The sequence below is a fragment of the Oncorhynchus mykiss genome, chromosome 1, assembly GCF_057628025.1.
Source record: "Oncorhynchus mykiss isolate SJ-2025 chromosome 1, ASM5762802v1, whole genome shotgun sequence".
Lineage (NCBI taxonomy): Eukaryota > Metazoa > Chordata > Actinopteri > Salmoniformes > Salmonidae > Oncorhynchus > Oncorhynchus mykiss.
The window spans coordinates 651,322-795,500 of NC_143022.1; the positions used below are offsets into that span (position 1 = coordinate 651,322).

Here is a 144,179-nt window from a genome sequence, read left to right on the forward strand (position 1 = left end):
ACACAATGACTAATTTGGATGACAAATCAGCAGAACTCATTGAAGTCGCTGACCAAATGAATAATGAGAGAACTCGGGTGATGAAGATGGAAATGTGGCTTTCTAAGCAAGCGGAGGAAATCTCATCACTGAATCTCTCGCTCCGTACTCAAGACTTCTATCTGCAAACCATGACAGATAAGTTTGAGACCGAAAGGAGCAAGTGCGACACTCACGTGTCCAAAATCACTACTCTAAGCGCTCAAGTGGACCCTTAAGTACCATCTGGAGGAAGTCCGGAATGGTCACGCTCTACAGCGTGACTACCCATCCAAGCAACCGGAGCCCTGTACTCAAATGAGTAAAGACGATAGGTTTCAGACTTTGCCTCCCTCGAGTGTCCCTCAGTCTTTTCCTCTTGGCCATTCGGCACTGAGTAATATGGTGCCTCTTGGCCAACAACCCTCTCCGCTCGCTTGGCGCAGAATACCTTGACAAATGACTACGCTAAACTTGCCACAGCTTTGAAATTAGAATTCAGTGGTTCTGCAACTCACAAACACGATAGCTTACTGGCTAACACCGTCAAACAAGCTCAGAAGGAACACCCACAAGCGTACTATCATAGGCTTTGTTCAGCTTACTTTGGCCTACTCACTGAAACAGGAATGGACGAGCTGTTACCATTCAGACAAATGTTTCTGTCAAACATGTATCCAACCTTCATTACTTACTTGGGCCCTGCTGCCCATGTTGGCTTGCCCATCTTACAACTCAGAGAGCTCGCAAGCACAGCTTTTAAGACATCAAAAGCTTGCAATGCTAAGAGCCTTGACCACTCGGTTTTGAAGTTTGACCAGGAGCACTCACTCCAGTTAGAGGGTGCATTATCAGGTATTGGAGCGTTGAGAGATGATGCACAACAACGGTTTGTACTATGATTCCAATAACCTCCGCGGTCTAAATAACTGTACCGCTACAATCAACCTGTTCGCCACGTTCCTGCACCCAACCCACACAAAGTGTCAAAGCACAAGGGTAACAAAGGGTTGAAGAATGATCAAAACATAGACCAAGGTTCTCCAGAAGTTCCACTACGTGAAGAACTAAAGCGAGAAAAATGTGAGAAAAGGGTAAAAGATAAGTCTCAAGAACTAGACAGGGAATTACCGGACACCAGGTCCGCAGGAATTAACACCCACGTCCCAGCAGGGACGCTCAAATTCAAATTTCTCCCACTCTCACTCGAGACCATATCCAGGGCCCGCTTAACTTGTCATGCGCTAATTGATTCGGGCGTGGCAATATCTTTCAAACATTGTTAAATGATCTCAAAAAGGGCTTTGAAACCAACTAAACGTTGGTTAAAAGTGGAATGATGCGACACTAGTCTTCGAGGGGTCACCCAGACTACCTCGCCTCTCACATTGAGAGTCATGCTGAAACTTCCAGGACATATCTCTCGTTCACAATGTGTTACCAGCCTCGAATCTGTACCCCTGCTCCTTGAATCTGTACTCCTGCTACTCGGCGAAGACTTGATTAATCGGTTACTTCCACTGATGGATTGGAAAAGCAACCAGGTATGGTCACAGGCTACAGTGCCTTCTCCACTTACCACACTGTTTCCCCCTAACGCTAGTTGCAATGCAGTCATTCATGAAGGGTATTTTTTCTTGGGAAAAAGACATCTCGAAACCTCTAGGTGCAGAATCCGATCCAAAAAGATATTACGATATCTCGACACATTCCATCAGCAAACCTGATTGACCATTCTTTTCATGATATTGAGCCAGCTGTCTCTGTGAATGAGCAACTTCCCTCCTTGCAGTCGTGCAATACGGTAGTTGAGATGAACTTCTCTTGCCCTTTGGACACTCCCGCAAGCACTGTCTCAGCACTAAAAACATTGATGCACAGTGTACTCTGCTTCCGATGATACACCTTCCACTTTGTGGGGGACTGTCATCCCTTACAATGACACTAATGGCGTCAGTCCAGCAACTGACCCGATGACTCCCACTGGTGAAACACCTTGCGATATCACAGACAGATATCCTCATCTCAGTTCACAGGTACTGAAGAGGTTGCCACACACGGACGCTGTGGTGACTGACAGACCTCGGCAGCCACTGAGGGTGTTGAAGCACAAACACCAGGAGATTTGGTTGAAAAATTAACAGCCACTCTCATAACGAGGCCGCTAACAACTCATACACAGGGTCCGATCTTTTCGTTTGTGCCTCGGACACCAACACCACCCGCTGGTGGGGGGGTCCCGAGACACAAAGGGGGGGAATAGTAGACCAGACCCATAATGAGCCTCATCGAGGTCGGTGGCGAGGTTGAGACTATGTGAATCACTGTACGAGGCCGCCAGACCAGAAAACAAATCTAGTTGTAAACTCCCCTGTGAGAACAGTGAGGAGCAGACAGGCCCCTAGATGGGGATTATCTTAGAACACATCTAAGATAGTACTGAGGTGTACCACACTGGTCGTAACTGAAGTCCATTGGACTCCACCTCAAACAAATGGCAAAAATACTCATGCTTTGCCATGTGTAGGTTCAACTACAATACAACTAGTAAAATGCTCTAATCATGTGTTCCGGTAGGATAATATTTCAGAATAAATCGGTAGGATAACTGGTCCCCTTGAGTACCAGTACCAATGACAGCAACAGTCAGATCCGCTACAATCAGTAAGAACGTTAGAGACCTTACCAATCAAATTACTCTTGACAACAGCGACAGAGTAGTTAGGAGTCACTCAGAGTGCAACAAGGGGAAGGGAATCTCCAGAGCACTCTTCCAATGGTTAACACACATGCCACTCTAATAAATAGAATCCTCCATTCAGGAGGGAAGTTATTAGAATGAACCATGATCACACAACGTACGACTGGTCCAATACTTAAAGAATACTTCCGTCATGAGGTTAGCTCCTCCGTGGATAACATAGCTATGAAATAGACTTCTGCATACCTATCGCCACTACAATAGTAGAAGACAGTGATTCGTAGTAAAACCATTACAGACTCCCTCGACACCAGTTCTGACTGACCTCCAGGCATTGACCTGAAAATGACCTGATTACGTCAGACTCATTCTGAACAACAATGCAAAACGTTATGTTTGGCGTAAAAGCAACACAGCTGAACACACCATCCCCACTGTCAAACATGGTGGTGGCAGCATCATGGTTTAGGCCTGCTTTTCTTCATCAGGGACAGGGAAAATGGTTAAAATTGATGGGAAGATGGATGGAGCCAAATACAGGACCATTCTGGAAGAAAACCTGATGGAGTCTGCAAAAGACCTGAGACTGGGACGGAGATTTGTCTTCCAACAAGACAATGATCCAAAACATAAAGCAAAATATACAATGGAATGGTTCAAAAATAAACATATCCAGGTGTTAGAATGGCCAAGTCAAAGTCCAGACCTGAATCCAATCGAGAATCTGTGGAAAGAACTGAAAACTGCTGTTCACAAATGCTCTCCATCCAACCTCACTGAGCTTGAGCTGTTTTGCAAGGAGGAATGGGAAAAAATGTCAGTCTCTCGATGTGCAAAACTGATAGAGACATACCCCAAGCGACTTACAGCTGTAATCACAGCAAAAGGTGACGCTACAAAGTATTAACTTAAGGGGGCTGAATAATTTTGCACGCCCAATTTTTCAGTTTTTGATTTGTTAAAAAAGTTTGAAATATCCAATAAATGTCGTTCCACTTCATGATTGTGTCCCACTTGTTGTTGATTCTTCACAAAAAAATACAGTTTTATATCTTTATGTTTGAAGCCTGAAATGTGGCAAAAGGTCGCAAAGTTCAAGGGGGCCGAATACTTTCGCAAGGCACTGTACGTTGAGGCCTTTGACTCTACAGCTACAGTACTCACCAGTTATCTTCCCAGAAGTCCATAGGTCATCCCTGTAGACTGCCCAAAACTAGTGCCTTACAGCTGTTGACTTATCATATAGTTATCAACTTAGGTTAGTGCCTAAGCAACACACCAAGTAGGAAAACCTTAGACATGACATTAGAGACAATGCCATGGTAGAGTCATTTTTCCAGGACATTGGACTTATATAGAATACAGTCCAATTAGATGTTTTTGGTGTGATAACTATATTTGGTATATCTATATATATGTCCATCCTTGTGATGAACCGCCCCGCTTTCAGAGAGCCTACCAAGTTCAACCACCAGAGGGGACTGCAACGATGATCTACAAACAAGACATCACGTGGTCATTATTTTTATGTTGATTTGTAACTTGCAAGATAATCACAAGATCCAAACCACCAATAAAATGCAAATTAATTACTTAAAAATCATACAATGTTATTTTCTGGATTTTTATTTTAGATTCCGTCTCTCGCAGTTGAAGTGTACCTATGATAACAATTACAGACCTCTACATGCTTTGTAAGTAGGAAAACCTGCAAAATCGGCAGTGTATCAAATACTTGTTCTCCCCACTGTAGGTAGGGGTAAAGTGGCTAGGAAACAGGATAGATAACAGACAGTAATATATACTGTATTGTACATATAGGTAGGGGTGAAGTGATTAGGAAACAGTATACATAAGACAGTAATATATACTGTATTAGACATATACAGTTGAAGTCAGAAGTTTACATACACTTTTAGTTGGAGTCATTAAAACTCGTTTTTCAACCACTCCACAGATTTCTTGTTAACAAACTATAGTTTTGGCAAATCGGTTAGGACATCTACTTTGTGCATGACACAAGTACTTTTTCCAACAATTGTTTACAGACATCATGGGAAAATCAAAAGAAATCAGCCAAGACCAAAAGAATTGTAGACCTCAGAAAGAAAATTGTAGACCTCCGCAAGTCTGGTTTATCCTTGGGAGCAATTTCCAAATGCCTGAAGGTACCACGTTCATCTGTACAAACAATAGTATGCAAGTATAAACACCATGGGACCACGCAGTCGTCACACCTCTCCGGAAGCAGACGCATTCTGTCTCCTAGAGATGAACGTACTTTGGTGCGAAAAGTGCAGAACAATAGCAAAGGACCTTTTGAAGATGCTGGAGGAAACGGTTACAAAAGTATCTACAGTGCCTTGCGAAAGTATTCGGCCCCCTTGAACTTTGCGACCTTTTGCCACATTTCAGGCTTCAAACATAAAGATATAAAACTGTATTTTTTTGTGAAGAATCAACAACAAGTGGGACACAATCATGAAGTGGAACGACATTTATTGGATATTTCAAACTTTTTTAACAAATCAAAAACTGAAAAATTGGGCGTGCAAAATTATTCAGCATGGTCAAATAATAATAATCACAGTAGTTGTCGAGGGTGCAGCAAGTCAGGTTTTCATAGCCGATCATTAGGAGTATCTCTACCGCTCCTGCTGTCTCTAGAGAGTTGAAAACAGCAGGTCTGGGACAGGTAGCACGTCCGGTGAACAGGTCAGGGTTCCATAGCCGCAGGCAGAACAGTTGAAACTGGAGCAGCAGGATGGCCAGGTGGACTGGGGACAGCAATGAGTCATCATACCAGGTAGTCCTGAGGCATGATCCTAGGGCTCAGGTCCTCCGAGAGAGAGTGGTGTGGGGGCTGTGCTTTGGCAAAGTGGGTGGGGTTATATCCTTCCTGTTTGGCCCTGTCCGGGGGTGTCCTCGGATGGGGCCACAGTGTCTCCTGACCCCTCCTGTCTCAGCCTCCAGTATTTATGCTGCAGTAGTTTATGTGTCGGGGGACTAGGGTCAGTTTGTTATATCTGGAGTACTTCTCCTGTCCTATCCGGTGTCCTGTGTGAATTTAAGTATGCCCTCTCTAATTCTCTCTTTCTCTCTTTCTTTCTCTCTCTCGGAGGACCTGAGCCCTAGGACCATGCCCCAGGACTTCCTGACATGATGACTCCTTGCTGTCCCCAGTCCACCTCTCTGTGCTGCTGCGCCAGTTTCAACTGTTCAGCCTGTGATTATTATTATTTGACCATGCTGGTCATTTATGAACATTTGAACATCTTGGCCATGTTCTGTTATAATCTCCACCCGGCACAGCCAGAAGAGGACTGGCCACCCCACATAGCCTGGTTCCTCTCTAGGTTTCTTCCTAGGTTTTGGACTTTCTAGGGAGTTTTTCCTAGCCACCGTGCTTCTACACCTGCATTGCTTGCTGTTTGGGGTTTTAGGCTGGGTTTCTGTACAGCACTTTGAGATATCAGCTGATGTACGAAGGGCTGTATAAATACATTTGATTTGATTTGAGAGAAAGAAAGAGAGAATTCGAGAGAGCGTACTTAAATTCACACAGGACACCGGATAAGACAGGAGAAGTACTCCAGATATAACAAACTGACCCTAGCCCCCTGACACAAACTACTGCAGCATAAATACTGGAGGCTGAGACAGGAGGGGTCAGGAGACACTGTGGCCCCATCCGAGGACACCCCCGGACAGGGCCAAACAGGCAGGATATAACCCCACCCACTTTGCTAAAGCACAGCCCCCACACCACTAGAGGGATATTTTCAAACCACCAACTTACTACCCTGAGACAATGCCAAGTATAGCCCATGAAGATCTCCCCCATGGCACGAACCCAAGGGGGGGCGCCAACCAGGACAGGAAGATCACGTCAGTGACTCAACCCACTCAAGTGAAGCACCCCTCCTAGGGACGGCATGGAAGAGCACCAGTAAGCCAGTGACTCAGCCCCCGTAATAGGCTCAGAGGCAGAGAATCCCAGTGGAGAGAGGGGAACCGGCCAGGCAGAGACAGCAAGGGCGGTTCGTCACTCCAGTGCCTTTCCGTGCACCTTCACACTCCTGGGCCAGACTACACTCAATCATAGGACCTACTGAAGAGATGAGTCTTCAATAAAGACTTAAAGGTCGAGACCGAGTCTGCGTCTCTCACATGGGTAGGCAGACCATTCCTTAAAAATGGAGCTCTATAGGAGAAAGCCCTGCCTCCAGCTGTTTGCTTCGAAATTCTAGGGACAGTAAGGAGGCATGTGTCTTGTGACCGTAGCGTATGTGTAGGTTTGTACGGCAGGACCAAATCGGAAAGATAGGTAGGAGCAAGCCCATGTAATGCTTTGTAGGTTAGCAGTAAAACCTTGAAATCAGCCCTGGCCTTAACAGGAAGCCAGTGTAGAGAGGCTAGCACTGGAGTAATATGATACATTGTTTGGTTCTAGTCAAGATTCTAGCAGCCGTACTTAGCACCAACTGAAGTTTATTTAGTGTTTCATCAGCTTTATCCGGGTAAAAAAAAGCATCATTTTTGGGCAAAAAGTTTCAGATTAAATTTTATTGGTCACATACTGTGACGGCCCTGAATTTTTCTGAACCGTCTCTGAACCGTATACACATGGTTAGCAGATGTTAATGCGAGTATAGTAAAATGCTTGTGATTCTAGTTCCGACAGTGCAGTAATATCTAACAAGTAATCTAACTATTTCACAACAACTACCTTATACACACAAATGTAAAGGATTGAATAAGAATATGTACATATAAATATGTGGATGAGCAATGGCCAAACGGCATAGGCAAGATGCAGTAGATGGTATAGAATACAGTATATACATATGAGATGAGTAATGTAGGGTATGTAAACATTGTATAAAGTGGCATTGTTTAAAGTGACTAGTGATACATTTATTACATCCAATTTTTAATTATTAAGTGGCTAGAGATTTGAGTCAGTATGTTGGCAGCAGCCACTCAATGTTAGTGATAGATGTTTAACAGTCTGATGGCCTTGAGATAGAAGCTGTTTTCCAGTCTCTCGGTCCCTGCTTTGATGCACCTGTACTGACCTCGCCTTCTGGATGATAGTGGTGTGAACAGGCAGTGGCTCGGATGGTTGTTGTCATTTATCTTTTTGGCCTTCCTGTGACATCGAGTGGTGTAGGTGTCCTGGAGGGCAGGTAGTTTGCCCCCGGTGATGCGTTGTGCAGACCTCACTACCCTGTGGAGAGCCCTGCGGTTGTGGGCGGAGCAGCTGCCGTACCAGGTGGTGATACAGCCCGACAGGATGCTCTCGATTGTGCATCTGTAAATGTTTGTGAGTGTTTTAGGTGACAAGCTACATTTCTTCAGCCTCCTGAGGTTGAAGAGGCGCTGTTAAAGATGCATTCCAGCCTCACTTGGTTTAAAGTAGAAGAAAGATTGACTGCATCACTTTTTGTTTTATGAGAAATATTACTTTAATGAAAATTCCAAATTATCTGTATAATCAAATAACATAGTTCTGACATGCCACCAGGGATCTCTTCACAGTCCCCAAGTCCAAAACCAATTTAAGGCAACGCATGGTGTTGCATAGAGCCATGGCTACATGGAAAACCCTTCTATCTCAAATTACCCAAGCAAACAGCAAAATCAGCATTAAAAAACATACAATAAAACAACATCTTACAAGACCCCTCCCCTCACCTAGATAACTTGTATGTCCATTTAAAGTCATGTTTTTTTCTGAGTGTTTTGTCTGCACAGGACCTTTTGTATTTCTATATTTTTTTTTAAATGGATGTAGTTTTGTTCTTGTCTATTAATGTTCTGTATTATGTCATGTTTTGTGTTGGACCCCAGGAAAAGTAGCTGCTGCTTTTGCAACAGCTAATGGGGATCCTTATAAAACACCAAATACACATGGTGTACACCATCCAACAAAATGCTCACTTGCAGGTTCCTTCTTGACAATGCAACAACCATACGAAATAATACAATATGTAATATGAACATAAAGTAAATGGCTCAGTAGAATATAAGTAACATTTTAGCATAATTATAATACAGAAAGGCACACTTTATAATTACATAATTACAAGTGTTTTGGGGTAGGGGGGTTGCGGGAAAAGTGTTTAGACAGTCAGAATTGCATGTGTCTGTCTACGTGTCTTTCTGCCGGTTTCTGTGTGTTTGTGACCAACTGACCAGTTATGTTTTATATTTTCTCAGAGAGAATGTCCAAGAGAGGCAAAACTAACTGTGTTGTTATAAAAGGGTCATAATTTAATTAATAGTAATTTTAGAGAGAAAGGGAGGCAACAAGTGGCCTTCTCACCCTTCGCCACACAATGAGGGAATTCGATTAAGCTGAACTGTGGTGTACCGGGCTATGGCGTGAATCATCAGAAGCGGTGAGGGAGGAGCGCTTTCCAAATCGAACAGTGCGCTGCTGGGTCATGTTATCAAAAACGCAGCATGATGCATCGCTCAGAAACATACATATATTTTCATTAAAATATAGTTTTGTTTTCATTGTCTGATAAAGGTAGATAAAGCATGCTTATCACTTATTACTTTTACATGTGAAAACACAGAATCCTACTCATTACTCTACATACTTAACCTACATCACTTTTGTTTTGAGGCGACTTCGTTGCCTGCCAAAACGGGGACCCTGGCTCATTGCCCGGAGGCAGCCCGGTTCCAAAACGAACGCGACCAACGCTAACCAAGTTCAACCTGGGAAGGTCCTCGGCATTAATCGAATCCTCTCCATGCTCTTCTGGACGGCAATTTTGACGTTGACGTCAACACAGCAATGGCGGATGCAGTGGAGGAAGTTCTTGAAGGCAGCTGGTAAGATTAAATATAATTGTCACTGTTGTCAGAGATACTTATGACATCAGTTGAATCAGTATTTTCATAATATAAAACAATATTTGTTAGCTACGTTACATCTGGGAAAAGTAGGTTGCCGTTCTGGGGTGATGATGGTTTTGGACTGTATCGATTAGCTACTAGCCGAAGATCGAGCGATGCTCTCATCTGAAACAGCCCAGCTAACGTTTCGTTAGTCTAGGTAGGCTTTCACAAGAAAGTAGCTAGGCAATTCGATAACCATTGTTTGCAATACTAGCTAGCTACAACAACAACTAGTGTTGTCATTCCTGAGCGACACTGCTGGTATTGTTTAGGATTTTGATGTAAATGTTGCTAACGTTAGCTAGCTAGCTGTAGACTCGAGAGGTTGTGGCTTAATTATTTTTTTTTCTATTGTCAACAGTAGCCACTCATCCCCTATCACCAAAGTTGTCCTAATGGCTGTGAAGTGAGGTTCTGGCTGCCACAGTATCTGTGCGTTATGCCGCGTTCAAAACAACTGGGAACTCAGAAATCTCCGATTTTAGTGCGTTTAAAACAACTGGGAACTCGGGGAAAAAAAGAACTCCGACTGAGGATTTGTTTCGAACGTGACGTCGGAAACTCGGGCATCTTTATAGAGCTATGACATTCCAACCTGAAGATCACCGACGTCATGATTTGACCTCTGTTATTTCCGAGTTTCTAGTTGTCTTGAAAGCAGCTAGAGATGTCGACGCTGAATGTGTATGACGTGTCTGGTCTCTGACGCCCACGAAGTTCCGATTCAAACTCCCATTAGACAGCTCTGCTGGAGTTTTGCTCCCATTACGGCTGGTATGTACTTCCAAAAAAGGTATACATTTTGGGCTTCCGAGTGGCGCAGTCTAAGGCACTGCATCTCAGTGCAAGAGGTCAGTCCCTGGTTCGAATCCAGGCTGTACCACATCCGTCCATGTTTGGGAGTCCCATTGGGTGGCACACAATTGGCCCAGCGTCGTCCGGGTTTGGCCGGGGTAGGCCATCATTGTAAATAAGAATTGTTCTTAACTGACTGTTGAAGACTTCTGACCTGTGTGGCAGTAATGAGTGAAGTCTGGCAGCAATTGGAGGTGCAAAATAGGTTGGGTTTTTTTCGGTTACTTTATACTTTTTTTTGGAAGTACATACGTAATGGGCACTAAATTAAGATGGTTGCTCAGTGATACTCTATATTTGGTGAATAACGAATGTATTTCTACATTATAATGCATGCAGAGCTGTCCAATTTATTTTGAATTGAAGCTTCCTCTGCGTTGCGCCACGTTCAAAACAACTGGGAACTCGGAAAAAAACAAGCCTGACTGGGGGAAAAATCCAACTCGGTCCTCTTTCTAGAGCTCTGAATTCCTGACCTGAAGATCACTGATGTCATGATTTGTCCTCGTATTTTTCAGAGTTCCCAAATGTTCTGAATGCGGCATTAGAGACCAGACATGTCATACTCATCGTCGACATCTCTAACATGCTGACCACACCGCTCGCGTCGTAAAATAAATTTACCAATGCATGTTATTCAATCATTGCATCCACCCTGCTTGTTCGCGTCTGCGTAGCCAAGCGCTAAAATAGAACTTGGTTCTAATTGTGACGCATGATGCACTGAAAGTCCCGCCTCTCCCATCTCCTCATTGGTTTTGAGGAGCATATACCCACGTGGGTGATTGAAAGATTAACTGAGGTTCACACTCCAGTCCAGGTGGTGGGGGTGATGCACCTTAAAGTCTGTTGTCAACCGCCATATAAGTCCAAAGAAGAAGAAGAAGGAAGAGAGATTACTAGAAAATAACTTGGTTTACCCTTTTATCTGGGGATTAATTGTCAGAGTAGAGGACCTTGTGCATTTCAGGTAAAATAACAACCCAATGTTTATATCCCAAGACAAATTAGCTAGCAACAGCAAGCTAGCTAGCTAAATGTCCATGAATGTTTCATGTGTTTCAACCTATCCCCAAATTAATATAGTTGGTTTTGATATTTCAACCTGCGTGTCCTGATTGCGTCTGGTGTGGGTGGACAAAATGAACATGCGGTCTGGTCACATGTAACGCACAGATACTGGGGAGTGTTTTATGCCTGTGGAGCTGTTCCTGATCCAGCTAAACATCAGTCAAATCACATTTTTATGCAGGGCGATATGTATCAAATATAATTTCATGATATTTTTGACGGTATGACAGTATTTTATGTGTTTGAATAATGTTCTAGGTATGCTTTCTAGGTATCTAATTTCCCCAGGCAGGATCACACATCAATTATAGTGATTTCAATGGGCCTTTCTCCATTTATACTGTTCAATCCAGCTCGAAGCAAAAATTATTTTCTGCATTTCCTGCACTTATCATTTTCACATTGTACCACGCAGCATGGTATGGGCAAAACATCTAGGACTAGTTAATTGGTGGAATCGTGGAAATATAGTGATTATAATTCTATACTTGGAATGTAGTGGGAGAAGCACCTTTTAATTTTTTTTATTTTACCTTTATTTAACCAGGCAAGTCAACCTTCTGGTTACTAGTCCAACGCTCTAACCACTAGGCTACCCTGCCGCCTTGAGTACATTGTTGTTTGACAACGAATGACTGAATAAGCCAAAGTGGAACCAAAGTGTTGGTCAGTGTTTCCAGGTGACCCTAATTATGTTACATTACATGATTTCTTATGTCATATAGCTAACTAGCTAACCAACATATTCATGCTTACCTATTCCTCTCTGATAAGCATTTTTGTACAACAGTATCTTATCTAGGCCTGCACTGGTACCAGGCCGTATTAGCTAACTAGCTACGTATATTTAGCAAGCTAGCTTGCCAGCTAACTAGCGATTAGCATTAACACAATTTATTTTTCCCAACACCTTGCTAAGAAAATAAACTAGATGACAGTAGTTTGGAGACAGTAAAATACTGAATACAGTGTGATTCTAGAAGGCTTGTGGAAAGCAGCAGGTCACCGACATTGTTGCATCCATCTGACCATGCGGAGTGAACGGCAAGAAAGTGCTGGTGGCTCTGGTCGAGTACCTGCTCTCTCCTTGAGTGATGCAGGGCTTGGTGTGGTTAGCAGCATGCAGTAGGAGAGGGGGAGAAATGACTCAAGTAGCAAACGGAAGTAAACTATAAAAACTCACTGCGCTGGAGTTGCATATGACATTTAACAAACCAAACATTCAAATACAGTTATAGAAGGTAAAGTAAAAACTGAAACCAGTTCTTGAATCAATACTGGTATATATTAAAATATGGTGTACTGCTCAGCCCTTATCCGAACAATGACCTTCATCAGCTTGGTCAGGAATCAGGATAGTGTAAAGACAGGCTGCTAAATGTGTTCCTCTTGTCATTATAGTAAAGTGAAGGACATTCCAACAAGCTCTGTATATGTGTCAACCAGCGTACTGTAGGCAAATGATGCCATTCATTTTCCCCATTGATAGATGCTAACTACCTTGAGCGCCTATTGATGGAGGCATCTTCTCCCCAGGGGACTTTAGTTAAGAGCCCGACACTCAGTCTGTATGTGAACATGCATTTCTTACGGTACGGTTTTGGAAACATTGTTAGCAAAAAAAATAGTAGCCTCGAGCACTCTCTAGGGTAGCACCATGGTGTAGCCGGAGGACAGCTATTTTCCATCCTCCTCTGAAACGGGGAAAGAAATACTTGTTCTAATGATTACACCCCAGATCAGCTAGATGCAGGTAAGAGTGTGCAAGGTGGTATTACCCCATACCCCTGTACATTGACTTGGTACTGGTAGCCATGTTATTACCCCATACCCCTGTACATTGACTCGGTACTATTAGCCATGTTATTACCCAATACCCCTGTAAATCAAATTTATTTATATAGCCCTTCGTACATCAGCTGATATCTCAAAGTGCTGTACAGAAACCCAGCCTAAAACCCCAAACAGCAAGCAATGCAGGTGTAGAAGCATGGTGGCTAGGAAAAACTCCCTAGAAAGTCCAAAACCTAGGAAGAAACCTAGAGAGGAATCAGGCTATGTGGGGTGGCCAGTCCTCTTCTGGCTGTGCCGGGTGGAGATTATAACAGAACATGGCCAAGATGTTCAAATGTTCATAAATGACCAGCATGGTCGAATAATAATAATAAGGCAGAACAGTTGAAACTGGAGCAGCAGCACGGCCAGGTGGACTGGGGACAGCAAGGAGTCATCATGTCAGGTAGTCCTGAGGCATGGTCCTAGGGCTCAGGTCCTCCGAGTGAGAGAAAGAAAGAGAGAATTAGAGAGAGCACACTTAAATTCACACAGGACACCGAATAGGACCGGAGATGTACTCCAGATATAACAAACTGACCCTAGCCCCCCGACACATAAACTACTGCAGCATAAATACTGGAGGCTGAGACAGGAGGGGTCAGGAGACACTGTGGCCCCACCCGAGGACATCCCCGGACAGGGCCAAACAGGAAGGATATAACCCCACCCACAAAGCACAGCCCCCACACCACTAGAGGGACATCTTCAACCACCAACTCACCACCAATTATTGCTTTTATTATTACGCGTTTTACTTTTTCTATAATTTTTATATTTTGCATCTCTGCATTGTTGTCTCTGTTAGTCTACACCTGTGAAATTGTTTGTGATATAAAATTAAAGGGCTTTATGTTTCTAGAATCGTATCACAATTGAGAATTCATTCACGTTTAGATGGAGAATTTGTCTGTTTTGTCTGCCAGAGCCAGTCTACCTCTGAACAGAACATATAAGGTACTTGGACCTTAGGAAGTAACAGTAGACTCCTTAAGAGAACTTCTTGGGCTACCTTTCACATAGAATGAGCCCTGGTTAATCCATTCATTTCAGTATCCTTCCTTCTGGTCATTATTTATATGGTTACAAAGACACTGTTCATGAGCAGGGAGAACAGAGACACAGTCTATCCGGCAGGAAATCACTGTTGGGAGGGAATCACGAGGACTGGTTGTGTCTGTTGTAACAGGGAGGGAATCATGCTAATAAGGACGGTTGTGTCTGTTGTAACAGGGAGGGAATCATGCTAAAAAGGACAGGTTGTGTCTGTTGTAACAGGGAGGGAATCATGCTAATAAGGACGGGTTGTGTCTGTTGCAACAGGGAGGGAATCATGCTAATAAGGACAGGTTGTGTCTGTTGTAACAGGGAGGGAATCATGCTAATAAGGACAGGTTGTGTCTGTTGTAACAGGGAGGGAATCATGCTAATAAGGACGGGTTGTGTCTGTTGTAACAGGGAGGGAATCATGCTAATAAGGACAGGTTGTGTCTGTTGTAACAGGGAGGGAATCATGCTAATAAGGACGGGTTGTGTCTGTTGTAACAGGGAGGGAATCATGCTAATAAGGACAGGTTGTGTCTGTTGTAACAGGGAGGGAATCATGCTAATAAGGACGGGTTGTGTCTGTTGCAACAGGGAGGGAATCATGCTAATAAGGACAGGTTGTGTCTGTTGTAACAGGGAGGGAATCATGCTAATAAGGACGGGTTGTGTCTAGGGATGTAAAGATTCACAAATCGGTCCCCGATTCAAATGTTTAATACAAGTGCCTGGGTCGGTGAACCCCAAACCGCACTAAGCGTGTAACTACGTTGACAGTCATTGGTCTACAAGTCATTTAAAGCATGCCGAACAACTCCAGGCAATATCAGTAGCCTAGGCAATCTGAGCACTGTGCCCAGCTCCAGTAGCCTAGTCAATCTGAGCACTACACCCAGCTTCAGTAGCCTAGTCAATCTGAGCACTACACCCAGCTCCAGTAGCCTAGTCAATCTGAGCACTACACCCAGCTCCAGTAGCCTAGTCAATCTGAGCACTACACCCAGCTCCAGTAACCTAGTCAATCTGAGCACTACACCCAGCTCCAGTAACCTAGTCAATCTGAGCACTACACCCAGCTCCAGTAACCTAGTCAATCTGAGCACTACACCCAGCTCCAGTAACCTAGTCAATCTGAGCACTACACCCAGCTCCAGTAACCTAGTCAATCTGAGCACTACACCCAGCTCCAGTAACCTAGTCAATCTGAGCACTACACCCAGCTCCAGTAACCTAGTCAATCTGAGCACTACACCCAGCTCCAGTAACCTAGTCAATCTGAGCACTACACCCAGCTCCAGTAACCTAGTCAATCTGAGCACTACACCCAGCTCCAGTAACCTAGTCAATCTGAGCACTACACCCAGCTCCAGTAACCTAGTCAATCTGAGCACTACACCCAGCTCCAGTAACCTAGTCAATCTGAGCACTACACCCAGCTCCAGTAACCTAGTCAATCTGAGCACTACACCCAGCTCCAGTAACCTAGTCAAACTGAGCACTACACCCAGCTCCAGTAGCCTAGTCAATCTGAGCACTACACCCAGCTCCAGTAACCTAGTCAATCTGAGCACTACACCCAGCTCCAGTAACCTAGTCAATCTGAGCACTACACCCAGCTCCAGTAACCTAGTCAATCTGAGCACTACACCCAGCTCCAGTAACCTAGTCAATCTGAGCACTACACCCAGCTCCAGTAACCTAGTCAATCTGAGCACTGTTCCCAACACGCTGACCAATGCCAGGTAGGCGGCCTGTTCCTGATCTTGCACATCTGCGCTGGACCTTAAACATTCAAATGCTAAAATGGCTTGTGTGATATTAGGCTTTATTATACTGAACAAAAATATAAACGCAACGTGCAACATTTTCAAAGATTTTACTGAGTTACAGTTCATGTAAGGAAATCAGTCAATTGAAATAAATGCATTAGGCCCTAATCTATGGATTTCACATGACTGGGCAGGGGCACACCCCCAGAAATACTCCTCAGCACTCCCCTCCCCACTGCTAATTTATTATAATAGTGAAGACATCAAAACTATGATATTAACACATATGGAATCATGTAGTAACCAAAAAAGTGAGATTCTTCAAATACCTGTATATAGCCTCCACATTGACTCTGTACCGGTACCCGCTGTATATAGCCTCCACATTGACTCTGTACCGGTACCCCCTGTATATAGCCTCCACATTGACTCTGTACCGTAACACCCTGTATATAGCCTCCACATTGACTCTGTACCGTAATACCCTGTATATAGCCTCCACATTGACTCTGTACTGTAATACCCTGTATATAGCCTCCACATTGACTCTGTACCGGTACCCCCTGTATATAGCCTCCACATTGACTCTGTACCGGTACCCCCTGTATATAGCCTCCACATTGACTCTGTACCGGTACCCCCTGTATATAGCCTCCACATTGACTCTGTACCGTAACACCCTGTATATAGCCTCCACATTGACTCTGTACCGTAATACCCTGTATATAGCCTCCACATTGACTCTGTACTGTAATACCCTGTATATAGCCTCCACATTGACTCTGTACCGTAATACCCTGTATATAGCCTCCACATTGACTCTGTACCGGTACCCCCTGTATATAGCCTCCACATTGACTCTGTACCGGTACCCCCTGTATATAGCCTCCACATTGACTCTGTACCGGTACCCCCTGTATATAGCCTCCACATTGACTCTGTACCGGTACCCCCTGTATATAGCCTCCACATTGACTCTGTACCGGTACCCCCTGTATATAGCCTCCACATTGACTCTGTACCGGTACCCCCTATATATAGCCTCCACATTGACTCTGTACCGGTACCCCCTGTATATAGCCTCCACATTGACTCTGTAACGGTACCCCCTGTATATAGCCTCCACATTGACTCTGTACCGGTACCCCCTGTATATAGCCTCCACATTGACTCTGTACCGGTACCCCCTGTATATAGCCTCCACATTGACTCTGTACCGTAACACCCTGTATATAGCCTCCACATTGACTCTGTACCAGTACCCCCTGTATATAGCCTCCACATTGACTCTGTACCGTAACTCCCTGTATATAGCCTCCACATTGACTCTGTACCGTAATACCCTGTATATAGCCTCCACATTGACTCTGTACCGTAATACCCTGTATATAGCCTCCAAATTGACTCTGTACCGTAATACCCTGCATATAGCCTCCACATCGACTCTGTACCGTAACACCCTGTATATAGTCTCCACATCGACTCTGTACCGGTACTCCCTGTATAGCCTCCTCATCGACTCTGTATCGTAACACCCTGTACCGTAACACCCTGTATATAGTCTCCACATTGACTCTGTACCGTAATATCCTGTATATAGTCTCCACATTGACTCTGTACTGTAATACCCTGTATATAGCCTCCACATTGACTCTGTACCGTAACACCCTGTATATAGCCTCCACATTGACTCTGTACCGGTACCCCCTGTATATAGCCTCCACGTTGACTCTGTACCGTAACACCCCTGTATATAGCCTCCACATTGACTCTGTACCGTAACACCCTGTATATAGTCTCCACATTGACTCTGTACCGTAATACCCTGTATATAGCCTCCACATTGACTCTGTACCGTAATACCCTGTATATAGCCTCCACATTGACTCTGTACCGTAATACCCTGTATATAGCCTCGCTATTGTTATTTTACTGCTGCTGTTTAATCATGTTACTTTTATTTCTTTTTAGGTATTTTTCTTAACTGCATTGTTGGTTAACCTCTAGCGTCGAGCAACCCCGTATCCGGGAGCGTAATCATAGCCTCAAGCTCATTACCATAACGCAACGTTTCCTATTCATGAAAATCGCAAATGAAATAAATATATTGACACACAAGCTTAGCTTTTTGTTAACAACACTGTCATCTCAGATTTTCAAAATATGCTTTAACCAAAGTATTGATAGCATAGCATTAAGCCTAGCATTCAGCAGGCAACATTTTCACAAAAACAAGAAAAGCATTCAAATGAAATCATTTACCTTTGAAGAACTTTGGATGTTTTCAATGACGAGACTCTCAGTTAGGTAGCAAATGTTCATTTTTTTCCAAAAATATTATTTGTGTAAGAGAAATAGCTCCGTTAAGTTCATCACGTTTGGCTAAGAAAAAAAAAACGAAAATGCAGTCACTTATAATGCCAAACTTTTTTCCAAATTAGCTCCATAATATCGACAGAAACATGGCAAACGTTGTTTAGAATCGATCCTCAAGGTGTTTTTCACATATCTATTCGATAATCTATCAGTGGTGGCAGCTGGCTTCGCATCAGAAGAAAACGGAAAAATACTGCAGCTGAGGATTACGCAATAATTGCGACGGAGGACACCAAGCGACCACCTGGTAAATGTAGTCTCTTATGGTCAATCTTCCAATGATATGCCTACAAATACGTCACAATGCTGCAGACACCTTGGGGAAAACGTGGAAAAGGTAAGCTGACTCCTAGCTCCTCCACAGCCATATAAGGAGTCATTGCCATGAGGCGGTTTCAAAAAATGCGGCACTTCCTGATTGTATTTTTATCTGGGTTTTTTTCTGTAACATCAGTTCTGTGGCACTCACAGACAATATCTTTGCAGTTTTGGAAACGTCAGAGTGTTTTCTTTCCAAAGCTGTCAATTATATGCATAGTCGAGCATCTTTTCGTGACAAAATATCTTGTTTAAAACGGGAACGTTTTTCATCCAAAAATTAAAAGAGCGCCCCCTATATTGAAGAAGTTAAGGGCTTGTAAGTAAGCTTTTCACTGTAATGTCTACACTTGTTGTGTTCGGCGCATGTGACATACGATTTGGTCTACTGTACAGTATCTAGGGTTAGATCTACTATACAGTACCTGAGCTTTGTGCTAATGTTTACTTGCACATATTATGCAGTGTCTGTATTTCCCATCTGCCCATTTCCCAGGTCTGTCTGTCTGTCTGCTTTATGTAACAGAAGAGCGGAGTCCCTGGGCAGCAGGCAGGTTGAACAATGACCTCCATGTCACTGTTCATCCTGCTTTGTAGTGGATTGGAGAGGGGAAAAAGATACCGCTATTTCTCCTCTGGGCAGATGGATGGAGCAATATTATTATTCATATTATTGTTATTATTCATGTTATATTATTCATATATTTTTTTAAATTAATATTCACGTTTTTATTGTTATTATTCAGCCTACAAAATTTTTTTTTAAATGTATATAATAATAAAAAGAGTAAATCAAAAATGAAGGAAAAAAAAAAAATTAAAAAAAAGTTAAGTCTCAAGCTAGGATTACATTTGCGGAATATATCTGAGAAACGAAAGATGATTTAATTACTACGATGTTTGACAATATATTTTCCATGTAATAGGTTGAAGTATGCTGTGACAGTGGCTTTAGTCTCAGTCCCTTCCTCAGTACTATCCTAATGCAGCAGAATAGAAACGGTAGGCTTTATTGCCTTCCTGTTTTTAAAATGGTCTCCTCTTGCTCTGTAGAGCAATCTGCTTCTTTATAGCTTTTGTAGTGATTCATATGTTGATGATGTGACGAATATTTGCTGGTCGGTGGTGTGTAATGAGGAGCAACCAGCCACTGCACTTGACGCATTTATGAAATTGCTTATCCCAGTTACTAATAAGCATGAACCCATTAAGAAAATTACTGTAAAAACTGTTAAATCCCTGTGGATTGATGAGGAATTGAAAAATTGTATGGTTGAGAGGAATGAGGCAAAAGGTATTGCAATTAAGTCTGGCAGCCCAACTGATTGGCAAATGTACTGCAAATTAAGAAGTGATGTGACAAAACTAAATAAAAAGAAACCATACTATGAAACAAAGATGAATGATAGTAAAAAGCTTTGGAGCACCTTAAATGACATTTTGGGCGAAAAAAGCCAACTCTGCTCCATCATTCATTGAATCAGATGGATAATTTATCACAAAACCCACTGATATTGCTAACTACTTTAATTTTTTTTTTCATTGGCAAGATTAACAAACTTAGGGATGACACGCCAGCAACAAACACTGACACTACACATCCAAGTATATCGGACCAAATTATGGAATACAAGAATTGTACATTTGAGTTCAGTAAAGTCTGTGGAAGAGGTGAAAAAATCATTGTTGTCTATCAACAATGACAAGCCACCGGGGTCTGACAATCTGGATGGAAAATGTTTGAGTATAATAGTGGACGATATTGCCACTCCTATTTGCCATATCTTCAATTTAAGCCTTCTAGAGAGCATGTGCCCTCAGGCCTGGAGGGAAGCGAAAGTCATTCCGCTACCTAAGAATAGTAAAGCCCCTTTACTGGCTCAAATAGCCGACCAATCACCCTGTTACCAACTCTTAGTAAACTTCTGGGGAAAATTGTGTTTTACCAGATACAATGCTAACAGACTTTCAGCACGCATATAGGGAAGGACATTTAACAACTGATGATTGGCTGAGAGAAATTGATGATAAAAAGATTGTGGGGCTGTCTTCAGTGCAGCTTTTGACATTATCGATCATAGTCTGCTAATTGAAAAACGTATGTGTTATGGCTTTACACCCCCTGCTATAATGTGGATAAAGAGTTACCTGTCTAACAGAACACAGAGGGTGTTCTTTAATGGAAGCCTCTCAAACATAATCCAGTTAGAATCAGGAATTCCCCAGGGTAGCTGTTTAGGCCCCTTGCATTTTTCATTCTTTACTAATGACATGCCACTGGCTTTGAGTAAAGCCAGTGTGTCTATGTATAGAGATGACTCAACACTTTACACCTCAGCTACTACAGCGACTGAAATGACTGCAACACTCAACAAAGAGCTGCAGTTACTTTCAGAGTGGGTGGCAAGCAATAAATTAGTCCTAAATATTTCCAAAACTAAAATCATTGTATTTGGGACAAATCATTCACTAAACCCTAAACCTCAACTACATCTTGTAATGAATAATGTGGAAATTGAGCAAATTGAGGAGACTAAACTTCTTGGATTAACCCTGGATTGTAAACTGTCATGGTCAAAACATATTGATGCAGTAGTAGCTAAGATGGGGAGAAGTCTGTCCATAATAAAGCGATGCTCTGCCTTCTTAACAACATTATCAACAAGACAGGTTCTACAGGTCCTAGTTTCTACCTTATTAACAACACTATCAACAAGGCAGGACCTACAGGCCCTAGTTTCTACCTTCTTAACAACACTATCAACAAGGCAGGTCCTACAAGCCCTAGTTTCTACCTTCTTAATAACACTATCAACAAGGCAGGTCCTACAGGCCCTGGTTTTGTCACACCTGGACTACTTACTGTTCAGTCATGTGGTCAGGTGCCACAAAGAGAGACTTAGGAAAATTGCAATTGACTCAGAACAGGGCAGCACGGCTGGCCCTAAAAGTACACGGAGAGCTAATATTAATGACATGCATGTCAATCTCTCCTGGCTCAAAGTGGAAGAGAGATTGACTACTTGTTTTTGTAAGAAGTGTTGACATGTTGAATGTACAAAGCTGTTTGTTTAATCCACTAGTACACAGGTCAGACACCCATACATATGCCACCAGAGGTCTCTTCACAGTTCCCAAGTCCAGAACAGACTATGGGAGGCGCACAGTACTACATAGAGCCATGACTACATGGAACTCTATTCCACAGTACTACATAGAGCCATGACTACATGGAACTCTATTCCACAGTACTACATAGAACCATGACTACATGGAACTCTATTCCACAGTACTACATAGAACCATGACTACATGGAACTCTATTCCACATCAGGTAACTGATGCAGCAGTAGAATCAGATTTAAAAACAGGTAAAAATACACCTTATGGAACAGGGAGGGAATCACACGTAGTGTGTTGTGAATTCTGCAATGAATGTATTGTAATGTTTTTAAAAAATTATAAAATGCCTACGTTTTGTCGAACACCAGGAAGAGTTGTGGGGATCCGTAATAAATACAAATACCTATCAGATTCCAACACCTATTAGTTACTGCAGACCATATTTGATACAGGAAGTCAATGTAGCCTACTGTTTCTAGCCTAGCCTTACTACTGCTAGGGTCAGGCAGCCTGGAAACCATGGTAACAGCAGGGGACTTTGACCACTCTCCTCTTGTTCTGTTGAGCAATCTGATTCTTTTGAGCTGCTTACCTATCGTATTATCAGATTCCAACACCTATCAGATACTATATGAAAGAGATCCCACCAATCTCTTGTCATCTCTTTTAATGTGACGGTAGTAAAGTGTTTATCTGTTGGCTAGCAGTGGGACAGACACATGCTGTAAACTGAATGTTCAGGTTGTGGCTGATGCTTTGATTTACATTGGAATGTGTTTGATGCTCAGTGGTGACAGAAATAGACTCGTCCTCGTGACATTTGAAAAAGCCCTGTATACAGATGAAACAGTAGTCAAACAAATAGCATATCAGTATTGAAGTGTTATTGACGTTGCTGAAAAATGTAGGATTTAAACAGTTCAACAGTGTTTGTCTCTCTGACCTTTCCTTTGTTGCTGTCTAACCTGTCCTGTCTTGTTCCCTGAGCTGTCCTGTCATGCTTTCTGAGCTGTCCTGTCATGCTTTCTGAGCTGTCCTGTCTGGGTCTCTGTCCTGTCTTGTTCTGTGACCTGTCTTGTTCTGTGTCCTGACCAGTCTTGTTCTGTGGCCTGACCTGTCTTGTTCTGTGTCCTGTGACCTGTCTTCTGTGTCCTGTGTCCTGTGACCTGTCTTCTGTGTCCTGTCTTGTTCTGTGTCCTGTCTTGTTCTGTGTTCTGTGTCCTGTCTTGTTCTGTGTCCTTCCCTGTCTTGTTCTGTGACCTGTCTTGCTTTATGACCTGTCCTGTCTTGATCTCTGAGCGGACCTGTCTTGATCTCTGAGCGGACCTGTCTTGATCTCTGAGCGGACCTGTCTTGATCTCTGAGCGGACCTGTCTTGTTCTCTGAGCGGACCTGTCTTGTTCTCTGAGCTGACCTGTGTTGCTGTCTGACCTGTCTTGTTCTCTGAGCTGACCTGTCTTGTTCTGTGACCTGTCTTGTTTTGTGACCTGTTTTCTCTTGCTTTATGACCTGTCCTGTCTTGTTCTCTGAGCTGTCCTGTGTTGCTGTCTGACCTGTCTTGTTCTCTGAGCTGACCTGTCTTGTTCTCTGAGCTGACCTGTCTTGTTCTCTGAGCTGACCTGTCTTGTTCTCTGAGCTGACCTGTCTTGTTCTCTGAGCTGACCTGTCTTGTTCTCTGAGCTGACCTGTCTTGTTCTTTGAGCTGACCTGTCTTGTTCTCTGCGCTGACCTGTCTTGTTCTCTGCGCTGACCTGTCTTGTTCTCTGCGCTGACCTGTCTTGTTCTCTGAGCTGACCTGTCTTGTTCTCTGCGCTGACCTGTCTTGTTCTCTGCGCTGACCTGTCTTGTTCTCTGAGCTGACCGGTCTTGTTCTCTGCGCTGACCTGTGTTGCTGTCTGACCTGTCCTGTTCTCTAACCTTGTTCTTTGTCCTGTCTTGCAACATTGCCCTAAAAAATGTGTGTTTTATAGGCGTTAGATGTCGTTCTGATAGTGTTGCTGTTTCTCTGTCCTGCAGGGATCAGGATCTGGCTGAGGCCCTGGACTCTGGAGGCTCTGACCTGGAGCTAGAGATGGACATACAGGGGGAGCTGGGGTTGGGGGGAGGGCTGGGGCTGGATGGGGAAGAGGCCGGGGAGGTTATTCGAGTCCAGGAGCTACCAGCCCAGCAGAGAGCCAAGCTGTGGAAGGTGAGCGAGGTCAGGGTTCGTGGGTTCGGCCTACCGTAACAGAGGCGGAGGAATTAGACTAGGGATAGAATGGGTGGGGGTGGGGGTGGTCAGGGTGAGGGACTAGGGAGGGGGTGGTCAGGGTGAGGGACTAGGGGGGGGGTGGTCAGGGTGAGGGACTAGGGAGGGGGTGGTCAGGGTGAGGGACTAGGGCGGCGTGGGACTTGATTTTATATATTTTTTTCCTGTAAAGCACGTTGAGTTGCTTTCCATGTCTGAAATGTGCTGTATAAATAAAGCTTGATTTGATTTGATTAGGGATGAGATGGGACTAGGAATGGGGTGGGACTAAGGAAGGGGATGGGGGGTCAGAGGGTGAGGGACTAGGGAAGGAGTGTGACTAGGGAGGGGGTGGGGGGGTCAGAGGGTAAGGGACCAGGGAGGGGGGTAAGGGGGTTCAGAGGGTTGAGGGTCCAGGGAGGGGGGGTGCAACTAGGGAGGGGGTTGGGGAGGTGAGGGGGGGGGGGGGGGGGGTCAGAGGGTGAGGGACTAGGTAGAGAGGGTCAGAGGGTGAGTGTCCAGGGAGGGGGTGAGGGACTAGGGAGGGGGGTAGAGGGGTCAGAGGGTGAGGGAGGGGGGTCAGAGGGTGAGGGACTAGGGAGGGGTGTAGAAGGATCAGAGGGTGGTGTCCAGGGAGGGGGGGTCAGAGGGTGAGGGAGGGACTAGGGAAGGGGTGTGACTAGGGAGGGGTCAGAGGGTGAGGGACTAGGTAGGGAGGGTCAGAGGGTGAGGGACTAGGGAGGGGGGACATCTCTAATCTGTTTAGCTGATAATTGGTTTGTTGACCCCCAACGTTAGCAGACACCACTCCACTGTTGATTAGCTGCTCAATGAGAAGAACAGAAGACTAGCATAGCATATCTCATAGCTAGAGCCAGGAGGTATACCTGACTGGGAACAACTCTGAGCCATCAGTGGTTCTCAGTAGTTTCCCAGTCTGTCTCCTCCTGTGTGTTGGGGTAACTGTCAGCTACCAACTGACGATCTGGTCCTGTCTGTCAGCTCCCAACTGACGATCTGGTCACGTCTGTCAGCTCCCAACTGACGATCTGGTCCCGTCTGTCAGCTCCCAACTGACGATCTGGTCCCGTCTGTCAGCTCCCAACTGACGATCTGGTCCCGTCTGTCAGCTCCCAACTGACGATCTGGTCCCGTCTGTCAGCTCCCAACTGACGATCTGGTCCCGTCTGTCAGCTACCAACTGACGATCTGGTCCCGTCTGTCAGCTACCAACTGACGATCTGGTCCCGTCTGTCAGCTACCAACTGACGATCTGGTCCCGTCTGTCAGCTACCAACTGACGATCTGGTCCCGTCTGTCAGCTACCAACTGACGATCTGGTCCCGTCTGTCAGCTCCCAACTGACGATCTGGTCCCGTCTGTCAGCTCCCAACTGACGATCTGGTCCCGTCTGTCAGCTCCCAACTGACGATCTGGTCCCGTCTGTCAGCTCCCAACTGACGATCTGGTCCCGTCTGTCAGCTCCCAACTGACGATCTGGTCCCGTCTGTCAGCTCCCAACTGACGATCTGGTCCCGTCTGTCAGCTCCCAACTGACGATCTGGTCCCGTCTGTCAGCTCCCAACTGACGATCTGGTCCCGTCTGTCAGCTACCAACTGACGATCTGGTCCCGTCTGTCAGCTACTAACTAGTTGGTGTGTTTTGTCAGATTGCGCTGAATGTGGCAGGTAAAGGAGACAGTCTGTCCTCGTGGGATGGAGTCCTGGATCTTCCAGAACAGAACCTTATACACACCCGCTGCCAGCAGCTCATTGGTGAGTGACTGTTACATACAGTATCTATGTTATATATACAGTACCAGTCAAAGGTTTGGACACACCGACTCATTCATGGTCCAGGGATGTTACTATTTTCTACATTGTAGAATAGTATTGAAGACATCAAAACTATGAAATACATATGGAATCATGTAGTAACCAAAAAAGTGTTAAACAAATCCAAATATATTTCAGATTCTTCAAAATAGCCACCCGTTGCCTTGATAACAGCTTTGCACAAGCTTGGCATTCTCTCAACCAGCTTTACCTGGAATACTTTTCCAACAGTCTTGAAGGCGTTCCCACATATGCTGAGCACATGTTTTCTGCGGTCCAACTCACCCCAAGCCATCTCAATTGGGTTGAGGTTTGGTGATTGTGGAGGCCAGGTCATCTAATGCAGCACACCATCACTCTCCTTCTTGGTCATATAGCCCTTACACAGCCTGGAGTGTGTTGGTTCATTGTCCTGTCAAAAAACAAATGATAGTCCCACTAATCGCAAACCAGATGGGACCCATGCTGGTTAAGTGTGCCTTGAATTGTAAGTAAATCACTGACCGTGTCACCAGCAAAGCACCATCACACCTCCTCCTCCATGCTTCACGGGGGGAACCACACATGCAGAGATCATCTGTTCGCCTACTCCGCGTCTCACAAAGACACAGCGGTTGGAACCAAAAATCTAAAACTTGGACTCATCGGACCAAAGGACAGATTTCCACTGGTCTAATATCCACCGCTCGTGTTTCTTGGCCCAAGCATGTCTCTTTTTATTGGTGTCCTTTAGTAGTGGTTTCTATGCAGCAATTTGACTATGAAGGCCTGATTCATGCAGTCTCCTCTGAACAGTTGATGATGAGATGTGTCTGTTACTTGAACTCTGCAAAGTATTTATTTAAGTGAAATAAGCGATAAAATTAACAGTAAACATTACACTCACAGAGTTCCAAAAGAATAAAGACATTTCAAATGTCATATTATGTCTATATACAGTGTTGTAATGATGTGCAAATGGTTAAAGTACAACAGGGAAAATAAATAAGCATAAATATGGATTGTATTTACAATGTTGTTTGTTCTTCACTGGTTGCCCTTTTTTTGTGGCGATAGGTCACACATCTTGCTGCTGTGATGGCACACTGTGGTATTTCACCCAGTAGATATGGGAGTTTATCAAAAACGGGTTGTTTTCAAATTCATTGTGGATCTGTGAAATATGTCTCTCTAATATGGTCATACATTTGTCAGGAGGTTAGGAAGTGCAGCTCAGTTTCCACCTCATTTTGTGGGCAGTGAGCACATAGCCTGTCTTCTCTTGAGAGCCAGGTCTGTCTACAGGTCTGCCTTTCTCAATTGCAAGTCTATGCTCACTGAGTCTGTACATAGTCAAAACTTTCCTTAATATTGGGTCAGTCACAATGGTCAGGTATTCTGCCGCTGTGTATTCTCTGTTTAGGGCCAAAAAGCATTCTGGTTTGCTCTGTTTTTGTGTGATTATTTTCAGTGTGTCAAATACTGACCTTGTTGTTTTCTCATGATTTGGTTGGATCTAAATGTGTTCCTGTCCTGGGGGTCTGTTTGTGTTTGGGAACAGAGCCCCAGGACAAGCTTACTTAGGGATATCTTCTCCAGGTTCATCTCTCTGTGGGTGGGAATCACTTCCTTTTAGGTGGTTGTAGAATTTAGTGGCTCTTTTCTGGATTTTGATCATTTTGACTGTCGTTTCTCTTTGCTTATTTGAGCTGTTCTTGCCATAATATGGACTTGGTATTTTACCAAATAGGGGGCTATCTTCTGTATACCACCCCTACCTTGTCACAACACAACTGATTGGCTCAAACCCATAAAGAAGGAAAGAAATTCCACAAATTAACTTTGAAGAAGGCACACCTGTTAATTGAAATGTATTCCAGGTGACTACCTCATGAAGCTGGTTGAGAGAATGCAAAGAGAGTGCAAAGCTGTCATCAAGGCAAAGGGTGGCTACTTTGAAGAATCTCAAATATAAAATATATTTTGATTTGTTTAGCACTTTTTTTGGTTACTAACTGATTCCATATGTGTTATTTCATAGTTTTGATGTCTTTACTATTATTCTACAATGTAGAAAATAGTAAAAAATAAAGAAAAACCCTGTAATGAGTAGGTGTTCTAGAACCCTGTAATGAGTAGGTGTTCTAGAACCCTGTAATGAGTAGGTGTTCTAGAACCCTGGAATGAGTAGGTGTTCTAGAACCCTGTAAGTGTCCAAACCTTTGATTGGTACTGTATATACTGTGCCTACGGAAAGTATTCAGACCCCTTGACTTTTTGCACATTTTGTTACATTACAGCCTTATTCTAAAATTGATTAAATTGGTTTTTTTCCCCTCATCAATCTACACACAACACCACATAATGACAAAGCAAAAACTTTTTTAAAATTTTTTTTTAAACATTTTTGCTAAATTCTAATAAATAAATATAACATTTTACGTAAGTATTCAGAACCTTTTACTCAGTACTTTGTTGAAGCACTTTTGGCAGCGATTACAGCCATGAGTCTTCTTGGGTATGACGCTACAAGCTTGGTACACCTGTATTTGGGGAGTTTCTCCCATTCTTCTCTGAAGATCCTCTCAAACTCCGTCAGGTTGGATGGGGAGCGTCGCTGCACAGCTATTTTCAGGTCTCATGTGAATCCAGAGCATCCCAAACATGCTCAATGAGTGACATGTCTGGTGAGTATGCAAGCCATGGAAGAACTGGGACATTTTCAGCTTCCAGGAAATGTGTACAGATCCTTGTGTGACATGGTGCAGTGCATTATCATGCTGAAACATGAGGTGGTGGCGGTGGATGAATGGTACAACAATGGGCCTCAGGATCTCATCACGGTATCTCGGTGCATTCAAATTGCCATTGATAAAATGCAATTGTGTTTGTTGTCTTTAGCTTATGCCTGCCCATACCATACCCCCACCACCATGGTGCACTCTGTTCACAACGTTGACATCAGCAAACTGCCCGCCCACACGACGCCTGCGGTTGTGAGGCAGATGTACTGCCAAATTCTCTAAAATTACGTTGGAGGCGGCTTGTGCTAGAGAAATTAACATTAAATTCTCTTGCAACCGCTCTGGAGGATATTCTTGCAGTCAGCATGCCAATGGCACGCTCCCTCAAAACGAGACATCTGTGGCATTGTTTAATCAGCTTCTTGATATACCACATCTGTCAGGTGGATGGATTGTCTTGGAAAAGGAGAAATGCTCACTAACAGGGATGTAAACAAATTTGTGCACATTTGAAATAAGCTTATTGTGCGTATGGAACATTTCTGGCATCTTTTATTTCAGCTCATGAAACATGGGACCAACACTTTACATTTTTGTTCAGAGTATATTATATTCTACCTGCCCTGCTCAAGACAATTCATAGGATGGATAATTATTTGTCTTGCATAGCTCGGTCACAATGCTGTCTTCTGTAGCTCGGTCACAATACTGTCTTCTGTGGCTCGGTCACAATGCTGTCTTCTGTGGCTCGGTCACAATGCTGTCTTCTGTGGCTCGGTCACAATGCTGTCTTCTGTGGCTCGGTCACAATGCTGTCTTCTGTGGCTCGGTCACAATGCTGTCTTCTGTGGCTCGGTCACAATGCTGTCTTCTGTGGCTCGGTCACAATGCTGTCTTCTGTGGCTCTGTCAGTAATGTTGAGAATAGACAATAGAAACACAAGTCCAAACACAAGCTGGGTTCTCATACAGTTTGGGTCTTATGCAGATACTGTCAGCTGTCATCAGCTTTGCACAGTCCTTTCCCCAGGCCTTACCTCCGGGAGTAGGCCAGCACATGGTGCCACAGTGAAGAGACGCAAACTGAGGGAGAGAATGTTCTAGTGGGTTGAAGAATCAATCCTGAGACCTTTCTTTGGCATCTTGTTTGCTAGTATCTTATTTCAATCCATTTCTACAAGACACATTTGCTTGAAAGGTTCTCTGCTGGCTAGGGGCCATATGTATCCAGTATCAGGGTGGGATGGCTGATCTAGGATCAGGTCCCCCAAGTCCATGTCATCTTATTCATTCTGATCTAGGATCAGGTCCCCCAAGTCCTTGTCATCTTATTCATTCTGATCTAGGATCAGGTCCCCCCTGTCCATGTCATCTTATTCATAATGATCTAGGATCAGGCCCCCCCTGTCCATGTCATCTGATCTAAGATCAGGTCCCCCCTGTCCATGTCATCTTATTCATTCTGATCTAGGATCAGGTCCCCCCTGTCCATGTCATCTTATTCATTCTGATCTAGGATCAGGTCCCCCCTGTCCATGTCATCTTATTCATAATGATCTAGGATCAGCCCCCCCCCCCCCCTGTCCATGTCATCTTATTCATAATGATCTAGGATCAGGCCCCCCCCTGCCCATGTCATCTGATATAGGATCAGGTCCCCCCTGTCCATGTCATCTTATTCATTCCGATCTAGGATCAGGCTCCCCCTGTCCATGTCATCTTATTCATAATGATCTAGGATCAGCCCCCCCCCCCCCCCCCCTCTGTCCATGTCATCTTATTCATAATGATCTAGGATCAGGCCCCACCCCCGTCCATGTCATCTGATATAAGATCAGGTCCCCCCTGTCCATGTCATCTTATTCATAATGATCTAGGATCAGGCCCCCCCGTCCATGTCATATTATTCATAATGATCTAGGATCAGGCCCCCCCCCTGTCTATGTCATCTTATTCATAATGATCTAGGATCAGGCCCCACCCCCGTCCATGTCATCTTTTTCATAATGATCTAGGATCAGGCCCCCCCCCCCGTCCATGTCATCTTATTCATAATGATCTAGGATCAGGCCCCCCCCGTCCATGTCATATTATTCATAATGATCTAGGATCAGGTCCCCCCGTCCATGTCATATTATTCATAATGATCTAGGATCAGGCCCCCCCCCCCGTCCATGTCATCTTATTCATAATGATCTAGGATCAGGCCCCCCCCGTCCATGTCATATTATTCATAATGATCTAGGATCAGGTCCCCCCGTCCATGTCATATTATTCATAATGATCTAGGATCAGGCCCCCCCCCCCGTTCATGTCATCTTATTCATAATGATCTAGGATCAGCCCCCCCCCCCCCCCCCCCCCCTGTCCATGTCATCTTATTCATAATGATCTAGGATCAGGCCCCCCCCCCTGTCTATGTCATCTTATTCATAATGATCTAGGATCAGGCCCCACCCCCGTCCATGTCATCTTTTTCATAATGATCTAGGATCAGGCCCCCCCCCCCCCCCCTGTACATGTCATCTTATTCATAATGATCTAGGATCAGGCACCCCCGTCCATGTCATCTGATATAAGATCAGGTCCCCCCTGTCCATGTCATCTTATTCATAATGATCTATATCAGGCCCCCCCGTCATCTTATTCATTATGATGTAAAATCCTAGATCAGCACTCCTACTCTGAGAGGCTTGATGCAGATGACTCCAGGATGATTTTTCTGAACTCTGTTTCCATGCTGTCTTTGTCCTGACAGTGAGGCTAAGTGTAAGGACCTGTAACCTCTGACCCTGTGTCTCTGCTTCCTGTCTCCAGACCAGCTGGGGTGCGTGGCGGAGGAGGAGGGACGTGACATGGTGTCTGACGTAGAGTCTGTCATCACGTTCTACTGTAAGTCCCGAAACATCACCTTCACCCCTGACCTCTCCTGGCCACACCTCCTCAAACCCCTGCTGGGCCTGCAGCTGCCCCGCTCCGATCTCTACAACTGCTTCTACGCCATCATGAATAAATATATCCCACGGTGAGACACACAGCTCTACAATAAATATATACCATGGACAGACACACACCTCTACAATAGATATATACCACGGACAGACACACACCTCTACAATAGATATATACCACGGACAGACACACACCTCTACAATAGATATATACCACGGACAGACACACACCTCTACAATAGATATATACCACGGACAGACACACACCTCTACAATAAATATATACCATGGACAGACACACACCTCTACAATAGATATATACCACGGACAGACACACACCTCTACAATAGATATATACCACGGACAGACACACACCTCTACAATAGATACATTCCACGGACAATCTTCAGCAATCAACCCACAATACCCAATAATGACAAAGCGAAAACAGGTTTTTAGAAATGTTTGCAAATTTATTGAAAATAAAAAACAGAAATAACTTATTTATATAAGTATTCAGACCCTTTGCTATGAGACTCGAAATTGAGCTCAGGTGCATCCTGTTTCCATTGATCATCCTTGAGATGTTTCTACAACTTGATTGGAGTCCACCTGTGGTAAATTCAATTGATTGGAAAAGGCACACACCTGTCTATATAAGGCCACGAGGTCAAAGGAACTGCCTTAGAGCTCCAAGACAGGATTGTGTCGAGGCACAGATCTGGGGAAGGGTACCAAAAAATTTCTACAGCATTGAAGGCCCCCAAGAACACAGTGGCCTCCATCATTCTTAAATGGAAGAAGTTTGGAACCACCAAGACTCTTCCTAGAGCTGGCTGCTCGGCCACACTGAGCAATCGGGGGAGAAGGGCCTTGGTCAGGGAGGTGACCAAGAACCTGATGATCACCCTGATAGAGCTCCAGAGTTCCTCTGTGGAGATAGGAGAAACTTCCAGAAGGATAACCATCTCTTCAGTACTCCACCAATCAGGCCTTTATGGTAGAGTGGCCAGACGGAAGCCACTACTCAGTAAAAGGCACATGACAGCCTGCTTGTAGTTTGCCAAAAAGTCCCCAAAAGTCTGACCATTAGGAACAAGATTCTCTGGTTGAACTGAATGCCAAGCGTCACGTCTGGAGGAAACCTGGCACCATCCCTACAGTGAAGCATGGTAGCGGCAGGGTAGCCTAGAGCGTTGGGCTAGTAACCAAAAGGTTTCAAGTTCGAATCCCCGAGCTGACAAGGTACAAATCTGTCGTTCTGCCCCTGAACAAGGCAGTTAACCCACTGTTCCTAGGCCATCATTGAAATAAGAATTTGTTCTTAACTGACTTGCCTAGTTAAATAAAGGTTTTTAAAAAATGGTGGTGGCAGCATCATGCTGTGGGGATGTTTCTCAGGGACTGAGAATTAGTCAATTAATCATCAAGCCGTTGACTAATTAAATCAAGTGTACCAGTTTAGGGTTAAGCAAAAGTGAAACTTCTTGGGGGTGAGGAGTTAGTTGGGAAACTCTGATCTTGATGACTGTATTGAAGCCAACACCTCCATCTTGGCTCTCCCCCGCCATTGCGTTTAACCCAACACCTCCATCTTGGTACTCCCCCACCATTGTGTTTAAGCCAACACCTCCATCTTAGCTCTCCCCCACCATTGTGTTTAAGCCAACACCTCCATCTTGGCTCTCCCCCACCATTGCGTTTAACCCAACACCTCCATCTTGGTACTCCCCCACTATTGCGTTTAAGCCAACACCTCCATCTTGGTACTCCCCCACCATTGCGTTTAAGCCAACACCTCCATCTTGGTACTCCCCCACCATTGCGTTTAAGCCAACACCTCCATCTTGGTACTCCCCCACCATTGTGTTTAAGCCAACACCTCCATCTTGGTACTCCCCCACCATTGTGTTTAAGCCAACACCTCCATCTTAGCTCTCCCCCACCATTGTGTTTAAGCCAACACCTCCATCTTGGCTCTCCCCCACCATTGCGTTTAACCCAACACCTCCATCTTGGTACTCCCCCACTATTGCGTTTAAGCCAACACCTCCATCTTGGTACTCCCCCACCATTGCGTTTAAGCCAACACCTCCATCTTGGTACTCCCCCACCATTGCGTTTAAGCCAACACCTCCATCTTGGTACTCCCCCACCATTGTGTTTAAGCCAACACCTCCATCTTGGTACTCCCCCACCATTGTGTTTAAGCCAACACCTCCATCTTGGTACTCCCCCACCATTGTGTTTAAGCCAACACCTCCATCTTGGCTCTCCCCCACCATTGTACGTTTGCAGGAAGCTATAGAAATGCATGTATTAATGTCTACATTAATTTATACCATGTTTAATCTCTTACAGACACCTTAATGCATACTGTACATTATATTATGCTAAACATGATGAATGTTTAATAACACTAGGTGTAACGGTACATCTTCCTGTCCAGGGACTGTGTAGTGAAGGGCCGTCCGTTCCACCTGTACAGACTGCTGCTTCAGTATCATGAACCAGAACTCTGCTCCTTCCTCGACACCAAGAAGATCACCCCAGACTCCTACACTATACACTGGGTATGTCTATCTAATCCCAGACTGGGTATGTCTATCTAATCCCAGACTGGGTATGTCTATCTAATCCCAGACTGGGTATGTCTATCTAATCCTAGACTGGGTATGTCTATCTAATCCCAGACTGGGTATGTCTATCTAATCCCAGACTGGGTATGTCTATCTAATCCCAGACTGGGTATGTCTATCTAATCCCAGACTGGGTATGTCTATCTAATCCCAGACTGGGTATGTCTATCTAATCCCAGACTGGGTATGTCTATCTAATCCCAGACTGGGTATGTCTATCTAATCCCAGACTGGGTATGTCTATCAAATCCCAGACTGGGTATGTCTATCAAATCCCAGACTGGGTATGTCTATCTAATCCCAGACTGGGTATGTCTATCAAATCCCAGACTGGGTATGTCTATCAAATCCCAGACTGGGTATGTCTATCTAATCCCAGACTGGGTATGTCTAATCCCAGACTGGGTATGTCTATCTAACCCCAGACTGGGTATGTTTATCTAACCCCAGACTCCTACACTATACACTGGGTATGTCTATCTAATCCCAGACTGGGTATGTCTATCTAATCCCAGACTGGGTATGTCTATCTAATCCCAGACTGGGTATGTCTATCTAACCCCAGACTGGGTATGTCTATCTAACCCCAGACGGGTATGTCTATCTAACCCCAGACTGGGTATGTCTATCTAACCCCAGACTGGGTATGTCTATCTAACCCCAGACTGGGTATGTCTATCTAATCCCAGACTGGGTATGTCTATCTAATCCCAGATTGGGTATGTCTATCTAATCCCAGACTGGGTATGTCTATCTAATCCCAGACTGGGTATGTCTATCTAATCCCAGACTGGGTATGTCTATCTAACCCCAGACTCCTACACTATACACTGGGTATGTCTATCTAACCCCAGACTGGGTATGTCTATCTAACCCCAGACTCCTACACTATACCATGGGTATGTCTATCTAATCCCAGACTGGGTATGTCTATCTAATCCCAGACTGGGTATGTCTATCTAATCCCAGACTGGGTATGTCTATCTAATCCCAGACTGGGTATGTCTATCTAATCCCAGACTGGGTATGTCTATCTAACCCCAGACTCCTACACTATACACTGGGTATGTCTATCTAACCCCAGACTGGGTATGTCTATCTAACCCCAGACTCCTACACTATACCCTGGGTATGTCTATCTAATCCCAGACTGGGTATGTCTATCTAACCCCAGACTGGGTATGTATGTCTATCTAACCCCAGACTCCTACACTATACACTGGGTATGTCTATCTAACCCCAGACTGGGTATGTCTATCTAACCCCAGACTCCTACACTATACCCTGGGTATGTCTATCTAACCCCAGACTGGGTATGTCTATCTAACCCCAGACCAGACTGGGTATGTATGTCTATCTAACCCCAGACTGGGTATGTATGTCTATCTAACCCCAGACGGGGTATGTCTATCTAACCCCAGACTGGGTATGTCTATCTAATCCCAGACTGGGTATGTCTATCTAATCCCAGACTGGGTATGTCTATCTAACCCCAGACTCCTACACTATACCCTGAGTATGTCTATCTAATCCCAGACTGGGTATGTCTATCTAACCCCAGACTGGGTATGTATGTCTATCTAACCCCAGACTGGGTATGTATGTCTATCTAACCCCAGACGGGGTATGTCTATCTAACCCCAGACGGGGTATGTCTATCTAACCCCAGACTCCTACACTATACACTGGGTATGTCTATCTAATCCCAGACTGGGTATGTCTATCTAATCCCAGACTGGGTATGTCTATCTAACCCCAGACTGGGTATGTCTATCTAACCCCAGACTGGGTATGTCTATCTAACCCCAGACGGGTTATGTCTATCTAACCCCAGACTCCTACACTATACACTGGGTATGTCTATCTAATCCCAGACTGGGTATGTCTATCTAATCCCAGACTGGGTATGTCTATCTAACCCCAGACTGGGTATGTCTATCTAACCCCAGACTGGGTATGTCTATCTAACCCCAGACTGGGTATGTCTATCTAACCCCAGACTGGGTATGTCTATCTAACCCCAGACTGGGTATGTCTATCTAACCCCAGACTGGGTATGTCTATCTAACCCCAGACTGGGTATGTCTATCTAACCCCAGACGGGGTATGTCTATCTAACCCCAGACTCCTACACTATACACTGGGTATGTCTATCTAACCCCAGACTGGGTATGTCTATCTAACCCCAGACTCCTACACTATACCCTGGGTATGTCTATCTAATCCCAGACTGGGTATGTCTATCTAACCCCAGACTGGGTATGTATGTCTATCTAACCCCAGACGGGGTATGTCTATCTAACCCCAGACTCCTACACTATACACTGGGTATGTCTATCTAATCCCAGACTGGGTATGTCTATCTAATCCCAGACTGGGTATGTCTATCTAACCCCAGACTGGGTATGTCTATCTAACCCCAGACTGGGTATGTCTATCTAACCCCAGACTGGGTATGTCTATCTAACCCCAGACTGGGTATGTCTATCTAACCCCAGACTGGGTATGTCTATCTAACCCCAGACTGGGTATGTCTATCTAACCCCAGACGGGGTATGTCTATCTAACCCCAGACTCCTACACTATACACTGGGTATGTCTATCTAACCCCAGACTGGGTATGTCTATCTAATCCCAGACTGGGTATGTCTATCTAATCCCAGACTGGGTATGTCTATCTAATCCCAGACTGGATATGTCTATCTAACCCCAGACTGGGTATGTCTATCTAACCCCAGACTGGGTATGTCTATCTAACCCCAGACTGGGTATGTCTATCTAATCCCAGACTGGGTATGTCTATCTAATCCCAGACTGGGTATGTCTATCTAATCCCAGACTGGGTATGTCTATCTAATCCCAGACTGGGTATGTCTATCTAACCCCAGACTGGGTATGTCTATCTAATCCCAGACTGGGTATATCTATCTAATCCCAGACTGGGTATGTCTATCTAATCCCAGACTGGGTATGTCTATCTAATCCCAGACTGGGTATGTCTATCTAACCCCAGACTCCTACACTATACCCTGGGTATGTCTATCTAATCCCAGACTGGGTATGTCTATCTAACGCCAGACTCCTACACTATACACTGGGTATGTCTATCTAATCCCAGACTGGGTATGTCTATCTAATCCCAGACTGGGTATGTCTATCTAACCCCAGACTGGGTATGTCTATCTAACCCCAGACTGGGTATGTCTATCTAATCCCAGACTGGGTATGTCTATCTAACCCCAGACTGGGTATGTCTATCTAATCCCAGACTGGGTATGTCTATCTAATCCCAGACTGGGTATGTCTATCTAACCCCAGACTGGGTATGTCTATCTAACCCCAGACTGGGTATGTCTATCTAACCCCAGACTGGGTATGTCTATCTAATCCCAGACTGGGTATGTCTATCTAATCCCAGACTGGGTATGTCTATATAATCCCAGACTGGGTATGTATATCTAATCCCAGACTGGGTATGTATATCTAATCCCAGACTGGGTATGTCTATCTAACCCCAGACTGGGTATGTCTATCTAACCCCAGACTCCTACACTATACACTGGGTATGTCTATCTAATCCCAGACTGGGTATGTCTATCTAACCCCAGACTGGGTATGTCTATCTAACCCCAGACTGGGTATGTCTATCTAATCCCAGACTGGGTATGTCTATCTAATCCCAGACTGGGTATGTCTATCTAATCCCAGACTGGGTATGTCTATCTAATCCCAGACTGGGTATGTCTATCTAACCCCAGACTGGGTATGTCTATCTAACCCCAGACTGGGTATGTCTATCTAACCCCAGACTCCTACACTATACACTGGGTATGTCTATCTAATCCCAGACTGGGTATGTCTATCTAATCCCAGACTGGGTATGTCTATCTAATCCCAGACTGGGTATGTCTATCTAATCCCAGACTGGGTATGTCTATCTAACCCCAGACTCCTACACTATACCCTGGGTATGTCTATCTAATCCCAGACTGGGTATGTCTATCTAACCCCAGACTCCTACACTATACACTGGGTATGTCTATCTAACCCCAGACTGGGTATGTCTATCTAACCCCAGACTCCTACACTATACACTGGGTATGTCTATCTAATCCCAGACTGGGTATGTCTATCTAATCCCAGACTGGGTATGTCTATCTAATCCCAGACTGGGTATGTCTATCTAACCCCAGACTCCTACACTATACCCTGGGTATGTCTATCTAATCCCAGACTGGGTATGTCTATCTAACCCCAGACTCCTACACTATACACTGGGTATGTCTATCTAATCCCAGACTGGGTATGTCTATCTAACCCCAGACTGGGTATGTCTATCTAACCCCAGACTGGGTATGTCTATCTAACCCCAGACTGGGTATGTCTATCTAACCCCAGACTGGATATGTCTATCTAACCCCAGACTGGGTATGTCTATCTAACCCCAGACTGGGTATGTCTATCTAACCCCAGACTGGGTATGTCTATCTAACCCCAGACGGGGTATGTCTATCTAACCCCAGACTCCTACACTATACACTGGGTATGTCTATCTAACCCCAGACTGGGTATGTCTATCTAATCCCAGACTGGGTATGTCTATCTAATCCCAGACTGGGTATGTCTATCTAATCCCAGACTGGGTATGTCTATCTAATCCCAGACTGGGTATGTCTATCTAATCCCAGACTGGGTATGTCTATCTAACCCCAGACTCCTACACTATACACTGGGTATGTCTATCTAACCCCAGACTGGGTATGTCTATCTAATCCCAGACTGGGTATGTCTATCTAATCCCAGACTGGGTATGTATGTCTATCGAACCCCAGACTGGGTATGTCTATCTAACCCCAGACTCCTACACTATACACTGGGTATGTCTATCTAACCCCAGACTGGGTATGTATATCTAATCCCAGACTGGGTATGTCTATCTAACCCCAGACTCCTACACTATACCCTGGGTATGTCTATCTAACCCCAGACGGGGTATGTCTATCTAACCCCAGACTGGGTATGTCTATCTAACCCCAGACTGGGTATGTCTATCTAACCCCAGACTGGGTATGTCTATCTAACCCCAGACTCCTACACTATACCCTGGGTATGTCAGTACTGCCTATTAGGTTTGAAATGTTCCCTTGCAGTGGGATGGTGGATTGTGACTGGTATGTTGTGTATCCTACAGCTAGGCAGTCTGTTCTCCAGTCACTGCCTACCAGAGGTGACTCAGGCCATGTGGGACTTTTACCTCCAACAGGCTGACCCCTTCCTCATCTTCTTCCTCCTGCTCATCATCCTCGTCAATGCCAAGTACCCACTATTACAACATATTCATAATACAAACCAGATTACAACACATAGCTACCGCAAAATACTATCACAAACGTATCAATACCAGGTCTTCAGTGCTCTGATATTACATTATTACTTTTGGTTCCCCCTTAGAGATAACAACCTGTTTGTTCCCCCCCCTAGAGATAACATCCTGTTTGTTCCCCCCCTAGAGATAACATCCTGTTTGTTCCCCCCCTAGAGATAACATCCTGTTTGTTCCCCCCTAGAGATAACATCCTGTTTGTTCCCCCCCCTAGAGATAACATCCTGTTTGTTCCCCCCCCTAGAGATAACATCCTGTTTGTCCCCCCCCCCTAGAGATAACATCCTGTTTGTTCCCCCCCTAGAGATAACATCCTGTTTGTCCCCCCCCTAGAGATAACATCCTGTTTGTTCCCCCCCCTAGAGATAACATCCTGTTTGTTCCCCCCCTAGAGATAACATCCTGTTTGTTCCCCCCTAGAGATAACATCCTGTTTGTTCCCCCCTAGAGATAACATCCTGTTTGTTCCCCCCTAGAGATAACATCCTGTTTGTTCCCCCCTAGAGATAACATCCTGTTTGTTCCCCCCTAGAGATAACATCCTGTTTGTCCCCCCCCCTAGAGATAACATCCTGTTTGTTCCCCCCCCTAGAGATAACATCCTGTTTGTTCCCCCCTAGAGATAACATCCTGTTTGTTCCCCCCTAGAGATAACATCCTGTTTGTTCCCCCCCTAGAGATAACATCCTGTTTGTTCCCCCCCTAGAGATAACATCCTGTTTGTTCCCCCCTAGAGATAACATCCTGTTTGTTCCCCCCTAGAGATAACATCCTGTTTGTTCCCCCCTAGAGATAACATCCTGTTTGTTCCCCCCTAGAGATAACATCCTGTTTGTTCCCCCCTAGAGATAACATCCTGCAACAAGAAGGGGACAGTAAAGAAGATATCATTAGTAAGTTATCTGCTTCTGGATTCAGCTTCTAGGCTGCTGTGTGTTGAATGCAGGGTTCTAACTTGTGTGTTTGTTACAGAGATGTTGGAGGACTCTCCTGCCCTGTTAGAGGCTGATGATATAGAAGACCTGTTCTCTCTGGCCCAGTATTACTGGAGCAAGACCCCTCTGTCTCTCAGAAAGGTAAAGTACTGTTATGGGTCCCTCCTTATACAGCTGGCATGAGGCCCTGCTCAATACAGCTGGCATGAGGCCCTGCTCAATACAGCTGTCATGAGGCCCTGCTCAATACAGCTGGCATGAGGCCCTGCTCAATACAGCTGGCATGGGGCCCTGCTCAATACAGCTGGCATGGGGCCCTGCTCAATACAGCTGGCATGGGGCCCTGCTCAATACAGCTGGCATGGGGCCCTGCTCAATACAGCTGGCATGAGGCCCTGCTCAATACAGCTGTCATGAGGCCCTGCTCAATACAGCTGGCATGAGGCCCTGCTCAATACAGCTGGCATGGGGCCCTGCTCAATACAGCTGGCACGGGGCCCTGCTCAATACAGCTGGCACGGGGCCCTGCTCAATACAGCTGGCACGGGGCGAATACCTTACTGTAAAATGCTTACTTTCAAGCTCTTAACAAACAAGTTTTCAGAATATAGAGTTAAGAAAATACTTACCTAAATAAAGTCAACAAAAAAAAGACAAAGTAACACAAAATAACGAGGATACAGGGGGTACCGGGACAGAGTCAATGTGGAGGCTATATACAGGGTATTACGGTACAGAGTCAATGTGGAGGCTATATACAGGGGGTACCGGTACAGAGTCAATGTGGAGGCTATATACAGGGTGTTACGGTACAGAGTCAATGTGGAGGCTATATACAGGGTATTACGGTACAGAGTCAATGTGGAGGCTATATACAGGGTATTACGGTACAGAGTCAATGTGGAGGCTATATACAGGGGGTACCGGGACAGAGTCAATGTGGAGGCTATATACAGGGTATTACGGTACAGAGTCAATGTGGAGGCTATATACAGGGGGTACCGGTACAGAGTCAATGTGGAGGCTATATACAGGGTATTACGGTACAGAGTCAATGTGGAGGCTATATACAGGGGGCACCGGTACAGAGTCAATGTGGAGGCTATATACAGGGGGTACCGGGACAGAGTCAATGTGGAGGCTATATACAGGGGGTACCGGTACAGAGTCAATGTGGAGGCTATATACAGGGTATTACGGTACAGAGTCAATGTGGAGGCTATATACAGGGTATTACGGTACAGAGTCAATGTGGAGGCTATATACAGGGGGTACCGGTACAGAGTCAATGTGGAGGCTATATACAGGGGGTACCGGTACAGAGTCAATGTGGAGGCTATATACAGGGGGTACTGGTACAGAGTCAATGTGGAGGCTATATACAGGGGGTACTGGTACAGAGTCAATGTGGAGGCTATATACAGGGTATTACGGTACAGAGTCAATGTGGAGGCTATATACAGGGGGTACCGGTACAGAGTCAATATGGAGGCTATATACAGGGTATTACGGTACAGTGTCAATGTGGAGGTTATATACAGGGGGTACCGGTACAGAGTCAATGTGGAGGCTATATACAGGGGGTACCGGTACAGAGTCAATGTGGAGGCTATATACAGGGTATTACGGTACAGAGTCAATGTGGAGGCTATATACAGGGTATTACGGTACAGAGTCAATGTGGAGGCTATATACAGGGGGTACCGGTACAGAGTCAATGTGGAGGCTATATACAGGGGGTACCGGTACAGAGTCAATGTGGAGGCTATATACAGGGGGTACCGGTACAGAGTCAATGTGGAGGCTATATACAGGGGGTACCGGTACAGAGTCAATGTGGAGGCTATATACAGGGGGTACCGGTACAGAGTCAATGTGGAGGCTATATACAGGGTATTACGGTACAGAGTCAATGTGGAGGCTATATACAGGGGGCACCGGTACAGAGTCAATGTGGAGGCTATATACAGGGGGTACCGGGACAGAGTCAATGTGGAGGCTATATACAGGGGGTACCGGTACAGAGTCAATGTGGAGGCTATATACAGGGTATTACGGTACAGAGTCAATGTGGAGGCTATATACAGGGTATTACGGTACAGAGTCAATGTGGAGGCTATATACAGGGGGTACCGGTACAGAGTCAATGTGGAGGCTATATACAGGGGGTACCGGTACAGAGTCAATGTGGAGGCTATATACAGGGGGTACTGGTACAGAGTCAATGTGGAGGCTATATACAGGGGGTACTGGTACAGAGTCAATGTGGAGGCTATATACAGGGTATTACGGTACAGAGTCAATGTGGAGGCTATATACAGGGGGTACCGGTACAGAGTCAATATGGAGGCTATATACAGGGTATTACGGTACAGTGTCAATGTGGAGGTTATATACAGGGGGTACCGGTACAGAGTCAATGTGGAGGCTATATACAGGGGGTACCGGTACAGAGTCAATGTGGAGGCTATATACAGGGTATTACGGTACAGAGTCAATGTGGAGGCTATATACAGGGGGTACCGGTACAGAGTCAATGTGGAGGCTATATACAGGGGGTACCGGTACAGAGTCAATGTGGAGGCTATATACAGGGGGTACCGGTACAGAGTCAATGTGGAGGCTATATACAGGGGGTACCGGTACAGAGTCAATGTGGAGGCTATATACAGGGGGTACCGGTACAGAGTCAATGTGGAGGCTATATATAGGGGGTACCGGGACAGAGTCAATGTGGAGGCTATATACAGGGGGTACCGGTACAGAGTCAATGTGGAGGCTATATACAGGGTGTTACGGTACAGAGTCAATGTGGAGGCTATATACAGGGGGTACCGGTACAGAGTCAATGTGGAGGCTATATACAGGGTATTACGGTACAGTGTCAATGTGGAGGCTATATACAGGGTATTACGGTACAGAGTCAATGTGGAGGCTATATACAGGGGGCACCGGTACAGAGTCAATGTGGAGGCTATATACAGGGGGTACCGGGACAGAGTCAATGTGGAGGCTATATACAGGGGGTACCGGTACAGAGTCAATGTGGAGGCTATATACAGGGGGTACCGGTACAGAGTCAATGTGGAGGCTATATACAGGGGGTACTGGTACAGAGTCAATGTGGAGGCTATATACAGGGGGTACTGGTACAGAGTCAATGTGGAGGCTATATACAGGGTATTACGGTACAGAGTCAATGTGGAGGCTATATACAGGGGGTACCGGTACAGAGTCAATATGGAGGCTATATACAGGGTATTACGGTACAGTGTCAATGTGGAGGTTATATACAGGGGGTACCGGTACAGAGTCAACGTGGAGGCTATATACAGGGGGTACCGGTACAGAGTCAATGTGGAGGCTATATACAGGGTATTACGGTACAGAGTCAATGTGGAGGCTATATACAGGGTATTACGGTACAGAGTCAATGTGGAGGCTATATACAGGGGGTACCGGTACAGAGTCAATGTGGAGGCTATATACAGGGGGTACCGGTACAGAGTCAATGTGGAGGCTATATACAGGGGGTACCGGTACAGAGTCAATGTGGAGGCTATATACAGGGGGTACCGGTACAGAGTCAATGTGGAGGCTATATACAGGGGGTACCGGTACAGAGTCAATGTGGAGGCTATATATAGGGGGTACCGGGACAGAGTCAATGTGGAGGCTATATACAGGGGGTACCGGTACAGAGTCAATGTGGAGGCTATATACAGGGTGTTACGGTACAGAGTCAATGTGGAGGCTATATACAGGGGGTACCGGTACAGAGTCAATGTGGAGGCTATATACAGGGTATTACAGTACAGTGTCAATGTGGAGGTTATATACAGGGGGTACCGGTACAGAGTCAATGTGGAGGCTATATACAGGGGGTACCGGTACAGAGTCAATGTGGAGGCTATATACAGGGGGTACCGGTACAGAGTCAATGTGGAGGTTATATACAGGGGGTACCGGTACAGAGTCAATGTGGAGGCTATATACAGGGGGTACCGGTACAGAGTCAATGTGGAGGTTATATACAGGGGGTACCGGTACAGAGTCAATGTGGAGGCTATATACAGGGGGTACCGGTACAGGGTCAATGTGGAGGCTATATACAGGGGGTACCGGTACAGAGTCAATGTGGAGGCTATATACAGGGGGTACCGGTGCAGAGTCAATGTGGAGGCTATATACAGGGGGTACCGGTACAGAGTCAATGTGGAGGCTATATACAGGGGGTACCGGTACAGAGTCAATGTGGAGGCTATATACAGGGGGTACCGGTACAGAGTCAATGTGGAGGCTATATACAGGGGGTACCGGTACAGAGTCAATGTGGAGGCTATATACAGGGGGTACCGGTACAGAGTCAATGTGGAGGCTATATACAGGGGGTACCGGTACAGAGTCAATATGGAGGCTATATACAGGGTGTTACGGTACAGAGTCAATGTGGAGGCTATATACAGGGGGTACCGGTACAGAGTCAATGTGGAGGCTATATACAGGGGGTACCGGTACAGAGTCAATGTGGAGGCTATATACAGGGTGTTACGGTACAGAGTCAATGTGGAGGCTATATACAGGGTGTTACGGTACAGAGTCAATATGGAGGCTAAATACAGGGGGTACCGGTACAGAGTCAATATGGAGGCTATATACAGGGTGTTACGGTACAGAGTCTATATGGAGGCTAAATACAGGGGGTACCGGTACAGAGTCAATATGGAGGCTATATACAGGGTGTTACGGTAGAGTCAATGTGGAGGCTTTATACAGGGTGTTACGGTACAGAGTCAATGTGGAGGCTTTATACAGGGTGTTACGGTACAGAGTCAATGTGGAGGCTTTATACAGGGTATTACGGTACAGAGTCAATGTGGAGACTATATACAGGGGGTACCGGTACAGAGTCAATGTGGAGACTATATACAGGGGGTACCGGTACAGTGTCAATGTGGAGGCTATATACAGGGGGTACCGGTACAGAGTCAGTGTGAAAAGTCTATGACTTGGGTGACTGGAGTCTTTGACATTTTTTAGGGCCTTCCTCTGACACCGCCTAATATAGAGGTCCTGGATGGTAGGAAGTTTGGCCCCAGTGATGTACTGGCCCATTCGCACTACCCTCTGTAGTGCCTTGCGACCGGAGGCCGAGCAGTTGCCATACCAGGCAGTGATGCACTCGATGTTGCAGCTGTAGAACTTTTTGAGGATCTCAGGACCCATGCCAAATCTTTTTAGTTTCCTGAGGGGGAAAAGGTGTTGTCGTGCCCTCTTCACGACTGTCTTGGTGTGTTTGGACCATTCTAGTTTGTTGGTGATGTGGACACCAAGGAACTTGAAACTCTCGACCCGCTCCACTACAGCCCCGTTGATGTTAATGGGGGCCTGTTCAGCCCGCCTTTTCCTGTAGTCCACGATCAGCTCTTTTGTCTTGCTCACATTGAGGGGGAGGTTGTTCTCCTGGCACCACCCGGCCAGGTCTCTGACCTCTTCCCTATAAGCCGTCTCATCGTTGAGGGAGAGGTTGTTGTCCTGGCACCACCCGGCCAGGTCTCTGACCTCCAACCCTATAGGCCGTCTCATCGTTGAGGGAGAGGTTGTTGTCCTGGCACCACCCGGCCAGGTCTCTGACCTCCTCCCTATAAGCTGTCTCATCGTTGTTGGGGATCAGGCCTACCACTGTTGTGTCGTCAACAAACTTGATGATGGTGTTGGAGTTGTGCCTGGCCATGCAGTCATGGGTGAACAGGGAGTACAGGAGGGGACTGAGCACACACCCGAGGGCCCCAGTGTTGAGGATCAGTGTGGTGGATGTGTTCTTCCCTACCCTTACCAGCTGGGGAAGGCCCGTCAGGAAGTCCAGGATCTAGTTGCAGAGGGAGGTGTTTAGTCCCAGGGTCTTTAGCTTATTGATGAGCTTTGAGGGCACTATGGTGTTGAACGCTGAGCTGTAGTCAATTAACAACATTCTCAGTACAACACAACTAACATGGAGCCCGGTTGAATATAAGTGAAGTTGCTGCAGGCCTATGCAGTAAGTGGCAGTATTGTGAGGGAAGAAGAAGCTTGGTAAATGTCATTGGAGAATACCTTTACATTTCTCTGAACTGTTTTAATTCTCTTCAGTGGGTCATGTTAAGTTGCTAGCTTTCATAATGTATGTAGCAGTATGTCTCTGTGTGTGTAAGAGAACCAGACGTTGACTCTCTGTGTGTGTGTAGGAGAACCAGACGTTGACTCTCTCTGTCTATAGGAGAACTAGACGTTGACTCTCTCTGTCTATAGGAGAACTAGACGTTGACTCTCTCTGTCTATAGGAGAACCAGACGTTGACTCTCTCTGTCTATAGGAGAACCAGACGTTGACTCTCTGTCTATAGGAGAACCAGACGTTGACTCTCTCTCTCTGTGTCTGTAGGAGAACCAGAACTTGTTTGGGTCCAGCCTGGTGGCACTGAAGGAGGAAGACATGGATCTGAGTCAGGCTCTCTGTCTCCCTGTGTCTGTCCCTGAGATACTGCAGGCCAACCAGCTGCAGCCTGTGAGTAACAGCACCCCTGAGGTGTGTTCAAGGCATTCATTTTCGGTGAACATGTTACTGTAGTGACAGTTTTAGTTGGACTGAAAATGTTAGTGGAAAATCAAATGGCTAATTACTGTAAGGATTAATGTAGCATTTTAGTAGCAATAACCAAACTACAAATTACTTTGATATTCCTACTACATGTAATAGAAATGTCTCTATCGACCTGTCCCAGGAAGGGGTTCGGTTCTTTGTGGTGGACTGTCGACCTGCTGAGCAGTACAACGCTGGACACCTCTCTACTGCCTTCCACCTGGACTCAGACTTGGTGAGACCTTGGGGGGGGGGGGGGGGGGGCTGGAGACTAGGGGGAGGAGAATGGGGACTGGAGACTAGGGAGAGGAGAATGGGGACTGGAGACTAGGGAGAGGAGAATGGGGACTGGAGACTAGGGAGAGGAGAATGGGGACTGGAGACTAGGGAGAGGAGAATGGGGACTGGAGACTAGGGAGAGGAGAATGGGGACTGGAGACTAGGGAGAGGAGAATGGGGACTGGAGACTAGGGAGAGGAGAATGGGGAGAGGGGACGGTAGAGGAGAATGGGGAGAGGGGAATGGGGAGAGGGGACGGTAGAGGAGAATGGGGAGAGGGGACGATGGAGGAGAATGGGGAGAGGGGACGATGGAGGAGAATGGGGAGGGGGGACGATGGAGGAGAATGGGGAGGGGGGACGATGGAGGAGAATGGGGAGGGGGGACGATGGAGGGGGGACGATGGAGGAGAATGGGGAGGGGGTACGAAGGTGGAGGAGAATGGGGAGGGGGGACGATGGAGGAGAATGGGGAGGGGGGACGATGGAGGAGAATGGGGAGGGGGGACGATGGAGGAGAATGGGGAGGGGGGACGATGGAGGAGAATGGGGAGGGGGAACGAAGGTGGAGGAGAATGGGGAGGGGGGACGATGGAGGAGAATGGGGAGGGGGGACGATGGAGGAGAATGGGGAGGGGGGACGATGGAGGAGAATGGGGAGGGGGGACGATGGAGGAGAATGGGGAGGGGGGACGATGGAGGAGAATGGGGAGGGGGGACGGTGGAGGAGAATGGGGAGAGGGGACGGTTGGGGAGAGGGAACGGCAGAGGGGACGATTGGGGAGAGGGGACGGAGGAGGAGAATGGGGGGAGGAGGAGAATGGGGCGAGAGGACGGCAGAGGGGACGATTGGGGAGAGGGGACGGCGGAGGAGAATGGGGAGAGGGGACGGCGGAGGAGAATGGGGAGAGGGGACAGCGGAGGAGAATGGGGAGAGGGGACGGCAGAGGGGACGATTGGGGAGAGGGGACGGATGAGGAGAATGGGGCGAGGGGACGATTGGGGAGAGGGGACGGCGGAGGAGAATGGGGAGAGGGGACGGCGGAGGAGAATGGGGAGAGGGGACGGCGGAGGAGAATGGGGAGAGGATTGAACTGCCCCACAATCCAAAGTACTAAGGTTGATATAGTATACTATTAAAGTATTCACACATCAAATTTTATTTGTCACATGCTGAATACAACAGGTGTAGTAGACCTTACAGTGAAATGCTGAATACAACAGGTGTAGTAGACCTTACAGTGAAATGCTGAATACAACAGGTGTAGTAGACCTTACAGTGAAATGCTGAATACAACAGGTGTAGTAGACCTCACAGTGAAATGCTGAATACAACAGGTGTAGTAGACCTTACAGTGAAATGCTGAATACAACAGGTGTAGTAAACCTCACAGTGAAATGCTGAATACAACAGGTGTAGTAGACCTTACAGTGAAATGCTGAATACAACAGGTGTAGTAGACCTTACAGTGAAATTCTGAATACAACAGGTGTAGTAGACCTTACAGTGAAATGCTGAATACAACAGGTGTAGTAGACCTTACAGTGAAATGCTGAATACAACAGGTGTAGTAGACCTTACAGTGAAATGCTGAATACAACAGGTGTAGTAGACCTCACAGTGAAATGCTGAATACAATAGATGTCGTAGACCTCACAGTGAAATGCTTAATACAACAGGTGTGGTAGACCTCACAGTGAAATGCTTAATACAACAGGTGTGGTAGACCTTACAGTGAAATGCTGAATACAATAGATGTAGTAGACCTTACAGTGAATATATATATATATATATATATATATATATATATATATATATACTGCTCAAAAAATAAAGGGAACACTTAAACAACACAATTTAACTCCAAGTCAATCACACTTCTGTGAAATCAAACTGTCCACTTATAGGAAGCAACTCTGATTGACAATACATTTCACATGCTGTTGTGCAAATGGAATAGACAACAGGTGGAAATTATAGGTAATTAGCAAGACACCCCCAATAAAGGAGTGGTTCTGCAGGTGGGGACCACAGACCACTTCTCAGTTCCTTTGCTTCCTGGCTGATGTTTTGGTCACTTTTGAATGCTGGTGGTGCTTTCACTCTAGTGGTAGCATGAGACGGAGTCTACAACCCACACAAGTGGCTCAGGTAGTGCAGCTCATCCAGGATGGTACATCAATGCGAGCTGTGGCAAGAAGGTTTGCTGTGTCTGTCAACGTAGTGTCCAGAGCATGGAGGCGCTACCAGGAGACAGGCCAGTACATCAGGAGACGTGGAGGAGGCCGTAGGAGGGCAACAACCCAGCAGCAGGACCACTACCTCCACCTTTGTGCAAGGAGGAGCACTGCCAGAGCCCTGCAAAATGACCTCCAGCAGGCCACAAATGTGCAAGTGTCTGCTCAAACGGTTAGAAACACTCCATGAGGGTGCTATGAGGGCCTGACATCCACAGGTGGGGGTTGTGCTTACAGCTCAACACCGTGCAGGACGTTTGGCAGAGAACACCAAGATTGGCAAATTCGCCACTGGCACCCTGTGCTCTTCACAGATGAAAGCAGGTTCACACTGAGCACGTGACAGAGTCTGGAGACACCGTGGAGAACGTTCTGCTGCCTGCAACATCCTCCAGCATGACCGGTTTGGCGGTGGGTCAGTCATGGTGTGGGGTGGCATTTCTTTGGGGGGCCGCACAGCCCTCCATGTGCTCGCCAGAGGTAGCCTGACTGCCATTAGGTACCGAGATGAGATCCTCAGACCCCTTGTGAGACCATATGCTGGTGCGGTTGGCCCTGGGTTCCTCCTAATGCAAGACAATGCTAGACCTCATGTGGCTGGAGTGTGTCAGCATTTCCTGCAAGAGGAAGGCATTGATGCTATGGACTGGCCCGCCCGTTCCCCAGACCTGAATCCAATTGAGCACATCTGGGACATCATGTCTTGCTCCATCCACCAACGGCACATTGCACCACAGACTGTCCAGGAGTTGGCGGATGCTTTAGTCCAGGTCTGGGAGGAGATCCCTCAGGAGACCATCCGCCATACAGGCACGTGGAGGCCACACACACTGCTGAGCCTCATTATGACTTGTTTTAAGGACCTAACATCAAAGTTGGATCAGCCTGTAGTGTGGTTTTCCACTTTAATTTTGAGTGTGACTCCAAATCCAGACCTCCGTGGGTTGATAATTTTTGTATGATTTTGTTGTCAGCACATTCAACTATGTAAAGAAAAAGTATTTAATAAGAATATTTCATTCATTCAGATCTAGGATGTGTTATTTTAGTGTTCCCTTTATTTTTTTGAGCAGTGTGTGTGTGTGTATAATATATACAGTGCCTTGCGAAAGTATTCGGCCCCCTTGAACTTTGCGACCTTTTGCCACATTTCAGGCTTCAAACATAAAGATATAAAACTGTATTTTTTTGTGAAGAATCAACAACAAGTGGGACACAATCATGAAGTGGAACGACATTTATTGGATATTTCAAACTTTTTTAACAAGTCAAAAACTGAAAAATTGGGCGTGCAAAAATATTCAGCCCCCTTAAGTTAATACTTTGTAGCGCCAACTTTTGCTGCGATTACAGCTGTAAGTCGCTTGGGGTATGTCTATCAGTTTTGCACATCGAGAGACTGAATTTTTTTCCCATTCCTCCTTGCAAAACAGCTCGAGCTCAGTGAGGTTGGATGGAGAGCATTTGTGAACCGCAGTTTTCAGTTCTTTCCACAGATTCTCGATTGGATTCAGGTCTGGACTTTGACTTGGCCATTCTAACACCTGGATATGTTTATTTTTGAACCATTCCATTGTAGATTTTGCTTTATGTTTTGGATCATTGTCTTGTTGGAAGACAAATCTCCGTCCCAGTCTCAGGTCTTTTGCAGACTCAGGTTTTCTTCCAGAATGGTCCTGTATTTGGCTCCATCCATCTTCCCATCAATTTTAACCATCTTCCCTGTCCCTGCTGAAGAAAAGCAGGCCCAAACCATGATGCTGCCACCACCATGTTTGACAGTGGGATGGTGTGTTCAGCTGTGTTGCTTTTACGCCAAACATAACGTTTTGCATTGTTGCCAAAAAGTTCAATTTTGGTTTCATCTGACCAGAGCACCTTCTTCCACATGTTTGGTGTGTCTCCCAGGTGGCTTGTGGCAAACTTTAAACGACACTTTTTATGGATATCTTTAAGAAATGTCTTTCTTCTTGCCACTCTTCCATAAAGGCCAGATTTGTGCAATATACGACTGATTGTTGTCCTATGGACAGAGTCTCCCACCTCAGCTGTAGATCTCTGCAGTTCATCCAGAGTGATCATGGGCCTCTTGGCTGCATCTCTGATCAGTCTTCTCCTTGTATGAGCTGAAAGTTTAGAGGGACGGCCAGGTCTTGGTAGATTTGCAGTGGTCTGATACTCCTTCCATTTCAATATTATCGCTTGCACAGTGCTCCTTGGGATGTTTAAAGCTTGGGAAATCTTTTTATATCCAAATCCGGCTTTAAACTTCTTCACAACATTATCTCGGACCTGCCTGGTGTGTTCCTTGTTCTTCATGATGCTCTCTGCGCTTTTAACGGACCTCTGAGACTATCACAGTTTAGGTGCATTTATACGGAGACTTGATTACACACAGGTGGATTGTATTTATCATCATTAGTCATTTAGGTCAACATTGGATCATTCAGAGATCCTCACTGAACTTCTGGAGAGAGTTTGCTGCACTGAAAGTAAAGGGGCTGAATAATTTTGCACGCCCAATTTTTCAGTTTTTGATTTGTTAAAAAAGTTTGAAATATCCAATAAATGTCGTTCTACTTCATGATTGTGTCCCACTTGTTGTTGATTCTTCACAAAAAAATACAATTTTATATCTTTATGTTTGAAGCCTGAAATGTGGCAAAAGGTCGCAAAGGTTGCGAATACTTTCGCAAGGCACTGTATATATACCTACCTACCTACCTACCTACCCGGTTAAATAAAGGTCAAATAAAAAACATTGAATGTCTGAGTGCAATACAAGGAGCCGACCCTTTTGTGACCAAAAACAGCATTGCAACATGGTGCTACGCTCCAAATCGTCCGTCTCCGTAGGGTATAAACGGGCGTCTCCGTAGGGTATAAACGGGCCGTCTCCGTAGGGTATAAACGGGCCGTCTCCGTAGGGTATAAACGGGCCGTCTCCGTAGGGTATAAACGGGCCGTCTCCGTAGGGTATAAACGGGCCGTCTCCGTAGGGTATAAACGGGCCGTCTCCGTAGGGTATAAACGGGCCGTCTCCGTAGGGTATAAACGGGCCGTCTCCGTAGGGCAGGGGTGTCAAAGTCAAATGGACGGAGGGCCAAATAAAAAAATCAGCTACAAGACGAGGGCCGGACTGTTCGAATGTTCATTGAAAAATTTTTAAATGACGCATATAGTCTAGTGAACCTAATTGAACCTACTGAAAACCTAACAAATATATTACAATATGATCAGATAAATAAAGCAATATTTTCTTATGGCTCTGTCAGTAATCTTTAATTTTCAACAGACACAAAAGACAAATTTCCTTTATATAAATATCCCCATAACATGAACATTAAATGAAAGAAACCGGTATTCAAGGCACCATCAGTAGACTATATTTTCTATTTTAGCAAAAGTGGGCTAAATTTACTTCAAAGAAAAAACAATAATAGCAATTTTCTATCATCCACTCAACTGAAATATTTTTAAAATATAATTGGATTGAAATACAAAAAAATAAAGTGCAAAAATCTATTAATCAAAAACAACACTTTGTTTAAGGAGAAGTAACATGCAGTGAAAACAAATATTAAATTTTAACTTTTAAACTTGAACTGAGTAAAAACTCTAAATATGTGATTGCACAGTAATGTTCACTTGTTTGAGGTTGAGGGTGATACTTGGTGGTGTCCCATCTTTTCCACAAGTTCATCAATGTTCGGGGTAAGGCTCTGAGCTGAAGAAATCCTCAGAATTGAGTGGAGGTGTTCAGCAGTAAGTCGACTTCTGTGTGATGTTTTGTTCAGGTTCATCAAAGAAAACAGTTGTTCACACAGGTATGTGCTGCCAAACATAGACAACGTTTGAGCAGCCTGGATGCGCAGCTGGGGCATTGTGCCGGGGAGGAAACGGGCGAACTCCGCAGCACCCACTGCCGCATATTTTGCCCTCAGTGCATCATTGCATTGGAGGTCAATCAACTCCATTTGGAGGTTTGGTGGTGAGCTTTCCACGTCAACAGCAAATGGGTTACCGAGCAGTTCCAACCTGCTTTTTTGTGCTTCAAAGTCAGCAAATCGGCATCGAAAGTCAGCGGCAAGCATACCTATTTTATCAGCCAACTGTGTGCTCGGGAACGCACTGGTAGAGAGCTTCTCTTTCATGGTCTGGCAGCTGGGAAAGTGGCTCAAATTTTCTTTCCGCATCTGCGTCTCCCACAGAGTCAGTTTGGTTTTAAATGCCTTCACTGTACTGTACATATCAGAGATGACACGATCCCGACCCTGCAGCTGCAAGTTTATTGCATTCAGATGACTCGTAATGTCACACAGAAAAGCCATTTCACACAGAAACATTTCGTCTCGGAGTTGTGTTGTGTCTTTCCCTTTGCTGTCCAAGAACAGACAAATCTCCTCACGAAGCTCGAAACATCTTTGAAGCACCTTTCCCTGGCTTAGCCATCGCACCTCTGTGTGATAAGGCAAATCACCATGCTCCGTTTCTAACTCCGTCAGAAATGCCTTGAACTGGCGGTGATTCAAACCTTTGGCTCTGATAAAGTTAACTGTGCGCGTGATGATGCTCATTACATGCTCCATTTTCAAGGCTTTACCGCACAACGCTTCCTGGTGTATGATACAATGATAAGCTGTCAGCTCACCTGTCGCGTTTTCCTCTTGCATCTTTTCCCGTATCTTCGCCACCAGTCCGCTCCTGTGTCCACACATCGCAGGTGCTCCGTCGGTTGTCAAACCCACGAGTTTTTCCCAAGGCAGCTCCATCTCATTTACACATCTTGACACCTCTTCATACAAATCATGCCCCGTAGTTGTGCCATGCATAGGACGTAAAGCCAAAAACTCCTCTGTCACGCTTAGTTTGGAGTCCACTCCGCGGATGAAAATTGACAACTGGGCAATGTCAGAAATGTCGGTGCTCTCATCCACAGCCAAGGAATATGCAATAAAATCTTTTCCCTTTTTCACAAGCTGCTCTTTTAGATTGATGGACAACTGGTCTACTCTCTCGGCAATGGTGTTTCTGCTCAGACTCACATTTAAAAAGAGTTGCCTTTTTTCTGGGCAAACTTCGTCACAAACTTTAATCATGCAGTTTTTGATGAAATCCCCCTCCGTAAATGGCCGGGCTGATTTAGCGATCTCTTCTGCCAAAATAAAACTGGCCTTGACAGCAGCCTGGCCTTGTGATTTGGCTTTTTTGAACAGAGCCTGTCGAGATTTGAGGCCTCGTTTTAATTCCTCTGCCTTTTGTAGCCTTTGTTCCATGTCCATATTCTTGTTTTTGTCCGCGTGTTTCGTTTCATAATGTCGTCTCAGATTATACTCTTTCAGTACCGCCACACTTTCTCCACACAGAAGACACACAGGTTTTCCAGCTACCTTCGTGAACATATACTCCGACTCCCACCTTGTTTGAAACGACTGCTGTGCCAATAAATATTGAAATGAAGCAGCCTACTGCTCGGTGCGTCACCTTTGCATTGTGGGAAATGTAGTATTGGTGCGTGTAAAAGATCTGCGGGCTGCCGGCTTGCTGCGGGCCGGTTCTAATAATAAATCAAGATCATCCCAGGGGCCGTAAAAAACCTTCTTGCGGGCCGGATGTGGCCCGCGGGCCTTGACTCTGACATATGTGCCGTAGGGTATAAACCGGCCGTCTCCGTAGGGTATAAACCGGCCGTCTCCGTAGGGTATAAACGGGCCGTCTCCGTAGGGTATAAACGGGCCGTCTCCGTAGGGTATAAACGGGCCGTCTCCGTAGGGTATAAACGGGCCGTCTCCGTAGGGTATAAACGGGCCGTCTCCGTAGGGTATAAACCGTCCGTCTCCGTAGGGTATAAACAAAATGGCACCCTTTTCCCTATATAGTGCACTATATGGTCTCTGGTCAAAAGTAGTGCACACTATATAGTGAATAGGGCTCTGGTCAAAGTGTGCACACTATATCGGGAATAGGGTGCCATTTGGAACTCACCCTTAACCTTTCATCTGTTGCTGTGTGTCTCTAGATGCTGCAGAATCCGTCAGAGTTCAGCCTATCAGTGAAGTCCCTCCTGGAGGCCCAGAAACAGAGTCTAGAGTCTGGCTCCATCGCTAGTGGAGAACACCTCTGCTTCATGGGTTCAGGGAGGGAGGAGGAGGACATGTACATGAACATGGTGCTGGCACACTTCCTACAGGTAGGAGTAGTATTTCAAAATAGACAGTGATTCATCCTACATCTTGTTGGGCATTAGATGCATACGTGTTATTACAATTCATCATTTTTTAAATCACAATTTGTTTTTTATTACAATTAAACCCTTTTTGTTATAGTGCAACCATTTTTTATTACAATTCAACCAATCTGTCAGTGCTGATGAGGGGTTTTCTCTCACAGAAAAACAAAGAATACGTCAGTATCGCTAAAGGTGGTTTTATGGGTGAGTGTTATTCTTAACATTTTAAACAATTCATATAAATAAATTAATAGACCTACTTATTTAGTCTTGATGGGTGCAAACCTAAATGAAATAGTGTATATCCTGTTGTGTTGTCCAGCCCTGCAGCAGCACCTAACAGACATCAATGTGGAGGGACCAGACAACTATGTCCACTGGATAGTCAGCACCTCTGGATCAGCTGAAGTGAGTTCACTGGAGCAAGTCTGTCAAGGGACTGGAGCTAGTCATAGTAGCCACTGTCAAGGGAGGATTACACTGGAGCTAGTCATAGTAGCCACTGTCAAGGGAGGATTACACTGGAGCTAGTCATAGTAGCCACTGTCAAGGGAGGATTACACTGGAGCTAGTCATAGTAGCCACTGTCAAGGGAGGATTACACTGGAGCTAGTCATAGTAGCCACTGTCAAGGGAGGATTACACTGGAGCTAGTCATAGTAGCCACTGTCAGGGGAGGATTACACTGGAGCTAGTCATAGTAGCCACTGTCAAGGGAGGATTACACTGGGGCTAGTCATAGTAGCCACTGTCAAGGGAGGATTACACTGGAGCTAGTGTTAGTAGCCACTGTCAAGGGAGGATTACACTGGAGCTAGTGTTAGTAGCCACTGTCAAGGGAGGATTACACTGGAGCTAGTCAGTAGCCACTGTCAAGGGAGGATTACACTGGAGCTAGTCATAGTAGCCACTGTCAAGGGAGGATTACACTGTAGCTAGTCATAGTAGCCACTGTCAGGGGAGGATTACACTGGAGCTAGTCATAGTAGCCACTGTCAAGGGAGAATTACACTGGAGCTAGTCATAGTAGCCACTGTCAAGGGAGGATTACACTGGAGCTAGTGTTAGTAGCCACTGTCAAGGGAGGATTACACTGGAGCTAGTCAGTAGCCACTGTCAAGGGAGGATTACACTGGAGCTAGTCATAGTAGCCACTGTCAAGGGAGGATTACACTGTAGCTAGTCATAGTAGCCACTGTCAAGGGAGGATTACACTGTAGCTAGTCATAGTAGCCACTGTCAAGGGAGGATTACACTGGAGCTAGTCATAGTAGCCACTGTCAAGGGAGGATTACACTGGAGCTAGTCAGTAGCCACTGTCAAGGGAGGATTACACTGGAGCTAGTCATAGTAGCCACTGTCAAGGGAGGATTACACTGGAGCTAGTCATAGTAGCCACTGTCAAGGGAGGATTACACTGGAGCTAGTCATAGTAGCCACTGTCAAGGGCGGATTACACTGGAGCTAGTCAGTAGCCACTGTTAAGGGAGGATTACACTGGAGCTAGTCAGTAGCCACTGTCAAGGGAGGATTACACTGTAGCTAGTCAGTAGCCACTGTCAAGGGAGGATTACACTGCCGCTAGTCAGTAGCTACTGTCAAGGGAGGATTACACTGGAGCTCATCATAGTAGCCACTGTCAAGGGCGGATTACACTGGAGCTAGTCATAGTAGCCACTTTCAAGGGAGGATTACACTGTAGCTAGTCATAGTAGCCATTTTCAAGGGAGGATTACACTGGAGCTAGTCATAGTAGCCACTGTCAAGGGAGGATTACACTGTAGCTAGTCAGTAGCCACTGTCAAGGGAGGATTACACTGGAGCTAGTCAGTAGCCACTGTCAAGGGAGGATTACACTGGAGCTAGTCATAGTAGCCACTGTCAAGGGAGAATTACACTGGAGCTAGTCAGTAGCCACTGTCAAGGGAGGATTACACTTGAGCAAGTGTTAGTAGCCACTGTCAAGGGAGAATTACACTGGAGCTAGTCAGTAGCCACTGTCAAGGGAGGATTACACTCGAGCTAGTCATAGTAGCCACTGTCAAGGGAGGATTACACTGTAGCTAGTCAGTAGCCACTGTCAAGGGAGGATTACACTCGAGCTAGTCAGTAGCCACTGTCAAGGGAGAATTACACTGGAGCTAGTCAGTAGCCACTGTCAAGGGAGAATTACACTGGAGCTAGTCAGTAGCCACTGTCAAGGGAGGATTACACTGGAGCTAGTCAGTAGCCACTGTCAAGGGAGGATTACACTCGAGCTAGTCAGTAGCCACTGTCAAGGGAGAATTACACTGGAGCTAGTCAGTAGCCACTGTCAAGGGAGGATTACACTGGAGCTAGTCAGTAGCCACTGTCAAGGGAGGATTACACTGGAGCTAGTCAGTAGCCACTGTCAAGGGAGGATTACACTGGAGCTAGTCAGTAGCCACTGTCAAGGGAGAATTACACTGGAGCTAGTCAGTAGCCACTGTCAAGGGAGGATTACACTGGAGCTAGTCATAGTAGCCACTGTCAAGGGAGGATTACACTGGAGCTAGTCATAGTAGCTACTGTCAAGGGAGGATTACACTGGAGCTAGTCAGTAGCCACTGTCAAGGGAGGATTACACTGGAGCTAGTCATAGTAGCCACTGTCAAGGGAGGATTACACTGGAGCTAGTCATAGTAGCCACTGTCAAGGGCGGATTACACTGGAGCTAGTCAGTAGCCACTGTTAAGGGAGGATTACACTGGAGCTAGTCAGTAGCCACTGTCAAGGGAGGATTACACTGTAGCTAGTCAGTAGCCACTGTCAAGGGAGGATTACACTGCCGCTAGTCAGTAGCCACTGTCAAGGGAGGATTACACTGGAGCTCATCATAGTAGCCACTGTCAAGGGCGGATTACACTGGAGCTAGTCATAGTAGCCACTGTCAAGGGAGGATTACACTGTAGCTAGTCAGTAGCCACTGTCAAGGGAGGATTACACTGGAGCTAGTCAGTAGCCACTGTCAAGGGAGGATTACACTGGAGCTAGTCATAGTAGCCACTGTCAAGGGAGGATTACACTGGAGCTAGTCATAGTAGCCACTGTCAAGGGAGGATTACACTGTAGCTAGTCAGTAGCCACTGTCAAGGGAGGATTACACTGGAGCTAGTCAGTAGCCACTGTCAAGGGAGGATTACACTGGAGCTAGTCATAGTAGCCACTGTCAAGGGAGAATTACACTGGAGCTAGTCAGTAGCCACTGTCAAGGGAGGATTACACTCGAGCTAGTGTTAGTAGCCACTGTCAAGGGAGAATTACACTGGAGCTAGTCAGTAGCCACTGTCAAGGGAGGATTACACTGGAGCTAGTCAGTAGCCACTGTCAAGGGAGGATTACACTGGAGCTAGTCATAGTAGCCACTGTCAAGGGAGAATTACACTGGAGCTAGTCAGTAGCCACTGTCAAGGGAGGATTACACTCGAGCTAGTGTTAGTAGCCACTGTCAAGGGAGAATTACACTGGAGCTAGTCAGTAGCCACTGTCAAGGGAGGATTACACTCGAGCTAGTCATAGTAGCCACTGTCAAAGGAGGATTACACTGTAGCTAGTCAGTAGCCACTGTCAAGGGAGGATTACACTGGAGCTAGTCAGTAGCCACTGTCAAGGGAGAATTACACTGGAGCTAGTCAGTAGCCACTGTCAAGGGAGAATTACACTGGAGCTAGTCAGTAGCCACTGTCAAGGGAGGATTACACTGGAGCTAGTCAGTAGCCACTGTCAAGGGAGGATTACACTCGAGCTAGTCAGTAGCCACTGTCAAGGGAGAATTACACTGGAGCTAGTCAGTAGCCACTGTCAAGGGAGAATTACACTGGAGCTAGTCAGTAGCCACTGTCAAGGGAGAATTACACTGGAGCTAGTCAGTAGCCACTGTCAAGGGAGGATTACACTGGAGCTAGTCAGTAGCCACTGTCAAGGGAGGATTACACTGGAGCTAGTCAGTAGCCACTGTCAAGGGAGGATTACACTGGAGCTAGTCAGTAGCCACTGTCAAGGGAGAATTACACTGGAGCTAGTCAGTAGCCACTGTCAAGGGAGGATTACACTGGAGCTAGTCATAGTAGCCACTGTCAAGGGAGGATTACACTGGAGCTAGTCATAGTAGCCACTGTCAAGGGAGGATTACACTGGAGCTAGTCATAGTAGCCACTGTCAAGGGAGGATTACACTGGAGCAAGTCATAGTAGCCACTGTCAAGGGAGGATTACACTGGAGCTAGTCATAGTAGCCACTGTCAAGGGAGAATTACACTGGAGCTAGTCAGTAGCCACTGTCAAGGGAGGATTACACTGGAGCTAGTCATAGTAGCCACTGTCAAGGGAGGATTACACTGGAGCTAGTCATAGTAGCCACTGTCAAGGGAGGATTACACTGGAGCTAGTCATAGTAGCCACTGTCAAGGGAGAATTACACTGGAGCTAGTCATAGTAGCCACTGTCAGGGGAGGATTACACTGGAGCTAGTCATAGTAGCCACTGTCAAGGGAGGATTACACTGGAGCTAGTCATAGTAGCCACTGTCAGGGGAGGATTACACTGGAGCTGGGAGAATTACACTGGAGCTAGTCATAGTAGCCACTGTCAAGGGAGGATTACACTGGAGCTAGTCATAGTAGCCACTGTCAAGGGAGGATTACACTGGAGCTAGTCATAGTAGCCACTGTCAAGGGAGAATTACACTGGAGCTAGTCAGTAGCCACTGTCAAGGGAGGATTACACTGGAGCTAGTCATAGTAGCCACTGTCAAGGGAGGATTACACTGGAGCTAGTCATAGTAGCCACTGTCAAGGGAGGATTACACTGGAGCTAGTCATAGTAGCCACTGTCAAGGGAGGATTACACTGGAGCTAGTCATAGTAGCCACTGTCAAGGGAGGATTACACTGGAGCTAGTCATAGTAGCCACTGTCAAGGGAGAATTACACTGGAGCTAGTCAGTAGCCACTGTCAAGGGAGGATTACACTGGAGCTAGTCATAGTAGCCACTGTCAAGGGAGGATTACACTGGAGCTAGTCATAGTAGCCACTGTCAAGGGAGGATTACACTGGAGCTAGTCATAGTAGCCACTGTCAAGGGAGGATTACACTGGAGCTAGTCATAGTAGCCACTGTCAAGGGAGGATTACACTGGAGCAAGTCAGTAGCCACTGTCAAGGGAGAATTACACTGGAGCTAGTCATAGTAGCCACTGTCAAGGGAGAATTACACTGGAGCTAGTCAGTAGCCACTGTCAAGGGAGAATTACACTGGAGCTAGTCAGTAGCCACTGTCAAGGGAGGATTACACTGGAGCTAGTCATAGTAGCCACTGTCAAGGGAGGATTACACTGGAGCTAGTCATAGTAGCCACTGTCAATCTATCTTTTTGATAAAAACATGCTGAAAATTTCAGGAGCTCATGATCTCTCTCGCTCTCCCCCCCCCACCCACAACAGGGAGAGGCTTTGAGCACCACAGGGGATAAAGGAGTCAAGTCTCTGGTCAACAAGATGACCTTTGCCCTCAAGTCCAAGTCTGTCATAGCGAAGGAGAAGATGATCAGCTTTATGGAGAACACGGCTACACCTGTAGACAGGTAATATTCCATGCTCTGTCTGTGTTAATATGGACAGGTAATATCATTCCATGCTCAGGACTCATCTCTCAGATAAATAATACAAATTATTCAAATCAGGGAATAATTATGGACTCCACTCCTCTAATTCAATGTTATTAAATCATTATTAATGATCCTTTACTAATTTAGTACAATAGTATTAATCTGTGCCATAGTTGACCCCTCTTCGCCGTGCCTTAGTTGACCCCTCTTCGCCGTGCCTTAGTTGAACCCCTCTTCGCCGTGCCTTAGTTGAACCCCTTATCGTTGTGCCTTAGTTGAACCCCTCTTCGCCGTGCCTTAGTTGAACCCCTCATCGTCGTGCCTTAGTTGACCCTCTCTTTGCTGTGCCTTAGTTGAACCCCTCTTCGCCGTGCCTTAGTTGGACCCCTCTTCGCCGTGCCTTAGTTGGACCCCTCTTTGCCGTGCCTTAGTTGGACCCCTCATCGTCGTGCCTTAGTTGACCCTCTCTTCACTGTGCCTTAGTTGAACCTCTCTTCGCCGTGCCTTAGTTGGACCCCTCTTTGCCGTGCCTTAGTTGACCCCTCTTCGCCATGCCTTAGTTGGACCCCACTTCGCCGTGCCTTAGTTGACCCCTCTTCACCGTGCCTTAGTTGAACCCCTCTTTGCCGTGCCTTAGTTGACCCCTCTTCGCCGTGCCTTAGTTGACCCCTCTTCGCCGTGCCTTAGTTGACCCCTCTTCGCCGTGCCTTAGTTGACCCCTCTTCGCCGTGCCTTAGTTGACCCCTCTTCGCCGTGCCTTAGTTGACCCCTCTTCGCCGTGCCTTAGTTGACCCCTCTTCGCCGTGCCTTAGTTGACCCCTCTTCGCCGTGCCTTAGTTGACCCTTCTTCGCCGTGCCTTAGTTGAACCCCTCTTCGCCGTGCCTTAGTTGAACCCCTCTTCGCCGTGCCTTAGTTGAACCCCTCTTCGCCGTGCCTTAGTTGAACCCCTCTTTGCCGTGCCTTAGTTGACCCCTTTTCGTCGTGCCCTAGTTGACCCCTCTTCGCCGTGCCTTAGTTGACCCCTCTTCGCCATGCCTTAGTTGACCCCTCTTCGCCGTGCCTTAGTTGACCCCTCTTCTCCGTGCCTTAGTTGACCCTTCTTTGCCGTGCCTTAGTTGAACCCCTCTTCGCCGTGCCTTAGTTGAACCCCTCTTCGCCGTGCCTTAGTTGAACCCCTCTTCGCCGTGCCTTAGTTGAACCCCTCTTCGCCGTGCCTTAGTTGAACCCCTCTTCGCCGTGCCTTAGTTGACCCCTAATCTCGTGCATAAATTTAACCCTTCATCATTGTGCCTTGTGTATTCCATGCTAGAATGTCTTTCACTCTTCCCTGGCCAGAGAAGGGGGTCCCTGACCGGTAAGACTCTTCCAGCAGCATGATGGCCTCTGTGGCCCCATCTCATTCCTGCTCTGTCTCTCGCAGCCTACTTATTGCCCCGGGGACCAGAGGGCACTTGTTATGGAGCCGAGAGCTGTACCACGACCACACTAACGCATCCCCCCTAACATACTGCTCCCATCCCTTACTCACACCATGTATCCAGTCCACATTCTGGCTCCTGGATGAAGTACTGCTCTCTGATCACTCTGTCACCTGTTATAGTCGCTTTGCTCTGTGTCACCTGTTATAGTCGCTATGCTCTGTGTCACCTGTTATAGTCGCTATGCTCTGTGTCACCTGTTATAGTCCCTATGCTCTGTGTAACCTGTTATAGTCGCTATGTCACTGTCTGTAGGTCACTGTCTGTTGTTGCTCCTTCTAGTCTAACTATATGAGTTGTCTGCAGTGGTCCTTGGATCTTTGCCTCGCCACTGTTTGCGTTGACACTCTAAGTGTGTGATACTATTTCACTGTTCTCCAAGGTGATAGCCGGGGCTGTGTGGTTCACTGTTCTCCAAGGTGATAGCCGGGGCTGTGTGGTTCACTGTTCTCCAAGGTGAGAGCCGGGGCTATGTGGTTCACTGTTCTCCAAGGTTATAGCCGGGGCTGTGTGGTTCACTGTTCTCCAGGGTGAGAGCCGGGGCTGTGTGGTTCACTCTTCTCCAAGGTTATAGCCGGGGCTGTGTGGTTCACTGTTCTCCAAGGTGAGAGCCGGGGCTATGTGGTTCACTGTTCTCCAAGGTGAGAGCTGGGGCTGTGTGGTTCACTGTTCTCCAAGGTTATAGCCGGGGCTGTGTGGTTCACTGTTCTCCAGGGTGAGAGCCGGGGCTGTGTGGTTCACTCTTCTCCAAGGTTATAGCCGGGGCTGTGTGGTTCACTGTTCTCCAAGGTGAGAGCCGGGGCTATGTGGTTCACTGTTCTCCAAGGTGAGAGCCGGGTCTGTGTGGTTCACTGTTCTCCAAGGTTATAGCCGGGGCTGTGTGGTTCACTGTTCTCCAAGGTGAGAGCCGGGGCTGTGTGGTTCACTGTTCTCCAAGGTTATAGCCGGGGCTGTGTGGTTCACTGTTCTCCAGGGTGAGAGCCGGGGCTGTATGGTTTACTGTTCTCCAAGGTGAGAGTCGGGGCTGTGTGGTTTACTGTTCTCCAGGGTGAGAGCCGGGGCTTTATGGTTCACTGTTCTCCAAGGTGATAGTCGGGGCTGTGTGGTTCACTGTTCTCCAGGGTGAGAGCCGGGGCTTTATGGTTCACTGTTCTCCAAGGTGATAGCCAGGGCTGTGTGGTTCACTGTTCTCCAAGGTGATAGCCGGAGCTGTGTGGTTCACTGTTCTCCAAGGTGATAGCCGGAGCTGTGTGGTTCACTGTTCTCCAAGGTGATAGCCGGGGCTGTGGCTGTATATCTACTGTATGTGCCTCTATTGCCCTGAATATCACCACTAATAAATTACGCTGTAATTGTAGAACCACTGCTTTAACTGGTTTCTTATTCCTCTAATAGTAACATAGCTGCCTGACTAATCCCAGATGGCTTTAACTGGTTTCATATTCCTCTAATAGTAACATAGCTGCCTGACTAATCCCAGATGGCTTTAACTGGTTTCTTATTCCTCTAATAGTAACATAGCTGCCTGACTAATCCCAGATGGCTTTAACTGGTTTCTTATTCCTCTAATAGTAACATAGCTGCCTGACTAATCCCAGATGGCTTTAACTGGTTTCTTATTCCTCTAATAGTAACATAGCTGCCTGACTAATCCCAGATGGCTTTAACTGGTTTCTTATTCCTCTAATAGTAACATAGCTGCCTGACTAATCCCAGATGGTTTTATCTGGTTTCTTATTCCTCTAATAGTAACATAGCTGCCTGACTAATCCCAGATGGCTTTAACTGGTTTCTTATTCCTCTAATAGTAACATAGCTGCCTGACTAATCCCAGATGGCTTTAACTGGTTTCTTATTCCTCTAATAGTAACATAGCTGCCTGACTAATCCCAGATGGCTTTAACTGGTTTCTTATTCCTCTAATAGTAACATAGCTGCCTGACAAATCCCAGATGGTTTTATCTGGTTTCTTATTCCTCTAATAGTAACATAGCTGCCTGACTAATCCCAGATGGCTTTAACTGGTTTCTTATTCCTCTAATAGTAACATAGCTGCCTGACTAATCCCAGATGGCTTTAACTGGTTTCTTATTCCTCTAATAGTAACATAGCTGCCTGACTAATCCCAGGTGGTTTAGCTGGTTTCTTATTCCTCTAATAGTAACATAGCTGCCTGACTAATCCCAGATGGCTTTAACTGGTTTCTTATTCCTCTAATAGTAACATAGCTGCCTGACTAATCCCAGATGGCTTTAACTGGTTTCATATTCCTCTAATAGTAACATAGCTGCCTGACTAATCCCAGATGGCTTTAACTGGTTTCATATTCCTCTAATAGTAACATAGCTGCCTGACTAATCCCAGATGGCTTTAACTGGTTTCATATTCCTCTAATAGTAACATAGCTGCCTGACTAATCCCAGATGGCTTTAACTGGTTTCATATTCCTCTAATAGTAACATAGCTGCCTGACTAATCCCAGATGGGCCGTGCGTGTGGCTGTTCGTGCTTCATGTAGGGGGGCAGGAATGAAGAACAACCCTCTGACTTGTTTGTCTCTTCTATATAACAGACATGTGAGCAGTAGTGACCGGGTTGGAAAACCTTACAGAGGAGTGAAGCCAGTGTTCAGCATCGGTGATGAGGAAGAGTATGATACAGGTAACTATTGTGAAATACATCTACAATACTACTACTACAACAATAAATACTGCTATACTACTACAATCAATAGTACTACAGTACTACAATCAATATTACTACATTAGTAATACCTTACTACAATTAATACTACTACAATACTACACTACCTCAATCAATACTACGTCATGAATACTACATCACTAATACATAACTACAATTAATATTACTACAATACTATACTGCTACACTCAATACTACTATACTACTACAATCAATAGTACTACAATCAATATTACTACATTAGTAATACATTAGTAATACCTTACTACAATTCATAATACTACAATACTACACCACCTCAATCAATACTACTTCATTAATACTACATTACTAATACATAACTACAATTAATACTACTACAATACTATACTGCTACAATCAATACTACTACTCTAGTCAACACTACTATATTAGTAATACATTAGTAATACAGTACTACAATTAATACTACTACAATACTACACTACCTCAATACTACTACATTATAAATACAGTACTACAATTAATACTATACTACTACAATCAATGCTACTACAGTACTACTTCTACAATCAATACTACTACAATAGTAATACAGTACTACAATTAATACTACTACAATACTAACACTGCCCCAATCAATATTACCGCAGTATTGCTATAATACTTAAATACTACTACAATACTTTAGTATTACAATCAATACTACAGTGCTACAATCAATTATACAATACTGCTACAACCCTGTAACCCCAATCAGTCGTCCCTTCAGACTAGTTCTCCTCTCCACCTATAGACCTGACTCACCAATAGGGCTGTTACGGTGACCGTATTACCGCCACACCGGCAGTCACGCGTCATGATAGCAGTCAAATTCTACGTGACCATTTAGTCACGGTAATTAAGCTTCTCCAGGGCTCTGATGCTGCTGTCATTAGTAGCCTACACAAACCTTCCAACTGCCTGGTACTCAGCTCTCTATTGTCCCTCTAATCACTCTGACATTAATGCAAATGTATTCGAAAATCTAATCCAGCATTTCATGAGAGCCCATGAGCTCATGTTGCACAAAATTTCTATGGGCTATGCAATTGCGTGAGAAAACAGAGTGATGGCCTCTATTAAAAAGAGGAGGATCCCATCAGCTTTCTATAGGCTGTATTTATTTCTCAACTTTGCTAATATTAATCACATTGCTTCTCTTTACAACAGGAGTATAGCTTCTCTTTACAACAGGAGTATAGCCTACCTATCTGACATGTAAATTAACCACGGGAAAAGCGTCCTTCATTCGCTATTTCAGTGCATAGATGACATATTTTTTTCCCCTGCCCCTGTTTCGACAGCTGCATGATAATGGTCCATTCTAAATCAAAACTAATTTCACACATATATTATTTAGTACAGTTGAAGTGGGAAGTTTACATCCACTCAGGTTGGAGTCATTAAAACTCGTTTTTCAACCACAACACATTTCTTGTTAACAAACTATAGTTTTGGCAAGTCGGTTAGGACATTGACACAAGTCATTTTTCCAACAATTGTTTACAGACCGAACTCACTGTGTCACAATTCCAGTGGGTCAGAAGTTTACATACACTAAGTTGACTGTGCCTTTAAACAGCTTGGACAATTCCAGAAGATGATGTCATGGCTTTAGAAGCTTCTGATAGGCTAATTGACATCATTTGAGTAAATTGGAGGTGTACCTGTGGATGTATTTCAAGGCCTACCTTCAAACTCAGTGCCTCTTTGCTTGACATCATGGGAAAATAAAAAGAAATCAGCCAAGACATCAGAAAAACAATTGTAGACCTCTAGACCCCACAAGTTTGGTTCATCCTTGGGAGCAATTTCCAAACATCTGTACAAACAATAGTACGCAAGTATAAACACCATGGGAACACGCAGCCGTCAAAATGGCTTAAGGACAACAAAGTCAAGGTATTGGTGTGGCCATCACAAAGCCTTGAACTCAATCCTATAGAAAATGTGTGGGCAGAACTGAAAAGCGTGTGCGAGCAAGGAGGCCGACTAACCTGACTCAGTTACACCTGCTCTGTCAGGAGCAATGGGACAACATTCACCCAACTTATTGTGGGAAGCTTGTGGAAGGCTACCCGAAATGTTTGACCCAAGCTACCAAATACTAATTGAGTGTATCTAAACTTCTGACCCACTGGGAATGTGATCATTCTCTCTACTATTATTCCAGCTCATGCCCACAGGCCTATATGTTTTGATAAGGTTAGTATCACACCTCATGCCCACAGGCCTATATGTTTTGATAAGGTTAGTATCACACCTCATGCCCACAGGCCTATATGTTTTGATAAGGTTAGTATCACACCTCATGCCCACAGGCCTATATGTTTTGATAAGGTTAGTATCACACCTCATGCCCACAGGCCTATATGTTTTGATAAGGTTAGTATCACACCTCATGCCCACAGGCCTATATGTTTTGATAAGGTTAGTATCACACCTCATGCCCACAGGCCTATATGTTTTGATAAGGTTAGTATCACACCTCATGCCCACAGGCCTATATGTTTTGATAAGGTTAGTATCACACCTCATGCCCACAGGCCTATATGTTTTGATAAGGTTAGTATCACACCTCATGCCCACAGGCCTATATGTTTTGATAAGGTTAGTATCACACCTCATGCCCACAGGCCTATATGTTTTGATAAGGTTAGTATCACACCTCATGCCCACAGGCCTATATGTTTTGATAAGGTTAGTATCACACCTCATGCCCACAGGCCTATATGTTTTGATAAGGTTAGTATCACACCTCATGCCCACAGGCCTATATGTTTTGATAAGGTTAGTATCACACCTCATGCCCACAGGAATATGTTTTGATAAGGTTAGTATCACACCTCATGCCCACAGGCCTATATGTTTTGATAAGGTTAGTATCACACCTCATGCCCACAGGCCTATATGTTTTGATAAGGTTAGTATCACAACTAAAGTGGCCAAATAACTTATTTTAAAATGAAGCACGTTAATCCGCTTTACAAGGGGTGTAGAGCCTAACTGGCATACATATCAGTGCGTGGCTATTTTTTGAATTTTTTTTTCCCCGCTAATGGAACATTCACACTTATAGCCTACTACCATGTGTGCATTGTCAACCGTTGTACTATGGGGGATAGTAGATTTACAGAGGCTAGTACTTTTGCTGTTCGTTATGCCTACTCATCTTCAATTATGAGGATGAGCGTGGTTGCATCCCCGACGTGTCTGTCTTCACTTGTAGCCTGTGAGAAAGACCCTATCATGTGTGGGAGAGCCATTTGAGTGAGAGGTGCTTTGAAGTTTGCAGCCTGGAGAGGGGAATTATAATGATTATATTCAGCCCAAGGGAAAAACGGCCACTAGCCACAAAAGGCATGGATTTTTTTTAGGGGGCATTAGGGCCACACAAAGGGAATGCAGGCGGATCATTTGAGGCATTATCAAGTGCTTGTCAAATTGTGAATGAGAGACTGATGACGTGTGTACAGCCTGCACAATAAACGATACAGAGCTCATGCCTTTCATAAGACCTTTGTCAAATCATAAGTAGAGTCTCAACAGCTAATGGAGATCCTAATAAAATACCATTCAGCCTTTGTATCACAACTAAAGTTACATAAATAACTGTAAATGAAGCGTATAGGAATACTAGTTCCTTTGTTAACCGCTCAACACAAGAATAGCAGCATGTGCCCTCAAATCCTTTGGAGAAAATATCATTTTTATTTTATTCAGCTACAGTGCATTCGGAAAGTATTCAGACACTTGACTTTTTCCACATTTTGTGACGTTACAGCCTTATATACCTTATATAGACAGGGTCTGAATACTTATGTAAATAAGACGTTTCTGGGGGTTTTATACATTTGCAAAAATGTCTCGCATTGTCATTATGGGGTATTGTGATGGTATTGTGACGTCATTATGGGGTATTGTGATGGTATTGTGACGTCATTATGGGGTATTGTGTGTAGGTTGATGAGGATTTTTTGTTTTCATCCATTTTAGAATAAGGCTGTAACATATAACAAAATGTGGAACAAGTCAAGGGGTCTGAATACTTTCTGAATGCACTTGAATGTTCAAATGTATTCTTCATAATATAAAATAATTCCACGGAAGGTCAGTGGCTTGTAGGCTGTGTGTGGAAGACAGCAGATGCTAAATGTGAATGTTAATTAATGGTCAATTTGCCTTGAGAAAAGCAGTTATTTGCTTGACAATCACCGGCTGATTACATTTCATTACCGCCACAGCCCTACTCACCTCTAGTTCAGTGGTTCCCAAACTGTGAATCGGGGCCCACTTGTGGGTCACCCTGATGGGGGGGTTGCGACTCAACAGACACCTCAATTGGGAACCCCTGCTCTAGTTGACTAAAACTATTGATCTAGTTTGATCTCTATGGCTGTATCCCCCTCTGTCTCGCTGTTCAGATGAGATTGACAGCTCGTCCATGTCGGATGATGACAGGAAGGAGATCGTAAACATCCAGACGTGGATGAACAAACCAGACGTGAAGCACCATGTTCCCTGTAATGAGGTCAAGGAAACCGGACACATGTTCCCCAGGTGAGATTCCTGTTACAATAGACGCATGTTTCTAATGGTTCCTGTTTCTAATGGTTCCTGTTTCTAATGGTTCCTGTTTCTAATGGTTCCTGTTTCTAATGGTTCCTGTTTCTAATGTAACGTGGTTCCTGTTTCTAATGGTTCCTGTTTCTAATGTGACGTGGTTCCTGTTTATAATGTGACGTGGTTCCTGTTTCTAATGTGAAGTGGTTCCTGTTTCTAATGTGAAGTGGTTCCTGTTTCTAATGGTTCCTGTTTCTAATGGTTCCTGTTTCTAATGGTTCCGGTTTCTAATGTAACGTGGTTCCTGTTTCTAATGGTTCCTGTTTCTAATGTGACGTGGTTCCTGTTTCTAATGTGAAGTGGTTCCTGTTTCTCCAGTCACCTGTTGATCACAGCGACCCACATGTACTGTCTGAGGGAGATCGCGTCCAGGAAGGGTTTTGCCTATATCCAGTCCAGACAGGCCCTCAACAGCGTGGTCAAGATCACCTCCAAGAAAAAACACCCAGAACTCATCACCTTCAAGTTCGGCAACAGCAACACTGCTGGAATAGAGATCTCTGCTGTGGAGAGGTATTGACTAACTGACTGTATGGGTACAGGCTGTCTCTGTTTACTAGACTACACTAACTGATTGTATGGGTACTGGCTGTCTCTGTTTACTAGACTACACTAACTGACTGTACGGGTACTGGCTGTCTCTCTGACTAGACTACACTAACTGACTATATGGGTACTGGCTGTCTCTCTGACTAGACTCCACTAACTGACTGTATGGGTACTGGCTGTCTCTGACTCCACTGACTGACTGTATGGGTACTGGCTGTCTCTCTGACTAGACTACACTGACTGACTATATGGGTACTGGCTGTCTCTCTGACTAGACTACACTGACTGACTATATGGGTACTGGCTGTCTCTCTGACTAGACTACACTGACTGACTATATGGGTACTGGCTGTCCCTCTGACTAGACTACACTGACTGACTATATGGGTACTGGCTGTCTCTCTGACTAGACTACACTGACTGACTATATGGGTACTGGCTATCTCTCTGACTAGACTACACTGACTGACTATATGGGTACTGGCTGTCTCTGACTCCACTGACTGACTGTATGGGTACTGGCTATCTCTCTGACTAGACTACACTGACTGACTATATGGGTACTGGCTATCTCTGACTCCACTGACTGACTATATGGGTACTGGCTATCTCTCTGACTAGACGAAATAATAATTAAACTAATATGTGCACCTGAACACTTTAAAACACAGTGCATGTTATGGCCTGACTAACTTTACTACATCCTAACTGGTTCTTCTCTTCTATCAGTATACCAGTCTCTGTGCTGTCTGTATACCAGTCTCTGTGCTGTCAGTGTACCAGTCTCTGTGCTGTCAGTATACCAGTCTCTGTGCTGTCAGTGTACCAGTCTCTGTGCTGTCAGTATACCAGTCTCTGTGCTGTCAGTGTACCAGTCTCTGTGCTGTCAGTATACCAGTCTCTGTGCTGTCAGTGTACCAGTCTCTGTGCTGTCAGTGTACCAGTCTCTGTGCTGTCAGTATACCAGTTTCTGTGCTGTCAGTATACCAGTCTCTGTGCTGTCAGTATACCAGTCTCTGTGCTGTCAGCGTACCAGTCTCTGTGCTGTCAGTGTACCAGTCTCTGTGCTGTCAGTGTACCAGTCTCTGTGCTGTCAGTATACCAGTCTCTGTGCTGTCAGCGTACCAGTCTCTGTGCTGTCAGTATACCAGTCTCTGTGCTGTCAGTGTACCAGTCTCTGTGCTGTCAGTGTACCAGTCTCTGTGCTGTCAGTGTACCAGGCTCTGTGCTGTCAGTGTACCAGTCTCTGTGCTGTCAGTGTACCAGTCTCTGTGCTGTCAGTGTACCAGTCTCTGTGCTGTCAGTGTACCAGTCTCTGTGCTGTCAGTGTACCAGTCTCTGTGCTGTCAGTATACCAGTCTCTGTGCTGTCAGTAGAACAGTCTCTGCTCTGTCAGTATAACAGTCTCTGCTCTGTCAGTATAACAGTCTCTGCTCTGTCAGTATAACAGTCTCTGCTCTGTCAGTATAACAGTCTCTGCTCTGTCAGTATAACAGTCTCTGCTCTGTCAGTATAACAGTCTCTGCTCTGTCAGTATAACAGTCTCTGCTCTGTCAGTATAACAGTCTCTGCTCTGTCAGTATAACAGTCTCTGCTCTGTCAGTATACCAGTCTCTGCGCTGTCAGTATAACAGTCTCTGCTCTGTCAGTATAACAGTCTCTGCTCTGTCAGTATAACAGTCTCTGCTCTGTCAGTATACCAGTCTCTGCTCTGTCAGTATACCAGTCTCTGCTCTGTCAGTATAACAGTCTCTGCTCTGTCAGTATACCAGTCTCTGTGCTGTCAGTATAACAGTCTCTGCTCTGTCAGTATAACAGTCTCTGCTCTGTCAGTATACCAGTCTCTGTGCTGTCAGTATACCAGTCTCTGTGCTGTCAGTATAACAGTCTCTGCTCTGTCAGTATAACAGTCTCTGCTCTGTATACCAGTCTCTGCTTTGTCAGTATACCAGTCTCTGTGCTGTCAGTATAACAGTCTCTGCTCTGTCAGTATAACAGTCTCTGCTCTGTCAGTATAACAGTCCCTCTCTCTCTTTCTGCAGGTATCTGATCCCCAACGCGGGTGACGCCACCAAGGCCATTAAACAGCAGATCATGAAGGTTCTGGATGCCCTGGAGAGTTCCTAGAGACAGACAGGGATACATGAGAGCCCCCCCCAGCTGGCCGGGAGGGGAGACGTCTGTCTGTCTGTCAGCTGAGGGCAGGGTGCTCTCTTTCTATTGATATCTCTCTCCCTTTCTCTCTGTCCTCCTCCTCTTCCCAGCCAGGCGAGGACCTGGACAGATCCTGTGTTGACTGTTAACCCTCCCTGTCTGTTGGGCTGAGGGTGTCGTCTCTCTCCCTCCCTGGTTGCTGAGGACTTGAGAGAATGATTGACTGACTGGTTCCCAAACGGCACCCTATTCAATATATAGTCCTATCGGGCTTGGTAAAAAGTAGTGCACTATATAGGGAATAAGGCTCTGGTCTAAAGTAGTGCACTATATAGGGAATAAGGCTCTGGTCTAAAGTAGTGCACTATATATGGAATAGGGCTCTGGTCTAAAGTTGTGCACTATATAGGGAATAGGGTCCTGTCTGGGAGGCATCCTGAGACTGTTGCTCCCTATTCACCACCCTGGTCTCCTCATCCTGTCTGACATATGTGGGTTACACCCTCCATTACCCTGGTCTCATCCTGTCTGACATACGTGGGTTACACCCTCCATTACCCTGGTCTCATCCTGTCTGACATATGTGGGTTACACCCTCCATTACCCTGGTCTCATCCTGTCTGACATACGTGGGTTACACCCTCCATTACCCAGGACGAGTCCTGTCTGACATACGTGGGTTACACCCTCCATTATCCTGGTCTCATCCTGTCTGACATACATGGGTTACACCCTCCATTACCCTGGTCTCATCCTGTCTGACATACGGGTTACACCCTCCATTACCCTGGTCTCATCCTGTCTGACATACATGGGTTACACCCTCCATTACCCTGGTCTCATCCTGTCTGACATACATGGGTTACACCCTCCATTACCCTGGTCTCATCCTGTCTGACATACATGGGTTACACCCTCCATTACCCTGGTCTCATCCTGTCTGACATACATGGGTTACACCCTCCATTACCCTGGTCTCATCCTGTCTGACATACATGGGTTACACCCTCCATTACCCTGGTCTCATCCTGTCTGACATACGTGGGTTACACCCTACATTACCCTGGTCTCATCCTGTCTGACATACATGGGTTACACCCTCCATTACCCTGGTCTCATCCTGTCTGACATACATGGGTTACACCCTCCATTACCCTGGTCTCATCCTGTCTGACATACGGGTTACACCCTCCATTATCCTGGTCTCATCCTGTCTGACATACGTGGGTTACACCCTACATTACCCTGGTCTCATCCTGTCTGACATACATGGGTTACACCCTCCATTAACCTGGTCTCATCCTGTTTGACATACATGGGTTACACCCTCCATTATCCTGGTCTCATCCTGTCTGACATACGGTGCACTCGGAAATTATTCAGACCCCTTGACTTTTTCCACATTTTGTTAAGTTACAGAATTGCTCTAAAATGGATTAGTTTTCCCCCTTCATCAATCTGCACATAATACCGATAATAATAAAGCAAAAACAGGTTTTTAGACATGTTAGCACATTTATAAAAAGTTTTAAAAAACTGAAATCACATTTACATAAGTATTCAGACCTTTTACTCAGTATTTTGTTGAAGCATCTTTGGCAGCTTCATTGGCACGCCTGTATTTGGGGAGTTTCTCCCATTCTTCTCTGCAGATCCTCTCAAGCTCTGTCAGGTTGGATGGGGAGCGTTGCTGCACAGCTACTTTCAGGTCTCTCCAGAGATGTTTGATCAGATTCAAGTGCTGCCACCACCATGCTTCACCGTAGGGATGGTGCCAGGTTTCCTCCAGCATTCAGAACAAAGAGTTTAATTTTGGCTTCATCAGACCAGAGAATCTTGCTCCTCATGGTCTGAGAGTCTTTAGTTGCCTTTTGGCAAACTCCAAGCGGGCTGTCATGTGCCTTTTCCTGAGGAGTGGCTTCCGTAAAAATGTATTTCATGAATTTTTTTAGAATAAGGCTGTAATGTAACAAAATGTGGAGAAAGTCAAGGGGTCTGAATACTTTCCAAAAGCGCTGTTTATGGGATATGTTGGATTCATTTTTATTTGTTTTGAAAAGATACATGATTTGCTTTTTTGAGTTTTCGAGTCTTTTACTTTGGGTTTTGTACACCAGCTTCAAACAGCTGAAAATATGTATTTCACAGCTGTTTAGATGTACAATGATTCTCTACACAATTACTGCCTGTTTTGTCACACAGCTGAGTTTTAGGCAAACTATTAGAATTTTAGGAACCAGGAAATGGCGCAGCAATTTCTGAGTATTGTACCTTTTAAATTAGTCTGTTGGTCTTTCAATGGCGAAATACACAGGGCAATATAATGAGAGGTTTACTGGCTGTGGAGACAGCTCCATCCAAGTCAGACAGCACAAGCCATTTCTATGTTGTTTATATTTAACTTGACATACATACTTCACAAGTATTGTTTTTCAGAGTAAGAGCCCATAAGTCTTAAATGAGCCCATTCATTGACCAGGGACCAGTGGTATTTAGTCAAATGATGTCATTCATTAACCCTTAATTTAAGCAATGATCATTCAACTTTTCTTTCTTTTTTTAAACAAAGTCATATACTGCTATCACAAATGTACATCCTCTGACAGAGTGGAACTATACATACAGGTACAGTCACCAACACTATATATATATAATATATATATATAACTGGCCTCTAGATACCTGTCCACTAGTTACACTATATATATTTACAAATGTATGTGGACAGCCTTCAAATGAGTGGATTCACCTATTTCAGCCACACCCAGTGGTGGTCGGTGTATATAATCGAACACAGCCATGCAATCTCAATAGACACACATTGGCAGGAGAATGGCCTTACTGAAGAGCTCAGTGACTTTCAACGTGGCACCGTCATAGTATGCCACCTTTCCAACAAGTAGCGTGTAACAATTGTCTGTCCTTGGTTGCAACACTCACTACCGAGTTCCAAACTGCCTCTGGAAGCAACTTCAGCACAAGAACAGTTCGCCGGGGGCTTCATGAAATGGGTTTCCATGGCCGAGCAGCCGCACGCAAGCCTAAGATCACCATGCGTAACACCATGCGTTGGCTGGAGTGGTGTAAAGCTCACCGTAATTGGACTCTGGAGCAGTGGAAACACATTCTCTGGAGTGATGAATCACGCTTCACCATCTGGCAGTCTGACAGACGAATCTGGGTTTGACTGATGCCAGGAGAACGCTACCTGCCCCAATGCATAGTGCCAACTGTAAAGTTTGGTGGAGGAGGAATAATGCTCTGTAGTTGTTTTTCATGGTTCAGGCCCCTTACTTCCAGTGAAGGGAAATCTTAACGCTACAGCATACAATGACATTCTAGACGATTCTGTGCTTCCAACTTTGTAGCAACAGTTTGGGGAAGGACCTTTCCTGTTTAAGCATGACAATTCCCCCCGTGCACAAAGCGAGGTCCACACAGAAATGGTTTGTCGAGATCAGTGTGGAAGAACTTGATTGGCCTGCACAGAGCCCTGACCTCAACCCCATCGAACACCTTTGGGATGAATTGGAACATCAACTGCCAGCCAGGCCTAATCGCCCAACATCAGTTCCCGACCTCACTAAGCTCTTGTGGCTGAATGGAAGCAAGTCCCCACAGGAATGTTCCAACATCTAGTGGAAAGCCTCCCCAGAATAGTGGAAGCTGTTATAGCAGCAAAGAGGGGACAAACTCCATATTAATGCCTATGATTTCGGAATGAGAAGTTTGTGGAGCAGTTGTCCACATACTATTGGCCATGTTGTGTATCTACCAGGCAGTCTGGTAGCCCCTTTTTACTGAATGATCTTCTCTGATGTCATCTGACAACTGTTTGTAGATACTTTGTCTTTGAGAAAGTTGTATTTTTTCAGCACACAGCCTTAAATAGTAATTAGGATGTTTATCAATATTTAATGTATACTGAACAAAAATATTATTGCAACATGCAACAATTTCAACGATTTTACTGAGTTACAGTAAAAACTCTTTCTAATTTGGCTGGGTCCTCATCTATGGATTTCACATGACTGGGCAGGGGTGCAGGCATGGGTGGTCCTGGGAGGGCCCAGCCAATTAGAAAGAGTTTTTCCCCACTCGAGGGTATTATTACAGACCATAAATACTCCTGAGTTTCATCAGCTGTCCGGGTGGCTGGTCTCAGACGATCCTGCAGGTGTGAGGCCGTATGTGGAGATCCTGGGCCGGCGTGGTTATGTGTGGTGTGCGGTTGTTGGACGTACTGACAAATTCTCTAAAACGATGTTGGAGGTGGTTTATGGTAGAGAAATTAACATTAAATTATCTGGCAACAGCTCTGGTAAACATTCCCGCAGTCAGCATGCGAATTGCACGCTCCCTCAAAACTTGAGACATCTGTGGCATTGTGTGACAACTGCACATTTTATAGTGGCCTTTTATTGTCCCCAGCACAAGGTGCACCTGTGTAATGATCATGTCGTTTAATCAGCTTCTTGCCACACCTGTCAGGTGGATGGATTATCTTGGCAATGGAGAAATGCTCACTAACAGTAAACACATTTGTGCACAATATTTGAGAGAAATAAGCTTTTTGTGCATATGGAACATTTCAGGGATCTTTTATTTCAGCTCAGTAAACATGGGACCAACACTTTACATGTTGCATTTATATTTGTGTTCAGTATATAAACGTACTGCTCCATATCAATGGGTTCCCGGTCACAGATTAAACCTGATCTGGAATAAAAGCATATTTCAATTTAGATTCTCCATTGAATTAGATTCTCCATTGAAATAGATCGAAATAGAAATTGAATTGGATTCTCCATTGTGAATGATTTGTAATTCTGGACTAGGCTTTATTTATGTCTGAACCTGTCCATGTTATATCCAGAAGGTTAGGACAGGGTGATGTTTAACCTGTTGAAAGACTTATTAATCTGTTCCAGCCTCCACTAAGGGTCTCCTGTTTCTTTATAAATGTTTTACAGTTTAGTAAAGTGTTTCTGAAAGACACTGTCTGTCCTCTGCTTTTATTTTCATCCTGTCCAACACTAGACTCATCTCTTATGTAAGGGAAGCTATGTAATATGCATTAGTAGTGGGGGGTGGGGGGGATTCACTAGGAACCAAAAGAAGCAAACGCCACAAAACGGTGAGGGACCTACCAGAATTGTCGAATAACAAACTTGTTTTTGTTGCAAAAATGTTTTCCATCGCAAAACGTTTTGCTACCATGTGCACGAATGAATACACCCCTGGTTTGGTCCATATTTCTGGCAGGTATTCTGAGATGGGATATTTTCATGGTTGAATCTTCAGGATCATTAACATCATTAACATTAAAATTTGAAACTGAACTAACACTGGACAACTGGTCATTCTTCATTTAGCTTTCATAATAAGGTTCGTAAAATAAAACAAACACTTCCACCACTACGCTAGAGTGGCTAATGCTAAATTGGGGAGAAAAAGGGGTACAATTTTAAAAAAGGAGGGTGATGACGATCACAGCGATCAAGAGGATATGGACACTGCGTCCGATACCGGTCAGCTATTCACAGATTATGAGCAGGAGATACACGACATCATACAAAGTCGGAGTTCAGAACATCGACCCATGGATGTGAGCGGTTGTAGTTATACAAGACGAAGAGCCATCAAAACCCCAGTAAAACGCAGGTCATGTACATTTCCCGTATGGAACAGGAGCTCAGATGACCACCCTGTGTGTAAGAAGCAAGAGTGGAGTAAAACTCGAAGCAAACCCGGAATACACAGTGAAACCAGAGAAGCAAGAAGAGCCTAATCTTCCAGTGAAGATCGAGTCCCAAGATACCCCCCATAACAACATTGTTGACTGTTGTCAACTAAAAAGACAAGAGAATGGTAACCCCTCTGTTGTTAACGACTGTATCAGTAAGCACAGTAATGTCTACATGTTTGACATTGAACTCGGTTAGGAGACATATTCCACACTACTTAGCACACCCCCTGATAGACAAAGATCTAAAGCTCGTCAATTTAGGATATGAGAAGCCTATTGACAATCTATTGAGTCTGTTACAGGTATCTGAAGAGGTGTCTGAAAATGTAGTCAAGGCCCTGTCAGAATATAACCAAAGCACCTGTCATTGCTCACAGATGGCACAACTCTCTCAGACACTGGGATGTAGGCTTTTTATTTGTTGGGCCCCAGGGGATGAACACGAGATATATGGATTTAAAGACAATAGCACTTGTGTGTACACCATCATAGTATACAGAGAGAACAGGGCCAAATTGTACTACCTGCTTGCTGTCAAAAGTATTTTACACATACAACCTTGCAAGGCTACCTTTCACATCTCAGTTCCAGGTACACAAGCAGGCCTTTGTACACATGTCCGATGGTTCTTGTCAAGGTCCAGTCCTTTCCAACCCAACACATAGTGGAGATACTATTGAAACTAGTCACATTGTACTACAAGGTGAGTTATAGTTGGATAGTGTTCATCAAAGTCCTTACTCAACATTACAACAAAGTGGTTGATAGAAGTAGCTTATTTATACAAGGTAATCCATGTCATACACAAATGTTTTTCTTTTAAGTTATTCAAGTACTATAAAACAGTTTATTCTTCACAAGGTAATATATACAAAAAACATTACATTTATATGTTGACAGGGTCATAGTATGTTACATGGAATATGTTGTCTTCTGCAATGGTACATGACACAATAAAAGCATTTCATTGCACAATTACAAGCCTTGCCAATAGGGTCGTTATGGGTACATGTCATTTACACTACTGTATACTCAGTTTGCTGAGTTTTGTAAAGGATGTAGAGCATTCAGAACAGGTGCTACAGCATCTGCATGTTACATGGCCACAGTCTCCAACCCAGTCCTTGTTACTAGAACATGCATGACATGTAAACACAAAGTCTGGTACTCCTATAAGGGGTCTGTTACAGGTATTCTGCACATTGGGCACTGAAGGACACCATCTTTCTTGATACGTCTTATACACTGTAGACACATGATGTGTCCACATGTAAGGTAGCGGTTTGACATTTTCAAACAGCAGAGACAGGAAACGGGGTTCGGTATATATCGTCCAAATCATCATTGTCATCAGGCGCTATAAGGATAGAAACATACGTTATACAACTCAAGTGGACAGAAAGTGAAGTGTACAGAAACGTCCATTGCAGGGTATAGTTACAATAGCTATGTACAATGATCTGCTTACCTGTAAGCACAACGTTTTGGTCTGATTCAATTTCCACCATACATGTATCTTTAGACACGTAATGTGGAGATACACACTGGACATTTGAAACAAATCGACCATCTGACTCCATAACGGTGTTTAGGCGTGCCCATTGATCACTGTAGTACAGGGCAAGTGGTATACTCTCGGACAGAGAGTCCCCTGAGATGGTGTTAGTACGACTGGTTGGCTGTGGTGGCAGATGTACCGACTTGCGAAGAGGCATTGTGTAGGGTCTGTGTCTCAGTACTCTGCCCTTTGCTTTTATTGTGATGTATTTCATGTTGTGGTAGAACGTGTCGACGTTGGTGTCCTGACAGATGTTATCAGTGTGGGGGACCATGTCTGCATATATTAGCATCATATTGTGGTCAAACAGCGCTGTGCAAGGAGCCATTGCCGACAGTGCTATGTTGGAATCCCAGACGTTGGAGCATCTAATCCCGTATGTCTTCATCAAGTCGTATATCCTCTGGGGTTCTTGACATTGCACTGTTATCATCTTGGTTGATGACCCAGTCAGTACAACAGTGACACAGTGCGGTTCCTATGGGTCACACATACAAACAATTGTTATCAAAGGCCTAAACAGAGACATTTCAACGTTTAAAGTAATTAGAAGGTTTAGGAACTTACATGTTGACAGTGCAGCTTCATGTTCGTCAACTTGTCCGCCACGGTCGATCCCTTCAGTATCGTCCAGTCGTACCCTTTCACTAATGCCTCTGTGTTACTCAAATGTTTGTAGAAACTGAGTCCTGGCCTACTGTCAGTGTGGGTGACACTGTAGGTGTTACTAACAACACCCAACGCATTTTTGTTTCCCAACAACGTATCCACATTTCCACACTCCATCACATTGACATTCGGTTCAACCCAGAGATTTTGCATCAAACGTACTAACTGGGTTATGTAGTTGGTAGTCCCTTTAGGTTCAATCTCAATGCAGATAACTGTCAAATATCTAGTATCGTTGTATGTCCACCTGTTCATATACCACTTTGTGATGTTATCCGTGATAAAGTTGATGTGGTCCAGTGGGGTACAACACCAGCGGATGACTATGGTAAGGTACAACATGGTGCTGAGTAGTAGACAGGCCAGAAAATAATGGCTCAACAGAGTAGCTGAGGTACTTCTTATAGGGAGAGCCCCATGGTCCCAACATGGATCATTATTTCACCCAATGGTGAGGCTCCAAAGTTGTAGCAGTGAGTGGATGATCACTCAGCACATCACAGCTTAGGCCTTCGACCAAATGCACCTGTTTATGAGAGCACAGGCATCCAACCGAGTCTAACCTATTCAGTCAATGTTAGATATCTATACTTTTTGTTATCCAATAACACACAGCCCACCCGAATAATGCTGACTCCTCCGACCAAATGCACCTGTATATGAGAGTACAGGCATCCAACCGAGTCTAACCTATCGAGCCAATGTTAGATATCTATACTTTTTGTTATCCAATAACACACAGCCCACCCGAATAATGCTGACTCCTCCGACCAAATGCACCTGTATATGAGAGCACAGGCATCAAACCGAGTCTAACCTATCCAGTCAATGAATTACTATATTTATGTAGTAGTAATACACAGGCATATGGTCAGACTGTTGATATTAATGGTGATAATCCACCACTTTGAAAGAACAGAAGTGTCATCACCACCTGAAGCTATTGTCAGACCTAGAACTGAGATTAAAATGTCAACGTATACTCAATTGTGACAATTGCAAGTAGGTGACCACTTACCTTTGCTATTATAAAAGCTGGAAATGTTACATCCTAGAGTACCAAGGTATTGTGACCTAACACTATGTGTGGCCTGTGCCTCTGACACGACAGCGGAAAAGTGGTACTGGTGAACCCCTGTACACATAACCAGGCCTCTATCATATATATATAGAGGCTCGAGGACAGTCTCTCGAGTAAGGAGGACCAGCCATGTCTGGTACTAGAAGCAATGTTCCTAATAACAGTAGTTTGTACCACTCAGACAAGAGCCTCCCTGACACAGACCTGTGCATATGGAGCTTTGCTATGGTCCTAATAATGGTTGTGCTGTCATTTATCCTTTGCTTGTGTTACGTATATGTGCTATGGGCAAGGAAGACAAGATACATCAGACTGCCTTTGATTTCGGTGTGATTCTATTTAATGTGATGTTACTCGGTTGACCTGCCAATAAACAGACACAAATGTGGCTTTGTGGTAGTGTTCTTTATTGGTGGTCCGAACAAACAATACATCAAGTATACAATGAATATGATATGTGTTGAAATAGTGTTGGTTACACAGCTGAAGTGTGTTCATGGAGATAGCCTAATGTCACATTTCAGAAGGGCTACACATCCTCTTTCACTCTAGCCGGGTCCCGGTGTCACACGACCATCCCGATCTGTTCTGGTTCTATTCAGATGTACAGGGATGAGTAAGAAACAGACAGTAAACCACACTTGTATGTGTCAGGTGTAGCAAGGCAAGAGGCTATATATGGCCCGGAGATATAGTTACCTTTGACCACAACTGGAATCACAGAGGAGTCTGTAGCTTCCACGACATTGCCTTCACACTGGCCGTTCCCATCGCATCTTACCCCATCACAGTAGCACGTTGTGGGGACATACACAGTGTCATACTGCAGCGAATGTACACGCGAACATGGTGTGTAAATAGGGGACGATGCCCGTTTGCTACAGGTCTTGTGAGTTATCAGCAGTGCTAAACCAAAAACAATCATCAACGGAGCCGCTATTAAGGAGATATTGAGCCAATCGTCCTTGTTGTCAATCCACCAGTAACCACTGTAGTACTCGTCATGGTTGAACATTGTGAAGGTGAGAGTGTCCGAACACTGGATGTACTCTACTGTGTTGTCTAAGGCTATACACAGGTCATTACCTAGAGTTACAGTGTGCGTGTTGGTAAATGTCTTTCCTTTAACACTTGTTTCCTGTGTATCATCAACATGAAATGTGGTTATATTCGTATAGCACAATGAACAGACACAATAACCAAGCACTATTAGTACATGCGGCAGGGGTTTATTTCACATATACAAAAGATGGGTTACATATATATTGACATGACAAAGATAACACCTTTCAGTGCTGCGGAGAGCCGCACAATCGGTTATCACCGGGCATCATTTTGGGTTCGGGGACACTCTGGTTCTTTGCCTCTTCAGTTGACGCCGAGGTTAGTTCCACGACAAGGTCCATTTGCTCCAAATGTGTCAGGATCAGAGTCATCACATAGACTGCTTGGTCAAATTGCCTACAGTAAATCTTATCTGCTAGGCCATAAATATCTTTCATCTCAATGACACCATAGGGAATATGATTGTACCCCTTGACAATCTCCCATGACAGCAACAGTTTCACTCTGTTCACATCAGCGTGGCTGAGGTTGGCCAGTGTGTTTTCCAATATTGAACGTAGGTTTGAAGGACGATACTTATCAAGCTTAGCCAGCCCTTCAAGGCCGTGCGCTTCGATGTCAGTGATTCTGAAGTCACTATGGTGCTTTCGGAGTGTGTCCACGATAAGAGTCCAGGCAACCTCCCTGCCGAACTAGGAGTACATTATATTGATCAGAGTCTCGGGGTATTTCACATAGGCGTCTGACCTCTGCCTCTTAAGCATCATTCGTAGTGTTTCTCTTAGTCTACTATCTAGTGGCATGTTTTTGTGGTCTTGTATTGCTGCCACGAGCTTCTGGAAGACGTCTTTGTTTCTCATTAGATAGTTGGCCATCTTGAATTTATTTGTCAGCTCCATTTTCTGACTCTACTCTGGTCTCTCTCTGATCTGTGGACATTTGTAAGTGTATGTGCCCTTTGTGACTGTATGTTTATATATCCTTTCACCAAGGGCTATCAGATGGAGAATACATTAAGGATCACGGCCCGTATCTCCAACTGAGCCTGAAACATCCTACCCATGATGTGTCTATGTGATCTGTAACGTCCGATCGGCTGATTCATCAACCAGGTCTAAGACATCCGATCGGGTCCACTCACCGAAGTGTCTAAGCACTCTGACCGGGGTTACCGTTTTCAACCATGGCTGATGTCTCCAACCAGAACAATCTAGTCAGAGTAGATAAAAGTCTACATATCCCAAAGATAGTTTCTATTTAACAGTGTACACATCTCAACATAGGTTCCTACACAATAGCCACATCTGAAAGTCATGGCTGTACAGTCCTATCTGACAGAATGGGACCAATGTTGTCACAGTGACAACTTCAAGCATGTCACCTTGGATAGGTTTCTAGCCATCCCACACAGAGAGCTGATGGATGACTACGGAGCATCTTTCGCTACACAACATCGGAACCTGTGCAAAACGCTACAAAAGGTGTTGACGAAGAAACTATTGGTAGATCGGAGGCAATGTACTCCACCTACCACAAGGAAAAGATGACCCTTGGTCGTAGATAAAGAGATAAAGAGCCGATCAATAAGGGATCGAGTGGGGGTCAAGAACAAAAGTTTCAACGGTTCTCCCCGTAGCACAGCCCTAAGTGTCTCTAACTGCAAGGCACGAGTATCGGTTAAGGATCGACTGGGTGCACCTGTGAGAGCAGGGAAAGGGAGACCAGAGGGCCGATTCCGGTTGAGAACGGTGCACAGGATGCGTAACGGGAACTCAGAGTCTCCAGATACCAACAGGTCCACCCCTGGAAACCGCAGCTATCGAGCCAAAGGATATCGAGAGGATTTAAGCCGAATCGACTACCCTGGGTCCGGAGCTACCTCTTTCAAGAACACTTACAAATGTCGCCGCACTCTGGTGTATGTGTGAACTTGTCCTTGTGCTGTGATGTTACAATAAAAATGCATAGTCTAACTCTTTGTCAATGTCCGGACTTTATTTTTGTAATAATGATACATCAACACAATAAACATCATCCCAGGTATACCATATAGCAATTAGTTTCAAAAAGAGACAAAGGTGATATTATTGTTGGAATACATCCCAGGTATACCATATAGCAATTAGTTTCAAAAAGAGACAAAGGTGATATTATTGTTGGAATACATCCCAGGTATACCATATAGCAATTAGTTTCAAAAAGAGACAAAAGTGATATTATTGTTGGAATACAGAACTTTGCATGTATATGACAACAAATGCCTATTCATAAATGCCTATTACCAATAAAGCCAGTCCACCCCTAGGTTGTGGCTTTGTGGATAATAGCTATAGCTCTAACAGACGTTTAATAGGCTGAATACGTGTCATCAGCCATCAACATGAGCAACATTTGATTCAGGTAAAGAGGGTACCCGGTGTCCTGTTGTGTCTCAGGTGAAATTCGCCAGGCGTAACCGTTCCCAGTCCACACCATCGTCCACATGGGATGTATAGTCTGGATTCAGGTAAAGAGGGTACCCGGTGTCCTGTTGTTCTGTCTCAGGTGACATTCGCCAGGCGTAACCGTTCCCAGTCCACACCATCGTCCACATGGGATGTATAGTCTGGATTCAGGTAAAGAGGGTACCCGGTGTCCTGTTGTTCTGTCTCAGGTGACATTCGTAACCGTTCTCGGTCCACACCATCGTCCACATGGGATGTATAGTCTGGATTCAGGTAAAGAGGGTACCCGGTGTCCTGTTGTTCTGTCTCAGGTGACATTCGCCAGGCGTAACCGTTCTCGGTCCACACCATCGTCCACATGGGATGTATAGTCTGGGGCTGGAAACTGTGGGCCTGGACTCCATCCTGGACTCCCTCCTGCCAGTGGTGTTTGTAGAAGCACTTTGAGCCGAAGTGGCAAATACCAGCACCTCGATCATAGTATCGACACGGTTTACTCGCAAGGAAATCTTTGTACGTCTGTATCAGTTTCAGCTTGTCCTCTTCATCTTCCACCCAGTGATCACTCGGGATGAAGAAGTGCGATCTAGTTCGGCACTCCGGGCACAATTTAACGGTTTTGATATCGTGACATTTCACCGTTCTCCACGTGCGGATACACTCCAGACAATAACAGTGGCTACAGTTGGGCAGAATTGTCCTTTTCAAGCACCACCTCCAAACACACACCACACACCATGTCGCTACTGCGCTGGGTGGCAACGGTGGGACCAGCGGCAGCCTCGATACTTAAAGTATTGTACTCTGTGTTCTGTCTCTCCACCGGTATCACCTCACTCGTACAGGCCATCGCATGTGGTCTCGTGGATGCTGCTGCTGCCATTGCAGTCTGTGGTGATTAGCCTCGCTGAGGTGGTCGGCACCACTGTTAGTGTTCTTAAAGTATAATATCCTCCAAACATGGACCGTGTCTGCAACCATGCTAACTCAGGGACTGCTATTGTAGACTGTTTGATATTACATAAAACAATGACCGTTTATTCAACCAGGTTAGCCCAGGGAGTGATATTGTACAATCCCAGGGAGTGATATTGTACAATGTTTGCTATTACATTCAGTGCCTTGTAGAGGCTGTGTTGTGTCATAAAGGTATATGACGGTCCGTACACACTCCAGTACTAAGGACCGGTACTATGGTTTCATGGTCTACACACACACACTCAATATTCCTCCTTACTGTCAACGTTTGAGTCATAACACCCTTTCGTAAACAGATTCTTTGGTTTCGGCTTAGTACCTGGACCCCTCATGGGCTTTGTATGGGAGGATTCACTATTCACTAGCTTGGTGCTCAGTCAGAGCTGGATATAACTGTTTGGTGATGCATTGCAAAGCGAGGCGTTGTTCCTGTGGATTGGTACAGTCAACCTCTCCATTATACTGCCGGACATGCTGCTGTGGCCGAGCCTGACGATGTTGCTGCTGGGGATTCAGATGATTCTCTAGAGGTTGAGGTGAATGCTGCGGCTGGGGAAGGTACTGAGGGAACCCATTCGTGAAGCTTCCTTCTTGGCTAGGTGGAGCTGAGGGGATGGTTGTAGACACTGTAGACAAGAGCCAGCTCCTGGGTATATCGCCTAAGGGAAATGTTTTTGTCTTGGGTTCACACAGACCCATGCGGATCATGCGGTTACTCATCATACCTTGCTGGTTGTATGTCGTCGGGCCAGCTGAAGTGATACAGTAACGAAACAACAGATATATGTAGTATCTGGATAATTTGCCAGGCTCAGATAATATCGGATCAGGGATAAGTGCTCCGCTGCGCGCAGTGCTACAGCATTCCATGTGATGGAGAGATTCCACATCACCTCTGGGTATATACAAGGTATCGGCTCTCTTCCACATATCTCTCAAGACCTGCAATGTCATCTGGAGAGTTTCTCCGCTCTTTAACCCACTGTCTTGGAGCAGACCCGTAGCTGGCGCTCCTGCCACGATCAGGCACTCAAACAGTGATACGGAAGCGTGTTCAGAGAACACCATCTCTCTACGAACCGAACAGTTCATCTCCTATTTACTACACCTGATATATTACAGATCAATGGCCTATTTCATAGATGTCAGGACTATCGAAAGGAAATGGACCAAACCATAAGCAATGCAGAAAGGTTGATATGACTGGTAGAGCGTTACAATTTGTTTCACGTTAAGACCTTGTGTTATAACGATGTTCAAAGCGTGCTGGTGTGGCTTGTGGTAAAACCTGAACACTTCACCTTCAGACAGAACGAAAACACGGTAACAGTTCTCAACAATGTTATTACAGAGCATAGTCGGAGTGGTGAGCATCTCAGACGAACCTCAGCTAGAGGGTAAGGATCACGTAGTGGTATACATAAAACGCCACTCGGCACCAGCGATCATGAGCTGTAACTACGACTCAATCGTATTGTTCAGGGTGATAAAATGCAGTGTGAGTGCCCCTTACTCTCCGAGGATTACCAGTTTGATGAGGGGAACATGGACCTCAGTCCAAAAACGCAAGACGCCCATATTCCCGACATTTGCGAGTGCTACACTTGAGGACATCGAAGCAATGCCTCAGCAGGAACATCCAGTGATAGATGGCTGCTCGACTATGAGCTACAAGACAACTACACCTAGAACAGCCAAAGTGAACATAGACAAATTTGGGCGAATATACAAGCCTCTAAGCCCTACCGCAAACGCACATCACTGGAGCATCTACGCTAACATATCAGGGCCGAGGGGGTCGAAATGTGGCTTCGACATAGAAGACCTGGTATCCAGACCGGACATGGTGCTAGGTCGAGGAGGCTTTGGGGTGACGGTTCAAGTTAACAGTCACCTAGTTGCAAAGACCAACTTTTTTCTGGAAATGGTGGACTGGAGAGTTCCTTTCATAGACAATGAATTTTGTCGCTACGCGCACATTGCCTCGCAGGTGGAGGAGGTGATGATCGGCGTGTCAATAAAACACCCCAACATCCTCCGCACGTTCGGAGGCTTTTGGTGTGACATTGCCGGCTACCAATTGGGAGGTAGAGCAGTTGTAGTCATGGAACGAGCACTGTTCTCGCTACAGGAGTTCATGTGGCGTATAAAAAATGCCTCAGTAGTCCCCTTAGTAGAACTGGACACTCTCCGGGGGCTTGAAAACTTGCGATCGAGAACCATCCAGCACAAGGACTTCACGCACAGGAACGTCTTGGTCTGTCACCAGCCTGATAGAAATACAATACCATTTGCTTTCAAGATCAGCGACTTTGGCACATCATGCAACTTCTCTACCCCAGATCAGCCTCGGGGCAACCGCACTAACATGGCTCCCGAAGTGCTGTGGTGCTTGAACTCGGCCATGGGGAGCGACATAATTCAGCTGGTACTGTGTGATGTGGGAGTTACACAGCAGCTCGCCCTTGTTCCAATACAAAGGTTCGGACGACGAATATTGTAAGATGACATATGCTGCCAATCTATCCGATATGGTAGGGGTTTACAGACCAGATGACAATGAGACTTTGGACATACGCTACATGAGATTGATAAACGCTAGCTCCCTCCAAGCGAAATACAAACACACAAGGCCCAGCGCGGGGACTATACGCAATAAACTCTCTGTCATTGCCTCCAAGATAGTGGACAAAGCTTTTGTCTATATGGGAGTGCAATGCATTACCCTGTTTCCTCAAGAGAGATGGCCTCCTTCCACACTGCTTAATCTCAAACGATACCAGTGTTTGGCGATAGATGTCAAGGATGCTCAGACACCTTCCACACAGATGCCCTTGTCCTTACAGGTAGGGAACTATAGGTCAACCGACATGATAGTGGCCAATGACTGTGTCCCCAAGGACCTCACTAAACTTGTGGAAGAGAGATCGGCGACGCCATCCCCGGTTACAGTGATCGGGTCCGATCCCAAAGTGTACTACGGAATAGACCTTATCAGGTTGGCTCCTGATCTTATCCAGCCGTACAGTTGGTACTCTAGCAAGGCCACGGAGCTTGAATGTCTATACAAGAGCAAGTATAGCAAACGCAAGGTTGCTGAAACAGACAATCGGGCCGGGGTCAGACCTGCCAAGATGGCTCCCGGGGTGTACGTAGATAATCCACACGTGGGTACTTCGAACCAACACTGTCCACAGCATCAGCTCCATCCTCACCCGTCCGTCATAATAGATGTGAAACAGACACACAAACTGACAGATGAACTTCATCCTGTCCAATCCAAGGAGGCTTATGGTATGGAAAACGCGGTCACAACTGATGCGGGGCACATGTCAAGGGATGTATCTCTCCTGGATTTGAATAACCTTGAATGGAGTGACAACTTCACCGAAATGTTGAGCTGTAGCAATTTGGGTGATGAGATAGTCAACAATGGCAATTGTAATATAGCGTCTGTGGGCAATCGCTCTAACAAGGCTCTAGACCTCACCATAGGCCAAGCGGGAGCCAGTGTGAACAACCTCATTGTCAACCCGTCCCAGGGGCCCATTACTGAAGCCAGTGGCGAGGATGCATCGAACCCACCCAGTAGCATACTGGCCGCAGTCGGTGATGATATACAGGGTAGGTGAATAATATGAGAGGCAAGATGATCAAGGCTCTAGACCTCACCATAGGCCAAGCGGGAGCCAGTGTGGACAACCATATTGTCAGCCAGTGCAAGGGGAACAGTACTGACGCTAGTGGCGAGGGTACAAGGAAACCACCCAGCAGCATACTGGCAACAGAGCCAGTACAGGATATCGGTGATGATATAGAGGGTAGGGTGAGTATGAGAGGCAAGAGGATCGAGGGGGAGATAAACACAACCATGGTCATTCTGAAGAGTACCAACGAGAAGGAGATAGCACGCTTCAAAGACAGCGTGGTCATCCAGTCACAGAGCATGACCCAAATGCACCCTCTTATATTTGCTGGTCCCAGACATGGATTGTGTAAGTGCTCTATGCGCAAGGATGTGTTCATCTTCCAATACGCTCAGTTGTTCGATGACTGCAAGCAGGTGTTTAACTGGACCGTCGCAGACTCACCTAACTCTGTATACGCTTTTCTGCTACAAGTGTTTCTCACTCTCAAGGCGGTCCTAGATATGCGGTTGCTGCCTGATGTTCAGTGACCAATGTAAGAACTTGACCGGTCTCTGTACTACTATGATATCAAAGCACTTACCGGACTCGAACCTGTGCAAATGGCTTTGCAATCTCAATACTGGCACGTCTACCTCGCAGGTACTGACCGACTCGATCGAGTGGTTGCGCCAATTCAATAACGACGAAAGGAAAAGTCCACACCTCTTAACTCTACTCGGTAGATACTTCACGTTCAGAGATTACACATCCGAAATACCTGACTGGCTGACATACTTGGGTGAGGAAGAAGACGCTCGTAATAAAAGCAGCGGCAAACTGCTGGTATACGAAGAACCTCAGCCTTACAGAGGCAACCAGACAGCAGAAGGCCCGGGTGATACTAAGCTGAGTACACTGGTTAGGAACATAGTGCTAAGGATGAGGGTGAAGATATTCGGATCATCTAGGCTGGAAGTGACAACATTAGATTGTACGCAGGGTTTGACAAAGGTGACTCTGAACGTCTCTGCCCTCTCTGGGGTTGTCAGGATAGATCAACTGGACCGGTCAAAGTTACTGACTGACAACGGTAGCTGTTTCACACACGACTTAGTGTCCCATATCGATTCCAAGTGGGCCCCTGTGATATTGTTCACAAAGTGTAAGCGACAGGGACCCGTGCAGGAGTTCACGCTCGACTATTACAAGATGACAAAACTCATTGTTCTACTGAATCTGGAGGGGTCTGTGTTATCTCTCAGAGAGCTGTTCAATAGCATGATGACATTCAGCGTGACTGAGTACTAAATGTCGTAAAGTACTAGATATCCTAAACTGCTGTCGACTGGGTCACATCGGAATCTGTTGTTGTTCTGCCAAGGCTGATTGGTCTCCCTGTCCACCTTACACTATGCGCGGCTTGATCAATTATGGGGCTTACTGCAGCATCAACAGCGTTGTCCAAGTGCTGTGTGGGACACGAGAGCTACGGGACATCATTCGGCTGGTCGATGGTCAAGATCCCCGGTCTCCTAATACGGTGGCAGTGAGGCTTAAGTGTCTCATCTACGATATGACCAAAGGCAACATGTCACCGTGTGATCCGAGCTTACTAGTAAACGCAATGACATTGTACAGAGGAGCCCCTTTCGATGTTCAGGAGGACTCAGACGTGGTCTTCAAGTGCATCATCAACGCTCTAGCAGACGACTGTGGGATAGCTAAGAGGATAGGTTCTCTGTGGGACATTGAGAACGAGGACCGTGTGCGCTGCCTCCGTTGTAACACAGTCCAGTCCACACTCAATAAGTCCAACACGATCACCGTGTTGATAGGTGATAATCTCCCCACAGAGCTGCAGGACTATATCAAACTGTACACTGACATCACGTTCACCACCTGTGACTACCATTGTACACACTGCCACACAGGAACTCAGATTGAAATCCCCAGCAAGGTAGTGACATTGCCGCAGGTTGTGTGTATGAGGATCGAACGTGTTAGGAACATTGGCAGAGATACCACTGATATAGTCAAGACGGGCACAAGGTTTGCTTTCCCTGAGACACTGGACCTGAAATATATCATGAAAGACCCTGAAGCACCGGTAGCTACTGTATACAAGCTGTATGCTGTTGTAGCCCACCGTGGTACTCACTACTGTGGACATTACACAGCTTATGTGTGAGACGACAACGATATTTGGTATCTCGCAGACGACTCTCATGTCAGAGTGTGCTCTTGGGAAGATGTCAAGTCAACCTACGAAGCTGGATCTATGCTATACAATGGCGTAGCTTATATGCTCATGTACCATAAACAGCTACCCCACTGTGTGACATGAAGGTTCTGTACATATGTAATAGTATCTATCAGTGTGTACCTTGTATTTCCTTGGATCAACTAATAAAGGTGTGATGAAAGTACCATTGTAAGCGTCCAGTGTTATATTATAGAAGGGCTATGATTACATGCAGGTGAAGACAGATGCAAAGACAAACACAAATAGATCCTGATACATGTACCGTGTTTAACTCAAGTTTATTATGTCATACAAGGATGGGTATACCTTTCGGTATAGGGCAGTCACACAGGTTAACATATTTCCATATCAAAGTAAACACATTGGTATCATTTCTTCAAAAGATACCTATCCAGGGTATTGACAACAACCTTGGGTTCCTCCTCTTTATACCGCAAGGTTGAATACGTAGCTGACAGCGCTGCTGAAGACATACACAGTTCATCTAACTGCGAGACAGAGACACTGTTAGCCAGCCCCTCTAAATATCGTATAACGTAGGCACTTTTCGGCCCACGTACAGGCTGCTTCTTTATTATATGGGAAGACATAACTGTTATCACATAGAAACAAAATATTCAGTTTCACCAGAGTCCGTTTCAGATATGCTACACCTTGCCCTTGCAGGTTTTTTGTCCAGTTGATCATTAAAGTCCAATTCGGAATCGTCCTCTGACTGAGACCCCGTGTTCTCTTCTGACTGGCACTCTGACTTGGCAGCGGATGTAGGCTCAGCAGGATTGGTATGGTGATCCTCTCTGCATTCCTCCTGATCCGAACACTCGTGTTGAGTGGTGTCCGCTAGCCAGGCAGCTTGATCAGTAACCCTGGCTGCCTTCCCAGCCTCTACATGTAATCTGTGTCCTTTGACTTGTGACACATCCGACCTCCGATGTGAACCTGTAACACCTGGGAGGTTGGCCAGTTGCTGGGGGTTGGAAACGGCGGCTCCTGGGTTGTCAAGGTTCTCCCGGGGACTATTGACAAGTGGGCTTTTTTGTATCTTCTTAGGCGTGCATATGTCCTCCTGCTCTGAGTCGGTATAGATAACTGGAGAGTGAGTGCCTTTTGACTTGGAACAAGGCACCCTTTTTATTCTTTGCCGAGTGGGTCCCTCCCCTTGGCAGTCGTCCTCATCTTCCTCAGGATCGGACAGTTTCTTTTTGTATTGGTGTGAATCTCGATTGTGGGTTTGTATCTGCTTAGTGGTCTTTACAGTTTCACACCTTGTGTTAGACTTGTCCAGTCTCTTTTTAGCACAGGCTTTATCTTTCCTTCCTACGAACTTGAGATCCGTCTCTTTACACCCCTTGTCCCTCCTGCTCCTTTTAGATTCTCTCTTGTGATGCCAGCGGTTGGTTTTTGTGAGTTTGACACGCTTGTAATCTTGCTTTATAGAATCGTCCGAGTCGGATAGCAGTGCGCGCTTATAGATGTTCCTTTCCTCTCTCAACCCACCACAGCTAGGCTTAGAGGTATGGGCATCCTGTTCGGACTCTTGTTCGGACTCTGACTGTGACCAGCTGTTATGCCTATGTCCCCGCTTAACATTCTTGGTTTTAGACTTAGCCACTTTTGCCCTCTTTTTCACCTGAGCACAGAATGCATCATCCTCTTCTTCCTCTTCACTGCTTTGTTTTTCACCAGTAGATCGGTAATTTATAAATGGGTCACTGTAATCGTATTCGTCAAGGGCCTCGCTGTTGTCGTAGCCCATTGTATCCTCCAACTCGTCACCGGGGATGTCACTTTCATCCACATTACACTCTTCCTCCTCTTCACTGGGGACTTCCTCGGCCTGGCTCAGCCAAGGGTGGTCATCGTCGCCACTGTACTTGGGTTGCCTTCTGTTCTCTGTTGATTGTTGGTATTTTAGGAAGGATGACCTTCCACCAGGATGACTTTATACCCAATGACTTATTTGACTGATAAGCGGAGCGAACTCGATTTACCACTTTGGTCTTGTGAAAAGGCCTTTCTTTCTTAGTAGATTTGCCAATAATGTGTGTGCTACCTGAATCATTTCGCTTTCTCTCAGCTCCAGGCTTAATCTCTCTGGACAGTTTGGCCACCAGTTGCGCTGAATCATCCCCCGGTTGACACCAGGTACCCTGGAAGGATAGTGATATCTTGTGTCTCCAGTTATTGGTGGACATAGCCTCTAAGCTATCAATCAGGGCTTTGCTGAGTCTGTCCTGCAAGCCGTGGCTCTGAAGTGTATTTACAACGGTTCGGTTGTTGTTGACCCAATTGGCGAGGATTTACCCGTTTCTTTTGTCCAAAAGGGTGTTATCCAATCCGAGGAGAGTACAAACAGCATCTCTCCTGAGACGTTCCTCTTTCAACCAAGGTTCACTCAGCAGTAGAGTGGGAAGGTTCTTGATCCACGTCAAAATGGGAATTGTTTCAGGTGTGACTATAGAGTAACAAGTGTCAGTCTTCTCACTGTCACCATGTCCAGTTTCGTCTTCGCTGTGCTCGTCGACATGAGCCGGACTCTTAGACGACACATCAGGGTCTTGCACTTGGGTAGAGTGTGGTGAGGATGATCCGCTCTCTGGATCACACCTCTCTCCCTCTCCTACCTTCTGGTATTTCTTTAATTTGTTGTGATAAGTGCGGAGTTTTACAAATAGCACTTTGGCGGTGGCATACATCTGTACCAAGTCCTTGTCCTTGATCTCGTTTGTATCATGTTTGATCAGGGATTGCCAGGTCCTCTGGGCTTTGGGTACATTGTTGGGTGTGTGGGGGTTGAACAACTCTTCACAAACTGAAGCCATTTCGAGATTCCCATCGTTACCATATCTCTGGCGCATGTATCTGAACGTAATTTGAGCCAACTCTAACCAGTCCTTCCTCATCTGCTGCGCCACCATACTGGCATGCTTCTTTTTTACGGCCGTGTGAATGATCTTGTCAGAGGAGTACATGTCCCAGAACCGTACGTAATCTTTCACCTTCTGAAGCGGGCAATATAGTAGCTCTGCCACGGCAAACACGTTGGGGATCTTACATTCCATATATATAATGGCCAGTTCTACCACTTCCACCATGATAGGGTCACTAATCATACTCTCCACATGCTTTGGTATGTAATTGCGCCAGCTGGTTGGATTCACACGCTTGATGAACGCTGCCAATGCGGGATTGTGTATCTCCTGATACACTTCGGGCCCGGTGATAAACGTGTCTCTCCCAAGCTCCTTTAGCGTGTCCTTCCAACAGCTCACCAGCTCACCATTGCCCTTGACGCATGATTGCTTCACGGCCCTGCAAAACCTCACAGTAGTAGACACGTACAATTCAGGAGCCAGATCCTGGCCCTTTCTCAGTACGACAACAGGTACCAGGTTCACCCGCTTGCCATCCAGGAACTTGCTGCTCTTTCTGAAGTAGACAGTACGAGTGTCATGGTTCTCATAATGGAAGTGCTTTAGGTCACATATCTCTTCATTTTCTGTGAAACAATCAACCCTTGTCTCCCTCTTTTTCTTCAGCATGTCAGCCGAAGCAGTGCCTACTACGCAGCACATGGAGGCTATCTCTTCCATGTGAGAGACTAGAACCTGGGTGGACATTGTGTTGTCCTCCGTGAGTAACAACTGGACAGGCTGAATCTGTTGAAAGGAAGGGGTGAGTGCTGTGGAGTGAGTGGGCACCTCCAGGGTCAAGTCCCAAAAATCAAACATGCTACCAGTGACAGTTTTCAGCAACTCCAGGCTCCCGAGTCCCGGGTCAAACAGTACCTCTTGGACGAAGTATGACTTGCCATTGCCTTTCCCATTTGTCGGGATGCCAACGGTGTAGGTTCCAATCATGGACCTGTTCCTGTCGCAGTAGACAAAGTTGTGTTTTTCAGAGTACTGTGTGAACACTGGAATCACCTTCTTACCCTTGGGACTTATCAGTTCTTTAGTCGGTATATAGTTGTTTGTGTAGTTACCGTATGCCAGTAGCACGTGCTTGAGACCAGCCTTGTCTAGACCTGACATTGAGTCAACGCCTGTACCACTTTCAATGTCCACTAGGTCCATCAGCGCAAGCAATAACAAGCGCAACGGTTGTTGTTGTATAGTGTTAGAGTCCTTGATTACCATATCCCTGATAATCTTATAGATTGTTTTTGGTTTGTACCTTTTCTCCCTCTCCGAAAGTGCCTGTTGCTTACACATCATCAGGTCGACCACTTTATCAAACAGTCCTTGTGTACTTTTACAAGTGAACACATCTCTGTAATCCGATTTGTAATACCAAGGAGGGTGGTCTGCCACAATATATTGTGTGGTTACACCGGCCATGGTCGGTATGTTCAGTATCTATCGATGTCTATCACTTCTTATAGACAGTTCTTGAGTTTCATATGAACCAGCCTTTAAACAACTGGTGGCCCACTGTAGTCAATTGGGTAGAAGTTGTGAAGTGGATATGCCTTGCGTAAGGGCTTTTACATGGCAGTTTGTAGTGACATCACCTACCATTGGCTGGATAAAATAACCCTCAACCACAGTAACTCAACACTGGTTGGTTATTGGACCATGACTGATACACACCACAAAGACTCTGTTAAATGAGCATGACTGTATTACCCTGCTACAGCTGAGCTATCTAAGCATGGCTCATGTTTCCAAACCGAGTTCAAATATCCAACAGAGACCAATCCTATCTATCCAAACATGGCTCATGTGTCCAATGTCACTGTTTAGGGCTATTCTTCCCTCCCACCCAATTTCTAGCTTTCTCTCTCCCTATTTCTGCCTCTGGCTCTACTCATGTTTCCAAACCGAGTTCAAATGTCGAACCGAGACCAATGCTATCTATCCAACCGTGGCTCGTGTTTCAAAACCGAGTTCAAATGTCCAACTGAGACCAATCCAATCTATCCAACCGTGGCTCATGTTTCCAACTTGGCCATGGCTAATGTTTCCAAACCGAGTTCAAATGTCGAACCGAGACCAATGCTATCTATCCAACCGTGGCTAATGTTTCCAAACCGAGTTCAAATGTCCAACTGAGACCAATCCAATCTATCCAACCGTGGCTCATGTTTCCAACTTGGCCATGGCTAATGTTTCCAAACCGAGTTCAAATGTCGAACCGAGACCAATGCTATCTATCCAACCGTGGCTCGTGTTTCAAAACCGAGTTCAAATGTCCAACTGAGACCAATCCTATCTATCCAACCGTGGCTCATGTTTCAAAACCGAGTTCAAATGTCCAACAGAGACCAATCCTATCTATCCAACCGTGGCCCATGTTTCCAACTTGGCCATGGCTAATGTTTCCAAACCGAGTTCAAATGTCCAACTGAGACCAATCCTATCTATCCAACCGTGGCTCATGTTTCAAAACCGAGTTCAAATGTCCAACTGAGACCAATGCTATCTATCCAACCGTGGCTCGTGTTTCCAACAGGGCCATGGCTAATGTTTCAAAACCGAGTTCAAATGTCCAACTGAGACCAATCCTATCTATCCAACCGTGGCTCATGTTTCCAAACCGAGTTCAAATGTCCAACCGAGACCAATCCTATCTATCTGTCATGTATTGTCATGTTGTGTCTTTCTGTCCTTTCCTTTCACCCTGTCTCCCTCTGCTGGTCGTATTAGGTTACCTTTTCTCCCCCGCTTTCCCCCAGCTGTTCCTTGTCTCCTCTGACTACCTCATCCACCCCTTTTCCCACCTGTTCCCTTTTTCCCTCTGATTAGGTCCCTATATCTCTCTCTGTTTCTGCTCCTGTCTTTGTCAGATTCTTGTTTGTTGTGTTTCATGCCTGAACCAGACTATCGTCATGTTTGCTGTAACCTTGTCCTGTCCTGTCGGAATCTGCCGGTCTATCTGAGCCTACCTATGTTTGGTTATTAAAGAAGCTCTGTTTAAGTTAATTCGCTTTTGGGTCCTCATTCACTCACCGTAACAGAAGAATCCGACCAAGAATGGACCCAGCGACTTCGGATCCTCTCCACTCAGCCGTCGGGATCCAGGGAGCGATGCTAGGCAGACACGAGCAGGAATTGTCTGCTGCTCGACATGCCGTTGAGACCCTGGCCACCCAAGTCTCCAACCTCACAGAACAGGTTCACCATCTCCGCCTCGATCCACCGGCCACTTCCAGGGCTTTCGAATCTCCGGAGCCCAGAATCAATAACCCGCCGTGTTACTCTGGGGAGCCCACTGAATGCCGCTCGTTCCTCACCCAGTGTGATATTGTGTTTTCTCTCCAGCCCAACACTTACGCCAGGAGCACTGCTCGTGTCGCCTACGTCATATCTCTCCTTACTGGACGGGCTTGTGAGTGGGGCACGGCAATCTGGGAGGCAAGGGCTGAGTGTACTAACCAGTATCAGGACTTTAAGGAGGAGATGATACGGGTTTTTGATCGATCTGTTTTTGGGGAGGAGGCTTCCAGGGCCCTGTCTTCCCTATGTCAAGGCAATCGATCCATAACAGACTACTCTATTGAGTTTCGCACTCTTGCTGCCTCCAGTGGCTGGAACGAGCCGGCCTTGCTCGCTCGTCTTCTGGAGGGTCTCCGCGCAGAGGTAAAGGATGAGATTCTCTCCCGGGAGGTTCCTTCCAGCGTGGATTCCTTGATTGAACTCGCTATTCGCATTGAGCGACGGGTTGATCTTCGTCACCGAGCTCGTGGAAAGGAGCTCGCGCTCTCCGTTGCCCCCCTCTCCGCATCACTACCATCTTCCTCTGCCGGCTCGGGAGCTGAGCCTATGCAGCTGGGAGGTATCCGCATCTCGACTAAGGAGAGGGAACGGAGAATCACCAACCGCCTCTGTCTCTATTGCGGTTCTGCTGGTCATTTTGTCACTTCATGTCCAGTAAAAGCCAGAGCTCATCAGTAAGCGGAGGGCTACTGGTGAGCGCTACTACTCCTGTCTCTCCTTCAAGATCCTGCACTACCTTGTCGGTCCATCTACGCTGGACCGGTTCGTCAGCTTCCTGCAGTGCCTTAATAGACTCTGGGGCGGAGGGCTGTTTTATGGACGAGACCTGGGCTCGGGAACATGACATTCCTCTCAGACAGTTAAGGGAGTCCACGGCCTTGTTCGCCCTGGATGGTAGTCCTCTCCCCAGGATTCAGCGTGAGACGCTACCTTTAACCCTCACTGTTTCTGGTAATCATAGCGAAACCATTTCTTTTTTAATTTTTCGTTCACCTTTTACACCTGTTGTTTTGGGCCATCCCTGGCTAGTTTGTCATAATCCTTCCATTAATTGGTCTAGTAATTCTATCCTCTCCTGGAACGTCTCTTGTCATGTGAAATGTTTAATGTCTGCTATCCCTCCTGTTTCCTCTGTCTCTTCTTCACAGGAGGAGCCTGGTGATTTGACAGGGGTGCCGGAGGAATATCACGATCTGCGCACGGTGTTCAGTCGGTCCAGGGCCACCTCTCTTCCTCCACACCGGTCGTATGATTGTAGTATTGATCTCCTTCCGGGAACCACTCCCCCCCGGGGTAGACTATACTCTCTGTCGGCTCCCGAACGTAAGGCTCTCAAGGATTATTTGTCTGTAGCTCTTGACGCCGGTACCATAGTCCCCTCCTCCTCTCCCGCCGGAGCGGGGTTTTTTTTTGTCAAGAAGAAGGACGGGTCTCTGCGCCCCTGCATAGATTATCGAGGGCTGAATGACATAACAGTGAAGAATCGTTATCCGCTTCCTCTTATGTCTTCAGCCTTCGAGATCCTGCAGGGAGCCAGGTTTTTCACTAAGTTGGACCTTCGTAACGCTTACCATCTCGTGCGCATCAGGGAGGGGGACGAGTGGAAGACGGCGTTTAACACTCCGTTAGGGCACTTTGAATACCGGGTTCTTCCTTTCGGCCTCGCTAACGCTCCAGCTGTCTTTCAGGCATTAGTCAATGATGTCCTGAGAGACATGCTGAACATCTTTGTTTTCGTTTACCTTGACGATATCCTGATTTTTTCACCGTCACTCCAGATTCATGTTCAGCACGTTCGACGTGTCCTCCAGCGCCTTTTAGAGAATTGTCTTTTTGTGAAGGCTGAGAAGTGCACTTTTCATGCCTCCTCCGTCACATTTCTCGGTTCTGTTATTTCCGCTGAAGGCATTAAGATGGATCCCGCTAAGGTCCAAGCTGTCATTGATTGGCCCGCCCCTAAGTCACGCATCGAGCTGCAGCGCTTTCTCGGCTTCGCGAACTTCTATCGTCGTTTCATCCGTAATTTCGGTCAGGTGGCAGCTCCTCTCACAGCCCTTACTTCTGTCAAGACGTGCTTTAAGTGGTCCGTTTCCGCCCAGGGAGCTTTTGATCTCCTCAAGAATCGTTTTACATCCGCTCCTATCCTTGTTACACCTGACGTCTCTAGACAGTTCGTTGTCGAGGTTGACGCGTCAGAGGTGGGCGTGGGAGCCATTCTTTCTCAGCGCTCCCTCTCTGACGACAAGGTCCACCCATGCGCGTATTTTTCTCATCGCCTGTCGCCGTCGGAACGTAACTATGATGTGGGAAACCGCGAACTGCTCGCCATCCGGTTAGCCCTAGGCGAATGGCGACAGTGGTTGGAGGGGGCGACCGTTCCTTTTGTCGTTTGGACTGACCATAGGAACCTTGAGTACATCCGTTCTGCCAAACGACTTAATGCGCGTCAGGCGCGTTGGGCGCTGTTTTTCGCTCGTTTCGAGTTCGTGATTTCTTATCGTCCGGGCTCTAAGAACACCAAGCCTGATGCTTTATCTCGTCTCTTTAGTTCTTCAGTAGCCTCCACTGACCCCGAGGGGATTCTCCCTGAGGGGCGTGTTGTCGGGTTGACTGTCTGGGGAATTGAGAGGCAGGTAAAGCAAGCGCTCACTCACACTCCGTCGCCGCGCGCTTGTCCTAGGAACCTTCTTTTCGTTCCCGTTCCTACTCGTCTGGCCGTTCTTCAGTGGGCTCACTCTGCCAAGTTAGCCGGCCACCCTGGCGTTCGGGGTACGCTTGCTTCCATTCGCCAGCGTTTTTGGTGGCCCACCCGGGAGCATGACACGCGTCGTTTCGTGGCTGCTTGTTCGGTCTGCGCGCAGACTAAGTCCGGTAACTCTCCTCCTGCCGGCCGTCTCAGGCCGCTTCCCATTCCCTCTCGACCGTGGTCTCACATCGCCTTAGATTTTGTCACCGGACTGCCTTCGTCAGCGGGGAAGACTGTTATTCTTACGGTTGTCGATAGGTTCTCTAAGGCGGCTCATTTCATTCCCCTTGCTAAGCTTCCTTCTGCTAAAGAGACGGCACAAATCATCATCGAGAATGTTTTCAGAATTCATGGCCTTCCGTCAGACGTCGTTTCGGACAGAGGTCCGCAATTCACGTCTCAATTTTGGAGGGAGTTTTGCCGTTTGATTGGGGCTTCCGTCAGTCTCTCTTCCGGCTTTCACCCCCAGTCTAACGGTCAAGCAGAACGGGCCAATCAGACTATTGGTCGCATCTTACGCAGTCTTTCTTTTCGCAACCCTGCGTCTTGGTCAGAACAGCTCCCCTGGGCAGAATACGCCCACAACTCGCTTCCTTCGTCTGCGACCGGGCTATCTCCTTTTCAGAGTAGCCTCGGGTACCAGCCTCCGCTGTTCTCATCTCAGTTCGCCGATTCCAGCGTCCCCTCCGCTCAGGCTTTTGTCCAACGTTGCGAGCGCACCTGGAAGAGGGTCAGGTCTGCACTTTGCCGTTATAGGACGCAGACTGTGAGGGCTGCTAATAAGCGTAGAACTAAGAGTCCTAGATATTGTCGCGGTCAGAGAGTTTGGCTCTCCACTCAGAACCTTCCCCTTAAGACGGCTTCTCGCAAGTTGACCCCGCGGTTCATTGGTCCGTTCCGTATTTCTCGGGTCATTAATCCTGTCGCAGTTCGACTTCTTCTTCCGCGATACCTTCGTCGCGTCCACCCGGTCTTCCATGTCTCCTGTATCAAGCCCGTTCTTCGCGCCCCCGCTCGTCTCCCCCCCCCCCCCCCCCATCCTTGTCGAGGGCGCACCCATCTACAGGGTCCGCAGGATTTTGGACATGCGTCCTCGGGGCCGTGGTCACCAGTACCTCGTAGATTGGGAGGGGTACGGTCCTGAGGAGAGGAGTTGGGTTCCCTCTCGGGACGTGCTGGACCGTGCGCTGATCGAGGATTTCCTCCGTTGCCGCCAGGTTTCCTCCTCGAGTGCGCCAGGAGGCGCTCGGTGAGTGGGGGGGTACTGTCATGTATTGTCATGTTGTGTCTTTCTGTCCTTTCCTTTCACCCTGTCTCCCTCTGCTGGTCGTATTAGGTTACCTTTTCTCCCCCGCTTTCCCCCAGCTGTTCCTTGTCTCCTCTGACTACCTCATCCACCCCTTTTCCCACCTGTTCCCTTTTTCCCTCTGATTAGGTCCCTATATCTCTCTCTGTTTCTGCTCCTGTCTTTGTCGGATTCTTGTTTGTTGTGTTTCATGCCTGAACCAGACTATCGTCATGTTTGCTGTAACCTTGTCCTGTCCTGTCGGAATCTGCCGGTCTATCTGAGCCTACCTATGTTTGGTTATTAAAGAAGCTCTGTTTAAGTTAATTCGCTTTTGGGTCCTCATTCACTCACCGTAACACTATCCAACAGTGGCTCATGTTTCCAACTTGGCCATGGCTAATGTTTCCAAACCGAGTTCAAATATATCCAACTGAGACCAATGCTATTCATCCAACCGTGGCTCATGTTTCAAACAGAGTTCAAATGTCCAACTGAGACTAATCCTATCTAACCAACCGTGGCTCGTGTTTCCAACGGGGCCATGGCTAATGTTTCCAAACGAAGTTCAAATGTCCAACAAATACCAATCCTATCTATACAAACATGGCTCATGTGTCCAATGTCACTGTTTAGTGCTATTCTTCCCTCCCACTCTTTTCCTAGCTTTCTCTCTCTCTCACTCTCCCTATTTTTGCCCATGGCTCAATTTAGGGCTATTCTTCCCTCCCACCCAATTTCTAGCTTTCTCTCTCTCTCTCCCTGCCTCTGGCTCTACTCATGTTTCCAAACCGAGTTCAAATGTCCAACCGAGACCAATTCTATCTATCCAACCGTGGCTCATGTTTCCAACGGGGCCATGGCTAATGTTTCCAAACCGAGTTCAAATGTCCAACCGAGACCAATCCTATCTATCCAACCGTGGCTCATGTTTCCAACGGGGCCAAGGCTAATGTTTCCAAACCGAGTTCAAATGTCCAACCGAGACCAATCCTATCTATCCAACCGTGGCTCATGTTTCTAACGGGGCCATGGCTAATGTTTAAAAACCGAGTTCAAATGTCCAACCGAGACAAATCCTATCTATCCAACCGTGGCTCATGTTTCCAACGGGGCCATGGCTCATGTTTCCAACCCGAGTTCAAATGTCCAACCGAGACTAACCATCACGAGGAGCCGATGGGGCCCGAATTTGCCTGTTTTGGAGGGCTGTGGGGCTCCAGTGTCAACAGGAGCCGATGGGGCCCGGAGTTGCCTGTTTTGGAGGGCCTCGGGGCTCCTGTGTCCACTTGGCACTTGGAAAAAGTTGACGGCTCGTCATTAAAATCGAGGTCATTTCCATCTGTCCAACCGTCACGAGGAGCCGTTGGGGCCCGACGTTGCCTGTTTTGGAGGGCCTCGGGGCTCCTGTGTTCACTTGGCACTTGAAAAAAGTTGACGGCTCGTCTTTAAAATCGAGACCATTTCCATCTGCCCAACCGTCACGAGAGCCAATGGGGCCCGAAGACCTTGGATCATTGTTACTCTAACTTCCGCGACGCATATAAGGCCCTGCCCCGCCCCCCTTTCGGAAAAGCTGACCACGACTCCATTTTGTTGATCCCTGCCTACAGACAGAAACTAAAACAAGAGGCTCCCACACTGAGGTCTGTCCAACGCTGGTCCGACCAAGCTGACTCCACACTCCAAGACTGCTTCCATCACGTGGACTGGGACTAGTTTCGTATTGCGTCAGATAACAATATTGACGAATACGCTGATTCGGTGTGCGAGTTCATTAGAACGTGCGTTGAAGATGTCGTTCCCATAGCAACGATTAAAACATTCCCTAACCAGAAACCGTGGATTGATGGCAGCATTCGTGTGGAACTGAAAGCGCGAACCACTGCTTTTAATCAGGGCAAGGTGTCTGGTAACATGACCGAATACAAACAGTGCAGCTATTCCCTCCGCAAGGCTATCAAACAAGCTAAGCGTCAGTACAGAGACAAAGTAGAATCTCAATTCAATGGCTCAGACACAAGAGGCATGTGGCAGGGTCTACAATCAATCACGGACTACAGGAAGAAATCCAGCCCAGTCACGGACCAGGATGTCTTGCTCCCAGGCAGACTAAATAACTTTTTTGCCCGCTTTGAGGACAATACAGTGCCACTGACACGGCCTGCAACGAAAACATGCGGCCTCTCCTTCACTGCAGCCGAGGTGAGTAAAACATTTAAACGTGTTAACCCTCGCAAGGCTGCAGGCCCAGACGGCATCCCCAGCCGCGCCCTCAGAGCATGCGCAGACCAGCTGGCCGGTGTGTTTACAGACATATTCAATCAATCCCTATACCAGTCTGCTGTTCCCACATGCTTCAAGAGGGCCACCATTGTTCCTGTTCCCAAGAAAGCTAAGGTAACTGAGCTAAACGACTACCGCCCCGTAGCACTCACATCCGTCATCATGAAGTGCTTTGAGAGACTAGTCAAGGACCAAATCACCTCCACCCTACCTGACACCCTAGACCCACTCCAATTTGCTTACCGCCCAAATAGGTCCACAGACGATGCAATCTCAACCACACTGCACACTGCCCTAACCCATCTGGACAAGAGGAATACCTATGTGAGAATGCTGTTCATCGACTACAGCTCGGCATTCAACACCATAGTACCCTCCAAGCTCGTCATCAAGCTCGAGACCCTGGGTCTCGACCCCGCCCTGTGCAACTGGTTACTGGACTTCCTGACGGGCCGCCCCCAGGTGGTGAGGGTAGGCAACAACATCTCCTCCCCGCTGATCCTCAACACTGGGGCCCCACAAGGGTGCGTTCTGAGCCCTCTCCTGTACTCCCTGTTCACCCACGACTGCGTGGCCACGCTGTGACGGCCCTGAATTATTCTGAACCGTCTCAGTGCTTCTCCTTCCAATAGGGTGCTTTCCCTTTAATTCCCAATTAAATAGCCAGCATCAGCTGCGCAAAAAGGGTTTTTGTGATGGAGACGTGACTGAGGATGTGTTCCCGAAACTTCTCTATTCCGGTTGTTTTGTTGCTGTTAAACGTGTGTTTTGTAGCCTGAGAGAGTTTACCCAGGATCGGATCCCCTCTTTGCGTCCGTGGACTACACCTCTCCGTTCTTCGTGGCCTTTCTCCGCTGGAGATCTAGTGGCGGATTGGATTGTCTGACTGACCGACTGACTACAACCTTTTTGTATACGGTATTTCATTTTTTTTTATATGATGTATACGGTGATGATTTATGTAGTTAGATGTAGTTGAGGACTTAGTAAGAGCTGATACGCTTTAAAGTTCTGTGGTAAAATTGTTATATTGATTGTATGATTTAATACTGGGTTTACGCTACACGGAATGAACGGACAAACATTGCGTGACAAAAGTCACTTGAGTTCACTGAACTCCTTTACCGGGCTGGACTCTTTTTAGGCCCGAGGTACAGGACATTTCTGGAGGAACCAGAACTCATTGTGTTATATTATTATGTGTGTGTAATCCATTGATGTTGCTAATACAACCCACGCAAAAGAATACAGTTGTTTTTGAAGTTCTTTTCAATGTTTTAAGGGTTTATGAAAAGTTGATTTCCCTCCTGACGTTTACATAAGTCCTTTGTATTGGTGTAGACTTGACGGACCAGATGGGACTCATTCCCTCCCAAACTAAAAGGAGAAACCAATGTTTTCTCTGGTAGGCACAACCTACCTGGCACCCCTATAAATAATAACCTCAAGTCAAAACCGTTACAACGCACGCCTCCAACTCAATCATCAAGTTTGCGGACGACACAACAGTGGTAGGCTTGATTACCAACAACGACGAGACGGCCTACAGGGAGGAGGTGAGGGCCCTCGGAGTGTGGTGTCAGGAAAATAACCTCACACTCAACGTCAACAAAACTAAGGAGATGATTGTGGACTTCAGGAAACAGCAGAGGGAACACCCCCCGATCCACATCGATGGAACAGTATTGGAGAGGGTAGCAAGTTTTAAGTTCCTCGGCATACACATCACAGAAAAACTGAATTGGTCCACTCACACAGACAGCATCGTGAAGAAGGCGCAGCAGCGCCTCTTCAACCTCAGGAGGCTGAAGAAATTCGGCTTGTCACCAAAAGCACTCACAAACTTCTACAGATGCACAATCGAGAGCATCCTGTCGGGCTGTATCACCGCCTGGTACGGCAACTGCTCCGCCCTCAACCGTAAGGCTCTCCAGAGGGTAGTGAGGTCTGCACAACGCATCACCGGGGGCAAACTACCTGCCCTCCAGGACACCTACACCACCCGATGTTACAGGAAGGCCATAAAGATCATCAAGGACATCAACCACCCGAGCCACTGCCTGTTCACCCCGCTATCATCCAGAAGGCAAGGTCAGTACAGGTGCATCAAAGCTGGGACCGAGAGACTGAAAAACAGCTTCTATCTCAAAGCCATCAGACTGTTAAACAGCCACCACTAACATTGAGTGGCTGCTGCCAACACACTGACAATGACACTGACTCACTCCAGCCACTTTAATAATGGGAATTGATAGGAAATGATGTAAATATATCACTAGCCACTTTAAACAACGCTACCTTATATAATGTTTACATACCCTACATTATTCATCTCATATGCATACGTATATACTGTACTCTATATCATCGACTGCATCCTTATGTAATACATGTATCACTAGCCACTTAACTATGCCACTTTGTTTACATACTCATCTCATATGTATATACTGTACTCGATATCATCTACTGTATCTTGCCTATGCTGCTCTGTACCATCACTCATTCATATATCCTTATGTACATATTCTTTATCCCCTTACACTGTGTATAAGACAGTAGTTTTGGAATTGTTAGTTAGATTACTTGTTGGTTATTACTGCATTGTCGGAACTAGAAGCACAAGCATTTCGCTACACTCGCATTAACATCTGCTAACCATGTGAATGTGACAAATAAAATTTGATTTGATTTGATTTGAAGTTGCCTGTTTTGGAGGGCCTCGAGGCTCCTGTGTCCACTTGGCACTTGAAAAAAGTTGAAGGCTCGTGTTTAAAATCGAGACCATTTCCATCTGTCCAACCACCACGAGGAGCCGATGGGGCCCAAATTTGCCTGTTGTACGGATGAAACCTCCAACGGATGAAACCTCCAACGGATGAAACCTCAAACGGATGAAACCTCCAACGGAGGGCAAGCGTACAAAGTAGAAGAGGCAATCAGCACAATTTTAGGACTCCTAGAAACGCGCGGGGCATCCAGGAGTTACAGAAAGAGAGGAATCGACCAAACCCTCTTCCAGTTGTTATACCCTTGTGTAACCAAATTTACTCACTATACAGAGTGTCACGGTCAGGTAGCGCTCTGTAATCTGAAGTACTGTTTCAGCTTCTACGTACACAGGAAGAAACGGTCATGGAATGGCCACCAAAAAAACAGGGACTTTTCGGAGAACCCACAATCCACCACAATATCGTTTTCAAAAATGGAAAATACGAGCCTACCGGTATCGACCCATACTTTGATGGAAACATGATGGGGCGGATTGAATGGATGACCACAACAAACGGAGGGAAGAACGTGCAACCTGGTGACAACTCCTTTTTCGCTCGTGAAGCAATAATGCCTGGGCTTCCTTCGAAACAGGAGGCTACCGTAACATCAGCAGCCAACGCTAAATCCGACAGTGTTGTAGGCTGCAGATCCAACCTATCAAGGTTGATAGCGCACCCACACGTGATTACTGCCCCAGACACTTGGAATCATCCTAAAGTTGAAGTGAAGTTCCTGATATATGTCACACTGGCTGAACGGCACTGGTGTTACATGTGTGGAAACTTGTCCGGAGCTCATGCCCCTGATTGTTATAGGAAAATGACCCAGCTGATAAGCAAGCTTAAAGGTAGTCTGTACGACCTTAAGGTGTAACTATAAAACACTGGTCCTGGAACACTAACCACTGGGTGTATAATTGGAATGTACATAGACCTTGTTATTATCGTTTACACACAACCGCTGAATGCTTTATTTACAGTGCCTTGCGAAAGTATTCGACCCCCTTGAAGTTTGCGACCTTTTGCCACATTTCAGGCTTCAAACATAAAGATATAAAACTGTATTTTTTTGTGAAGAATCAACAACAAGTGAGACACAATCATGAAGTGGAACGACATTTATTGGATATTTCAAACTTTTTTAACAAATCAAAAACTGAAAAATTGGGCGTGCAAAATTATTCAGCCCCCTTAAGTTAATACTTTGTAGCGCCACCTTTTGCTGCGATTACAGCTGTAAGTCGCTTGGGGTATGTCTCTATCAGTTTTGCACATCGAGAGACTGAAATGTTTTCCCATTCCTCCTTGCAAAACAGCTCGAGCTCAGTGAGGTTGGATGGAGAGCGTTTGTGAACAGCAGTTTTCAGTTCTTTCCACAGATTCTCGATTGGATTCAGGTCTGGACTTTGACTTGGCCATTCTAACACCTGGATATGTTTATTTTTTAACCATTCCATTGTAGATTTTGCTTTATGTTTTGGATCATTGTCTTGTTGGAAGACAAATCTCCTTCCCAGTCTCAGGTCTTTTGCAGACTCCATCAGGTTTTCTTCCAGAATGGTCCTGTATTTGGCTCCATCCATCTTCCCATCAATTTTAACCATCTTCCCTGTCCCTGCTGAAGAAAAACAGGCCCAAACCATGATGCTGCCACCACCATGTTTGACAGTGGGGATGGTGTGTTCAGCTGTGTTGCTTTTACGCCAAACATAACGTTTTGCATTGTTGCCAAAAAGTTCAATTTTGGTTTCATCTGACCAGAGCACCTTCTTCCACATGTTTGGTGTGTCTCCCAGGTGGCTTGTGGCAAACTTTAAACGACACTTTTTATGGATATCTTTAAGAAATGGCTTTCTTGCCACTCTTCCATAAAGGCCAGATTTGTGCAATATACGACTGATTGTTGTCCTATGGACAGAGTCTCCCACCTCAGCTGTAGATCTCTGCAGTTCATCCAGAGTGATCATGGGCCTCTTGGCTGCATCTCTGATCAGTCTTCTCCTTGTATGAGCTGAAAGTTTAGAGGGACGGCCAGGTCTTGGTAGATTTGCAGTGGTCTGATACTCCTTCCATTTCAATATTATCGCTTGCACAGTGCTCCTTGGGATGTTTAAAGCTTGGGAAATCTTTTTGTATCCAAATCCGGCTTTAAACTTCTTCACAACAGTATCTCGGTGTGGTGTGTTCCTTGTTCTTCATGATGCTTTTAACGGACCTCTGAGACTATCACAGTGCAGGTGCATTTATACGGAGACTTGATTACACACAGGTGGATTGTATTTATCATCATTAGTCATTTAGGTCAACATTGGATCATTCAGAGATCCTCACTGAACTTCTGGAGAGAGTTTGCTGCACTGAAAGTAAAGGGGCTGAATAATTTTGCACGCCGAATTTTTCCGTTTTTGATTTGTTAAAAAAGTTTGAAATATCCAATAAATGTCGTTCCACTTCATGATTGTGTCCCACTTGTTGTTGATTCTTCACAGAAAAATACAATTTTATATCTTTATGTTTGAAGCCTGAAATGTGGCAAAAGGTTGCAAAGTTCAAGGGGGGCGAGCACTGTACCATGTACAACAGGCCAATGTCCCATTGTGTGTACCAATAAAATCTGATACATTTGACATGGCAATGTGTTATTGGTTTATTCTGTATATCCAACCCCTTTCACATAGCCCATGATGTGAACATCAAAGCAATCCCTCATATATAAGCCGATGCATTGTCTGTTCCCATCTAATGTGTCTCTTGTTTAGGGATCATGCAGTCTAACGTGAACAAGGTACAGGTTCTGAAACTGAGACAATATACCCTAAATGACAATAACACATCTGGAAAGCATCCAGTGACTTGTTACTTCACCCTAGGGTGCCGGACTTGGCAGTGGCACATGTGGAACACGGCTCCTAGTGCTTTAACCCTGAGGGGAGGAGACCTGTTGCGTGCCTGCATATTAGCCTCAGACTTTAATGACACGACGGGGCACCTCACCAGGGTACTAGCTGATGTTACCATCGGGGGATTGGGTAACACAACCTGCCTACTGGGACGAGACATATGTTTTGAGTCTTTGGAGCAAATCCCAGACCTGCAATCTGTAGCTACCCAGGGTGATTTTGTGGCTATGTGTATGTCGAAGGGTGTCACATGCGCAAGCTTTCTAGAACACTACACACAGTACCAACAGGATGAGGAACTTCAACTCGGGGAACAGCTACACTCTCTATTTTCCCAGACCGTAAGCAAATCATGTCAAATCAAATGTATTTATGTAGCCCTTCGTACATCAGCTGATATCTCAAAGTGCTGTACAGAAACCCAGCCTAAAACCCCAAACAGCAAGCAATGCAGGTGTAGAAGCACGATATGCTCAGCAAGCGGTACAATGTCATGCATCACTACCCTCTATACAACCGTGCTCTTGGTCTGTACTACTCTGATAAGGTTAGCTTGGAACCCCCGAAACTTAGCCAAATGCTAGCTACAGGGGGACTATTGGACCGCAGTGCTGAGGATCACCAGTCCCTCCATGGGATCCCCTTGGTCAAGGGTAGATAATATCTAATTTTCACACTGGAAATACCCCGAAGACAGAGAGGCTCAGCTCGAAGAGGATCGAGAATGCAAAGAGCTACACGTTGGAGATAAAGGAGGGTTAGGAGATGAAGGTTTATTGAAACTCGACCATGACGCAAGAAAGTGCTACGAGGAGGTAGACAACACAGCTGGAAGACAAACTCTAGGTGAACCAAGTGTCAGAGAGATACTCTCCCCTGTCTCACCTTTCCTTTCCCTACGGAACCCTAACCCTAACCCTTCAACAACCTAGCGGGGACTCTAACAGATAGACCTAGGGCTTTCCCTTATACCTTCACAGTGTATAAGAGCCATGATCTGACTTTTGATCACCTGGTGAATTACTGTATAACACGCACCCGTGAGCCCGTAGCAATGCTACCATCACGTGAGAAGTGGGGATCCGTCAACCCCGTGTTGCTCATGGAAGACCCCGTCGACCCTGAGACTGGTAACACAGTACACCGGTATACGGTCACATCCAGAGGGCACTTGAGCACCACGGTGGCGAACCGAGACAGTACCCCTCGCCTGTGCTACAACGAGGTGTTCCTACCCGGAAGGCCTGTCAGCAGATTGAACTTGGATGTGGACCTCAAGTGTTGCCAGACATGCAACAAGAAATTTGCCACCGAAGCGGATCGCTCCACCAAGCGTAAAGTATCTGAGGCCTTAACAACGAGTCTGATCTTGGTGATAGCCGTGTCTCTGGTGAGACTTGTGAAGGCAAAGATGATCGAATTGGAGACCGATCCGTCTCTCAGAGAGCTTGCAAAGGTGGTTGATAAGATCGGCGTGTCTGTCAGGGCGTCCTCTGTCAAGGCCAAGCTGAGCCTCAGAATGCTCTGGTATCTTCCGGTAGAACTGTGCAGTGTTGATGGTATAGAGGCCTTACAGACCTTTACTGGACGAGATGGAGAGGGTCTCCATGAAGTGCGTTCTACTGTCTTACCCTGCAGATGCAGACTCGTGCGGGATCTGCAACCTTGGACATGCGATGAGAAAGGGACCTTGTAACTCATCTGGGTCCGGGTATCTGAGGCTCAACTGTGATCTTGACAACATCCATCGACAAGGGCCCGTACTCGTAAATAAAAATAACTCTGGGTTCGAGTACATGGATACGTTCAACACCCAAGACATTGAAGACCCGGGCTGTGATGACCCCCTGTCCCTTTCAGTTGGCCTTTCCTCCAACCCCATACTATCTGATGTAACATCACTGGGGAGTCGTTTCCGATGCGTCTTAAAAGATCGGGGATACTGTCAACCCTTTCCGGTGTCCGAGACCGAGGGAGTGCCGAATCAAACCCGGGTAGAAAGTGAAGCTCGGAGACTAACATTGCTGTGGGGTGTCTGTGCGAAACCCATCTCTTCCAGAGCAGACTGGACTCTGGGTTTTCCACAAAGTACTGCATGGTAGGGTTGATGGTATGGAAGTGCTCTATGATGTCTATAGTCATTTCCAACAGAGAATCTGCGAGTTTCAGGTTCCTCGGGATATTGGTATTAGTCCTTGCTATGCTGTAGTTTTCACAAGGTGGTCCGGCGACTATAACGTCGGGAGCTGGCCCTTGCCACTCTGTGACAGGGTCCCACTTTCGTATGTCTACAATGATATCAGCCCCGTGTCCACCGTCGATGTCTTGTCTTCGCACGGTCCATCCAGCTTCGACGAATGGCCTGCAAATACTGCCAGTGCCGTCGAAGAGACTCAGGAGCGTTTTCGGCTTGGTCGTTTCCATTGTTACCGTCCCAGGCTCGGTTATGTGTACTTTCTTTTAAATTAACCTCTAGTGACACTCCATCCCGTGAACGGGACCGTTGTCATCATCTGACACTAATTAGCATAACGCAACGGACATAAATATTCCTAGAAAATATTCCTAATTAATGAAAATCACAAATTAAATATATTGAGACACAGCTTAGCCTTTTGTTAATCACCCTGTCGTCTCAGATTTTCAAAATATGCTTTACAGCCAAAGCTAGACAAGCACAAGTTTATCGATAGCCTAGCATAGCATTTTGTCCAGCTAGCAGCAGGTAACTCAGAAAAGCAATCAAATTAAATAGTTTACCTTTGATGAGCTTCGGATGTTTTCACTCACGAGACTCCCAGTTAGATAGCAAATGTTCCTTTTTTTCCAAAAATATTATTTTTGTAGGCGAAATAGCTCCGTTTGTTCTTCACATTTGGCTGAGAAATTGCCCGGAAATTGCAGTCACGAAAACGGCGAAAAATATTCCAAATTAGCTCCATAATAACGACAGAAACATGTCAAAAGTTGTTTATAATAACAATCCTCAAGGTGTTTTTCAAATATCTATTCGATAATATATCAACCGGGACTGGTGGCTTCTTAGTAGGAGAGAGAAACAATGGCCGCATTTGTCCTTTACGCACCAAACACTATGAGAGACTTCAGCTGACCACTGACGCAATGTTGACGTTCAGGCTCATTTTTCTAAATAAAAGCCTGAAACTATGTATTGTGACACTAGACACATTAGGGAAGCCATAGAAAAAGTAATCTGGTTGATAGCCCATTCACTGCTCAATAGGGACGCATAGGAACGCAGAGCCTTCTAAATAAGAGTCCCTTCCTGTTTGGATTTTTCTCAGGCTTTCGCCTGCAACATCAGTTCTGTTATACTCACAGACAATATTTTTACAGTTTTGGAAACTTTAGAATGTTTTCTATCCTAAGCTGTCAATTATATGTATATTCTAGCATCTTGTCCTGACAAAATATCCCGTTTACTACGGGAACGTTTTTTTTTCCAAAAATGAAAATAATGCCCCCTAGTCACAACAGGTTAACAGATTAGTTAATCGGGCAATGTCCACATGTGATAACAATGTCCATTTTCCTGCTTATCCGAACATATCTGCTAACAGCTCTGTGTTTCTTGACTTGTCTGGGTAGCAGGAGACGTGATCATATATTGGTAAAGACCAATTTACACAACTGCCGTAATGATGTAGAATACTGCACCGAAATATACGACCCACCATTTGCTCTTGTTGGGTGCACCGACAGCGGTGTTGGACTATGTCTTTACAGGTGTCCTCTGGGGCATCCAGCCATGCGTTACAAGGACCCAATAGGAAGACGATGTGCAGCCGTGTGTCCTACAGGCTATTTCCTGGGGATGTTTGGAGGTGAAGAGACTTGTAACCTTCACAGCGTCTATTGTCCAAAAAATGAAAGTGTGATCCTACCCGGCACATTCTGGCATAACACGATTTGCGGTAATCCTGAACATTATAAGGTGCAGGACCTCTTCACTGAAATAAATTTGAAACACCTCCTTGATACGCTCAAGGCTCTGACTACATCCTGGGTGCGGGACATACCTAGCTTCATAGTAGAGAGACTTTGCAGAGACATGACCGGTTATGAACGACTGACCCAGTGTATGTTCAATTTCGAAAGAATGTTACATGGCATGGGTTCCCCAGCTGAAGCATTGTACTACAGGCTGAACAAGCTGTCTCTTTACGACACGTCCAAGCAACTATATGACACCGTGGTGAAACCATTTGTTACTGGGAAAGATGTGGACCCTGCCTTATCCATTCAGTTCCTAAACACCAATCCTTTGTGGATAGGGGAACATGACATGCTTATCGTAGAGACCAGACTCATCATCCCCTTGGGCATGGAGAAAAGGTACATACCTAAACTGCTATATTGGTTCAGGGGCAAGCCTTGGGGTAAGTGGGTGCTGTGGGCAGACACTCCGGGTCGTGTTTCCGGGCAGGCTCAATACGACATCGCTAAAGGCCAGAACTGGACCACCATTAAATCATGTGGCTTCTTCGTGCATGTATTCGATATCTCTCTGGTCATAGAAGAATTTACCTGCGGCCGATTGGACTCCTTACACGTCAAGCTCGAACTCTATGACACTCATCGGGAAACCATGCTAAGGTTACAAAAGAATGTCGATGTCAACTGCCTGTGGAAACCGAAGCTGCACCAGTCCTGCAATTGCAACCATGCTCTGCTCCACTACGCAAACCCCGATGGGCTGTGCTCTCCTACGTGCATCACGACCCCGGACTAACACGAGACAACTCGTCCGCTCCTCTAGACATGATGAGATTTGATGTCGTACTCGTCGACGTCGAAATCCTAATGGAACACCTTCCCTCGAGTCTCAAAGATCTGTACTTGCCCATAGACGTACGATCCTTATCGAAGTACAACAATGTGAAAACGTCCCAGGTGTATATACCACTTGCGGCCGAAGACACCCTGAAGACTATCATCCGTCAGGGCTGGGTCGGTAAGATTGGTGTGAGGCTTAGCTTCCTACACTCCATCCGACCTGACTCATACCTGGTATGTACTTGACAGGATATTAACCTTGCAGGCCCAGTTGAACCGAGGTCCTTGGGTGATAGTTATCAACGTCAACGTCGAGACAGTAAAAGCTTCAGACTTTGATATTATCAACACCCTATACGGATCAAAGTTAGAGTTGATACCTGGGATCTCAGCATACCAGATTGCCAATGTTATAAGGTCCAAAAGGTACTACACCGATTACAATGTGGAATACACGACTACCTATAATTACTTTCAATGCAGTAACACAGAGCGATGCTCTGGACCTATAACCATATATGACAAAGATAACAACATGCTTTACAATAGCCCTGAGGATGAGCTCATTCCAGCCTGTCATGACACACCAGTAACAGTCATGAACTGTATAGTGTGTAGGGATAGAGGCATAATTATCATCTGCCCTAATATCAAACATCCAGTAGACATTGAGGATGTAGCAGGGGACACTTTGCCGTTTCAGCAGTACACTCCCCGTCATCAGTATGGCAATCACACACAATCATACCCTTTCGAGTCTGAGCAGGAGCAGGCAGGGACTGTGCTACAGCAATTGGGTGTACTCGTTCCATCACATGGAGCCTTTCTGAACCTGGACACTATATCCATATTCACTCAGAGGAGGACAGGGTGTGAGCGGGTAAGACCTGGTCGCTGGACCATAGGAGAGTACACCGCCGGTGACCCTTACACACTCATGTTACCTCGTGAGGACGAGTACCCGGAGAGGACAGGATTGTTTGTATTTGAGGAGCTATGCAAGATATTGAACAACCGAGCCGGGATAGTGGTGACAGTGCCATCGAGCGACTATATCACAAACATTGACTGCAAGTGGCCGATGTTGCTCAACAGACATGCCGACCCTGACCATGTCGTCTTGGATGACAATAGGGTCCATTATTCTATGCGAGACCTTGCCGGAATCATAGCAGATATGGCTAAGTGGGGGGTGTGTAGATACTCACTGGGATACCTTGACTTCACATTTGGTAACACCGAAGGCCTGCCGACCTTCACTGAGCTCTCAAACATAATCAGCCTTACAGCCACCAAGCACCAACCTTACATTACCGGTACACCAGAAACTCCACGTTTGGAGACGGAGCATACTCTTCCGCTCACGTGGATGGAGTGTACAAACTGGAAGGGGCAATGTTTTTCCAGCACGCCACCCAGGGGACACCTCTCACCAAAAGCTTTGTCCTCGTTCCCGGCATGCCTAACCTGAGATTGGGCTTGTCCTCAGACATTAATTTTAGGCGCTCCTTTACCCGTTAGTGAACACATCATCCGGAACGCTATCGAGAGGGTCAAGTTTATACCCTACGGAGCACAGACTATCAACCTCAATTATAAGGACACTGTAGCCTTCGTAGATCAGGATAGGGACAGAATTTGCATCCATACACATTCTACCATTGTAAGGGGCAAGGGTCTCCGGTTACCTTCATTTGGTATACAGAGTGAAGCAGAGGATAGCCATACAAAAGGTTGCGAAACCTACATTAGCGGTGCTGAGCATCGCGCCAGGCTATTGGTTTCATTACCCATCACCAGACATTGGAGACAGGCTGTTGTCCAGAGTATAGTGGACTGGAGCAGCTGGCTCGGAACATCTTCACTTACGAGAGAGGAAGAAGATTGGCTGTCCAGCAAGCAAGTAATGAAAAGTAGCATCACGAGGCCCTATCGCCAAAGCTCAAGGGGCTTACCGGCAATCATTGACACTATATACTTGATATCGGAAACGATTGAGTGTATCAGAGGCTCCAGTTCTTGCATAAAGCTGGGAGACTATGTGGATAATAAGTGGCCACAAGGGGGCAAAGGTTATCCGATTGCAATCTCTGGCTATATGGAGTCAGCAGAGGAAATCCTTATTAAAATGATAATCCATGTTAACCCTGGAGCGAGACGGGTTTCAATCCCATGTGAACTCTACCCGTTCTCTTTCGGATCGGAGAAAGTGACCTCACCTCAGCCCAGACCGGGTTACTAAATGCAAACAGAAGAGCATCTGGTCTCAAAGGTGAAAAAATATATGACAACAGTGGGACCTCTTACCGGGTGGATTGTGCAACCTGTAGCATTACTATATTGCCCTGAAAATGACAAGATGCTTGCTGACCACCTACCGTCCTCAGATACTTTCTTTCAGAACACCTACGATTGCGGGACCATGATGAACCACTCTGTCAAGGCTCGGAGCGATGTCTTCTCTCGACTCGGTGCCTTGATCGAAGAAAATGAGAAGATGACAGTAGAGACAGTGAAGCACGTGATGTCTATGTCAACCCGCACCTCTGCACTATGTCTGGTCTCGACTGTACTAGCTGTACTAATCAGCATTAGCATACTCACTTTGCTCGATGTGTCAAGGGAGTCTCTATAGCCAACAACGCTATAGGAAACTGCAGTGAACTGTGAATTGTGTTCCTCAGGCATCTGGCATGATGCAACTATTACATTGTCAACAGCCACGCTGGAATACAATAGGGCCATGACATTGGTCAATGCAGCCTTCAACGATCTGGCTGCTCTCATTGTCACGCGTATCAGCAACAACCACAACATGGCCATGTCCGACCCCGTGTCCAAACTCTTGTCATACCACGGTAAGGTCTTGACTTGGGATCCTCACGTGTTGGATGTGATGGGATACTACAGGACCTTGATCGAAGGAGCCCTCGAAAATGTAGTTAACAATTTTCCCAGCACCTTATCATACGCTCCCCTCAATGCAGATCCTCTCCTGTCCAATCGGCGGCCCCCGGGGTCCAACGATACCAGTAGGTTCAATGGGCTGCTTGACACATGGAAGAGCGGCGCCTTCAAGTTGGCCATACAGCTCAATGCCATCACGTTCGCCTTCCAGGGAGCCCATCAGCGCTTACTGTCGTGCGTTGAAGGTGTACTGAGGTCAGACATGACTGGGTGCGAACCGGGCTTCATCACAGAGTTTTACAGCGATATACCAGTTGCAAGCCGTTCCCTGTCCTTCTCTAGGCTAGTGATGGTAGTCAGGAGGGACAGTTGGAACCCCGTCATGCTCTCGCAATGGTACATGGCCTTCATAGATTCCTCAAGGGGCAACAGGACTTGTTGGCTGGACAGGCACATGGTAAACGACACGAACTACAACTACAGGATGCCCCAGTGTGACCCGAGGGGGGTATGCGAACATCTGAAACCCAACGCGGACACGGTGTCAGCCTATGAAGTGAACTACAAGGGTGAGATAAGCTTGGAGTGACCCCTGGTGTGTGGTGCCCCGTGCTTCGGACCTATCTGCTACAAGGCAAAATCAGACATGTTCCCCCTGAGGTGCACATCAGCTGGAAAGCCTGATACCGACACAGCGAAAGATGTGAGTGTGGTCCGGATGACCAAGAGTCCTAGGATACTGTCTAAGGTATACTCTCTCTCCGATTTAGACATATACACGTCTATGGCTAGCGTTTGGAACCTATCCGCTCAGTCGACTCTGTTGCTCCAGCAAGGACAGACAGTGTTACAGGACATCATCACCATGGATGCCATGGCTCGGAAATACATTGACAAAGTGCGAGCCGATACAGCATCGCAATCACAGGGAAACAAATATGTCGACTGCGAGCTCATGATAGGCCGCAGTCGGTTCATGGCTGCTGCTTCAGTCACCCTCTCAGCTCTAACCTGCCCTTTATTGATCATTTTAGTTGTAAAAGTGATGGTTAGTACAAATACTCAAGATGTCCCGATGAGGACAACCCGGAGCATTCGAGATCCACTTCTGTGAGTGTAGGGTTGATTTTTGGGGTGAGGGGGGGAATCTGTAGTCTGCACTGTGATAAAAAGCCAAATGGTGTAGGCAAGAACCATACAAAGTGTAGTCGTTAAGCCGATCAACGGGCCATGGAGGTATGGCTCCATCCAAAGACTGATGTGTCAGACAATCGTCAGGTCTAGGTGGTCTATCTAAAGTAGTAGTAAGGGAGAATTGGTTATTGCCGTATTTAGCCTATTAAGTGTATGCGGTATTCACATCATCTCCAGTGTTGGTCGTTACAACCATGGCATTGTCAGCTATACCCTTGAGCTATCTACTTGTTACCCTATCAACTGCCACCATCTTGTCTGCAGAGGGTCAGCTACCAGTCTCTACTACTTTGTTACCCGAAATATATGGGTATCTAACAATTAGACGTAGCATGACAGTAACCACACATGCAGCCTTTACAACTGGACCTTGGAATGCTGGCACTACAACCGAGACTGTTAATGCCAGCGGTGGTATGGCAACGGCCCTTAATTTCGTTACACCTGACACAGCGACCAAGATCAATGATGGTACCACCGAAACTCCTTCTACTACTTTCACTTCAGCTCCAAGGTTTAAGGCGCTTCCTAACCGTACTGCTACACCTCTGCAAATTGTATGCCCAAACTCGAATCCTCACCACTTTCTGGCCACTAGCTGGCTTATCTTGACAGATGAGGACATAATGCACAGGTTATATCGCATCTCGCAACAGGGCGATGTCACCAAATACAAGGACTGGTACAATACACAGTCGGGGAAGAAGGTGACCCACAACGTAACAAGTAAAGACACTCTAATGATATACGGTGACACGCGCAACCACACTGCAACCTACCAGTGTAAGAGGTCGGCTAGAGTGGGCTACACCAATGAAGTGCACAGTTTCTCTGTTTCAAATTGCACCGTTGCGAGGAAAGTAGATATTGGATCCCATGTTAATGTTTTTGCCCCTGTAAACACATCACCACGTCTGACAGCGGCCAGTTTCACACTGGCTATAGGACCTATAGTGTGGTTCATCTCTATTTATTAACCTTGCTAGCTTCAACTCCCGTGTCCTGCATAAGATACCATCGGCGTCCCTGACTTGTACATTTACATAGTGTTAGGACTCCACTCGGGATACGTACAACGGCTTCTGCTAAACCTCCCACTAACAGAACCAGAGCCTCTGCTAAGGTTACAGGTGTGCCACCGAAACCGCTACCCTTGATCCCTGAGCATAACAAATATGTCTACAAGCCAGCCCCGATGAATGAGTTTGTACAGAACATTGTAAGGAGTTCACGTGCCAAGAAGGTGAAGATTGAGATCCCTACGACCAAGTACGGCACTGTCAAACTGGTGCATGTCCTGTCTTCCGCTACAGACGCCAACGTCTGTAGCCGACGATGACGGAGTGCTGCAATCACAAAGCGGATAACGATAACCCTTTACCCTGCCGTGATTTCACATCATGTTTTGTAACTAACAAGTAACCTCACAGATGCTTTGTTTACTTGTTCTGTGTAACCTTTGAATCTCTATTGAAGCCGATATGCTCTTCACCTATGTTGCTTGTGGCATGTATATGCGTGTATGTAAGTTACTATACAATGCTTTGTACCATGAATAAAGAAATGTCTAAGCTTGACTCAACGTGGACCCGTAACATGTCTTTATTCCTTTCTGTGTTGGGAGTCCCATGACACAGTACCATTGAGTAGATGTCACTCAATCATCATTATGACCATTTTTGGATTGGCTGGTATTGGGGCAACAATGACCTTCTTGGTTATGTGACTCTCAGAAGAGTCCTTTACCTGTTACCACTTCACACTTGATGCTTCTCACCATAGTAGAGATTGAGTATGATGTTAGGAATATGTACCGGAAAGGCTAGTAAAGTAGTGAACCGCATTTGTGTTTTTTGTGTCTATCATGAGCCTGCGTCAGTTGTACAAAATAACACATGAGTGCAGTGAACAAATACTACACAAGACAAGTACATCAAGGTGTACAATTTATTTGCAATGGTTTACGACAACAGTGGAGTTACATATATGTTTACAATGGTATAATACAACAGTGGATATATGGATATGTACAATGGTGTAATACAACAGCGTGGATATGTACAATGGTGTAATACAACAGTGTAGTTACAGACAGAGTGAAGTCATATGCAGTACATCAGTGATAGACTTGGGTGTAGGACAGGTACTGTCCTGTTCACAATCTTCCTGTTGGAAACCAAAGACTGTTTCAGGGTTGCTGTCAGAGTCCTTATCTAACCATAATAAGGACTCTAGTAGACTGTCTGTGTTGGTCCAATCAACCCTGCCCTCAGGAATGTTCATCAGGATGTCCTGAGTATCAAAGGTGTAAAGTGGCAGGTCCTCGGTGTCCATACACAGCACCTGGCTTTTGTGAGAGTCTCTCAGTATGCCCTTGTACCCATGAAACGCATTGTTGATGTCTATACACTGCACTTCACCATTGGTACAGTCTCTCTGTGTACCATTCCACTCCACCGGGAGGCACACTGGCTCTAACTTGGAATTGATCTCTAAGATATAGGACTCGGATATCACGCCATCATTGTCGACATAAAGCAACTGGCATTCAGAGGAGTCAATCTGGATGATATGGGTGTCAGAACCAATGTCAATAGCGTCAATGCACATAACCTCTGGTAAGTTATTCTCCACGACCTGCACTTCAGAGGAATCACCCCATATCCTTTCCAGAGTCCGTTTCCATTGGGAGTGGTGTAGCATCCTTCCTTCCTTTTTATCACAACACCAATTACGTTCAGCACCCCGAAAATGTCATACATCCTCAAATCAAATCAAATCAAATTTTATTTGTCACATACACATGGTTAGCAGATGTTAATGCGAGTGTAGTGAAATGCTTGTGCTTCTAGTTCCGACAATGCAGTAATAACCAACAAGTAATCTAGCTAACAATTCCAAAACTACTACCTTATAGGCACAAGTGTAAGGGGATAAAGAATATGTACATAAAGATATATGGATGAGTGATGGTACAGAGCGGCATAGGCAAGATACAGTAGATGGTATTGAGTGCAGTATATACATATGAGATGAGTATGTAAACAAAGTGGCATAGTTAAAGTGGCTAGTGATACATGTATTACATGAAGATGCAGTAGATGATATAGAGTACAGTATATACATATACATATGAGATGAATAATGTAGGGTATGTAAACATTATATTAGGTAGCATTGTTTAAAGTGGCTAGTGATATATTTTACATCATTTCCTATCAATTCCCATTATTAAAGTGGCTGGAGTTGAGTCAGTGTGTTGGCAGCAGCCACTCAATGTTAGTGGTGGCTGTTTAACAGTCTGATGGCCTTGAGATAGAAGCTGTTTTTCAGTCTCTCGGTCCCAGCTTTGATGCACCTGTACTGACCTCGCCTTCTGGATGATAGCGGGGTGAACAGACAGTGGCTCGGGTGGTTGTTGTCCTTGATGATCTTTATGGCCTTCCTGTGACATCGGGTGGTGTAGGTGTCCTGGAGGGCAGGTAGTTTGCCCCCGGTGATGCGTTGTGCAGACCTCACTACCCTCTGGAGAGCCTTACGGTTGTAGGCGGAGCAGTTGCCGTACAGTGCCTTGCGAAAGTATTCGGCCCCCTTGAACTTTGCGACCTTTTGCCACATTTCAGGCTTCAAACATAAAGATATAAAACTGTATTTTTTTGTGAAGAATCAACAACAAGTGGGACACAATCATGAAGTGGAACGACATTTATTGGATATTTCAAACTTTTTTAACAAATCAAAAACTGAAAAATTGGGCGTGCAAAATTATTCAGCCCCTTTACTTTCAGTGCAGCAAACTCTCTCCAGAAGTTCAGTGAGGATCTCTGAATGATCCAATGTTGACCTAAATGACTAATGAGGATAAATACAATCCACCTGTGTGTAATCAATTCTCCGTATAAATGCACCTGCACTGTGATAGTCTCAGAGGTCCGTTAAAAGTCAAAGAGCTGAGCATTGTTATGCAAGGATATATCAAAGAAGTCTCTACATCCGATCTTTGGGGTGATGTCCGAGTTCTGGTTGTTGATAACATCTGTATGATGCATCGGAGGATCACTATCAGCAAATAGGTCTGGGCTGTTATCGGCCCATGTTGGACACGTCTGCCTCACAGCAAGGCTGTTCTGCTCAGGATCATCCAACCTCAAAGTGTTGTACTCGACCCAGGTTGGACACGTCTGCCTCACAGCAAGGCTGTTCTGCTCAGGGTCATCCAACCTGACATGTCCGGTTGTGCTCATGTCATCTAGCATCAAGAAGGCGCTGGCACATAGAGCTTCTATCCTCTCGAGCAGTGCTGTGCAAGAGCTGACAAAATCATCCCCGTACACCCTGTACTGATCCACAGGCATGCGGATGAACTGGATGAAACTCGTGTTCTCAAACGACATGGCAAAGCGGGACATTCCCATGACACTGAGGCACTTACTAACTAGAGGGTTGAGCTTAACCTTCTCCCGCCTCTGCTGCCTCTCTCGCCTCTCTCGTCGGTGCTGTTGAAGAGATCTAGACCGAGAATACATGATGTATGATACACAGTCCAATGTAGTCTGTAACGTATTGTAAAATAGTATGACTTTATGGAAATGTAACTTAGAGAGCATAAGGATGCAATGACTGAATATGTCTGAGATGTAGACCCTTTTGTACCTAATGTCACTGCTTATGACACATGATAAATGAAAGCGAAGTTAACAGTTGTCCAACGTGTGATCTCTTCATCCAGTCATAATCTGTAAAGGACATTTGCCATATCATATCAAAGAGGGTGATATAATAACATAATCATTATACAGAGGTTACTGGGTTCCATGTACACTTTATTTACATGGTGTTATTTACATGGTCTTTGTTATATGTCACAACAACCATTCAGGGTCTACCAATTTATATGGGCATCTGCTCTCACATTAGTCTCAGCTGTTGTCTACACCCTCGAACCTGGGGCGTTTTCTTTTTTCCACTCTCAGCCTTTCCACAGAGCCTCTGGGCTGGTGATCATTATTAGTCCTTTTATGTCCCTTGCTACCTGTCCTGGGTACTTGCTCTAGACGTTGCTTCTGAGTCCTACATTCTTGTGTGTCACTAGCAGGCCTCATACCCTTTCTCAGGGCAAGTGCTGAGCGCCCGTTTGCCTCGAGCAGTCCAGTTGTCATGGCACAGAGTTTCCGGGAATGCCAAGGCCTTGCAGTTATCAACTCTCCCTTTACATCCACATTTGTCGCAGCGTAGTCCCGTAACAACATCTCAACCGAGAACACGTCAGTGCCGTGAACCTTTTTGAACACGTCGGTCGCGTCCTTTCCACTCCCAATCCTCCTCTAACTCAGCTAAGTGACCGCGAGTATCACGGTTGACTCTCAACAGTATCTTTTCCTGGTGATACACGGTCCGTGTGGTGCAAAACGAGCTAACGTTTTTCACGGGTACACCAGAGTACTCCGCTGAGTAAACGCTCAGTCTGGGTCCGTGAAAGGTGTCTCTCAGGCCTAGTCTAGATTCTTTCAGGTGTCTTTTATCATAGGCTTCCTTAGGTGCATTCGGAGACATTGCCTTTATGACAACCCCCCCATAATACAAGGGAGCAGAGCACTGGAAAGTCTCCCCTCCCAGCACGCACTTGTTGAAAGTGAGTTCGTTTAGTGGTTCTATTGCAGCCGTGGCTTCCAGTATTATGGACCGCAGCGGATCCTTGTTGAAGTCCAAGGTGAATATCAATCTTGGCATAGGCGGCTGATCTTCTCTGCTTTCATTGGCAAACTGCCCAAAAGCATTCGCGTCCTGGAAGTGTCCTTTCTCATAAGCCTCCACCATAGCTTCACCCAACTGATCCCAAAAGCCTGAGTGAGACCTTGGAGCGTATAGGGCAAGGATATCATATACCGCTTCAAGTGGAACTGTGACAGAACCTAATTTTTCAAACTAGTCTTCAGCTACTGCTCATGGATCTGGGTTAAGATGTACCCTAGCACCTTGCAGGCAAAGTTACCCTGTATGTCGACCACACGGGGACATATGTCCGGAAGACAGGCCGCAGTGCACAGCTTGTAGACAGCGTTGGTCTCTAGGCAGATCTGCCCGAAGGAAAGCTGGTTCAGAGCTTTCAGCCTGTTCTTGTTCATCTGCTTCATGTAACCCCTCAGGTAGAGAAAATCCTTCTAATCTGGAATCTCTGTCCACGGAGGGATCCATATGTCAAAGACAAAGTGGATGCCAACTTCATGGCCTCAGCAAACACAAGCTGGTTGATGCAGAACGAAACCCTCCGACTGACGACTCCCGTGCACACAATGTGACTACCGCATAATGCTGCAAGGCATGCATCCCTGCTGGCGTCGAACCTCACACCGAACTGCATTATCTCGGACTCTGCAATCATGGTTGCTGACTGTATCAGGTTCTGCCTATACAGACACACTGCAGCTATACGGTCCATCTTGAGTTTGACTACTGTGTCCTGTATCTGATTGGTGCTACGCGTGCGAGTTACATGCTTGGGAAACTCAGATTCCATGATCAGACACCGGTCGGCCCAAGCGTCGCTCACAAAGCCCATTGTGTTGGTGTTCCACACAAAGTCAGAGTTGTGGACAGCGTGGTAGTTCACAGTGTCCACCTTGCCGCTGCTCATGTCTCTGGTTACCACATTGCTCTCCAGTACGCTGGTGTCTAACAGGTTCTTGAACGTATTGGGGATCACGTTGGACTCTTTGTCGACTGATTTCAAGTTCTTCTCGTGTGATATATGAGCATCGTCTATCATGACTACACACGAGTTCCTCTTCTGCTTGTACTTGAAAGATTGCGGGGTGAAAGACGTCAGAGTCTCTATGCAGCCTTTTACCATCCTGAACTGGTAGTTTAGCACGTTGTTTGCGTAACGTTTAAGAGCATAATCCGTTCGATGGTGTACCTGGGAGCGGTGTTGGTGATAATGTAATTGAACGTTGTAGACGCCTGAAACAACCTGCCCACTTGAAGGCTGTCACAGAACAAGTAGCGCACCAATGCTTTGTCGTACACTTTCACCGGATTCAGAGGGTCCGAATGCTCCGGATAGTCATCGTCATTGCCAGGCGCCAGGTATAACGACTCGTGTATCTCGGTGAGGTCGTGACCGAGAGACAAGCTCGAGTTTCTCATTTTGTCGTCTATCACATCTGTCAAACCTTTGTATAGTGAGTCTTTCTCACTGAACTGGTGCCTGACAAGGATATTGAACACCATATCCGCTCTGCTCTCGAACTGTCTGCGGCCTCTGTACCTGACTTTCATTTCCTTGCTGAGGCGCTCCAGTTTTCCCAGATGAGGGTACTTGGTGAGCCTTGTCTTATACCACTGTCCTTACTTCAGCAAAGATGCGATAGCTTCAGTTCTGCGTCTACTCTTTACATCACGTAATACCCTGGCAATGCGGCTCTTGGTGACGGGCATGTACCTGTGGATCAGAGAGTTGAGAAATAGGTCCGGGTTCTCCCTGTCAATGAGTTTCTCCACAGAGTACCTGAATACCAAGAGACCTCTGATGTCAACATCCATGCTTCCCGAGGACCTGTTGAGATCGACCGTGAAACGTTTCAGTATTTCCACAAATCTAATATCCTCGGGAATGGTCGAGTTGTAGCACGTTTCAACAACCTTCTGTTTCAGCCATTGCATGCTCGTCAGTTTAGACATGATTGCTAGGAACAAGTTATTGGATTCACCTTTGCTTGTACTGTCTGTGATCCTCCCTATGGAAGTCTCCAGAACATTGAGATTTAGGTCCATTATAGACTCTGGTAAGAAAACCACCTGCCTCCCTGACTGACAGGCTGGGGTGTACATGGAACCCTGTAGTTCCTTCACCTTCTTCCTATCCACCTTGGTAGCATTCAGTGTATCTGTTACGGTGCGTGAATGAGGACCCAAAAGCGAATTAACTTAAACAGAGCTTCTTTAATTACCAAACATAGGTAGGCTCAGACGGACCGGCAGATTCCGACAGGACAAGACAAGGTTACAGCAAACATGACGACAGTCTGGTTCAGGCATGAAACACAACAAACAAGAATCCGACAAGGACAGGAGCAGAAACAGAGAGAGATATAGGGACCTAATCAGAGGGAAAAAGGGAACAGGTGGGAAAAGGGGTGACGAGGTGGTTAGGAGGAGACAAGGCACAGCTGGGGGAAAGAGGGGGAGAAAAGGTAACCTAACAACGACCAGCAGAGGGAGACAGGGTGAAGGGAAAGGACAGAGACAAGACACAACATGACAGTACATGACAGTACCCCCCCACTCACCGAGCGCCTCCTGGCGCACTCGAGGAGGAAACCTGGCGGCAACGGAGGAAATCCTCGATCAGCGCACGGTCCAGCACGTCCCGAGAGGGAACCCAACTCCTCTCCTCAGGACCGTACCCCTCCCAATCTACGAGGTACTGGTGACCACGGCCCCGAGGACGCATGTCCAAAATTCTACGGACCCTGTAGATGGGTGCGCCCTCGACAAGGATGGGGGGGGGGGGGAAGACGAGCGGGGGCGCGAAGGACGGGCTTGATGCAGGAGACATGGAAGACCGGGTGGACGCGACGAAGGTATCGCGGAAGAAGAAGTCGAACTGCGACAGGATTAATGACCCGAAAAATACGGAACGGACCAATGAACCGCGGGGTCAACTTGCGAGAAGCCGTCTTAAGGGGAAGGTTCTGAGTGGAGAGCCAAACTCTCTGACCGCGACAATATCTAGGACTCTTAGTTCTACGCTTATTAGCAGCCCTCACAGTCTGCGCCCTATAACGGCAAAGTGCAGACCTGACCCTCTTCCAGGTGCGCTCGCAACGTTGGACAAAAGCCTGAGCGGAGGGGACGCTGGACTCGGCGAACTGAGATGAGAACAGCGGAGGCTGGTACCCGAGGCTACTCTGAAAAGGAGATAGCCCGGTCGCAGACGAAGGAAGCGAGTTGTGGGCGTATTCTGCCCAGGGGAGCTGTTCTGACCAAGACGCAGGGTTGCGAAAAGAAAGACTGCGTAAGATGCGACCAATAGTCTGATTGGCCCGTTCTGCTTGACCGTTAGACTGGGGGTGAAAGCCGGAAGAGAGACTGACGGAAGCCCCAATCAAACGGCAAAACTCTCTCCAAAATTGAGACGTGAATTGCGGACCTCTGTCCGAAACGACGTCTGACGGAAGGCCATGAATTCTGAAAACATTCTCGATGATGATTTGTGCCGTCTCTTTAGCAGAAGGAAGCTTAGCAAGGGGAATGAAATGAGCCGCCTTAGAGAACCTATCGACAACCGTAAGAATAACAGTCTTCCCCGCTGACGAAGGCAGTCCGGTGACAAAATCTAAGGCGATGTGAGACCACGGTCGAGAGGGAATAGGAAGCGGCCTGAGACGGCCGGCAGGAGGAGAGTTACCGGACTTAGTCTGCGCGCAGACCGAACAAGCAGCCACGAAACGACGCGTGTCATGCTCCCGGGTGGGCCACCAAAAACGCTGGCGAATGGAAGCAAGCGTACCCCGAACGCCAGGGTGGCCGGCTAACTTGGCAGAGTGAGCCCACTGAAGAACGGCCAGACGAGTAGGAACGGGAACGAAAAGAAGGTTCCTAGGACAAGCGCGCGGCGACGGAGTGTGAGTGAGCGCTTGCTTTACCTGCCTCTCAATTCCCCAGACAGTCAACCCGACAACACGCCCCTCAGGGAGAATCCCCTCGGGGTCAGTGGAGGCTACTGAAGAACTGAAGAGACGAGACAAAGCATCAGGCTTGGTGTTCTTAGAGCCCGGACGATAAGAAATCACGAACTCGAAACGAGCGAAAAACAGCGCCCAACGCGCCTGACGCGCATTAAGTCGTTTGGCAGAACGGATGTACTCAAGGTTCCTATGGTCAGTCCAAACGACAAAAGGAACGGTCGCCCCCTCCAACCACTGTCGCCATTCGCCTAGGGCTAACCGGATGGCGAGCAGTTCGCGGTTACCCACATCATAGTTACGTTCCGACGGCGACAGGCGATGAGAAAAATACGCGCATGGGTGGACCTTGTCGTCAGAGAGGGAGCGCTGAGAAAGAATGGCTCCCACGCCCACCTCTGACGCGTCAACCTCGACAACGAACTGTCTAGAGACGTCAGGTGTAACAAGGATAGGAGCGGATGTAAAACGATTCTTGAGGAGATCAAAAGCTCCCTGGGCGGAAACGGACCACTTAAAGCACGTCTTGACAGAAGTAAGGGCTGTGAGAGGAGCTGCCACCTGACCGAAATTACGGATGAAACGACGATAGAAGTTCGCGAAGCCGAGAAAGCGCTGCAGCTCGACGCGTGACTTAGGGACGGGCCAATCAATGACAGCTTGGACCTTAGCGGGATCCATCTTAATGCCTTCAGCGGAAATAACAGAACCGAGAAATGTGACGGAGGAGGCATGAAAAGTGCACTTCTCCGCCTTCACAAAAAGACAATTCTCTAAAAGGCGCTGGAGGACACGTCGAACGTGCTGAACATGAATCTGGAGTGACGGTGAAAAAATCAGGATATCGTCAAGGTAAACGAAAACAAAGATGTTCAGCATGTCTCTCAGGACATCATTGACTAATGCCTGAAAGACAGCTGGAGCGTTAGCGAGGCCGAAAGGAAGAACCCGGTATTCAAAGTGCCCTAACGGAGTGTTAAACGCCGTCTTCCACTCGTCCCCCTCCCTGATGCGCACGAGATGGTAAGCGTTACGAAGGTCCAACTTAGTGAAAAACCTGGCTCCCTGCAGGATCTCGAAGGCTGAAGACATAAGAGGAAGCGGATAACGATTCTTCACTGTTATGTCATTCAGCCCTCGATAATCTATGCAGGGGCGCAGAGACCCGTCCTTCTTCTTGACAAAAAAAAACCCCGCTCCGGCGGGAGAGGAGGAGGGGACTATGGTACCGGCGTCAAGAGCTACAGACAAATAATCTTCGAGAGCCTTACGTTCGGGAGCCGACAGAGAGTATAGTCTACCCCGGGGGGGGGTGGTTCCCGGAAGGAGATCAATACTACAATCATACGACCGGTGTGGAGGAAGAGAGGTGGCCCTGGACCGACTGAACACCGTGCGCAGATCGTGATATTCCTCCGGCACCCCTGTCAAATCACCAGGCTCCTCCTGTGAAGAAGAGACAGAGGAAACAGGAGGGATAGCAGACATTAAACATTTCACATGACAAGAGACGTTCCAGGAGAGGATAGAATTACTAGACCAATTAATGGAAGGATTATGACAAACTAGCCAGGGATGGCCCAAAACAACAGGTGTAAAAGGTGAACGAAAAATTAAAAAAGAAATGGTTTCACTATGATTACCAGAAACAGTGAGGGTTAAAGGTAGCGTCTCACGCTGAATCCTGGGGAGAGGACTACCATCCAGGACGAACAAGGCCGTGGGCTCCTTTAACTGTCTGAGAGGAATGTCATGTTCCCGAGCCCAGGTCTCGTCCATAAAACAGCCCTCCGCCCCAGAGTCTATTAAGGCACTGCAGGAAGCTGACGAACCGGTCCAGCGTAGATGGACCGACAAGGTAGTGCAGGATCTTGAAGGAGAGACAGGAGTAGTAGCGCTCACCAGTAGCCCTCCGCTTACTGATGAGCTCTGGCCTTTTACTGGACATGAAGTGACAAAATGACCAGCGGAACCGCAATAGAGACAGAGGCGGTTGGTGATTCTCCGTTCCCTCTCCTTAGTCGAGATGCGGATACCTCCCAGCTGCATGGGCTCAGCACCCGAGCCGGCAGAGGAAGATGGTAGTGATGCGGAGAGGGGGGCAACGGAGAACGCGAGCTCCTTTCCACGAGCTCGGTGACGAAGATCAACCCGTCGCTCAATGCGAATATCGAGTTCAATCAAGGAATCCACGCTGGAGGGAACCTCCCGGGAGAGAATCTCATCCTTTACCTCTGCGCGGAGACCCTCCAGAAAACGAGCGAGCAAAGCCGGCTCGTTCCAGCCACTGGAGGCAGCAAGAGTGCGAAACTCAATAGAGTAGTCTGCTATGGATCGATTACCTTGACATAGGGAAGACAGGGCCCTGGAAGCCTCCTCCCCAAAAACAGATCGATCAAAAACCCGTATCATCTCCTCCTTAAAGTCCTGATACTGGTTAGTACACTCAGCCCTTGCCTCCCAGATTGCCGTGCCCCACTCACGAGCCCGTCCAATAAGGAGAGATATGACGTAGGCGACACGAGCAGTGCTCCTGGAGAAAGTGTAGGGCTGGAGAGAAAACACAATATCACACTGGGTGAGGAACGAGCGGCATTCAGTGGGCTCCCCAGAGTAACACGGCGGGTTATTGATTCTGGGCTTCGGAGATTCGAAAGCCCTGGAAGTGGCCGGTGGATCGAGGCGGAGATGGTGAACCTGTTCTGTGAGGTTGGAGACTTGGGTGGCCAGGGTCTCAACGGCATGTCGAGCAGCAGACAATTCCTGCTCGTGTCTGCCTAGCATCGCTCCCTGGATCCCGACGGCTGAGTGGAGAGGATCCGAAGTCGCTGGGTCCATTCTTGGTCGGATTCTTCTGTTACGGTGCGTGAATGAGGACCCAAAAGCGAATTAACTTAAACAGAGCTTCTTTAATTACCAAACATAGGTAGGCTCAGACGGACCGGCAGATTCCGACAGGACAAGACAAGGTTACAGCAAACATGACGACAGTCTGGTTCAGGCATGAAACACAACAAACAAGAATCCGACAAGGACAGGAGCAGAAACAGAGAGAGATATAGGGACCTAATCAGAGGGAAAAAGGGAACAGGTGGGAAAAGGGGTGACGAGGTGGTTAGGAGGAGACAAGGCACAGCTGGGGGAAAGAGGGGGAGAAAAGGTAACCTAACAACGACCAGCAGAGGGAGACAGGGTGAAGGGAAAGGACAGAGACAAGACACAACATGACAGTACATGACAGTATCACTGCGGATATCCACCCAGTCGAACATGGAGCCTAGCTCTCCCTTGCTGTCTTTCATCACTATCATAGCATTGTTGATGGATGAGGCCCTTTTCCTAACCAATTGCAGTCGCATGAAGGCGTTGAACGCCTCCTCAAAGGCTTCTGTCATCTCATTGTCAGTTGCTTGATGTGGGGACGTGTCGTAATTGGTGTCAGACCTGGCGTCATCTCCTCTGAACACATCCATGTTCACACTCATGTTCATAAGACTGAGCAACTGGGTACTGGACACATCCCCATCCGTATCACCAGAGGCGGCCAGTGTGCTTAACTGGGACTGTACACCGAGGATAGACGACGGCGTATTTGTTTCACATGGCTCCTCCTTACTCATGTCTAGGATAAAACAGAATAGGCGCCCCTGAGCAAAATCCTCTCTGACAGAAATCTGTGTTCTCCAGAGTTACTTGGAGAACCTCGCCTTTGCAGCAATATGTCAGGTAAAGGAGAAATTGGAAAGTAGCTCTGTCCTTTGGTGACAACGCTCCGAAAGACAGCTCATCTGATATTCTATCGTGTAGTATGTCAGTGTCAACCGCTAAGAAGAAGGCTCTCCTATTTGAAGCCACCTTCACTGTTTCTAACACAGCTGTATTTGCTTGTCTGTGAGGCAAAACATTACAATAGGTTGACACTGTTGTATTTTTCTTAGTGGCCATGCTTTCATAGTGTTGTCTTCTCTGGTCTAACACTATTGAGAGCTCTAGAGCCTACTTCCTAACTCCTTGGCATACATGTTACACTAAACCTCATGTCCTTGACAGGGTACTTCAGCTCTGAACAGAGCTGGTCGGGCACCTCAGACTTGGTCACAAATGGTCACAAATTGATAACTCAGCTCTGCTCGGATGAGCCATACGTGGTCAGGCATCTCAGACTTGGTCACAAATGGATAATTCAGCCCTGAACTGATAATTCAGCTCTGGTTGTGTAGGTCTGTACTTGGTTTCGATTAAGATCTTTCATCCTTTGCTCTCCATATGCTCCTATCTTAGCATCAGTTGGATGCTTGATACCATACAAAGGGTATCAGGTAGTCACTGAACAGTAGTTCTATGAAAAGATGTGACTACACTCTGTAAAATAAAGTCCCCTAGGTCTCTTGAGTAACAATCATGAACAAAGCCGTGCCTTTCGTGGATTACTTTCCTGACATCTACCCTGAGCGTAGAGTTGTAAACCCTGACCTTGAACCTAATCTGGTAGGGGTGATGATCAAGTCTGTCCTCTTTAACAGACAGGAGGAGGCGCTGTTATGCAGAGGGTTGGTGGTGCAGGCTCGAGATATCAAAATCTACACTACGGTACACTTCAAAGTTACTGGTATAGCTCCTGTTGTGGGTTATGACCTAGACTTGGGTCGCGATCAGGATGGCGAGGAAGAGACCTGGGAGCTGGTTGGTAGAAATTGGTCTAAACACTTTGCTGCTGAGCCAGTGAACGTCCACGTTCTCCATGATGACATTAAGCGGAAAGTAAATGCTCTCGTTTTCCTGCTTAAATGTATATCATTGGCCAAAAGGTATGTAGAATCTGTAAGGGGAGCACTCACTTTCTGAGATTTCTGCCCCGACAAGGGCTACTACATTGCTCGAGACGGTAACACGCCTGCCTTGTGCTCCAATGTCATGTTCGGTAGGGTCTATTTCATGTCTGCAAACAAGCTGAACCAGGTGCTCTCAGGGTCCGAACTCATCTATGATCACGACTTGTCTGAGGCTGAGACTAAGCTCTTTGACAGTAAACATGTGGCCTATTTCTACAAGGCAGCGTGTCTGGACATTGAGACCATGTTTGACAAATCATACCGAGATATGTCCCTAAGATGCGACTCATTCGCCTACAGGTTCCCCTACTGCACTGAGCGTACGGTCGAGGGCATGACAGAGTACAGGACTAAGCTGGTTCACATGCTAAACACTGGCAGGTCACAATTGCCAAAACATAGTAAGCACGTCTCTATCCCTACTCTATCGCCTGACATGCCAGGTCAGCAGCACGAGATAACCTGCATCTTTCTCTTGATCCTTAACTCCCACATACCCAAGACTTGACCTGATCACCACAGGAAGAAGCTGATAGTTGTCTATAATAAATGTAAGGTAACACACAACCATCAACCAGAGGCTGACCACGAACTAGCCAGGGGTGCCGGTATAGACGATGTCACAAGGATTATGTTTTACCCGTGCTCCGGAGAACTCGCAGTCCTGGAGAAGATGATCCAACTGCTGTACAAGTACGGCATAGAACTGCTGTACGTGTTCAACGCCGAATTCGATGTGAGAGTGATCGAGCAGCGTGTGCATTTTTACACTCAATCGATACACCAAGTTCTGAGACGCCGTTACCCAGGAACGAGGAGCCTCGCTATTGCGAGCCTGGTACGGCCTCTTTGTCACCAAGGCCCTGGCCCATGACATGGTACCGTTCTTCCAGTTTGAAAACGTACATTACCTTGATATGTACAAGGAGATGCTGAAGAGCGTAGGCTCTGTGTTGCTCAACGGAACCTTGACCGAGTACAAGCTCCAACTGATATCTGTGCACATCCGAATGTTCAACAAAGAGAAGGCCAAGCTGGGCCACTTCAAGATGAACAGCTGCGGTATGAACATCATAGATCTGTACAGGATGGCGGGGACCAGAGATATACAGTTTGCGTGGACGAGCATGAAGTTGAACGACGTGGCACCCTTTGTCATCTCCAAGGTCAGGAAGCTACACAGAAAGGCCCCAAAGGACACCAGAAAGCTCTGCAAGCTAGCGGACGTGGGTTACTCAAGCAAGGACGAGATGATCAGACTCGGAGGTAGGAGTCTATTTGCCGTGCTCCTCTACAACTTGGTTGACTCACAGCTGTGCGCCAGGCTGGCTAAAGTTCTCAACCTAGTATCAGCTCTGTTTCATCGATGTAGGGCCACACTCAATATAGAGAAGAGGGGATAACTTTTGCGGCTTTGTGCAGAGCATTCACTCGGTTCAGATCCCCCAGCTCAAGTTTACACTTGATACCCTCAGAGTGAAAGCGGGTCCCCTGGGCATGGAATTGAACAGCCGACTGCGATGGGATCCTAATCTCGCCTCAGACAATGGTGACAGTGACATGTGGAAGGGAGGATCTGTGTGTAACCCACTCACTGGCCTACACTACTCGGGGCCAGGCATGGGTCTGGAGCTGTCCTTTGACTTCTCAAATATGTACCCCTCGATCATGTGCGCTCTCAACATCTCACCTGAGACCACCATCCCCTGGCCTCCCGTTGACTTTCCCCACGATCTATCAGGTTGGGTGTGCTACAACTGGTAGGACGAGGGGTTTCAGTACGCATCGCTCATTCTCAAGTACGACCAGACCCAAGGCTGCTTTATCCGTGCCCCGGGCATATTCTCTTCCTCTGTAGAGTACTATCTCAACCAGCGAGCTGAGTTCAAGAGGAAACTCAAGAACCCTGACATCAGCGAGGCCGAGCGGGTCTACTACAAGCTACAGAAGGGATAGTGTAAAGTCCTAGCCAACTCCTTCTACGGAACGGCTCCTCGTCCCTGCGGGCCTCTCATATCTGGCCACGGCAGGCAACAGATTGCCGTTGTAAACAACTGTGTGTCTACGTTCTACCAGCACAGCTGCCCTGTTGTCTACAGAGACACTGACAATATCATGGTCTCCGTTGGATACGGTCCCCGGGACATCCCCGAAAGGGACGTGTCTGAGGTAGTTGTGCACAGAACAGATACGCCCCGGTCCGGGGACACTGACATCAAACTCCTCGAGAGCTTTGCCTGTAATGGCCGGAAGGCTGTGGGTGACATGTTTAAGAGGGCTGGCTCCCAGGTGCCTGCCTTTCTGGACTACGTGCACACTGCCTTGGTTGAGGACACTCTCGAGAGGATGTACGTGATAGGCAGAGGTAACACACACCAAAATGTAGTCAGAGACCCGAAAGGAACATTCACCAAGGAAAGATATCCCGTCTTTGTGGCAAGAGTCCCTGGGTCCGAAGAAGTTGCCGATGTCACAGGGCCCTTCGTTAAAGACAGGAGAGTCAAGCTGGAGTATGAAAACAGTTGCTCGGTCTACTGTCACGTAGCTAAGAAGAGCTACGTGGCTCTCAGTCACAACCTAGACGACAAGGGTGATTTGTCTTCGATCTCCGTAAAGGTCAGGGGGCTGTCGGCCTTCAAAAGTATGCGCTCCCCTTGTGATTCTGCGGTAACGGACACCTTCATATCCTGCGTCATGAGGGGAGACTGTGTCAAACTGGAGACTGACGTGTTATCCTGCTTTTCAACCTCTCCCTGGCACCAGCTCAAGGCTGGAGATGTAATCTTATACCTGGAGAGGGAACCGATCCTGGACGATCTCGGGCAGTGGTTAGACTTACATCGAGCTAGCTCCTTCCTCACGGGTAAAGATGTCTTTCAGCCAGAAGGAGTATGTGTTCACCCAAACAATGAACAAGGTCAGTGAAGCACATCAGCCTACCATGTTCAAGATTGACTTGCAAGGGCTCATACCCTTTGGAGACTGCAGCACTCTGTTCATCATTGACAACATGACAGTTACCACATACAAGCAAGGCACCTTGGACAAAATACCAGTCAAGTTCACTGTCCTCAATGACAACAAGACAAGGATCCTGACTAATGATCCATCTAAACTTTCATCCCAGTGGAACGTTGACATTAACGGTGGCTCCTGTATCAAGATAGCTGGCACTGACACAGTGCCTTTCAATCGAACCCTATCTGTCTATGATGACGACAACAGGCAGGCTCTCATCAATGTCTTAGCCTTCATGATGTCAAACAGTCTTTGGGCCTCGGACAGAGTGAAAGGAGCTTTAGACGTTCTGGTCGCTTCTACCCGAGGGGAGTTTCAATTCATATGCGGCCTGTGGTCGGCGAAAGGCTTTGTCATCATTACCAGGGGATCCAGTGGAATAGCACCCCAGTGTGCCGACAGCTACGTGTGCATACCTTCCCATCAACTCAGCACTGACAAGGACTATGATGCTCTCAGAAATGTCCTAGCTCTTTGGTGATCTGCCTCCCTTGACGACCTTGGAATTCTCCACAGAGTCACTCAGGAGATGGCAATGGCAACCCCGCGAGCCTTCCAAGACCTCGACTGTACATCTTTCCCTCCTAGACACATGTATGGGGGGGGGGCATTGTCATCCCATATGCTGTGATGATATACGTCATCACACTGTACCAGACCATGAGTGAGTACGCGGACAACATTGCCATTGTAGACGAAAATAGGCCTCACATCAAAGTCTTGATCCAGAGCCCCTCTGATAACATAGGTGAAATCACTGGCCATCTCTCAATCACCATACTCCATGGAACAACACTCTGGGACATATACACCAAACTCATCCATGGGCTGAGGCTTGGGGAGGGATGTGAGGAAGAAGACATTGACAGTCTTGCTACTGTCACGCAGTTAAGCACCGAGGTGTTGATCAGGAGAACCCAGTTGAAGTTTATGTTGAATAACCATATGTCTTTAAGGGATTGGTATAACATTTACTATGGGGCAACATGTATGGGTTAACAACAATTGCGTGATATGTGCAGGAGGACTATGTTATACAGTAATGTTTCACAAATATATTGAATAAAGGCAAAAGACACATATACTGATTGATCATTGATTTGGTTTATTCATGTAAAGAAAAAGTACACTCTAGCTGAAACATTGTATAATAGCTTACAGAGTATGTTATGAAAAGAGTTCACTATTCATATCCATAGCCTTGTGCTGAGAATATCGAACCCTCTTGTGTCCTTCGATCCTACTCCATCCTTGTCATTGTCTCCCCTCACGTTAGGGGGAAGGTCGTGGCACAAAAGTTACATTCCTAGCCCTTCTCATGTAGTCAATCAACTCTCGTATGGTGGAGAAGTGTAGATTGGTCACTTCCATCCCAGTCATTTCGAATACACACTTGATATTTCTTCCCCAGTGCTGAGACAGGCAAACTGTTTTAAGATCCTAAGAACTGCCTCCCTGTAATACTCGGTTGGGTAAACACAGAGAGTTGGACAGCACAGACAAGGTTGGATGAGTGCCTAGGGCTGGATAAACAAGTAGAGCCGTTGCCCAGGTCACGGGAAGATAAACAGACTGAAGGTCAGAGAAAGTTAGCCTGTGTGGATACAACAGCCACCTTATGATGAGTGGTAGATGAGTTGCAAAACACCCTAGCTTGGATGAATGGATAATGTGTGGATATAGAGACAAGGTTGGATGCACGCAAGTGGTTGAGTAACAAGCCAAGGATGAATAACCAAGGCATTGTGGCATGAATGGAGCCCGGATAGCACAGACACGTTTGGATGAAGCAGTGGATAGCCCAGCTATAATGACTTTGTGAAACATGTGTAGTTGCAGTGGTACTGCTCTTTGTAATGTATGTGAATAAAAAGAACAAGGCTCTGGCATGACTGGTGATGCACTTTATTGATTGCATGTCAAAAGAATGATATGTCATGCATATGACAATGACACATATACTGTCACAAATATTACTTGAGATGTACAGTAATACAATGGTCATGGCCTATACCTCTGGTCATACGGGCTAGTCTGTATGGAACGTTTGAGACTGGGTAGGCCTCCACTTGTCTCCACTGGTCCCCTCCTTCTCCCTCCTGTTACATCCATCTTGCTCATGCACATGTCCCGTGTTGTAGAAAGGGGTCTTGGTACAAAGGAAACCTTTACAACCATTGTCATATGGTCCAGCAAACTTGTCATTGAGTTAGTGTATATCTGTATCAAGCACAAACCCAGACTAATCAAACGTGACCTTGTATGGTTGTCCTTTTGCTGTTACAATTTCGAAGATGTATCCATATTCCTCTTCATCCATATAACAGATCGCTGCAGTTGGCTTGGGGGTATTCATCTTCCATATTTTTTAGGTCCTGTATAACTTCAATGTGCTTTGATGACCTTGGGAAACCGCCCGTCATATGTCCCCACCATGCACCCTCTAGTAGCTGTATCATTTCACTACACATTTGCCAGACCAATTGTTCTGTTCATCAGGTATGTCTCTTGGTCTAGCCATCAAGTAACCCATTGGGACTGCTTTAAGCACATGGATTATTAGCTCAACAGGGTCACCTCTGTCCCAGTCTAGGAACTCAGTGCATTTGTAATAGCCTTGGGTGACGTGTATATCAAATGGGATGAGAGTATTGTCAGTGCTCTTCACCATACAGGAACACACTCCTCCCTGCATGTCACCAAGGGAGGGATGACATTAGCTGCTCTTTAGAGACGGAGCTCCACCACCTCTCACCCAGCCATTCTACCAGTGGAAGCCAGGATCTGTTCAATAGAGGCCAGTTGCCATATTTCCTTTGCATACCCCAAAGCCGCACACTCTCACCAACCCCAGGAAAGGGCCTTATGCTTTCTAACTGTTGTTGCTAGAGACGTGGCTAGTTGCTCATCATGATTATGATCACATGTAGCCTTATGAACAGCTTTCACCTCTGTACAACCACACCTAACCCGTAACTTAACCCACTCATGAAAAAGGTGTTTAACTGTGACACCTACTGCAACTGTCGCATTTAACAGCTAATCATGGACCTATATCTCCTTACCTCAGGCAATTGTGCATTTCCGACCTCTGATCATGTCAGAGGAGAGTGGTATAGAAACTGACAATAGCGAGCTGAGTAAGATACACACATGTTATATCATACTCTATAGACACCTCTTTCATAGACCATGCTAATCATAGGCATTTAGCGTGTACTGATTCTAACACTCATCTCTGTTCCATTTCCCATGTCTTTAATACACATTCAGGAGAGTGATTACATACTATCGTCTGACGATGAGGGACCTAGGAACCTTGTCTTGGAACAAGCTCCTCCACTGTTGCCCCCAGAAGTGGTCAACCAGCCTCAACCTCACCTAGCATTACCTCCTCTTCCCCAGTTGAACAATGCAGAAGATGAAATGGTAGATATGGTAGTGTATACTGTGATGACACTTTTGCTTGTGTGTATGACTTGTTGGTAATGTGGTTATGTCTCTTTCGCTCAAGTATATGGCCGATGATGAGGATGGAGCTGATGAGGATGGAGCTGATGAGGATGGAGATGACTAGGTTGCAATGTGTTGAGACCTAACTACACTGAACTCTTTCTCTTTCTCTCTCTCGGAGGACCTGAGCCCTAGGACCATGCCCCAGGACTACCTGACATGATGACTCCTTGCTGTCCCCAGTCCACCTGGCTGTGCTGCTGCTCCAGTTTCAACTGTTCTGCCTTATTATTATTCGACCATGCTGGTCATTTATGAACATTTGAACATCTTGGCCATGTTCTGTTATAATCTCCACCCGGCACAGCCAGAAGAGGACTGGCCACCCCACATAGCCTGGTTCCTCTCTAGGTTTCTTCCTAGGTTTTGGCCTTTCTAGGGAGTTTTTCCTAGCCACCGTGCTTCTACACCTGCATTGCTTGCTGTTTGGGGTTTTAGGCTGGGTTTCTGTACAGCACTTTGAGATATCAGCTGATGTACGAAGGGCTATATAAATACATTTGATTTGATTTGATTTGATTTGACTGAACCCATTTTAGTCATTTTTGAGCTGCCACTATGTCCTACATTTGGTATGGATGTATGTAAATGTTATGTACTCTGTAAATAAATGTGACCTGGTATTCTTGCTCAGGATATTATTGTCTTTATTCACAGAAAGATATGGGCATTGAATAATACACCACAAGCACTTTGTAATGGCACATTTACCAAGCGATATGACAGTGATTATATATGCTCTCCACCTAAACCTTTCCTACTCTAGACAGTGTGTCTGGCATCTGTGACACCTGGGTGACGTTCCAGGCCTTCATCCCCAAAGATGTGGTTCTTTGGTCGGGCTACAAAGGTTGCATCTTCAAGGCAGCAGATGCAGGAAAGAATAGATGTGATATCTGGAAAGCGTGCACCTGTCCCAATCGTAAACCCCAAGTTATCAAACGTCACCTTGAATCTCTTTCCCTTGGCAGTTACAATATCAAACAGGTATCCCAAACTGTCCTCATTCATATAATGGATTACGGCAGCTGGGTTGGTGTGCATGTTTGTCCTCATTTGTAGAAGCTCTATCACTTCACCATGCGGTGGGGACATTTCCAAACTGAGGAAGGCAGCTCCCCACCATGAGCCTTTTATCAGCTTTACAATATAACACAGCTCGTCCACTATTTGTGTCATAGCAAAGTATTTGGGGTTATGAGCCATCCACCTGGGTCTACGTAGCAAGTGTCCTTCGCCCAGTTTACGCACCAGAACTTTGTACCATATCGGTACATAGACCTTGTACCATATCGGTACAAATGTACCTGCCTCGACTAATAACAACAGTAAGGGTCATGACTGAGTCCTGTGTCTTCACCATAATCGAACACACTCCTCCTTGCATGCCACCAAAGTGTGCTGCGACAACAATGTCCCCTTTGCGACTGTTAGCTGTATCCATGAATGTGACAATCTGCTCTTTAGAGACTGATCCCCACCAGCGCTCCCCCAGCCATTGTAGGAAGGAATGCCATGATGTGTTCAGTATAGACCAACAAAGCATGCTTTCCATCGAATGTTGCTTTCTGAAATCTTCCACAGCTGGAATCAAGTTGTGACCATCTTCACAGTAAACCTGTACCTCGACACCCTCTTCGTTGTAGCTTTCTTTGCTGTCCATCACCTCGTCATTGTAAACCTCTTCATCGTACACATCGTCACAGTCCACCACCTCGTCATCATCGACTTCTTCACATTCCACGACAGCGCCGGTGTCAACCTCTTCACCATAGACCTCTTCACAGTAGACCAGCTCTTCGTCGTCAACCTGTTCACAGTAGAGCTGTTCACTGTCGACGTCTTGGGTGTGGACCTCGTAGTCTGACTCCTCGGAATCGTAAATGTCATAGTCCACAAGACTATCGGTTGAACAATAATGGGGACTAGTTTCATTCTTACACGGAGCCCCTAACACACCAGACACAGTATGACTGAGAGACCTCTTCTTGCACTGCACCTTCAGCCTAGTGCACAGCAACTGGGCATCTTCAACTGTAACAGGGTTGAACTGCAGCTCTCTGCATGTGCTGCCACTAACAAAGTCAATGTCTGAGTCGTCGCTACTGTCATTGTCCTTTGCTGTATTACAATATCTGAGTGTATAGAAAGACTCTGATTTCCCATGTGCCATTATGCTGTTCTGCTTCTTGAGAGACATCCGTATAGTCATTAATATATCGCTTTGGCCCCTATTGTCAGAGACCCACAGCTCTGCAGACTGAGTCATGATAGGGCGGGCCTAAGGAAAGCGTCATCAATCACACAGAGCTTGACAGATGCACAGTTCAACATGATCCGTAGACCTGCCTTGTATTGTATCCACTGGGTATTAGAGACTGAGTAGACGTTGTCTTCCAGTTAAACACCACAGAGAACACTGAGGCTTTCCTTTTCCGTAGTAGCGCACTAGAGTGATAGGCAGACATTTACCATCAAGTTTATACACTTGGTATGGTTTCAGCAATGTCACTCGGTAAGTAATGTTCCAGATGTCAAATTGCCTACAAATGTTCCTGTAGCAATAACCTTTCTCTACCCAAATGAGGTCAGGCATAGAGTGGTCACCCGAACCACCTTGGATAGAGCGGGCCACTCTAGATCTCCCTTGTAATCCGGGTCTGTCAAACTCAGGGCCTCCGTTCACAAACTCAGGGCCTCCGTTCACAACCCCATTTTCTCCATCAAACTCAGGTCCCCCATCCATACCACGATATTCTCCGTCAAGGTCAAGTCCCCCATCCACACCCAGGTAGTCTTCTTCAAGCACAGGTCCATCACTGATTACACTGTGCTTTAGGTACAGATGCACACATAGAGACAAGTGGATTGTTGCAACGAAGATGAACAGGTTACCCATAATAGTCCTACTTGTTATAGCTGATACTTCTTCCCCAGTGTTGATTAAAGTAAACTCTTGTAACAACCCAAACTGACTTATAAGTACTTCCCTGTATTAGTACGTTGGCTAGAACATCAAGTGTTGGATAACTGATACGTGGTTTGCTACACTACTGATAGCTGGATCTATTGTCACAGCCTCCACATTCCACAGACAGGACACAACATCAAGTTTTGGATAACTGAGAGGTTGTGGTGGCCACTCACGGATTCAACATTCCGGGCAAGGGCCCTGTGTGCGAAGTGACAGGCTGTCCCCCCGTACTGCCCTTGGGCCCCGTGTGAGTTTGGGTATTGATTCTAAAAACGCTCCCCCTCCTACACTACCTTCCCTTGGTTGTGGATATTGTGGCTTTTGGGTATGGTTGTTGTTACATAACCCTCCCGTTGTCCTCCTATTATGCCTACCACACAGT

At 46.3% G+C, this 144,179-nt stretch overlaps 4 protein-coding genes and 1 pseudogene across 10 annotated transcripts; 4 read left to right on the plus strand and 1 right to left on the minus strand.

The window, feature by feature from the left end:
- The first annotated feature begins 9,356 nt into the window (after positions 1-9,356).
- Positions 9,357-75,305, plus strand: tbc1d23 (TBC1 domain family, member 23). 7 transcript variants are annotated; one of them, XM_090220289.1, is made up of 20 exons: positions 9,357-9,568; positions 12,108-12,240; positions 24,040-24,211; positions 25,921-26,026; positions 31,626-31,833; positions 34,209-34,332; positions 39,590-39,714; positions 40,628-40,674; positions 40,754-40,857; positions 47,137-47,259; positions 47,477-47,569; positions 55,870-56,040; positions 56,241-56,283; positions 56,402-56,487; positions 61,539-61,678; positions 63,013-63,057; positions 65,754-65,842; positions 70,330-70,465; positions 70,847-71,041; positions 73,120-75,305. In XM_090220289.1, exons 3-20 carry the CDS (start codon positions 24,095-24,097, stop codon positions 73,202-73,204), a joined length of 2,037 nt encoding a protein of 678 aa, XP_090076415.1. In that variant the 5' UTR covers positions 9,357-9,568; positions 12,108-12,240; positions 24,040-24,094; the 3' UTR covers positions 73,205-75,305. The 7 variants fall into 7 exon arrangements, with proteins under 7 accessions (XP_090076415.1, XP_036833104.1, XP_036833187.1 ...); XM_090219373.1 differs by having other exon boundaries at positions 9,522-9,568; positions 47,137-47,280; XM_036977209.2 differs by lacking the exon at positions 12,108-12,240.
- A 4,074-nt stretch (positions 75,306-79,379) lies between these two features.
- On the minus strand, positions 79,380-81,713 carry LOC118952224 (uncharacterized). Its single transcript, XM_036973890.2, has 3 exons — positions 81,106-81,713; positions 80,449-81,016; positions 79,380-80,337 (listed from the first exon to the last, which is right to left on the minus strand). The coding sequence occupies exons 1-3, from the start codon at positions 81,547-81,549 to the stop codon at positions 80,273-80,275; spliced, it is 1,077 nt and encodes a 358-aa protein (XP_036829785.2). The 5' UTR covers positions 81,550-81,713; the 3' UTR covers positions 79,380-80,272.
- Positions 81,714-88,138: 6,425 nt separating this feature from the next.
- LOC149985336 (uncharacterized) lies at positions 88,139-90,898 on the plus strand (annotated as a pseudogene).
- A 917-nt stretch (positions 90,899-91,815) lies between these two features.
- LOC110522964 (ubl carboxyl-terminal hydrolase 18-like) lies at positions 91,816-92,592 on the plus strand. Its single transcript, XM_090182458.1, has one exon. The coding sequence runs from the start codon at positions 91,816-91,818 to the stop codon at positions 92,590-92,592; it is 777 nt and encodes a 258-aa protein (XP_090038584.1).
- Positions 92,593-110,869: 18,277 nt separating this feature from the next.
- On the plus strand, positions 110,870-112,572 carry LOC149985337 (uncharacterized). The gene is made up of 3 exons (XM_090182462.1): positions 110,870-111,217; positions 111,337-111,529; positions 111,794-112,572. Exons 1-3 carry the CDS (start codon positions 110,870-110,872, stop codon positions 112,570-112,572), a joined length of 1,320 nt encoding a protein of 439 aa, XP_090038588.1.
- The last annotated feature ends 31,607 nt before the right edge of the window (positions 112,573-144,179 follow it).

Bases quoted from the DNA above. Each gene is read 5' to 3' on its own strand.
- LOC110522964 (XM_090182458.1), top strand. From the start codon at position 91,816: ATGCGCGGCTTGATCAATTATGGGGCTTACTGCAGCATCAACAGCGTT.
- LOC118952224 (XM_036973890.2), bottom strand. From the start codon at position 81,549: ATGTTGTACCTTACCATAGTCATCCGCTGGTGTTGTACCCCACTGGAC. The intron at 81,017-81,105 runs GTAAGTTCCTAA...TGTGACCCATAG, and splicing joins TGAAGCTGCACTGTCAACAT to GAACCGCACTGTGTCACTGT. The intron at 80,338-80,448 runs GTAAGCAGATCA...CTATCCTTATAG, and splicing joins CCAAAACGTTGTGCTTACAG to CGCCTGATGACAATGATGAT.
- tbc1d23 (XM_036977160.2), top strand. From the start codon at position 9,531: ATGGCGGATGCAGTGGAGGAAGTTCTTGAAGGCAGCTG. The intron at 26,027-31,625 runs GTGAGTGACTGT...TCCTGTCTCCAG, and splicing joins CCGCTGCCAGCAGCTCATTG to ACCAGCTGGGGTGCGTGGCG. The intron at 47,281-47,476 runs GTGTGTTCAAGG...GACCTGTCCCAG, and splicing joins TGAGTAACAGCACCCCTGAG to GAAGGGGTTCGGTTCTTTGT.
- LOC149985337 (XM_090182462.1), top strand. From the start codon at position 110,870: ATGTGGAACACGGCTCCTAGTGCTTTAACCCTGAGGGGAGGAGACCTG. The intron at 111,218-111,336 runs GTAAGCAAATCA...ATGCAGGTGTAG, and splicing joins ACTCTCTATTTTCCCAGACC to AAGCACGATATGCTCAGCAA. The intron at 111,530-111,793 runs GTAGATAATATC...CCTAACCCTAAC, and splicing joins TGGGATCCCCTTGGTCAAGG to CCTTCAACAACCTAGCGGGG.